This window comes from Nelumbo nucifera, chromosome 2, assembly GCF_055504915.1.
Source record: "Nelumbo nucifera cultivar China Antique chromosome 2, China Antique-T2T, whole genome shotgun sequence".
Classification (NCBI taxonomy): Eukaryota; Viridiplantae; Streptophyta; class Magnoliopsida; order Proteales; family Nelumbonaceae; genus Nelumbo; species Nelumbo nucifera.
This window is the reverse complement of record NC_142650.1, coordinates 16,560,130-16,693,308: the sequence shown is the minus strand read 5'-3', so window position 1 is coordinate 16,693,308 and position 133,179 is coordinate 16,560,130. Positions and strand designations below refer to the sequence as shown.

At 37.7% G+C, this 133,179-nt stretch overlaps 6 protein-coding genes and 2 long non-coding RNA genes across 14 annotated transcripts; 4 read left to right on the top strand and 4 right to left on the bottom strand.

Moving 5' to 3' along the window:
* Window positions 1–13,407: 13,407 nt before the first annotated feature.
* LOC104597020 (uncharacterized protein At2g39920-like) lies at window positions 13,408–27,476 on the top strand. Its single transcript, XM_010258394.3, has 5 exons — window positions 13,408–13,650; window positions 14,116–14,379; window positions 14,952–15,402; window positions 23,595–23,795; window positions 27,070–27,476. Exons 2-5 carry the CDS (start codon window positions 14,331–14,333, stop codon window positions 27,284–27,286), a joined length of 918 nt encoding a protein of 305 aa, XP_010256696.1. The 5' UTR covers window positions 13,408–13,650; window positions 14,116–14,330; the 3' UTR covers window positions 27,287–27,476.
* Window positions 27,477–32,414: 4,938 nt separating this feature from the next.
* LOC104597021 (uncharacterized) lies at window positions 32,415–33,849 on the bottom strand. Its single transcript, XM_010258395.3, has 4 exons — window positions 33,541–33,849; window positions 33,151–33,243; window positions 32,879–33,016; window positions 32,415–32,796 (listed from the first exon to the last, which is right to left on the bottom strand). The coding sequence occupies exons 1-4, from the start codon at window positions 33,760–33,762 to the stop codon at window positions 32,755–32,757; spliced, it is 495 nt and encodes a 164-aa protein (XP_010256697.1). The 5' UTR covers window positions 33,763–33,849; the 3' UTR covers window positions 32,415–32,754.
* A 3,189-nt stretch (window positions 33,850–37,038) lies between these two features.
* Window positions 37,039–38,085, bottom strand: LOC148801955 (uncharacterized). Its single transcript, XR_016083016.1, has 2 exons — window positions 37,733–38,085; window positions 37,039–37,619 (listed from the first exon to the last, which is right to left on the bottom strand). It is a non-coding gene; the product is annotated as an uncharacterized LOC148801955 (long non-coding RNA).
* Window positions 38,086–64,698: 26,613 nt separating this feature from the next.
* On the top strand, window positions 64,699–74,443 carry LOC104597022 (protein GRAVITROPIC IN THE LIGHT 1-like). 4 transcript variants are annotated; one of them, XM_010258399.3, is made up of 4 exons: window positions 64,699–64,904; window positions 72,448–72,579; window positions 72,716–73,386; window positions 73,562–74,443. In XM_010258399.3, exons 1-4 carry the CDS (start codon window positions 64,852–64,854, stop codon window positions 74,326–74,328), a joined length of 1,623 nt encoding a protein of 540 aa, XP_010256701.2. In that variant the 5' UTR covers window positions 64,699–64,851; the 3' UTR covers window positions 74,329–74,443. The 4 variants fall into 4 exon arrangements, with proteins under 4 accessions (XP_010256701.2, XP_010256702.2, XP_010256700.2 ...); XM_010258400.3 differs by lacking the exon at window positions 64,699–64,904 and adding an exon at window positions 68,408–68,547; XM_010258398.3 differs by lacking the exon at window positions 64,699–64,904 and adding an exon at window positions 68,762–68,905.
* Window positions 68,043–68,819, bottom strand: LOC148801954 (uncharacterized). The gene is made up of 2 exons (XR_016082841.1): window positions 68,700–68,819; window positions 68,043–68,528 (listed from the first exon to the last, which is right to left on the bottom strand). It is a non-coding gene; the product is annotated as an uncharacterized LOC148801954 (long non-coding RNA).
* A 6,897-nt stretch (window positions 74,444–81,340) lies between the features above and the next one.
* On the top strand, window positions 81,341–85,590 carry LOC104597023 (ataxin-3 homolog). The gene is made up of 2 exons (XM_010258401.3): window positions 81,341–81,953; window positions 84,540–85,590. Exons 1-2 carry the CDS (start codon window positions 81,702–81,704, stop codon window positions 85,095–85,097), a joined length of 810 nt encoding a protein of 269 aa, XP_010256703.1. The 5' UTR covers window positions 81,341–81,701; the 3' UTR covers window positions 85,098–85,590.
* Window positions 85,591–88,692: 3,102 nt separating this feature from the next.
* On the top strand, window positions 88,693–92,479 carry LOC104597024 (pentatricopeptide repeat-containing protein At1g20230-like). Of its 2 annotated transcripts, XM_010258403.3 has the most exons (2): window positions 89,147–89,284; window positions 89,428–92,479. In XM_010258403.3, exon 2 carries the CDS (start codon window positions 89,462–89,464, stop codon window positions 91,997–91,999), a length of 2,538 nt encoding a protein of 845 aa, XP_010256705.1. In that variant the 5' UTR covers window positions 89,147–89,284; window positions 89,428–89,461; the 3' UTR covers window positions 92,000–92,479. The 2 variants fall into 2 exon arrangements, with proteins under 2 accessions (XP_088753422.1, XP_010256705.1); XM_088897296.1 differs by having other exon boundaries at window positions 88,693–92,479.
* A 4,057-nt stretch (window positions 92,480–96,536) lies between these two features.
* LOC104597025 (mitochondrial uncoupling protein 1-like) lies at window positions 96,537–111,426 on the bottom strand. 3 transcript variants are annotated; one of them, XM_010258404.3, is made up of 9 exons: window positions 111,047–111,426; window positions 109,377–109,595; window positions 109,188–109,266; window positions 108,872–109,005; window positions 108,688–108,786; window positions 108,375–108,479; window positions 107,029–107,103; window positions 97,851–97,937; window positions 96,537–97,247 (listed from the first exon to the last, which is right to left on the bottom strand). In XM_010258404.3, exons 1-9 carry the CDS (start codon window positions 111,356–111,358, stop codon window positions 97,218–97,220), a joined length of 1,140 nt encoding a protein of 379 aa, XP_010256706.1. In that variant the 5' UTR covers window positions 111,359–111,426; the 3' UTR covers window positions 96,537–97,217. The 3 variants fall into 3 exon arrangements, 2 of the variants coding, with proteins under 2 accessions (XP_010256706.1, XP_088755199.1); XR_016082953.1 differs by lacking the exon at window positions 96,537–97,247 and adding an exon at window positions 105,787–105,934; XM_088899073.1 differs by lacking the exon at window positions 96,537–97,247 and having other exon boundaries at window positions 97,851–98,011.
* Between the last annotated feature and the right edge of the window lie 21,753 nt (window positions 111,427–133,179).

The following is a 133,179-nucleotide window of genomic DNA, read 5'->3' as shown; positions in this document are numbered from 1 at the left end:
ACCTTGCATTGACTAAAAGAACCAACCAAGATGTAAAATCACTCCATATAAGCAAATAATTAACCAAAATGTAAAATCACTGCATTAGAAATGAGAGTAAATTTCTTGCAAAAATTTAAGCAAAACTTTCAACATTTGATCATCATATGAAAATTAAGCAAAATATGCACATGAAAATTTAAAACAAATTAAGCCAAATTAATTAAACAAAGAACTAAGCATTTGATCATCAAATGAAGTTTGAGGGTTCAGAAAGGCATATAATCAACAAGAAACTGATACAAAAATACAAGTAGCAATTTTCTACTTTATCAACTTATCGTCTACTGCTCCTAATTATAAACTATAAAGTATTCACTAAAAGTCTATGCCTAGCAGGTCCAAAGCAAAATGATGAACCAAATGAAGAACAAACAGGGGCGATGAACCAAATGAAGAACAAACAGGGGCGATGAACCAAATGAATCAAAAAATCAATTAAATCACAAAAAAAATCAGAAAAAAATTATACCTTCAGGGTTTCACTACCAAGTGCCAGTAATGGTGAATTCGCTGCCGGTGGGCTTGGGCAGTCGGGCTTGGTCACAGGCAAGTTGCCGCTGCAAGCCTGCAAGTGTTGAGTGCCGAGTGGATTCGCTGTCGCTACAAGCCTGCAAGTCGGGCTTGGGCTCGCCAGTGCAAATGCCGAGTGCCGTTGCAAGCTCGTCGTCCGCCATTGCAAGCTTGTTGTACGCCGCTGCAAGTGCTAGATCTTCTCGCCGTTGGCCGCCGCTACGAGTGCTGGGTGAGGGTTACTTTTTGCCGTTGCAAGCTTGCCGGTCGCCATCGATGTGTATCGCCGTCAGATGCCGGAGGTGATGGCCGCCGCAAGTGATCGCTCAGTAGGGTGTGAGGGTTGAGAGGAGTGAGAAAGGAACTCGGGAAAATGGGAAATAACCCTAAAGCTAAAGGGAAAATCGAATAAGGATTCGAACTGGTTGGGATATAATGGGTATTTTATTTTTTGTTTTTGTTTTTATTTAAAACATTAAAAATAAAAATCTTAACCCACGAACCGTTGCCCGGGTCGAACGATTTAGCGGTCCGACCGCCCGGGTCAGCGGTTTTTTGGCTTTTCAATGTTTTTTTTTTTCAATTTTCCGGTTTCTAGTTAAATTGGACCCGGATGGCTGACTGGTTACCGGTTTTCCGGTCCAGTCTGGTTTTGAAAACCATGCAAAAAATCGTGTGAATTAACATACAAGTGCGGAGCCTAACAACCGTTAATTTTCATTTCGTTAGCCCGCGCCCACCTCCTCACGGAGTATTCCCCCTCTGCAATTTTTATTTCTAATTTTCTATTATTTCTGCTAAGCCCCTGCTAAACTCTAGTGCCCTCCATCGGTTGTAGTACTTTCTCAGGTGGACAATGATTTCACGACAATTATACAAAGTCTCCCTACGATCACCAACGAAACGAGACTGACAATTCTGCTAATTTTTCTTTTCCTGCCTAAACTCTCATACCTGTTCCTTTTCACGAAGAACCCAAATTAATCTGATAGAACCGTGACCATTATCAGTTCAGTTGCATTCGGATAGTAATCTTTTTGTTCAACTAGTGGGATATGATAAATCAAGAATGACTTATTCAGAAAAAAAGGGAAAAACTATACAACAAATTCTAAAAAGTTGCTGGTCTTTGTATAAAAATAAAGAGGTCTCTGTATGCTCCAGTTCGAACTAGAAAACACCATATTCATTCGACAACATGAGATTTTTCAACAAAGATTTACTTGTGTTTGAATCGCCGGAATTGAGCTGCCCTGTCTATTCTCGTTGATGAGATTAATCCCCGCTAGAGATGAAAAGGTTTGGATCCTAACCAGAAGAGAAAAAGAAGGTTTGGGTCTTTCATGAAGAAAAAAAGAAAGAGGGATGAAAGGGATAAGAGTTTGGACAGGAAAAGAGAAAGCAATAGAGTTGTCGGAGTCTCGTTTCGCTAGTGATAGCAGGGAAACTTTATATTGTCATCGGTAAAATCGCCAGCCGCCGAGGATGGGTGGATGGTGCTTGGAATTATGGTTACTCAGACTGGGGGTGGGGGCGTGGTCTAACGGAATGGAGACTAACGACTGTTAGGCTCCCCACTCATGTATACAAATTCACATTATTTTGGGACGCGTGGCGTCCTCACATCTTGTGAGTACTTTGCGAGGCGCCAGGGAGTGAGGAGCAGATCCCGACTCTCTTCACGAGCGCTGATTCAGATGGTGCCTTCGTCATCGGTGCTAGATATGTGGTGATGTGCCCTCGTCGTTGACACGTGTCATGTTATTACTACTACCCCACCCTAAAGTGGGGCTCGCCTCCTAATTTTCCCAACTAGGAATAAGAACTTGCTTTGCGTACACCAAAAAAATGATCAGACTTGTTTATTATTTTGTTTTTAATGTATGTTTTGTTAGTAATAAATAATACTATTAGCCCTCTCCCCCCTATAAACCACATCCTACCCGTGAATTTGACATCAATTCACGGTCAGGATGCATTTCCCTGTACTTTGGGGCCATAAAATTCTGATCTAGGCTGATTGGTCATTCTCCCTAAATAAAAATGTGCTTTTAGAATATCCTCTGCAAACGCTGACGTGGTGTATTGTGATTCTCCGGGTATTAGGAGTAGAACTGCAGAGAATTTGAGCTCAATGTAGACTTGGTTGAGTGAGTCTGCTCTCTGCAGCTCTTGTGAAAACAATCGACATAAGTGATTGTTGAACGCCCGAAAGATAATCGGCATTCGGCAGTAGGGATTGGGTGATGATCCAAGCATTTCACCAACTCCAAAATGATAAATTGCATGTCAAACCCTTTTTATTCAGGTATGCAGTTTCTAGACCGGATATAGTCCCAACAAGGGTCCCAACAGGCAACAGCCATTGCAGTAGATTATAAACATCTACCATGAAAGACAGGGATGATGTGCCCAATGCACGGCTGCAAAAACTGTTGGGAGAGTTCGGTTTAGCTTTCTAGTTCCCTGCAGAATAAGCCTCGCAATCGCCCCACTGCACATCCCCTCCGTGCATTGGGACTATCTCCCATCACAATGAACGGAAGGAATGTATGTGGGGCACGCCCTGTGGCCTGTGGGAGTGTTGGGAGCCCCTCTGAACTCTAGTTGGGACCGGATTGTTAGATCCTGTGTTGGGACCTTTTTTGAACTCTGCAATTTCAGCTTTGGTTGCTTGTTTTCTGATAGGTGAAGCACTTGAGAGTTGAGAGTTAATGGTAGAACACGCAGAGAAAGCCTAGCCTGTTTAAAATGTTTTTGGATATATGACACGTTACTAAAGCTTAGTTTGGAGGTGTGAGATAAAAGAGTAATTTTGTTCAATACTATTTTTTTGAGTAAAAAGACAAATAGGGACATTGGTAATCCAATCCAAAGCCAAAATGATTGTTGAATGCCCGAGAGTATAAATGATGAATTGGATTGATTAATGAACCAAATTTTCACCTAACTCCAAAATTATGAGACCCCTACTGTCTAGGTATTTCGGCCTTGATTTATGTCCAACTAGTGAATGACCCTGTCGTAATAAGTACAGGGAAGTTAATTATATATCTAGTAATTGTCAAAAATTCACCAAAACTTTTCAAAATGTCTAAATAGATAGATACATAATCACTGTCAATTATTATTAGTACTCTCTTAAACACATCATTTCAAAATGTCTAACTATAAGTCGTTAATTATTATTAGTACTCCTATCTTTCAAAATGTTGATTCATCATTACCGTCATCATCAATGACAACAACTTGATAAATACATAATTTGATAAAAATATGTAAATAACATTAATTTATTTTTTATCTTTTGAAAAACTGAACAAGAGAAAAATAAAATGGTTAGCATTGCAAATGAAAACTTATTTGGATTTTTTCAAAAAACATTATTGAACATAAAAAGCCAATTATTCAAAAATAAGGTCGTTAATCAAAGAGTATTTAAAATTATTCAGTAAATAATAATTTTAAGTAATTAAAATTTGCTATTAACATTGTTTTAATAATAATCAGTATTATTAATAATTATGATTCAGTAATAATTATAAGTATATTATTATTTTTATTAACTAATAATATATTCTTATTATGTGTGTATTGATTTTGAAACCAGTAATATTCAAGTATTATTATTATTTTATTTTTATTTTGATTGAGTAATTAATTTGTTATAAATATGAGTTTTAGTAAAATAATTAATATGAATTAATATTAATATAAAATGATTATGTCCCAATTAATAATTAATATTATCAAAATACTTATTAATTAACATTCTGAAATAATAATTATCATCATTAGTATTAGTAATAATTAATTATAATTATTGGTAATAATAATAATATAATTATATTAACTAATATAATATTATTAATTATAATTACTTATAATAATATAATTAATTATTTCATATAAATGTATGAATTTTAATTTCTGATAATAATTATAATATAAATAATTAACATTAAATATTTATTTTCAAAATAATTAATATGAGTTAATATAAATATGAAATGATTATTGCCGAATTATTAATTACCATTATGAAAATATTTATTAATTATCATTAATTAATCATCATTTCGAATTAATAACGAGCAATGTTATGAGTAATAAATTATCAATAATTAAGTATTAGCGGTAATTATTATAAGAAAGAATTTTCAATAATTAATTATTATCAGTGAGTAATTATTATTATTAATTAATAGCTGGAATTAATTTATTAGAAGTAGTTAATAGTAATTAATTAGTAATTAACAATAATTATTATTAGTAATCAATAGCTATAATTAATTAATTAGTTTAGTAGTTAACATTAATTAATAACACAATTTCCTTTTTTATAGGAAATGATTGAAAGTGAGAGCTTCCCACTTCTAACAACTCTACATGGTGGTAGGCTCCACTCTCCATGTTAGTGGGCTCTTTTCTTGAACTACCACTAATCAGAATTTGACATGTGTCCATTTTGTTTAAATCTTTTAAATGATAGGTGTCTGAATGTAAATGAGCCACATGTCTAACTGTAGGGGGCTTTGGCCTGAAATCATTACTTTAATATATATAGTTTTATTTCCTCCCTTTTGGGCTAAAACTTGGGCCAGGTTAGCTCAAACCCAACTTAAATTTATATTGGGCTAGGTCTGCAACTTGGGCCAAACTAATTACAATCCACTTAACTTCAGCTGAAATCAGATTGTTAAATATTATATAAACATCTATTTAATATATCATTCATATGTATGTATCTATTTATATGCATATGTATATATGTATGTGTATATTAATAATTTTAATTTTAAAAATAACAAGATATTTAATATTAAAATATTATTGAAAACTAATGTTTTATAACATTAGGATAGGAAGCATGAGAAATTGTCCATTCTTGTTAGGGTAAAACTTAACAATGTCCATGCAACACACGGGCCCTCCTGGTATATACATACATGCATCTATATTATATATAAAAGTGTGAATGGAATGTGAAACTTTTTTTTGAACTAAAATTACCCTTTACTTATTTGTTTGAGAGATGGTATAAAAAGCCAATTTATTATAGTTTTAATGACAGATTCAGTGGCTACTAAAATGCCCATAACTATGCATTTAGTCAATCTCTAATGGTAAGGGTTGAAAATATAACTTCAATTATTACTTCTCACCTTATTTAACCTCATTTCATCAAGTCTTGTAATTTGAATTATTAACTTCAACTTTTCTCTTATTAAATTAGATATGTGCCAATATTTTTTACAATATAAACTCATATATTTTAAAACTGACTCAAAAGCAAAATCATTTTTAATCGAAGTGGTGGCAAAGCATTCAACCATCTGGATCAAATTGATCAACTTACAAAGTCATTGTTAGGTAAAAAAATTTTTAAAATATAAATAAATATAGAAAATTTTATAAGATGCAGAAAATTACATATTTATGATTTTATTAATCAAATTTAAAAAATAATTGTAATAAACAATAATTATTTTTATTGGTAATGAAAATAAAATATGTAATTTAGAACTGACCACAGATGAAATTATTTTACTATTTTGGCAAATATCAATAGTTCAAATTTTGGGTCAAACATGTTAACCTTTAATGTCATAAATAAATAATAAAAGTTAATAAAATATAGAAATACAAAAATGAAAAAAAGACATAAATTTTGCAGAAAAAGACATTTAAGCACATTATAATATCATATATCTATCATATTAAACAAAAAGTAAATGTGACATATTAGAATTATTTTTACACATAAAAATACAAAAAAGTTATAGAAAAAAGTGAATACATTTATAATTCTATGTTTACACCACTATTAAAAATATGAATAACATTGTGAAACTTTCTTTTGATTAACATAATAATTTTTGAATTTAGTATATATTTAATTATGATGTTTAAATTGTAAATTGAATTACTACTTTTCACCCCATTCAATTATCACTATTTAATTATTACATTTTTTTTTATAAATGTGCAAAAAAATATACACAAAAAAAGATTAATTATTACAAATAGAAGAATCTAGCAAATCAAGTAGGCCTATTAATGATACTTGAAACTTCACAACTCGATCAAATTATCACATATTTGGATAAAATGTGTATGTAATTGGATTTGGATTTGCAATATGCATCCAATTAATAATAATAAACAAAAAATAAAAAAATACATAAATATAAAAAAAAAACTTGAATACATTATTACTATCATTAATATATATATATGTGTGTGTGTGTGCATGCATATTAGCAATTTTAAGTTTAAAGGTATTTTCTTATGATCACAATTATGTGCTTTTCACATATAATACCTTGACCTTGATTTTATAAAATAACAACAATTGTCAAATTAAAAAGAATTAGATAAATTTGGTCAATCCAAAGCCAACATCAAAACTTTGGATTGGGTTTGGCTTGCATTAGCGGTTCAGTAGCTCAAGTCGAGTAACCTGACTTAACTGACTTGAACCCTTGCATCCAATACGGTCCTACCAGTCCCATCTTCATGTGACCACTGATATGAGTGAATAAAAAAGGTCACATGAAAACATATCTGTATCAAAACTAAAAAAAAAGAAAACGGAAAAAAAGTGAGAGGAGAAATATGGCTTAGGATGACATTTTTTGCATACGTCCACATACATTACCCGGGTTGACCCATCCCGGAATTTTATGGGCCCAACAGAAGTTTTCTCACCAAGTCTGTCTGGCTGGTCCATAAAATCATTTATATATGCAATCATACATGCATGCACGTATATATAAAATTTATATTCTTTGGAATTTTAAATATAAATTCATATTCAAAATTTAAGTACGTTGTATTTTATTAAGCAATAAGAAGTATTTTTATTAATTTACATAGGCAGAATCCAGATGCCCAACCTAGTTATTCCAACTCCAGCTCCACCCTAAAAACAAAGTTAGGCCCGAGGTGCAGGCTAGAGGTGCCAATGGACTGGTTTTGGATTAGACCCGTCCAAACCAAAATCAATTTGGGTGGATTGGACAGACCAATAAGACATGTTGAATTTGACCAGTCCAGATTTAATGGTTCAAGGTATTTATTGGATTGGATTGGACCTGGTCCATCCATACTGAGTCTATATTGGATTGAGCCAATATCTGGTCCATTGAGAGAAGATAAGAATATAGGTGTCAATCGACCATGTTTGGGTTAGAATTAATCTAAGGGCATGTTCGTTTGCTCTAAAGTCTGACATAGGAAAGTGTAATAATTACATTAAGAAATATATTGGTATTTATGAATTTTTCTTTCCTTTGAACTATGAATATAGAAATTGTTGTTTTGAATTTTGAATTCTGAAATTTATCAAATATCCATTTTGACCCCATATATGAGAGTTTTTGTTTGTCTTTTTTTGGGGGTATCATTGGAAACAAAAAGTTGTATGATTGCACTTTAAGAGATAAGAGGAAACGAACAACCAATTTTCTCTTAAAGTTAAAATGTTCCTATTAAGTAGGGCTGTTCATGGGTCGGGTTGGGTCGGTTTACTGTGGTTTTTCCAACCGACCCGACCTAGTTGGGTTACCTGACATAGAGACCGAAACCGACTCAATGTTAAGCAAAACCGACCTGGTCGATTTGAGTCGGGTTGGGTCGGTTTCGGTTCTAAGTTCATCCTTGTGATAAAATCTTGCTAATTTTAAAAACAATCATAAATTGAACATCATTTCAGCCATCTCCTATAATAAAATTTAAACGAAAAGTTAATCACAAAAGTTGTTCATTAATCGCTATTCACTAATCCAAAGTTTCTTGCAACCATTCAAAAACTAGGTGGCCTAATGGGCTTTGGAACTTCATGTTTGAACTATGAACTAAGTCGATTCGGTTTGGGTCAATTTCGGTTTTATTGTGTGAAATCCGAAACCGACCCGAATCATCGGTTTAGGAATTTGCACAATCCAAAACCGACCCGTGCTAATGAAAACCCGACCGACTCAAGTTAGATCGGTCCAGATTGGTTGATTTGATCAGATTAGGCCTTCTTATCTTATGAACAGCCAATTGACACCCTAGGATGCAGACAATGCCATACCTATGCATATCCCAAAATGTTCCTACAACTTCGTACAGAATCTAGCTTGGTTGGGGTTGTTCAAGAGTGTTGCATTGCAAACCACCACAGCCAGCAAATAACAAGGGGGAAGAGGAACTGAATAAACATGACATTAATAAAAGTTCAGTATCTTAAGGGGTGCTTGATATCACGGGGTTGCTGAATCCTTTTGCCACCATATACGTTTAATATAGGCATTTTCATTTTACCAATTACCATAATCCTACTTGATTGGACTAGTTCAAATACAATAATTTATACTGTTCTTTATCTCATATTATGTGAAAATCAATTTTGGAGGAAAACATCATTGGAATATTTCTTGATTAGGGACACATTGTCCTATATGCGCTTATGTGTATATTACACAACAATGACATTGTACTTTGTGTTTAATATTATTTTTTTCACAAGTTCTAGTGATTAAATAAAGTAAACACAATACACCAAAATACCAAACACCTCTTTAGACTAGTCTCTTAAATCTTAGGTCAATTAAATTGGAAAATTGTAGATGTGAATGACATTTTATGTGCCCCCCCAAACAAGGCTGGAGTTTGGATTTTAGTTGAGTCCCAACAAATAAGGGGAAACAAGTTGAGTAGGAAACCTTCTTTCTCTTTCTAGTTGCTTTACTTATTTTTCTTCCTTGTCCTTTTTGTAGGAAACCTCACACGAGGTTGGGATTGAATTTATAGTAGTTAGGGAACCTGCCTTGGTAATAACTGGCCTTGATAGAACCTGCATTGGTAGAATTGGCTTAATTAACCTTGGTAGAACCAACATTAATGGAACTGAAACTGCATAGACTTGGATCAAACCTGATTAAACTTATTAAAACCAGCCTTGGTGGAACCAAAATTACCTAACCTTAGAACTGAGCCTGTCTTAAAATAAATTACAAAATACTTTGAGGATGTGAAGAATTGGATCCAAATAGTAATGGTTACAAAGGTCACAACCTTACTTAATCATTGAATTTAGCCAATGAGTTTGAATGATGGATTATGTATTAATTGCATTATATTGTTTGGGCTAATTGTGGATAGTATTCTAAGTTGCATTGAGATTGCATTCAACTAAAATGTGAAATGTGTGTAGAAATGGATTATGGATTAGTAAAATTATGTGGTATTATTTATGTTTTTATAAAATGTCTTATTTTTCCTTGAGATTGAATGACTATGGATTTGAAATGTGAAATGTTTATGATAAATTGTTATCCAAAACCAAAGCTTAAATTGTTATTATTACTATTGTTGTTGTTGTTATTTAATAACAGGTTTTGTGGGTGGACCTTAGAACCAACCTTGGAACCACCAAGGCCATAACCAATTTTGATAGGGTAGGTTTTGGTTCCAAAAATATTGAATCAACCCTAAGTGTTAGGTTATAGTTTTTGCCTTAGAATTGAATTGAACCGAACCATGCTCACACTAATTAGAATCATTGGTGGGGGGGGGGGGGGGGGAGAGAGAGAGATCCATTACAAGTTGAATGGACTAAATTGAGCCAACAAAATGAAAAAGACATGGGTTGAAGTGGTTAGAAATGGTTTGATGGTCCATGGTTTAACAATTGACATGACATTCAATGAAACAAGAGAATTCATGTAACCAGCAAAAATCATGTTTTATGAACCATTTGACCCCATTCCTTTCACGATAAGTTATTTACATGGGTATATGCATTTACTCGGGTAAGTCTTACTTAAGAAAATGCTACTTGGGTAAGTATATTTATCACATTCTCTTGCCAAATGGGTAAGTGAGCGAATTTCCCAAAGGACATCATTTTTTGTTATGGCTAAGACATTAATCCTACATAGTTTGGCCTATTCCCCCCTCCTCTATGGGTAAGTAACTTATCCACCTCCCATGTGATTTGTTGGTTTCGACTCATGATGAGCTTCCTTTTATTGATGTTTCTGCTTTGAATTAATTTTCAAAACCTTGATATAATTATTTGTTGAAAAATGAAGAAAAGAAGTTTGCCTTACAACATAAGAAAGGATAAGACTAAAATAATTATGATTTTATCTACTAAAAAACAAAGAAATAATTCATTGAGTTCAGTTAAAGTCACTTCAACATGTATCCATGGCCCGTAAATGAAAGAATCATAATATATACACTTAAACCAATCAAAGTTTTTTTTTTCTAATTATTTTAACAAAACACCTATATTATATAATTGCTTTAGATTTTTATATTACAAGTTATACAAGTTAAATATAAATATCATATATCATATATGATTAATATTTTAATTATATATGTACATAATATGCTGCTCTTACACTATTACTTAATAATTGCTTAGGTTGATATTTTAAATAATTGTTTTTTTAGATTAATCACAAGCAGCCACCATACATTTAGGGGTGATAAAACTTAGCCACGCGAACTTTGTTTTGCGACAAAGACCTCCCAAAACTTCTAGACTCTGAAACATTGTCCTTGATTTGCTAATATAGGGTTTGTGGTGAAAATTAAATTACAAAATTGCCCAAATGGGATTCTATGGGTTTCACAGAAAAAAAAAAACTATCTTTAAAGCACAGATCGTTCTCATTCTCATGACGGATTTTGTCGAAAGAAAATTGAGAGAGAAACTTGTAGGCATTAAGATTTTAGAAAACAAAGTAAAAAAATTTAAAATGGTCTCATGAAATAGTATAAAAGGTAATTTAAGGTTTTAGAAACATTTAACAGAACATTGCATGAAAAATCTGTTGTGATTGTTGTTGCATGCAATCCGATTACATAATAGAGTTTGAAATAAAATACAAAAGATTTGACTATGATATCAGAAAGAGTTTGAAATAAAATTTTCGAGATTCCAACATGGTGTAAACTATTATGTTAGTGAATAATAGTTATTAAGGCTCAGTTTGGAAGGAGTATAGATACAAATACGTAGAATGCAAAACCTTACATTTTGTTTTATTTTGTATATATTTGATTATTTATATATTTGTACTCCTTCCAAACTGAGCCTAAACTATGGCTTTTTCAACTGTTGACTGGGGTCAAGGTGGGTTTTAAGAAAACCCAAAATTCTAAAGTAACACAGGATGAGACGGGGATGGTATTTATCCACCTGCCTCAAGTTTGGTCCCTAAACTACCTCAATTAAAACATTATATAAATAAATTGTATATATAAATATATATTATATTACATTATTTTTTAAATGGATATGTTAGAAGCTACTTCCCATAAACCAAATCAATTACATACCCTTCTAAGGCATAAAGATATTAAAATTTGTAGAAGAATTTATAAATAAAACAACTTGATCAAGTTTTATGAGGAGTTTACAATATATAAAAAAGTAGAAGAAAGCTAATCCAAAATGGTTGGGGAGGGCAGGGCAAATTTGGGATCCTAATTCCTTATGGGGATGAGGTAATTGGGATCTGTTTCTTCTAGAACGCTCTTCACACCAATCTCACAGTATGTTTCATCCACACAATGTGAACATCTCCTACACGAGTTTGGATTTTTTACCTACGACAACTCTACCTGCATAACATTACAGTCTCACATGGAAAACATCTCATTCTCTTACTTGTTAATATGCACAGGGAGATATTCCCAATGCATGGAAGTAGTGTTTTGTGGGTAGGCGTGGATAGAGTTCTTGTGGGCAAGAGATCCAAAGTCCTCCCAAGTCCAGCTTTTCTACCCATGACAAATCTATCCACACCTACTCACGTAATAACTCAGCCACACATGAGGAATATCTCATCCAGAGTCTTCCCATACTTTCATGTTATTATTAATGGGAGATGTTACAATGTTGCTGTGAGGAGCAAATTCGGACTTGGATGGGATGAGACTTGGATTTATAGCCCCATGGGTACAGGGTAAGGTACAAAAATTGTCATGCTCCGTTGCTATTCCTACAACTCATAAGCTTATAATGCATTCTTTTTTTAATTTTTTTTTTGAGGGGGGGGGGGAATTCCCAATCAGTACCCTGTACTTTGGCTCGAGTAACAAATTGGTCCCTGAACTTTAAAGTGCGACAATCGAGTACCCGAACTTTGAAATTGTGACAATTCAGTACCTGCTGTTAACCAATCTGTTAATCAGCCGTTAAGTGACATTTGAAAAGTCAAAAATGCCCTTTGAATGTCTTATAATTCTCTTTAATAACCATCCAAACGTTGACACAAAGCTGAACAATCCCAAACCCTAACATCTTTTATTCATAAAAAGTTAGTGACTGTTTAGAAGAATCTAGAATTTGGGACTGTTCATTTTATTGTCAATGTTTAAATGGTTGATAAAGAGAATTAGATGGCCTTTGAAGGACATTTTTAACTTTTCAAATATCACTTAACGACTGATTAATGACGAATACTAGATTGTCACATTTTAAAAATTTGGGTAATGAATTATCATATTTTAAAGTCCAATGACCAAATTATCACTCAAGCTAAATTACAAAATACTATCGAGAATTTTCTCTTTTTTTTATTGATTAAATTCCAAATTTCCACTAGGACCAACAAGAGACCTTACCAACCACCTTGTTGGCACCTTGCATGATGAAATCGTATTTGGATTGGCATGATGGTGTCGGCACTCCTTAGTGGCGGGGCAAAGTGCTGAAATCCAGAAGTTCTGAGTCTTTCTGTGCAAAACAAATTTAGGGGGTTAAGTGTTACGGACCCCAAAATGCAGGGTGACTTTGGTGAAATTTATCCTCTTTAATTACGGTGATATTTTTGAATCCTTTTAATTATGATGAATTGATGATTGATGACCACGGGTTACTGGCTAGCCCTGCATAATAATCTTCCGTCGACCATGTCCGTTTCTCCTGGAGGCTGATTATGGTTGATGTTTTATCTCGTGAGAGCAGATGGCTAGGCCAGCTGTGATGGTTAATGTTGTAGATGTCTACATATCTGTCTGGTGTCTACTGATTCTATTTATTCTCCAAACCTGGTTCAGGAATCACAACCTCTTCAATCTCATTCTCAGGTAATATTATTTCTTCGAAGTTTTGATGGATCGGTAAATTCATTATGAACAGAAAACCAAAATTGCATTTTCGGTTTCTTTATTGCCATCATCCTTTTTTTTCCCATTCCCTAGTTCGAAAGGATGCTATACTGCTAAAAGAATATGATATTTGAGTTGCTTACAACACTTTATTTATTTATTTTTATTTGTGTTCATCGAACTTCCATATACAAGTCTTACCAAAAAAAAAAAAAAAAACTTCCATATACAAGATGATTTCCTTGCTTTGGCTACTTGCTTTTTATTTTACTTTAACAAATTTTCTTTGTATTTCGTTTGTTATAGAAAGTCTGACTTCATTTAACTCGAGTGTCGATAGCCATTTTCCACAAATGGAAAATTTGTCATGATAAATATTCCTTGAATTCATTTCAATGAAAATTGGGGTTTTTTCATGACTTTTACTTTTTATGAATGTGGCAGGCATATAATCTGAGCTATGATCTGGAGTCCCTTCGAGACAGTGTTTGGTGAAACTCTGGCTCTCCTAGTTGCCAAGATAGCCGATGTTAGGGATGCATGAAGTATGACCTCATTGTCTCTTTGTCTGTGCCTTCCATTGTGGGTCGGGTTTATATCCATCCCAATAAGCTATTTCTTTAAATAGACTGTTTGAGCCGTCTTCTCTGGCAAATCAAATGGAGCGTGGGAGCTCTACTCAAAGTCTTTCGAGTAGAGGCGGTTCTGGTATGTGAATCCTAGTAATTAATTGATTTTCATTTTCGGTGCGTGGGACTTGTTTGATTGATGGAGTTTTTAAAGTACCTCATTTGATAGATCATGAAAAGTTGCTACCAGTGGCATATTGATTGGCATGGTGCTTGTAGATGGGAATGAGATCCACTATTCTATCTTTCAATGGGTCCTGGCTAAGAGATCTTATATACAAAATTTGATGTGACTGGATGTATTTTTGGAGGTCAGAAATAATATGGGGAGTGGTACAGCAAAAGAACTAACTTGGATGTTTAAGATCACCAATGTTATTATTATTATTTTTTTTTGAAAGACAACACATGGCATTGATTTTGGAATTTAACCTTTGAGAGGACCAATTGAATGGCTTGCCCAATGTCTTTACATGTCTGTACATCGCCATATGTATTGGTAAGCATGTGCAGCATGGCTGATACCAAGAATCCTTGGTGATATATTGGTCTTATGGTTCATATAAAAAAACTTCCTCTTTGTTGATATCTTTAGCTGAAATTAGATGACCCAGCATTTCTTACTTTATCCTTTCTTCTTTCTGGATGCAGACATGGGAAGCAGCCGTTATCTGATAGAGTCAGGGTTCTATCTCACATCATTAGCTGCAACAATCTTCGTTGCAGCACTTATAACAGTTGGGGTTTTGTTTATCACTTTGCTGGTAGCATTAACTCTCATGTTACAATCCTGTCAAAGTAGGAATTCTGGGGTTGTTCAGCTCCGGGAAACAAGAGTTGAGTATGATTATTGCAAGAGTTTTACTCTACATGCGGAGCTTAACAACTTGGAAGTGGCCGAGTTTCCAACAATATGCAAGGCACATGCCATTTCATACATCAAAGAAGGTCAATATCTACGAGATTTGAATTTCACCATAATGATAGCTGAGAACTACTTTAGTAATTTGACACCACAGGATGATGGGTTGGATGTTATTTTGATTGATATAGATGATATATTTCCATCTAATCCTCATCGTGCCCATCCCTTGCTGTTCAGGTAATTTTTCTAAGACCACTGTCTTATGATGCCGATAGCATTGTTGGACTCTTTTGTCTACCTTCTTGTGAAAATTACTGTTATGCATCATAAATGTAAATGAATCCCATAAAAAAATCATAAATATAAATGGAATCTAACTTCAAAATTGGTCGTTTGGTGGTTATTTCACTGCTATCATACAAAAGAAATAGTTGTTTATTTATTTATTTTTAAATTCATAAAGGCATACCACATGACTTCTAAATCATCATTATCAGGATCCAACACCATGAGAGTTTGGCAAAAGTTTTAGTGCTGGCTGTCAACCTGATACAACCCTCCTCCTTTATCTGGGCTTGGGACCATATGAGTTCTAAATGCTCATATTCTCTCATTGGATGCATATGTCTTACTACTGTTGTGAGAACGTATGACCTGATACAACCCTCTTCCTTTGTCAAGCTCAGCTTTTTTTGTTCAGTTTTGTCCGTCTTAGGCTTTCTTCTTCCTATGATAATCATCAAGTGAATTGAGAAGATTATTAAGGACTTGCTTTAGGAGCTTGGGGCTTCAAAAAAGGATTATTTGGCGAATTGGGTAATGGTTTGTAGGAGAAAGGAATACTAAGCATTGTCTTTAGGCAGAACTAGGGGTTAGAAATACTATTGGCATTTGGTTGTCAAGAGTGTATATGGATTTGACCAGACAGGTTGGGACTCCATTCAACTATTGTGATGACCCTAAGGTGCCCTTGGAAACTATAATGATCCACATTTTTTTTTTATTTATAGATTCATCAGGTATGGTTCTATTTCTAACAGGTGAATTAGGATTATTGGAGGTTGTGGAGGCGTTTATTTTAATAAATTATTACATATCTGTGGTGGTTGTGTAGCTTTGGAAGTATATTGGGTTTATGTGTAAATTTTGGGATTGTTATGTTTGGACTTATTTAAGACATCAGTGTATTGGTTTAGAGATGATACAGTGAGAGGAGAGGGTTGGATGTATTTATATTCTTCAGATTTCTCATACCAGAATGACCCTCCTCATGTTGATGGGCCTTGTGGCCAAACCATGTAAATCTAGTTTCTCTCTATTTTTTATTTTCTTTGTTTTTATGGTATTTTCCCCACTTCATTTTTTCTTTGAAAACTGATAATGTGTTGCATTGTATTGTATTAATGAGAAACTTCAGCACCCATGGTATTTTCCCCACATGATCTCTACAGGTTAGTTATCATTAGCCCTGCTAGTGCTAGAATGTCTTGAATTAGGGGCACAGCCCATTGCTTTTGCATTTTGTTTTTAACCAAATCTTTGTGTCTAGTAAAAGCAGCGTGTGTGGCTAAAAAGGTGCAAAGCCAGGGTTCTAACCCTTATATGACTGAGTACCCAAAATGCTCAGGGTCTTCTTTCTCTAGTGTGGCAATGATTAAGAAGAGAAGTTTCTTGTTCTTGGTTTTGTATGCATAGCCAAAGCAGGGCGAGAGAGTGTGAGATTTGGGACTGAGGTTGTGAGAGCAATTAGAGAGTGACTCTATGATCTCCTAGTATTTTTCATAGTGATTTTTCCCGGATTATCTTCACTTGTGGATGTAGGTCAATGACTGAACTACATTAAATTCCTGTGTGCTCTTGAGTTGCTTTATTTTTTCTGTTTTTTCCCTATTTCTCTATCTGCCAATCAGTTTAGATCTTTGTTTTGTCACTACAAAATACAAATTAGTATCAGAGCATCTGGGTGTTTGATTGATTGTATTTGTGATGGTGGCAAGAGCCGCATCAGCGGTGAAATATGAAGTAGAGAAATTTGATGGAAGAAATGATTTTACTTTGTGGTGTATCAAGATGTGCACCCTGTTGGTGCAACAAGGGTTACTCAAGTCACTGAAAGGGAAGGAAGCTTTACTGGTGATAATGTCAGAAGACGATAAGGAGGATCTCTTGGACAGGGCACATAGTGCTTTCTATTCAATTGTGCTTATCTGATGAGGTTGTTGAGAGAGGTTTCAGAAGAGACTACGACAGTCAGGTTGTGGCTCAATTTGGAATCTCTGTACATGATCAAATCCCTGATGAACTGGCTGAAACAACGATTGTACACTCTCTGGATGAAAGAAGGTATGTCCATCAAAGATCACCTTGATGGATTCAACAGAATAATTTAAGATTTGAAAAATATTGATGTGAAAATTGAAGATGAGGACAACTCTTATTCTGTTATGTTTGTTACCTCCTTCATATGATCATTTTATTGATCCTATTAGATAATTAAAACCTATTCAGGGACCTCTCCCAAAAGCTTAAGCTTTTAGATTGAACTGTTCCATGAGATGGTATATTGGTATTAGAGCCTGTTTGTCCAAGTGGTCCAGTGTCCGATCCTCGTCACCCCCATTATAACTAATTAAATTTCAACACAAGGTATGAGTGGGCTTGTGTTTGTCCATGCTTCAAGCTTGATGGGCTTTCGAGGAAGGGGCATGTTAGAGAAAAAAATCCATTTAGGGAAGTCCCTGAATAGGTTTTTTATTCTCTAACAGATGCCATGTTATATGGGAGAGATAGTATCTCTTTGGAGGATGTTAAAGCAGCCTCAAACTATAGGGAGTTGAAAAGCGGGTGCCAGAAAATCATGTTGAGAATCAGGCAGATGGCTTGATTGTTAGAGGTAGAACAAAAGAAAAAAGGGTCACGAGGTTGGGCACATTAGAAAAAAAATGTTCAAAACACAAAAATAAGGGGAAAAAGAAAATTGAAGAGACCTTTGGTGCTGCAAATGTTGCTAGTGAAGGGGAGAGTTCTGATGATGCTGACAATGTTTTGGCAATGCCTGTTAGTAGCTCAGGTGATGATGGATTCTTGATTTGGCTTGTACCTTTCAAATATATCCCAGTAAAAATTGGTTTTCCACATACAATGGTTGAACCACGTTAAATTTTGTGCTCTTGACTCTTGAGTTGCTTTATTTTTCTATTTTCTATTTGCCAATCAGTTTAGATCTTGGGTTTGTTAGTACAGCAAGTGTAGGATTCGGACATAAATTAATCATTAATGGTCTTCATCAAGGTTTGGACTGAATTGATTTGGAGTGAGTTACTGCAATTGGAGCAAGTTCCAGGATTCTCAGCTGAGTATGTGATTAGGAAAGAAAGACAGTTAATGCAATGAATTTGTTTAAGCTGAAAATAGCATTTAATGAGGAAGAGCATTACAGGACAGAAGGATTTTCCACTAATTTTTCTGAGAATTTTGAGGGTGTTATATCAAGTTTTCAGGTCTGGAAATCTCAGAAATTAATCTTGCATGAATTGTGATCCCATAGTTCATTGATCTTAAGAATCTCAGCAGGGGGATTTAGATTCACTGCATTTTCTTATGCCCAAATTTCTGGTTGGTCTACTTGATCACTTGTCAGGCCTCAGGGCATTTTCTGGATTGCCATTTGAGGGTCTTTAGACATAACTCAAATACTTTTCTTATGAAGAGGTAGTTTTTACAGGACTACTAAGATTATTTTTACATTTCTGGATCATTTTTAAAAGCTGTTATGATTGGTTATGGCTTTTCATTTTTTTTTTCTGAAATTAATCAGGTTATTTTTTGTTTTTCATAGTTGACTCCTTGGGTTTGGACTTTCATCAGCTGGGATCTCTAGAAGGGTCTATAGGCTTGGTAAAGAACAAATCTGGAAATCAGATTCATATATTTTCAGTAACTTTTGGATGATTCCTTCAGTTTTCTCAATACATTTGGACCTGCCATGGGCAGCCCTAGTAAAGCTGTCATGCTAGCAGCTCAGGCATTAGATAAGGTTCCTATTTTGAATTTTCATTGTTTTGTTTGTGAGCAAAGTAAGAAGACTTATGAAGTGGGTATTCTGATTTGGTGGATTATTACAGTATTTGGTTGATTGCTTTGGTATCTGGTTCAATAACTCTGTTGGCTTCTCTATTTGGTAGCTTCTTCTTCTTTACTTCTCCAGTTTGGTGTTCATGCACTGGTTTCATGATTGTTGACTCTCCCTTGGTCACTACTGGTTTTTTGATATGCTCTCTACTTGTTTGATCTGGTTTATAGGATTTTTTTTTCTCCAGTTGGTTGCCCGATGGCAACTCTGGTTTGATAATCTGGTCCCGTTATCTGTTTTTTTCATCTCTCTGGTGCTTGGGCTCTGATGCAGTGATGCTTACGTTAGTTTCAGTTATTTCACTTGTTTGACATGGTAATGTGTTGTGCTTCTCCTGGTTTGTGATTGTGGTTTGGTGATTATAGGTAGCTTTCTGTTTTGAGCATCTATTGGTGTTTTATATAGAGATTTTTGGAAGCATTTGATTGGTGCTTCACCCAGTGGTTTGGTTGGTAATTCTATGCCTGAGTTGGCTTTCTGTTGGCCAATTCCAACTTTTTGGCCTCTTCTGTTTTTGTTTCCTCCAGCATGCTATATTTTGTTAAGTTCCTTCTTGATATTCAACCTTAAAAACTCAAGTTGGTTCACTATTTTGAGTTTGAGGGAGGGTGTAGAAGATATGGTTGTATCTGGTATTCTGGTTTCTCTTTTAATGATGATACTAGCGAGGGGGGCCCTGCTTCGCAGGGGCTAATGACAGGACAAATTGCTCCTTAACCACTTGGTATAGAAATCTCAGAATTAGAATTGTGTGCAAATGGCAAAATGGAAGTTTAAATAAAATAATATTTTTTTTCAATTTTTTTTTTGTATGTACTTGTAAATAAAAGAAAACTTGTTGCAAAATTGCATTTCTTTTCAAAATTAATCCAAAAAGAAAATAATTTTTGTTTCCTATAAAGATCAAAATAAAATTTAAAAATCAAAAAAATATTTCACTTATGCAAAGCCAAAACAGTAAAGTTTTCCCTCCAAAAAGGCTATTAAATCTCAGAGCCATAATTACTTAATTTTATTAGTAAAGAAGGCCATTGAATTACAGAACTATAAATACTTAATTTATTAGTTAATTTTATTAATTTCTATAAAAGGTAAAAGCTCAAATATAAATTGTACAAAATGTTGCTAGTGACAAAATTGATAAGAGGTTTTGTGGTATTAACCCAAAAATCTTAAATATACCAACTTGTTTTAGTGATCTAGATTCTAGAGGCAGGGTATCCTGAGTTCCGTGTACTCATGAGGTAAATTTTTGCCACAAATAATGCCATGAGTTTCTCTTGAATGTGGCTATGTTTTGTCCACATAATATATATATTGGCATTTAGGTCAGTTGTGTTAATAATGTTGTTAAAACTAAGCTTACTAAGTTTTTTGATAATTTAAAATTAAGGTTTATGTCTTGCAAGAAGAGAGGAGTTGAGGAGAAAGTGAGAGGTAAAAGATCTCACATCTAACTAAACCTTTAACAAAATCAAGGTTTCATTAAGATTATGGTTTTAATTAAGGTCTTAATATTAAGTTTTAATTTAGGTCTGTTGTGAGAAGAAAGGGGTTGAGAAGAATTGAAAATGCAATCATTATGACGTAGGAGGAATATCATGATCTATCCACTGGATAAATCAAATCCTTTACTTTGTGTATCCAGTTGTTTATCCAATGAATAAATCAAACCTTTACTTATGTACCAGTGTACCACCAGGCAGCAGGAATACTGTGATCTGTCCAGCGGATAAATCAAATCCTTTACTTTGTGTATCCATCTGTTTGTCCCACCAAGCAGCAGTTTATCCGGTGAATAAATCCTTTATTTTATATACCCAATGGATAAACGAGATTTTACATGGGAACCTTTGCATGTGTGATTTCTACACGTGCAGATTCCATTTTAGCGGATGGAGAACCTTGACCATACACCATTTTGTATTAATATGAGAACCTTGACCATACATACATAGTTTATAGTACGGTAGTAGCATCTAAATGTGCAAATGTCATGGCAGGAGCAGGGTCAGTCAAATCGTCCGCAGGTACATAAACTGCTTGAATAGAAGTTATGGACCCCTCTTTGGTCGAAGTAATTCTTTCTTGCAAAGAACCCATTTCTGTACTAAGGGTAGGTTGATAACCCACGGCAGAAGGCATTCTGCCATAAAATTTCATTTTGTTTGGAAGGTTAAACAAAACAAATACAAATCAAATATAGAATAAATAACTATTCTATTATTTCTATAATTATAGAATAGTTAGAACTAGAATACTAGAATAATATAATTAAGTGAATATTATATTAATTTAATATAATATTCTATATATTAGATATCTATTAGAAATAGATTCTATCTAATCTATATTAGAATGATTACTTAGTAGTAGTTATAACAATTCTATTCTAATTATTAGAAATAATATTCTAGAATATTAAATTTAGTTTCTATTTTTTAATTTATAAATATAAAAATATATTTATATATAACTATTAATATTATATTATAATTATATTAGTAATATTAACTAATTATAGTTATTTTATAGTTATAACGGGTCGGCCCTAAGGAAAAGATAAAATAATTTAAGCCATCACCATGTGGTATTAGTTTAGGGATTGGAGTGAGGAGAGGTTGACTGTGCTTATATTCTCCAGATTTTTGTAGTGGATTGGTCCCTCTTGTGGATGTAGGCCTCGTGGCCAAACCACACAAATTTGGTCTCTTTCTCTTTTTCTTTTTCTTTATTTTTTGGTATTTTCCCACTTGATCTCTGCTGGTTAGTAGGAGAGACTTCCCCCGTTTAGGTGCCCCAGACTTTACAAACCCATTAATGACTTTTCAAGTCAGATTTATATTGGGACTTTGGTTTTAGAAGGGTCAATTTGTGATCATTAGAGTGATAAGGTGATTGACCTCATAAATGCTTTAAACTATGTTCCTTCTTCCTGGTGAGTATGATCTTAGGGTGTAGTTATTCAATTTGTTGGATAGTTCTCCCTCTTTTCTCCCTTAAGCTTTTGCTGATAAAGCCACTGATGACTCTTTAAGTCAGATTTATATTGGGATTTTGGTTTTAGAAGAGTCACTTTGTGATCATTAGAGTGATAAGTTGACTGACCTCATAAATGCTTTAAATTTTGTTCCTTCTTCCTGGTAAGTATGATCTTAGGGTGTAGTTATTCAATTTGTTGGATTGTTCCCCCTCTTTTATCCCTTAACCTTTTGCTGATAAAGCATTGTGGATGTGGTCTTACTTTACAAATCATTAAAGCCCTTATGCTCAGAAACAACCCTCAAGATTACAATGTAGGTGAGATGCTTTAATGAAGTTGGAAATCTTGGTATCTTTCCCCTTAGGTGTGCATTCTTTTCCAGGGAAGTGGCTAGAATGCTTATCATCTATTGCTAGCTTGTTCTTTATCAAATGCCATATGAAACCACCTTTTTCCCTTTATTTGGATCCCAATGGGTGCCCAACTGACCTATTGGATCTTTTGTACTCCAATTTCCTATCACCATCTACTCGGAGAGGGAAGATTCTACAGAATGCACATACTTTTCTTTGGAGTGTGTGGGCAGAAAGAATTTCAAGAATCTTCAATGATAAGAAGTAGGATGTAAACATAATGGTAGACCTTGAAATCATTATAGTTGCTCAATGGGCTTAACAAGAGGAAGGAATTCAAGGGTTTAACTGAAGTATATCATTAGAAGGCAGTGTCTGGTAGCCCTCATAGTCAGCCTTTTCCTAGTATGGGAGCCTCTGGGGCCAGATAGCTGAAACTGAAGTTTGATGAGTTGCAACTACGGACCCCCAGGTGCTTTTAGAGGAGAAACTAGACAAATGGTATTGATATTTTGAGGCCGGTGTCCTTTTGTTGCTACATTGACTGAAATTGGGTTCTCTTGGGGAATGGATTGCTTGCTTGTTGAAGGTGACTGAAGTAGTAATTGGATGGATGGCTTTAGATTCTGTTGTTCCTTGGATCCTCCTACATTATATTAGAGAGACAAGAACATTGGCTGCTAGGATGAAAAGCTCATTCATCTGCGTCCTTAGATTGGCTAACCATCTAGTGGGTTTCTTACCAAGAGGGTTGGAAGGATTCAGTTTTATCAGGGGGTTGCTGGTTCGGGGAAAGTGTGATTTTGTTTGATTGTATTTGTTTAATGTGTAATAGTGGTGTATATCTTAATTCTCTGTTTGTCCCCTCTTTTGTGCACCTTCTGGAGGCAGATATGTGCATAAGTCTCTTTGATCATAGATGCTGATATAAAGGTTGTTTTTTCTATCTTCTTTGATACAGATCTGGCCAACATGATGGGAGTGCTTTGACTGAAGAAGCAAAGTATATTGCAAACATGCTTTCTCTGAGATTGCAAATGAAGCTCCGATCTAGCGGGTGGTCTTTGATTTTTATCACTAGAAAGCCAGAGAAACAGCGTAATGATACCACAAGAGAACTCATTTCTGCAGGATATGTAGGGTGGTCATCTTTGATCATGAGGTAAGATGCTCAATAGCTCATGTCCTTTTATGTAAATTGACAACTAGATGAATCAGGGACTAACTATCAAATTCATTAAATGCTAGTCTGCATCAATCCCCCTACCCACTCATATACACCACACACAAAAGGAAACATCAAGTAAGTGGGTTAACTTGTTTGAACAAGTGAGGAAGCTTTTAAGTAATATTATGCAGCTATGTCTCCAAGTTGCACTGGTAGTCTATTGAATTCTCAACTTTCTGGCCATGGTGATCATATTCATGGCTATCATAGCCTCCATGAAGAAGTTCATGATGGGGTACCTACATATTGCTTTTACGAGCCTTGGGGTGTTGCCAATGGGTCCTTTAAGAAGTCCCAAAACCTAGCCAGAGTTCACCCCAACCTCTCTACAATGTGTATCTATATAGATTTCTCAGGTAGTTAATGTAGCCTTTGTGTGTGTTTGCCTGTACTATAAGCACAATAGTTAAAGTTATCGACTGATTCTGTGATATTGAATCCATTATTGCATCTTTAAAACCAAAAGTGAAGAAAGGAAGGAAATTTTGAGTTTAAAACTTTACCTTTGAACAGGGTACAAAGAGCTTTTGGACTCCTTAATGTGCATGCATTTTAGTTTCTTTGGTTGTGAGATTTCTTCCTTGGACCATCTAGTGGTTAAGATTCCAACCTTAAGAAATGACCTCTCTTTTGAGTTTTGACTACCATTGGTTGTCTCAGTGTTTTAAAAACACAAGGCGCAGGGGTCAATTTGCGCTTGAGGCGCAAGGAGCAAGGCGAGGCGCACGCCTTTTTGAAGCAAGGCACAAAAATACAAAAAAATGCTAAAAAATAAAAAAAATGTCAGAAAATTCAAAAAAATAAAAAAGTTCAAAAAATATTAATAAAAAATATAAACTTAAAATTTAAAATAAATGTTTTAAAAAACCTAATATCTAAAATTAAAATACATAAACATAAGATGCAAAGCATATTCAAATGAGAATTTAAAAATAAAATCAAACATATAAAACATTTTCAAGCATGTAAAACCTGTAATCTCTTTTTTCACTCAATTGCAATACTTCAAGTAGCTAATGTAATGTAAAACATATTACGTTCCTGATTCTACGAGCCGCTTTTGTGCCATGCCCCTTGAGTCAAGCCCAAACAAGTCCACGTTAGGTCTTAAATTTTTAGTTTTTGCACAAAAAATAATGATTTTATAGTTTTAATTGCTTTTTAAGAAGACATTTTATTAGGATGAATGAATGAACAACATTACCAAATTGGGGGTTCTCGGAGCCCCTGACCCAGCCGCTATGTTCAAAAAAAGAAAAAAAGAGTCAAATTTTCAAAAGGCGCACGCCTGGGCTGGGGCGCAAGGCGCATCAGGCGCCCCAGGCGTGCACATTTTGAAAGGGCTGCACCTAGGAGGTGCCTCGCCTGTGTGCCTAGGCGCACCTTTTAAATCACTGGGTTGTCTGTCTTTGTTTCATATGTTTATATGTACATATTCTGGCAGGTAGAGTTCTCTGGTTACTTGGCATCTTTAGTCCTTATCTTGAGCTTTTCAACTTCTGATCAATAATCACTTTTAGATTTACCTTGTTGTCAGAAACTTCAACATTTTCTTTTCTTTTCTTTTCTTTTTAATGAGAAGAAACCTCAACAACTTAATCCTTTGATAGATGCTGGAGGCATGACTGAACCAGACTTACCTCATTCACTTTTTCTTTGCCTTTTGTTGATTTCTAACTTGTGCTGACCTGGGTGAATCTTTAGTTGGGTATACTTGGTGGATTTAATAGGGCCTTTTGCATCTGTGGTCCCTCATGTTTTATGCTTTTAGCAATATTATATATTCTCCATATGTTTTTTAAATATTGTTAACTATCGTCTTTACAAATTATGAGAAAGTAATTTATGTACAACACAGTAGTATCTTGTTAGGCTGGACATCATCCACTTAACCCCTTCTATGTTACATTATAACTTCCAAATATCTTTCATTTTTACTACCCCCAATAAATTTGTTCCCTGTTTACCCCTTGTTTAGTGAGTTAGCTGTGCCATTTGCTGATCTATGAAACCACATGAAAATGACCCTACCCTTATAATTTGGTTTTCTTCTCTCATAGTATGTTGATGCTGCCACATCCCTCGAGTTTTTTCTTGTAGCCAGTTTATTACCATTTTTGAGTCTCCCTCCACTATATTTTCCATATCCAGCCTTCTTCAACCACCATATTTCTCTATATATTTTCTGAATTAGCATTGATCCCCCTATGTTTTATAGATTGACTGTAATGCCGCCTCCTGTTAAGAGCAACTTGAAACCATTAATAATCACAAAGTAACAAAACTGCCCTTAATCCACCTGAAATTCATTATGGAACAAAATCTATGTACTTTTGTTTTTATTTTAATTCAGAAATCTTTAAGTTTATGTTTTTTTTTCCTCTCTTTTTTCCATTTTGAAACCCTAAAATCCTCTGATATGGAAATAAATGAAAACAAAAGAATTGAGAAAATGAACAACATAATGGATTCTAAATTAAAAAATATAATTAATCTTATTCCCTTTTTAATTTCAGTGGTTTAAGGATGATTTTGTCATTGTCATATCATTATTTGAACTTAACAGTTTTAGGTTGCTTTTAGCAACAAGGGCACAAATGAAGTCAATTTGTAAAATGTAGAGGGATCAATGAAGATTGGAAAGGATGGGGGAAGTATACAAAATTGCAAGGACATGGGAATTATAGATGCAGAAAAGCCCATCTATATATTCCCCATAATGGTCTGATTTGTAAACTAGGATATGTCGACCCCATAACTGTTCTTACTTTGATAGTGAAAATAAATTCATTAAAGGAAAAAATATACAAAAAAGATTAAGGAAAACCAAAAGAAAACAAAGAGGCAGTCGTAAACCGCAAGGCCCATTCTCTAAACCCCTGCTATACCATCAACAAATACCTAAGATGTCCCAAAGACCACACTCCCCCTCCCAAGACACTGCAAAGAAATCCCCAGATGACTAAAACCTTCATAAAACAGATCAATGGCTCTACCCTAAAATAGAATTCTTCCCTCTTCCACCTTTTCATCTGCTCTTATTTCATAACCAAACCCATTACCTCATGGTTTGTCATTCTGATCGGTACCCCATTTTTTTTCCCAAATGCATGGTCTCTTTTTTTTTTTAGATGTTCATGTGGTATTGTTATAAGTGTTTTAAGAGACTGTCATCCACAAGTTTGGTTGAAGATCATTCGTCTTGCAGTTTGGATGACGAAATGCAACTGGATAGCTGGGAATTCTTTTCTAAAAGGAGAACAGAATTACGGAGTCGAGGCTTCCGTATCACAAGCATTATTAGCAGCAGGATGGATGCTTTAACAGGTCCATGCTTAGGGAAACGTAATTTCAAGCTTGCAAATCCGAATTCTATTCTCTACATGCTAGATCCTCAGAATGGAACATTGGAACAAATACAGTAAAATGCGTCTCTAGGTGATTTGTCATTTATGCCGATAAGGAATGGTCTATTGTAAAGCCTACTGTAAATATGTAACTAACAGATTTTTTTTTTTTTTTTTATTTCATGAATATGTTATATGTTCATAATCTAAACCTAATTAGTCAATTACCCAAGGGAGAATAATAGTATACACGATTTATTTGCATCTATTTCCAAGAATGAAGTTTTTGGCTGCTAAAGTTTGACTTTATAGAGATTCCAGTCTGTGCGTGTCCTATCTCTAGAAAACTCAGATTTTGTCCCAAAGAAAGCTCTTGGCTTTATTTTATTGAATGAACTTCTGCCATTGTACTTTCGAAGCCCATAGCTTTTCTTTAGTTTGGCTTTTGCATATGCTCTCCGAAGTCCGAACATATTCTTCTCTTAAATCTGGTAATGGATTTTAAGCTTTTAAAAGTAGAAGGCACGAAAGCATCGTTGGGCTTCTTCAATTAACTTTTGGCTGGACTTATGTACCTTTCACTCCTAAATTGTATAGCAGTTTATACTCCATATATTCATACATGTCACCATAAAAAAGTCAACAACTAATGCGAAATTGCTATTCGTTTCACTAAAAGCAAGCATGATCCTGGATCATGAATTAGGTCATTCATGTAAAGGGAATAACATGTAAGAGTAGAATGTTCAGAGCACACAAGCAAAAGCCAAACCGAACTTCTCTTGCGAAAGGAGAAATTCAGCAGCAAATGATACAACTGTTTCAACTTTTGGCCTTGGGTATTTAAGTCATTGGCAAGAACTAAGAAGATGGTTCCCCAATGTCACACAACACAATGATTACTTTTAATGTTGGAAGTGCAAGAAAAAAGAACAAAGTTTTAGGGAGAATCTATGATGCCGGAAATATATGATTCCGCAAAGTCTTTGACCAATTACAACCCCTCTGAATAAATCCAGCTGATTGGTTACTTGCTTTATGTTTATGATACCGATTGATTGGTTGTAAGTTTTTCCGTTATCATGTCTTTCCGGCATGATTCAATATTTAATTTTACTGTGTACTTTCCAGGCTGATCCCCTACTGTTGGATCTCGTTTAACATATCACTCAAAGTTAGGGCTGCAAGTTGGGCTGGGTTGAGGCCAACCTTAACCCAATCCTAAGTTCTAAACCCCCAACCTGACCTACCCAATCCTAATCCTAACCCTAACTAAATTCCTTCAACCCTAACCCAATCCAACCCGAAGTCAACTTTGGGTTGGGCTCAGGTTGGGCCTAACCCAACCTTCTTCCCATCCCTTAATATCTCATAGAACTTCTTAATCTCAGATCTTAACTCAACTTTCACTACATATATTAATCCTATGTTTTATTAGTTGATGTTTTTATTGGTTCTTTAAGTACAAAATAAAAAAAAAAGTGTTTGAAATGATTATAGTTTATTATGAGTTATAGCTTATAATGGATCTTTTATGGGCAGTAAGCTATGGGTGGCAAACAACAAAGAGGAGATAAAGAATAAAATATTCAAAAAACATAAAAAATATTATTAAGGTTTTGGTATTTACAATTAGGACTTAGTGAAGTGGTTATCTTAAAAGAAATAAATGATATAAATGATAGTATGTAGTAGGGGCTATACAACTATCATGCATATAAACAAATCAATGTATGATATCGGGTCAACCCGATCCAATCTGAAGTAAATTCGAATTCATAAATTTCAACCCTAACCCTAATTCGAGCATCAACCTAACCCAACCCAACCTAACTTTTTTAGATTGGGTTAGGGCCAACCCGGCCCAAGTTGCAGCCTTACTCAAAGTACCCACCTCAGCGCTGAAGCAAATTAGATGACAGATTGCAATCAAAAGATAAATGGCAATAACCAATAACCAAGCAAACAAAAATGTTAGAATGTGAATGGGCGAGTCCTCTCAATTGATGCGACTTTATTCACAATACAAGTAGTCGGACCAGTGCTGGTGAGAGTGAGAAGTTAGTCGGTCATTCCCGATTAGAAATCTTGCAAGGCTCAACTCCATGAGGATATCAAGAATCTAATTAGGGTGATAAATTTTTGATGCAGCTCAAAGGTAATGACTTTTCTATAATTTTATATTCAAGCAAACTCTACATTAGGGGTGCAAATGGGTCGGATTATCATTCAATTCAAATTTAAATTTGATTTTATTTTGTAGATTTCAGATATTTCTTATTGGATTTTCAAATAGAACCAGATCGGATTAGATCTAAAAATAGAATCCATTTCAAAATTGGATTGAATTCGAATCACCCGTATCCAATCAGACTCGGATATCTGGCATTCTTAACAGGTTTGAATTTGAATTGATCTTTGTGGGATTTGTTAGATCAATGGATCAGATTAGATATAGGATTTACATTATCGGATCGAATTTGGGTATTACCCCTATCTGAATTCGATTCGATCCATTTGCATCCCTATCCATACAAGGGTGCTTCACCTTCTCTTACCAGTGGTGGAATGAATGCTAATCTTTCTTTCCAGCGGTGAAAAGGAACTTCTTTAGGCCCTCATTGGACAACTAAGGCCTGAGTGAGGAAGATAAATGATAAATCCTTCTTTAGAATCTATGAACCACAGAATAAGATAGGGGGTGTAACCTATGCAAGTTAGGCTGGGTATATGGCTAAAACAGACTCCAACCCTAAGATCTGGACATCAGATCAAAGTGTAGCCCAATCTAAGGTCAAAGCCTGAGTTTGCCAACCTAAGCCTCGTCATGGCCAAATCCAACACAAATTGAGATGGGCTTGGGCTTATACAGACTTGGATGGGTTTAAACGTTTTCATGCTTATCTAGGCTTTGTATCCAATTTAAAAATAAGACACTTGGATTCAAATATGCATGTTTTTACATATGATACTGGTTTTGGTTCAAGCACAGGTTTTTAGGCCTCAGCCCATCCTAGAAGCTGAAAGTCTAAGCACAACCAATGCAAAAAAGCTTGGGTTGGGTAAGGCTCAAGTTAAATCAGCCAAAATTGCAAATCTAGGATAGTCTTGATCTCAGGGGTTGGACTACTCTTTGCTTGATTTTGGTAGTGTGGTCTCTCTAACGTGTAGTGTGTTTGAATCTACTGGATTGTGGTGTGGAGGTATTGTTAGTCAAATTGTAAATAAAATATTTCAATATTTATTATATTACATATAGATGATGTTTGGTTCCTGATGAGGGATAATTTGGCCCGTCAAATGATATGATGACACATGGAGTCATAGAACAAAGAGGTGACACCTCAGTGACCTCGGTGACCTCAGCAATCCCAGTCATCTTGCACACATCGGGTCACCCAGTTAGAGACCAAGGCTTGAATAGCTCAACTATATGCACCGATCTATCGAGATGCCACGTAACCTCTATCCAAAAGCAAGTCAACTGTCTTCAATCTCCTCGGGATCACGACACCACGTAAATGGAATTCATCTTCTCCTCGCCCGATTCGGACTGATTTGGATAAGCCTTATCAACTTGTGTAGAGTTCGCCTTTGGGTGCGAAACCAACTACCGACCGGACGGCCTGAGGATCTCGGACATGCATCGTGAGGCCCACGACAACTCGCCTATATAAAGGCCTTGCCTCCAGCCTCACAAGGTACGTGTGATTCAACTCTCTCAATACTCTAGCAATATTGCTTTCAACTCTCTCAAAAACCTCCAATTCGTTAATTTAAGCATCGGAGTGCCCACACCGGGTAAAGCACCCCAGACACTCTGACCTCATTTTCTTGTAGCTCGACTAGGTGACCTTGCTAGTTTGACGTTCGAGCTGTCCTCCAATAGGGAGCACTAGATCGCGCATAATCCGTTCCGTTGTCATTTATTTGAAAAACAGAACTAGTTCACTGCCACCCATGTGCTTATTCTGAAATGTTGTTTGGTGAATGTTTGTCTTGTTTTGTGTAAAATCCAATCAATAGGGGGAAGCTTCATTTTTAATGTTTCCCCCAACACCAAGGGGTTTATTTATTGTTTAGCTTATGTGGTGCCTAATGGCGCCTAAACATAAAACAACATCAAAAAGCATTTATTAACCCCTTTTCTAATTTTTCAAGATACATCACATACAAAATGTTTATTAAATAAACGACCATAGTACCACACAACCTCATAGTGATCATCCAATTAGTTGTGGTGTGGATTCATTCACGAGATACTGATATGTAAGAGAAATTGCAATATTTTTGTCTTCGGGTCATAGGTGACAGGTTTGATCGTGTCATGTGTGTAGGTATGTATAAACGTGTATTTTATCATTAAAAATGTATAATTATTTTTGAGATGTAATATATGCATATATAAATATTATTTTATATTTTATTTTTATTTTTAACAAATGTTAAAATTGCAATTGAGGCCCTAAAAGAATTTTTTGGTAAAATAGCAGGGCAAGGCACCTTTGGCCCCTTGGGACACAAATCTTGGAAAGTTACCTAAAATAAAAAATAACCCTAATCAAGCATCAGGGTGTAAAGTTATGGTTTCTGGAAATTTGCACGTAATATGTGCGTCCCACAACCTGTGATTGGGTCGAATGAATCAATGCTTGAACCACCTAGGTTGGATGATTTTTTTACCAAATTAATGTTTTTTTACCGAACGAGTTTCAACAGAATCAGATCCAAAATCAAGACTAGTTGATTCAAATGATTCAACTGTCCGAATCAACAATAGATTGAAAACACTACTTTTAAATCATCTTTCAAAACATACTACACTTCTAGAAGAATGCTTAATGGGCATAGGCCGTGTGACTTGTTTCAAAACCAAGCAATCCACAAAATATCCACAATACAGAACACCCTGAACTCAATTGTTTTATAATTGGATTGAATATTGATCAATCCCAACCCAAAAGTCAATATTACCTATTTAAATCAATATTGTAAGACTCAGACCGGAACAAAAACCGAAGTGCTAAAACTCAAATGGGTCATGGTGTCATTGGGTAGTTACTCCGTTCAACTTGTGAAAAGCGTCATTTAACTAGGACAGAGAATGCCTACCATTTCTGGTTTTCGTGATCTGACCATCTGGTCCAATCCGATCCAAGTCTTACATAGTTACATTTATGCTTATATATTAGTTTAATGTTCTATGTTGATTAAAGAGTAGATTTCATTAAAATCAATTGCTCAAGGTACAATCAGTTAAGAGTGCTGAGAAAAGAAAATCTGGAACAACAGAGAACAGACCAAGTGAACTGTGAACACACTTGAAATAGAAAAAAGAGCTCTTTTGGTAAGCAAGTGAGCCAGCCAGACGAGGACATATAGCCATGAACTTAACACATTACTCAGACAACACGGGGAAGTATTCATGCAGATTTAGCATGCCCATTTTATCGTATCATTACATTTTGTGCATACAATTATTCGAGCAATGCAGTCGTCATTCTCATCATCTAATTTAGAAGAAATCAATAGTTTCTTCCTTTTATTCAATTGTCGCTCCTATTGGGCTTGTCGGAACCCGGAATTATCTGCAACGTAAAACAGCAGAGGATTCGTCAGTCGCGTATTCTCAAACACTTAGATTATATTAAGGTGCGTTTTCCGTTTTACCATATCAGCTGCTGCCGGAATCCAGTCGTTAGTTGCCGGATTTCCCTTCCACGAAGCATGGTAGCCGGAATCCGAATCCGGTGCCAGTCTAAAGCAATTACCGTTCGCGTTATCCATCTTGATGAAACCCGTTCCCGTCTATAGGGAAAAAAAGATCAATCAAAATATTTGCCCAAAGAAAAAAGAACAAGAAAAGAAAAACCACCATCGACACACAAAAGCACCGTCAAATCTGCGAAGTGATTAACAGGAGAAAGGATTGTTTTGCATACTGTGTGGTGTTGCTTGTCTACGCAGTTCAGATCTTTGTAGTACTCGGTCTCCATGTATTCCTCTGTGGCTTCTCTCCCATTGTAAACCAGTTTCTTCAATATTCAACAAATCAAGCGAAACAAACATCAATTAAACAAAAGAAGCAACCAGCCAACCAACAGGATTTAGATTAATTGAAGTTGAAGGCAAGAAACAGTAAGTGACATTGACGTTGCTAAATGCTAAGGTTCAAGAACCGGTCCTTTCCGGTTGGTCTAGCTCCATCCGGATCGGATGACAACTCAAATATTTTGCTTCTGCCAGATCTGAAACCGCTGCTACCTGATCTAATTTCTAAAAAATTGATATGAATAGATAAACAATTAGCATGAGAGAGAGAGAGAGAGAACCTCAGGATCGTTCTCCAGCTGTTGAAACTTGGCAAGTTCGGGAATATTCTGATCGAAATTAGGGAAATCGTCGGCATAGTTAGAAGAGTACTCGCTGCGCTGAGGCTTAGTGTGGCGTTTGGGAGCGATTCCGTGGAAATACTCCCTCGTTTCTTCCTCTCTCCTGGCCGCCTCCTCCCTTGATAGAGGAACGTCGCTCCGGTTCGGCTTACTGCACGCCATTTCCTTCCAATTATCGATTTATCTTCTCGAATCTCGATAAGGATAATCCACGCAGGGACGGTCAGGGCCAATATTTATAAAGGGAACGTGGGAGCTGTCTTAACTCCTGCGAGATATTTTTCTTGCTTTCCCTTTTTCTTTCTACACAGCCAGGCTTATCCAAAACGTCCTTTGATTCCTGAATGTGTATGTGTAGGGCCCTTATTAAATGCCACTTACTATTAGTAGGTCTGACAACCGATACGAAAGTCCGAATCCCAACCGACACATGATTTCTAAAAATCACCATGAATTTTTGTTAAGTTATGTTTGGTTTGAAAGAAATGGTAGGGAAAAGCAGAAAAATCTATATAAATTTTATAAGATTTTTCTATATTTTTTTTCTTTTCCCTATCTTTTCCTTCAAATCAAATATAGCCTTAAATACATAATGTTAATAGATTATCATTTTATCCTTTTTATATTTAACCCTTATTAGTAATATCATCGGGGAGGAAGAAAAAAACGATGACTGACTATTCGGCTGTTCTCTTGATGGTGAGACACTGCAGCGATGTGAAGGAGCCTTGGGAAAATTTTGGCAGCGATGTGAAGGAGCCTTACTAATATTTAACCCTTATTAGTAATATCATGGTTGTTGAGACAGTTTTGGCTATTAAGGCTCAACAGCATAGGTTGTTGAGACAGTTTTTGAGTTGGATACGTTTTAAGTAGTTCATCTATTCATGCCTATGCTTTTGATTTTTAATAAAAATAAATTAAAATATAATTACTAATTTACCTATTTTCACGATAACGTATCATTCCTGGAAATTCTCTCAACAGCCATGCTCTTGGGCCCCAACAGCTAAAATTTTTCCGCCCGCCAGCACCACACCAGGGTTGACGTTGAAAAAAAAAAAACTGGCCCATTTTGAGATGACGACGCTGAAAATGGGAGGAATTTGGTGAATTTACTAGGTGGAGGCAGACAACTCCAGAGTCCTGATCAAACGTGACACTTATCCGTGCCTTATTTACTACGCTCTGGCCCGATGGATCGGTTTGAATTGATGGATTTGAAGTCTAATGACATATTATTTATTTATTTATTTAACCAAAATCACATGATTTCAGTAAAAATTTTTAATTCCGATATTTTCACCCCAATTCAGGAAGTTACTTTTCAATGTTTCCAAAAACCGTTGCTCGTTTACATGATCGGATTTAATCCTCACAAGACTGTATTCGTACTGTCTTCATATACAATTGTAACCGTGTATTGAAAATATCTCTGTATTAATATTTTTATTTATGAAAAGATATTCTTAACGCAAACTGCAATAAGGACGGTGTGAACACGATTCTTTGTAAGGACTGAATCGAAGTTCCTCTTTTACTAATGTTATATGCTTGGATTACAATCAAGGAGTTGGTGACTGTTTCCTTGGGACTATGTGTGAGTTTGAATTTTGACAGATGACTGCTTTCTTGTTGAGACCAAGATGTAAATAAAACCTGTGGGGCTGGATATTTTTGGGAACGCACTCGGGAAAACATTTCTTTTGACCGTGTCGCATGTGACTCCCACTGAAATGTAAGCACATCAGTTTTCGAAATAAAAATCAGTTGATGTGATAATTATCCAAAATTTACCGTGACTTTTTAATATTTCTTTTAAATCTATCATAACTTTTTAAAACGTCTAAAATTCACCACGTCACTAATTGGATATTAAACGGGTTAATAATTGTTAATATATTACCATTTTATCCTTCAAATAAATAACAAAATATACAAGACCCATATGAGAAAGCATCTGCCTTGTCTTTGGGCAAGTACAATGACCTTCCATCCACCGAGAAATCGACGATCGATCATATATCTGACCGGTGGAGATTACCATTGGATCTCTCATCAATCCAATGGGATTGAGCAGTAGAAATCCTTCGGAATTGTAAGGAAGGTCTCCCCAATTTCCTGATAAATAAGACCCTTGCATGCCTTCTTTTGATTCCCAGAACCCATTTCTTCTTCCTCAAATCCGAAAAGCAAGAATCTGCAATATCTAGTGGGTGTGAGAAAGCCATTGAGTACTGATACAGTTGGCTCAACATCCCCTTCGTTATTGTAAATGTGCTCCTCTAGAAACTCAATCTCATTAGCAATGACAGAGAGCATCTGAACCAGCGCGACATTGCTGAGCTGGACCGGAGCCAAGAAAGCCTCTGAGGACAGTGTTCTTCTTCTTCACAAATAGGAGAAAATAGCAATTGATGCCATAGAAGTTAAGGATTCAAAACCCTCGCTTCCTCTTCCTCTCCTCCTTGATGTGTACGATCTCTTTTGAAATTTGAATCCTCATGCAATAAGGCTATGTTTTATCTGATTTCATAACTTGGGATTGCCATATTCTTTTATCTGGTTCACTCTTCATTTTTGCCCATTTTCTTTCATTCTGCTCTGGCATGGCATCAGACGGAAATTGAATGGGAGCGATTGATAACTGAACAACTAATCCTCTAAACAAATTAATTGATAATTGCTGGCAATGAGAGCGATTGAGTAGATTGAATGCATAGATGATAGATTAAAACCCATGCGAATGGTACAACGAATATTTCTCTAATTCCTTTGTCTTACTTAGGAGGAGGGTCCAGATGATAGATTAGAACTCATCTCGTTTGTTGGCTCTTAAGACTATATCATTCATTGAACTACTCTCTGCCTCTCTCTCTCACCAAACTGAGAACCAAAGTTATTGAATAGCAGACGAATATGTTAACGCCCATTATTTTTGTTTTCTTAATGCTGGAGCTGGACTACAAATGACTCCATGATTTTCCCTTACCCACCACCCACCTTTCCATATTCTCTTATTTCTACTTCTCCATTGCGTTAATGGCAACCATTATGCCTATACATGTCATTTGCCCTACTACTTGCCCCTCATCTCTCCCTACTTCGCACCCAAAACTGTTCCATTATTCTCTTATTCGCTGTTATGAGGACACCCTCTAACGGTCCAGAGCAGCCCAAGTTGCTTCCCTTAATGGGTCACTTGGTTACCCCGACAAGACTGATCTGCTAACCCCAACACCTTCATCCTCGACGTATCATTCTAGTCCGGCATGGGCAGAGCCAAGGCAACGCCAATGAGAGTGCTTTTGGTCGGATTTCCGACCCCAAGATCGTACTTACCCAAAAGGGCATGCAGAAAGTTCCGAGCGACAGAGGAAGAGTGAAAATCGGTAGAGAGAGACCCTAAATGAACATATTTTTTCTCTAATTCGCCAGTTAGGGGCAATTTGGTCATGCAAATTGTATTTATGCTAACGTGGACAATTTATGTTAGTGATGGTGCTTTAACAAAAGGTGAGTCTTGAAAAATAAAAATCGCCAAAAATTGCCATCACCTCCTCGCACGTTTCCTCGCTTGCCTGGAGCTCACAGCTTCTGTTTCCACAGATTCCCCCACCCGCTTCGATGGTGCAGGCACCCGACACTCCTTTTCGCTAGACTGCTCTACTATGCTGTTTGTTTTCCGATGAAACCTTGTCGGAGAACCTGGTCGTTGCTCCCCTTTCTATCTACGCTTGTCGTAGTAGAAGTTTTGGCAGAGATTGAACTGCGTTTACAGTAGGATCCGGCGGCTCAATTTTGGATGGTATTGGATTCGCATCTCCTTTCTGACGACGTCTCGAAGTACAGTTGCGGTAGAGGACTCAGACGAGTTCTTGGAGAAGAATACAATCGCATTGCTAAAGAGGAGAAGAAATCACGGAAGAACTTTTAGCTGCAACCAGAGTATTGTCCTTCTTCCAACCTCTATCTCACTGTTTCAAGATCAAGATGTTGCCGGACCAAGCTTCTATATCCTGCAAATTGGAAAAAAAAAAATAAAAAACATCAGCAGCTGCAATATGATTTTTCGGCCAATTAAGCGGCTTTCCGGCACAATTTGTAAATTATTTGTCTTTTTTGCATGAACCTCATTTTGACATTATCATAACACAGGCAGATTCATTCGCATGAATACAGAGGTAGAGGAGGAAGACGATCCACTGCCCTTCATATTTTTCCAAAAAAATATTTTATTTTAGTTATTATATAAAAATATTATTTTATATTGATATTAAAGACAAAAAATTGCCTTTATCTGCTAGAAATCCTTTTTTTATAAAAGGCAAAATGAAAAAAAATAATAAATTTTAAAAATTTATAATTTATTAATATAAATTTTAGTATATACAATAATTTATATATAAAATAATAAAACGACTAAAATAATGTAGGTTGTGGGCCACGCCAGTCTATGGACTTTTACTCTTACCTCCAGTTCGACATGCAGTGCGGGCCGTGACACGTGGCTGTGCTGGGCCGGCCCATTTTATCAGCCGTTGTACTGTTGAAAGCGTCTGGTCTGGGTTCGAATTCTCCAGATATCAATAGATTCAATACCAAACTTGTAGCAAAATGCGACGGCGTGGAGGGTCCCCCACCGTAGTTGGTGTATAATTTGTATATGGAAATTAGCTCACCTACCAGATGATCTGGACTTGGGATCCGAACCAGCTGACCGCTGGGTAATGCTAATCCAAAGGATACCAGGTTCAGCTAATTGGGATCCAATTCGATGCTGATTGGTGAAACAATTAACGAAGAAGCAATTCCAACAATGCTTTATCATACGGTGAACCATCACGCCTCTCGACAATGATGTATGAGGGTGGTAATGAAGCAAAGTTGGAACCATCCCAATAGAATGTTGAGCGAGACATGCATTATCATATACGTGGGGTGACCTTGCTCAAATATTGATTCAGTATGATAGTGCAACGGACGTGATCACAATTCGGAGGGAAGGTCCCATCGAGTTCAGCTCGGTAATTGGGTGGATGAACCACTCGCCGGAAGTCGCCTCACTCGCACCTCCTCTCCGGGGTTAAGGCACTTTGGGGTTCCCAGAGTTCGGGGCTCTCTGACCTCTCCTGAGGCCTGAGCTCCTCCCAATGGACTTCGGGCCACTCCCAGATAGGAACACGACGATCCATCTCTAGACACCCCGAGGCATGGACACCTCGGGTTAGCCAGCTCGGCATAACTTGCTACGGGCAACATGTCACTCAAGAGACAACCCGACTCAGGGTAATTCGCGGAAGGGTAGCTCGGCGTACCACAGGAAGGCTTCCTGCTCGACCGTCGTGCCCGACAAACCTGTGGACAGCAGACATGTCCCTCGTTAGAAAGCATCGCGCCTGTCACCTTCAGAAAGGTGTCTCATACCTGACAGGCACGTACCCTACAACGACAGCCCTGCGCGTGCCACCTCAGCCTTGCTAGTAATGGCTGTGGCAGACTGACAGTGGCGGTTATACCTGCCCTGTCAGAAGCAGAGGGCCTGAAGCAACGAAATTCAGTTATAAGGGGCTTATTCTCAAAGAACAAGGTATCTTCTAATTACTTGCGCAATCTTCACTCTTAGCCATCGTTTTCCCTTCGCTTCTTGCACAAAGTACTGACTTAATCATCGGAGTGTTCCCGCCGGGCAAACCCCCGGGAGAACTTCTTCTTCCCTTTCGTCCCAGGTACCTCTCAGGAGCCACGCGAGTGCCAGCTAGGAGTGACCGGATCGCGCTACATCATTTGGCGCCGTCTGTGGGAATCGCTTCAAAAGGCCTTTCTCTCTAAACTTTCACAGTTCTCTTCTTCCTTGAAAAAATCCAGCACTCATGGCTTCCTCTAGCAACGTTGGACGAAGCGCGGAAATGGATAACTCCAGGGAACAACCCCAACTTCTTACGGTCTGCATCGGACAGTTCACCGTCACCCTCTCGGCGGACGGAATCCCCAGCTTGAATGTGCCTCTTACAGTGGCACCTGTCATCGCCCCACTCCCTGCTACAGTCAGAATGACGTTCACCGAACCTTCGGTCGTGCCCCCGACGGCCAGCCCGAACCAACTGGAGGACTTGATGCAGTGCATGCGGGCCATGCAGGCCCAAATGCAACAGTTCCAACAACTTCAGCTCTATCAACAACACGTATTGCACCAGGTCTCCCAGTATCAGTATCAGCAGCAGTTCCCCTCAACCTTAGCTTCAGCAGCCGCGGTTCCCGCCTCGACACCCAGCCTCGTAGCAAGCTAAGTCTCTCCGCCAGGACGAGCGCCCCTCTGGCCAAGGAGAGGCCCCTCAAAACTTCCCAAAAAACCAGGCCTCCCCCCGCGGCAGACGAGAGAGACCGGCTACCCCGGTCTCATCGCGGGCGGACAGGTCGGGAGGACACCGGCTCGTCAGGTCTACATCACCTTGGCAGTCGAATCTTGAAACCCCGCTCTTTGAGAACAGTTCGAGATCCTGGCAACATACTCCAAACATGACCCCTCTGTCCGCAGCCATCACCAGCAGACCGGGCTACTTCAGACACAAACCATTTCGGACAACGCAGAGGCGAGCAACACGAACGCCGAGCCCACCAAGAAGCAAAGACGCCGCCGCCGAGCTCACCGATCTGTTACCTGCGATTTGCCCGGGCTCGGGGGCAAAGAAGAGGTAAGCTTGGCCGAAGTCAAAGCTCCCCTCCTCTCAGTTCCATCCCCCCTGTCTTCCAAACTCCTGGCAGCCCCAATGCCCAAAGACTTCAAGCTCCCCCCTCTTGACAAGTATGACGGGTCGTTTGACCCAAATGACCACGTAGATGCCTTTCAGTCATATATGCACCTGGTGAGAGCTAGTGAGTCTTGCATGTGCGTGGCCTTCTCCACTACTTTTAGGGGAGAAGCTCGCACGTGGTACCAGAACTTGGCACCTAGGTCGATAAGAGGTTGGACGCAGTTCGCACAAGCCTTCACGTCCCACTTCGTCACCAGCAAACGGTGCCCGCGAACTGAAGAAAGCCTCCTCAGCATAGTGCAAAGAGAGGGAGAGTCCATCCGGGGCTATATCAAGTGGTTCAACGATGCTTGTATGCAGATACCGCGCCTGGACCCCGCCGTACACTTTGCAGCAGCCAAGAAAGGCGTGACACACAAAGAGTTCAAATGGCACATGGTCGTCAACCAGCTAGCAACCATAACCGAGTTTTTGAAGCTCGCGGATAGGTTCATAGCCACCAAAGAGGAGATAAACCAGAAGGGCGAGGGTGCGCCCGAAAAAAGAAAGAGGGAATGAGAGCCCTCCAGTCAAGGGGACAACCGAAAGAAAAAGGATACAGTTCGGGGGGCAAAGCCGGGTCAATTGTTCCGAGCTCCTGTAGTGGACCGAGCTGATTACACCCCATTGAACGCGAAGCGGGCCGAAATCCTGATGGCGATCAAGGACGCCCCGTACGTGAAGAGGCCACCCCGTCTGAGGGGGAATCCCAATGAAAGAAATAAGAGTTTGTATTGCAGTTTTCCCAAAGATCACGGTCACAGTACCGAGAGTTGTAAAAACCTCCGTGACGAGATAAAGGAGCTCATCCGTCGCGGATATTTGAGAAACTTTGTACAAAATAATAATAACAATAGTAATAAAACAGGTCGGCAAGGGGAGCACGGTAAGAATCCTTCCAAGTCCAGCAGCAGGCTGGCCGAACAACCGCAGAGGCAGCCTCCAAAGGAGAGGACAGTTCGGGGGACCATCCACATGATAGTGGGAGGATCGATCATTGCGGGTTGCACTTCAGCAGCAATTCGGACGTCAGTTCGTGAGGCCACCCGAGAGGAGCAGAACCCCCCAAAGCGGTCGAGGACAGAAGAGCCAATTTTCTTCACAGAAGATGATGTGCGAGGGGTCCACTATCCCCACGATGACGCGCTCGTAATAAAGCTAAGAATCAACAACTTCGAGGTCAGACACGTACTCGTCGACTCAGGCAGCTCGGCTGACATCCTCTTCAAAACTGCGTTCGACTAGCTTCAGTTGCAGAGAGGTGACCTGAAGCCTACAAACACTCCTTTGGTGGGTTTCAGCGGAGAAGAAGTCCGGTCCCTTGGGAAAATAACAGTACCTGTGGAGGTCGGCACATGGCCTTGTGTGGTCAGATTCAAACACAACTTCCTGGTGGTCGCAACCCCCTCCCCCTACAATGCCATAATAGGTCGACCGATCACCCATGTCCTGCGAGCGGTGGTCTCCACCTACCATCTAGCTATGAAGTTCCCTACAGACTTCGGTGTGGGGGTAATGCGGGGTGACCAGCTCGAGTCCCGCAAATGCTATGTCGGTCGCCCTGAAGGGAAAGACCAAGGTAGCCGACGACCTCGAACTGGAGCGACCTATGGAGCAAGGTGAAGAACGAGCCGTGCCCACAGAAGAAACCATCGCAATCCCGACCTTAGCGGCAGACCCAACTCGGACACTTCAAATCGGCGCTTCTGTCCAGAAATCTCTACGATCCGAACTGGTAAGTTTCTTACTTCAAAATTTGGATATTTTTGCATGGTTCGCGGCAGAGATGCCCGGTATAGACCCCAACCTTATAACTCACAAGCTGAATACTGACCCTGTAGTTAGGCCCGTTAGACAGAAGAAACACAACCAAGCCCTGGAGCGGTGGAAAGCGGTCGACGAGGAGGTCGAGAAGCTCCTCGCAGCTGACTTCATAAGAGAAGTCCACTACCCGAGCTGGGTAGCCAACCCTATCCTAGTAAAGAAGGCCAACGGCAAGTGGCGCATGTGCGTCAACTACACCGAGCTGAACCGGGTTTGCCCAAAAGACTACTTCCCGCTCCCTAGAATTGACCGTTTGGTGGACGCGACCTCAGGGCATGAGTTGCAAAGTTTCTTGGACGCCTATTCGGGCTATAACCAAATCAAGATGGACCTGGCGGACGAAGAAAAGACTACCTTCATCACGGAATTCGACCTGTACTGTTACAAGGTTATGCCCTTCGGTTTGAAAAACGCAGGGGCAACCTTTCAAAGGCTTGTAAATAAATTGTTTGCACCGATAATCGGCAGAAAAGTAGAATGCTATGTAGATGACATGGTCGTCAAAACTCAATTCTCACATGAATTAAAACAAGACTTGCATTCTATTTTTGAAATTTTGCGTAAGTTTAATATGAGGTTGAACCCAAACAAGTGTGTGTTCGGTGTGACCTCGGGTAAGTTCCTAGGATACATCGTTAACCGGCGCGGCATTGAAGCCAACCTGGATAAGGTTAAGGCCATCTTAGACATGAGACCACCCCGTTGGTTGAAGGAGGTTCAGAGGTTGAATGGTCGCATAGCCGCCCTGAGCCGCTTCATGTCCAAATCGGCAGCCCGCTGTCTGCCGTTCTTTAAGGCAATCAAGAGCAAAGGGTTCGAGTGGACCCAAGACTGTCAGCTCGCGTTTGACGAGCTCAAGAAATACCTTGCTAGTGTGCCGATCTTAACCCGGCTCGAGGAGGGCGATGTTTTAGGATTGTACCTCTCGGCAAGCGACGAAGTGGTTAGTTCAGTACTAATAAAAGAGGTAGGTCGGGTTCAACGACTCATCTATTATGTCAGTAAGGTATTGCAGGGAGCAGAGACGAGATACCCAGAGATAGAAAAGCTAGCATACGCACTGGTAATTGCAGCTCGGAAGCTCCGCCCGTACGTCCAGGCTCACACTGTTATCGTTCTCACCGATAAACCTCTGAGGCAAGTCTTACTTAAGCCTGAGGTCTCTGGTCGGCTGACGAAGTGGGCCGTTGAGCTTAGCGAGTATGATGTCCAATACAAGCCGCGAACTGCCATTAAGGCCCAAGCCTTAGCAGATTTCATCGCCGAGTGCACATTCAGCTCCGAAGCCCCCTGGCCGATTGAGCACGAGGCTCCCAACTCGGGTGAGCCCGAAGCTCCCAGGCCGGTCGAGTCGGAGCCCCGTGAGGTAGCAACCAGTGTGACATCTCTCCTAGTTCGGCCAAGCCTGAGCTGGGATGAGGTGCCCTGAATCCTTCACGTAGATGGCTCCTCGAACCAACAGGGCAGCGGAGCCGGAATAGTTCTGCACGACCCAAGTGGCACGAAACTGGAATACGCGCTACGCTTCGAGTTCGCGGCATCTAACAATGAAGCGGAGTACGAGGCCTTGATAGCTGGACTAGCTCTAGCCAGAGAAGTAAAAGCCAAGCACATCGTTATCTGCAACGACTCCCAGCTTGTGGTCAACTAGGTCACCGACGAGTACGAATCTCGGGAGCCAACCATGATCGCCTACTTAGCCAAAGTCTGAGAGGCCCTGCTCAACTTCCAGTCACACTTTATCAGGCAAATCCCAAGGTCGGAGAACGCTGAGGCTGACACCCTGTCCAGATTAGCCAGCGCCAGCGACATCACCATGAGAACCGTGTACATAGAGGACTTGCCTCGGCCTATAATTCTCGGGGCGGCGGGGGGGGCAGAGGAGGTCGCTCCCGTCATTCAAGCAGAGCCGAGCTGGATTGACCCGCTCGCGAGCTTCTTGCTACACTGGAACCTCTTTGCAGATCGCAATGCAGCCAGAAGGGTACAGCGCCAGGCAGCCAAATACGTCGTGATAGACGAACGGCTATACCGGAGATCTTACACGCTCCCCTACCTGCGTTGCTTGCGACCCACCGAAGCCGAGCTCGTACTCCACGACACTCATGAGGGGTTGTGCGGCGGACCTTTGGGGGGCAGAGCCCCCGCCCAGAAGGCACTTCGACAGGGGTATTATTGGCCAACAATGAAAGCAGATGCAATTGAACTTGTTAGAAAATGCGACAAATGCCAGAGGCATGCCAATATTCACCACCAACCTGCTGCCAACCTTAAGTATCTCACCAGCCCGTGGCCCTTTGCACAATGGGACATCGATCTACTCGGGCCATTCCCGCCAGCAACGGGTGGGAGGAAGTTCTTAGTAGTAGTAGTAGACTACTTCACCAAGTGGGTAGAAGCTGAACCCCTTGTAACGATCACAACCCAGAACATCCAAAACTTCTTTTGGAAGAACACCGTGTGCCGTTTCGGATTACCTCGGGTATTGATTTCTGACAACGGCAAGCAGTTCGAGGACATTAAATTCCAAGACTGGTGCCAAGACATGGGAATCCGACATAATTTTACTTCAGTCGCACACCCTCAAGCAAACGGTCAGGCAGAAGTCACGAACAGAGCCATCCTCCGTGGACTGAAGGCTCGGTTGGACCGAGCTAAAGGGTTGTGGGCAGATGAGCTACCCAACGTTCTCTGGGCATACCGGACCACGGAGTAGACCGCCATGGGAGAATCACCCTTCAATCTCACCTACGGCACCGAAGTAGTGATCCCCCCAGAGATCGAAGTACCTACGCTACGATTAGAAGCATACAGTGATCAGACAAACAAAGATGAGCTACGTACCAACCTCGATCTACTCGACGAAGTAAGGGACCTCGCGTACATCAGGACTGCAGCCTACCAGCAGAGAGTAGCTCGGTACTATAACGCCAGGGTCAGGTGGTGGAACCTCTACGTTGAGGACTTGGTCCTTCGTAAAGTTATGGTACCTGAGCCCGACGCTGGCAAGCTCGGGTCCAACTGGGAAGGTCCCTACCGAGTGAAGCGAGTGCTCGGGGAAGGAACTTACGAGCTTGAGATCCTCAAAGGGAAACAAGTACCTCGGGCATGGAATATTGTCAACCTAAGACAATACTATCTGTAAGAATTGAGTAGGCCACGAGCCACTCTCAAAGCCTAAGGGCCAGAATACCGAGCTAATATGACCTCGGCACAACAGGACCCAGTCGCCTCTATGGCGTGAGCAGACTTTGAGAGTGGGCCACGAGCCACTCCTCTAGTCTAAGGGCTGAAATGCCGAGCTAATGAAGAAACCCCGGCAGCATACAAAGCCAAGTTGCCCCATCAGCACGAACTAAGTACTTGTAGCGCCTGAGGTGCAGGCGGCACAGGCATGAACCTTACAACAAATAGCCCGCCTTGGCATGTGAAGAATTAAACCCATAAGGACAACTGACAGCAAACTACCTCGGGTGCAGACAGGTCGGGCGTGAGCCCTACTATGTCCCTCACCCCGGCATACACAAGGCTACCCCTACTGAACAGTTCGGGGCCGCGATGACCGTTAAGGAACTCCCACCTCGGAAGTTTAATTCGATAAATTAACAGCTTGGGGCGAATGACCACTCCGACAAGATAAAATACACAAACTCTTGGCAAAAAGAAAGAAAAAATCTCTTCATTACAGGAAGTTTGGCACATAAATTTCATTAAGAATGTCTTGATTACAAGGGAGGTTAAGTTTACAAATACAAGGAGCAAACTACTTCGGAAGCTCGTTGCCTTTGTTAGGGACCTCCTCGGGGGCAGTAACTGGGCCAGCATCCTCTGCTTCATCTTCGGCGCCCTCGTCTTCAGAATCTGGATCATCTTTTGACTGACGCACGGTGTCGTCAGTGATTCGTGAAGTGGTGATGGTGCTTGTATCCAGGTCGGGGTAGAGGTGCTTGATCAGCCACCGACTAAGCTTGATGCCCTTACGGTAGGCCTCCGTCATCACGTTGTCAAGCTTTGAAGAGTTGACGTAGTCAATGACGGCCTGAGTCTTGGCCTCCTCGAGAGCACCCTCGAAGATTGCAGTTTTCTCTCTTATGTCTTCCTGGAGGTACCCCACTTCATGTTCCAGCTTCCCCTTCGCCTCCTTGAGGCCTTGCACTTCAAGCTTCAAGGCATCCCGCTCAGCCTTGAGGCTGTCCACCTCGAGCCCTAAGGCCTCCTGACCAACCTTGAGGCCGTTCACCTCGGCCCTCAGCTTGTCTTTGTCTCGGGCCAACTCCCCCTTCTCTGCCATTAACACCTCGATGAAGCTCTTCTGAGCCGAGGCATCACTCTCCAGGCGGTGGACTTGACAACGAGCTGCCCTCAACTCAGTATGTGCTGCGCGAGATGACTTCTCAGCCTCCAGAGCCCGCCTCAGGTGCCGATCTGATTGAAGGGTCAAGGCGCGAATGGCGGTGTTCACCTGCAAAAGGGAAACCGGTCAAGAAGGAAATAAAAAAAAAGACTCACGACCATAGTATGAGTGGCAGCTCAAGCGCCGAGCTGACCTGGAGTGAGTTCGACCCACTCGCTGACCTCCCCCGGGTATGCAGCCAGCTTGCTCTTATTCAGGCTACACTGGGGGTTCAGGACGGTTTGGTTCCCCTGACCCTCCGAGCTGGAAGCCATCATCTCCACATCACGGGTGGAACTCTCAGAGGCCTCGGCGGCAGCCTCAGCAGGATTAGCCCCGGCAGCAGTAGCATTGGCCTTGGAAACTCTTTCACCAGTAGGTCCGGCGGGCTTGGCAGCAGGCTCAGTGGGCCTAACGGCAGGTTCCGCTAACACCTCGGGCCCCTTAGGCACGGCCCCTTCTTCCAAGTCAACGACAGGTGCGACTACCACCTTGGGCCCCGAGGCCGAAGTCTGCGGAGGTTGGGGCTCGACTGAAGCTCGTGGGGACTCAACGCGCGCCTTCTTGGCTACGCGTTTCTTTCTCTTCATCTGGCGGAAGAGCTTCTGGTTGTCTATTCTCTCCGCCTCTATGGGACCTGCAGCAAAACACGACATCAGCAACCCGAAGTGAACATATGAACAGAAAGACGAAGTCAAGCTCGCCTGGACGAGCTTCTCCTCAGAAGTGAAGTCTTTATAATTCAACCCGAGCTGAGCCAGTGACTGGAGCACCTTCTTGGTCTTCCCATCTAGGATGACACCGGGGTCTTGAACGGCTATCCTCCAATCAGTGGGGAAGGGCCACCCCGTACTGCTCCGAACTACGAAGTAGTCCCGCTTCCAAGCTGGGACTTTGCTCGGGAGCTTGTGCATGAGTTTGAAACCCGGGCGGGGGGACAGATAGTAGGATCGCCTGTGCCCGGGGAGAGCGCCCGAAGCGCTCTTCTTTATGGCCAAATTGTGCTGAGAACATCTAAATCTATGGAGAGGGAACGGTCAAAACAAAGAGAGATGGACCCCACCACATTCCGTATGGAGTTCGGGTGGAGTTGGTCCAGGGTGATGTTAAAGTGTACCAACACCTCAACGATCAAAGGGTGAAGAGGAAGTCAGAGCCCGACTATCAGTTGCTCCCTGAAGATCACGATCTCATCAGGACCGTGCTCCCACGGGAAGTTGTCAGCGGGAAGGCTATATGAATATTCCTTAGGGAGGCGGAACCTCTATATGAGGTCCTGAAGCCTCTCTGAAGTCATTATAGATGGGCCAAATTGATCTGGCACCCAACCTCGGTGGGAGGTGGACGCTAGATGACTCGAAGCCACTCGTACTTCGGTTGGCTGAGCAGCCACCCTGAGCCGAGGTACCCACCTCGGGCTCGTCGATAAGGCTGTCTACACTAGACGACATAGTGAACTAAAGCGAAGAAACAAATTGAAAAGGGGAAGGAAGCTTGGGAGGACTCACCAAAAGAGACGCAACCGGACTGGGAGAACAGGATGGACTGGAAGACCCGAGCTAAGAGACCTGCGACGCGAGCTCAAACACTATCGACGAGAGCTTTGTGGCGAAGAAAATGGCCAAGGGTCCCCCTATTTATAGCCACAGCTGTGGGTTCCTCGAGGCGAAAACGGTTGAGCGCGTTTTTGACGTCTGCGAAGTCCGAATCGCGTGAGATCCGCGCGTAATCCAGACGCAACTCAAGTCTTTTTTTGGTCAAACCGGGCACTAAACCGGTCCAGCTGGATGGAGCGCGTGACAAAGCGGCATGAAGACCAACGCCAAATCCACATAGCGTGTCATGACCTCCCCGCGCTGGGTCATCGCCGCCAGCGCAGGGAGTGGGGGGCAATTGATGGAGGGTGATTTGACTTGACCTCGCAGTACGGGTACACGTGGGTGACCTTGCTCAAACAGTGACTTAGCATGACAGCGCAACGGACGTGACCACAACTCGAAGGGAAGGTCCCCCCGAGTTCAGCTCGGCAACTGGGCGGATGAACCACTCGCCGGAAGCCGCCTCACTCGCACCTCCTCTCTGGGGTTCCCAGAGTTTGGGGCGCCTTGACCTCTCCTGAGGCCCGAGCTCCTCCCAATGGACCTCGGGCCACACCCAGATAGGAACATGACGATCCATCTCTAGACACCCCGTTGCATGGACACCTCAGGTCAGCTAGCTCGGCATAACTTGCTACGGGCAGCACGTCACTAAAGAGACAGCCTGACTCAGGGTAATTCGCGGAAGGGTAGCTCGGCGTACCGTAGGAAGGTTTCCTGCTCGACCGTCGTGCCCGACAAACCTGTGGACAACAGACATGTCCCTCGTCAGAAAGCACCGCACCTGTCACCTTCAGAAAGGTGTCTTGTACCTGACAGGCACGTACCCTGCAACGACGGCCCCGCGCGTGCCACCTCAGCCTTGCCAGTAACGGCTGTGGCAAACTGACAGTGGCTGTTATACCTGCCCTATCAGAAGCAAAGGGCCTGAAGCAACGTAATTCAGTTATAAGGGGCTTATTCTCAAAGAACAAGGTATCTTCTAATTACTTGCGCAATTTTCACTCTTAGCCATCGTTTTCCCTTCGCTTCTTGCACAAAGTACTGACTTAATCATCGGAGTGTTCCCGCTGGGCAAACCCCCGGGAGAACTTCTTCTTCCCTCTCGTCCCAGGTACCTCTCTAGAGCCACACGAATGCCAGCTAAGAGTGACCGGATCGCGCTACATCAGAAATGTAATACGTTATGTGCAGTTGCATCGGTTCCCATAAGCATCAATCCTAGGGCTCAGTTTGGAAAGAATATAAATGCAAATATGTACAGCGTAAATACATAGAAAATATAATGTTTTACACTCTACATATTTACATTTATACTCATTCCAAACTCAACCTAAGATTGAGTTTTGAAGTAGTACAAATGTAAATATGTTGTGTAAAACCTTATATTTTGTATTGTTTTGTATGCACTGTATATATTTGCATTTGTATTCTTTTCAAATTAAATGGGTTGGAGTGTTAAATAAGATATATTAAATTGGATCAATCTGAATTTAATGGTCTAAAGTATTTTATTAGACCTGGTCCATTTTTAATGAATTTATATTGGATTGGGTCAGATTGAACCAATATCCAGTCCATTTGTAAAAGATTAAAGTATAAGTGTCAATAGACCATGTCTGAATTGGATCCAATTTAAATTAAGACCATTTTGAACAGATTGAACATTCAAAATGGTCTAAAGTATTCATCGGATTGGATTGAACCTAATCCATCTGTAATGAATTCATATTGGACCAATATCCGATCCCTTGACAGCCATATCCAATCGGAGAATGTGAATTCATTTTCCACTTTGGCACAGTAGCACATATTCCGGTTCTAGAATGCTGTGAAGTGTGAACTGTGAAATACGCCCTTTGAAAGTTGAAATTATCAAACGAATTTATTACGTTAATAAATAGTAGGTGGGGGCAAGAGGTGAATTTTGGCCATTTACAACGATCAGTGACATATTTTCGTTGTAATCACCTTGGTTTGTAGCAGATCGGCATTCAACCATCTAGTCTACCTATAATTCATATTCTAACTGGCTGAGGACCCAGTTGTCAAGATGGCCACTTGGCACCAAGGTTTTTAAGATTCGACTGGACATGAAATCGTTATGGGGACTGGTTCTTGGGTCGAATGGTTCGACTGTTTAATCTGAATGGATGGCCTATTCTGACAAAAAAAAAGGCCAAAAACCGTTGTTCAGGTACAGTTCAATGGTTTGACTGCCTGGGTCAATGATTTACTGATCCAATCAATGGTTTTTAGCCAAAAAATGGTTTTGGGGTGAAACAAAATCGGTCAAGTGATTGATTCCCATCTTTTCTGGTCTGACCGTCTGGTTTGGTCAGGTTTTGAAAACACTACTTGGCACCCCTCCAAATAAGATACTTGAGATCAAACTAATGGAACCAACCGAGAGTTGGCTCGTTGGTGTATTAACTGGTTTATACCAGCACTAACACGGAACCGAATCCCACAACCAACATTTTAGAGAAAAAAAAGGGTCAAGGGGGAAGTTATTAATGGTGAATGGCACCGAATACCAAAAAAAAAAAAAGAGATCAAACTAATGGATTTACAGGTTCCTTGTAGTCTAGCCCACGCCCGTGCGATGTGCAGGATGTACAGGTTCCTTGAATAGTCCATAAAATTCTAATTTATATTGTTATTATATAATTTTGTTATGAATTTTATAAAAATATAAAATTATTAAGGTTGGAGGGTGATTTGGCCCGACCTCGCAGTACGGGTACACGTGGGGGTGACCTTGCTCAAACAGTGACTCAGCATGATAGCGCAACGGACGTGACCACAACTTGGAGGGAAGGTCCCACCGAGTTCATCTCGGCAACTGGGCGGATGAACCACTTGCCGAAAGCCGCCTCACTCGCACCTCCTCTTCGGGGTTAAGGCATTTCGGGGTTACCAGAGTTCGGGGCGCCCTGACCTCTCCTGAGGCCCGAGCTCCTCCCACTGGACCTCGGGCCACTCCCAGATAGGAACACGACGATCCATCTCTAGACACCCCGAGGCATGGACACCTCGGGTCAGCCAGCTCGGCATAACTTGCTACGGGCAGCACGTCACTCAAGAGATAGCCCGGCTCAGGGTAATTCGCGGAAGGGTAGCTCGGCGTACCGCAGGAAGGCTTCCTGCTCGACCGTTGTGCTCGACAAACCTGTGGACAATAGACATGTCCCTCGTCAGAAAGCACCGCGCCTGTCACCTTCAGAAAGGTGTCTCATACCTGACAGGCACGTATCCTGCAACGACGGCCCCGCGCGTGGCACCTCAGCCTTGCCAAACGGCTGTGGCAGACTGACAGTGGCGGTTATACCTGCCCTGTCAGAAGCAGAGGGCCTGAAGCAACGAAATTCAGTTATAAGGTTCTTATTCTCAAAGAACAAGGTATCTTCTAATTACTTGCGCAATTTTCACTCTTAGCCTTCGTTTTCCCTTCGCTTCTTGCACAAAGTACTGACTTAATCATCGGAGTGTTCTCGCCGGGCAAACCCCCGGGAGAACTTCTTCTTCCCTCTCGTCCCAGGTACCTCTCAGGAGCCACACGAGTGCCAGATAGGAGTGACCGGATCGCGCTACATCGATTAATAATATGAATATTATTAAGCCTATTATATTTATTTTTTATATTTTTAATAAATATTTTAAATTTATTAACATAATTTCATTATAATATTTAAATAATTGTTAAATGTTTTAATTGAAACTTTCATTAGATAGATATAGATGAAAAGTGGGAGAGAGGATAAATAGGAATTAGAGATAATTTAGGTGATAAATAAGAAATAGGGAGAGATGGAGATAATTTAGAAGATAAATAAGAATTAGGGAGAGATAGATAGAGATAATTTAGGAGATAAACAAAAACTAGGGAGAGATACAGATAATTTAGGAGAAAGTGGTGAATAATTTTCTAATAAAAAGGAGAGGAAAAAAAAGGAGATAAGCCATGTTAGGTGGCAACTCCCTCTAGAATTGCTTGGTTTAGATAATGGAGAAAGGAGAGTAATGCTGACATGGCAACCTCTACGTTAGTATATATAGATTAATACACAAGAACGTTCACATCATGTACAATTGAAACATAAAACAATACTTTCATTTGACCTAGATTTTAGAAGACCATTTTGGTGCCCAAGATCTTTGGGTTGGATACCTCATTTGGATGGTTGGTATTGATCGATTGATCTTAGGATGCCATTTTGTTGGCCTAGACCTATAGGTTAATTTTTTTGGTATTACATAATAACACACATGGGGATTGAGGGGTAGATAGAGTAGGGTGCCCTTGAGGTCAATTGACCTTAATGTGGAGAGCCTATTTTGCAGGCATCCTACGCTTCAATCCACATTTGCTACGACAATGTCGTAATCCTGGGCTGAAACAACTGAATCAAAGTCTTTGATTTATTGTCATGGCCCCATTTTGAATTAGGTGAAGTGACCTCTTGGTGGGGCCATTATAGTACATCTAAGGCCATGCTTTTCTATTTTAGCCTTGCGATTTCATTAGGGGGAGATGAATCGAGCTTTTCATGAGCTATTCGAGCTTGGTTCATGAAAACCTCGATTAGGCTTCGGTCTAAACTGAGATTTGAGCCTAATGTATAGACTTGTTTGCTAATTGAGCTGAGTTTAAGCCTAATAAAACTTAGCTCGTGAGGCTCGTGAGCCTAATCGAGGTTGCTTATATATACATATACTATACATACATATATTAATAAATAATTTTTATTTTATATAATAATATTTTTATTTCTTTATATATAATAATAAATATTATATATAACATTTTTATTTTTTATATGTATGATCATAACTAATTTGTAACTCTTAAATATCTTATGTAAAATAAAAGATAATTTTTTATACATATAATTTTTATTTTTATAAGAAGCTTGGCTCACATTCGAGCTCATGCTGAGCTTAACTCATATATGAGCTTTTGAACCAAGCTCAAATACCACCCTAGCTACAACAGTGTCATAGCAAAAGTGATTCTAAGTCTCGATCCATGAGTTAATTTGGTGCATCCTTTACATGACTTGCATTTTCTTTTTTTTTTTTTGTTTTTAGTTTTTGAAATTAGAGCAATTTGGTGCACTATTTACCATAAAACTTCTATTGCCTAGATTACCAGAAACCATTGAAGAGTGAATTAATGAAGCATAACCAGATTTTTATGCTTCTATCAAGAGCTTGATATGCTTCATTTTTTTTTTCAGATTAGATACAAGAAATGAAGAAACTTTCAATCCTTCCTAGGATGAGGGAAAGGTTCCTTTCTGGTGGTGGATAATGAAGCCATGAAAAAATCTTAAACTTACAAGATAACATGGGGTGATGTGTGTGTTTTAGGGGGCGTTCTTTTTTCAGATTTTGAGAGGGAGAAAGTTGGTCAATGGGATTTTGGTTCATATTGACCAATAATCCATGTTCTTTTTTGAGATTTATGTAGGGACCAGGGAAAGTTTATTTTCCTAAGTATCACTTACCCGGGTAAGTGATACCCATCTCCTAAGTGGGTAAATAACTTTTCCACCTAGGTGGAAAGTTACCAACACTTTAACGAGACAAAAATGCTCCTTTTAATAATGGGTTTTTATGGTTAAAATGGTCATTGCTTTATTTAAATGAGAAATAAAAGAACATGGGTAAATGCACTTGTCCAAGTAAGTGTTTTTTACGAAAAACTTACCGAGGTAATTGCATTTACCTAGGTAAGTAACTTACCGAAAAGCGAACGGGGCCTTACTGTTTTCTACCGACCGATGCTCTTTTGGTATAGGTAGGAAAATAACATGGCTCCTACCATCTAATCATTCAATTTAAGGCTGCAACTTGGGCCGGGTTGGCCCAAACCCAACCTTAACCCAACCCGAAAATGTTTGGTTAGGTTGGGTCGGGTTGATGTTCGGGTTGAAAATCATGAACCCGATTTTACTTCGGGTTGGGTTAGGATTGACCCCTTAGCCAACCCGACCCAACCTGAACCCGACTCTATAGTACATGTAATGTATAAATATATGTTATATGTAATATATAAAATACATTGATTTGTTTAGATGCATGATATTTGTATAGCCCCCACCACATAGTATCATGTATTTCTTTTAAGATAATTGATGAGGGCAGATTTGGCCTTCCAGTGAAATTGCGACACGTGGCACCTCGTGACAACTAGGCAAGCACCCAGGCAACAACTTACCAAGTTGGTGTCCCCCCTGGGCACCGGTCTGGCTGGCCTGGCGCGGCCCGCACGGCCTGCGCACGACCTGGCCGGATCAGCCTGCCATAGGCGCCGACCTGGCAACCTGGCCCGGACACAGGCGCCGACCTGGCAATCTAGCCCAGACATAGGCGCCGACCTGACAACCTGGCCCGGACATAGGCGCCGACTTGACAACCTGACCCGGACAGGCGCCGGCCTGGCAACCTGGCCCGGACACTGACCCGTCGACTGACACAGGCGCCGACCTGACAACATGGCCCGGACACAGGCGCCGACCTGGCAACCTGGCCCGGACACCGACCTGCCTACAGACACAGGCGCCGGCCTGGCAACCTGGCCCGGACACCGACCCGCCGACTGACATAGGCGCCGACCTGACTACCTGGCCCAGGCGCCGACCTGGCCGCCTGGCACAAGCGCCAGCCTGACATCCTCGAGGAGTTCATCACCGTACCCCAGTTCTGACGGATATGACGTCTTACCATTTGAAGGCTTTTCACCCACCTAACCCGCGAGGGCACCACTATATAAGGACTCCGACCCCCAAAGCCAGAGGGGAGAAAAAAGGATGGTAACCCCCGCTCTCTAGCTCCCTCATTTCTCTCCAAGCCCTCTGTAATCAGAATGCTAACTTAGGCATCGGAGAGTCCCCGCCGGGAAAATACCCCCAGGTCCTCTGATTCAGTTCTCGCAGGTCCCTCAGCTCCCGCCGTCTACAAAGGAGAGAAAATCACCTCACGCGGGTTGCGCTGCACCAAGGAGCTCCACCATCCTCTGAGTTGTAGACCGCCTGGGAGCAAGTCAAGTGACGAGTTCACCATCAGGCAGTTCGCCACCAGGGAGTTCACCACCAGGTAGTTCGCCACCAGGGAGCACTACCAGGCAGTTCGCCATCAGGCAGTTCGCCACCAGACAGTTCGCCCCCAGGCAGTTCGCCATCAGGCAGTTCGCCACCAGGCAGTTCGCCCCCAGGCAGTTTGCCACCAGGCAGTTCGCCACCAGGTAGTTCGCCACCAGGGAGCACTACCAGGCAGTTCACCATCAGGCAGTTCGCCACCAGGCAGTTCGCCCCCAGGCAGTTCGCCACCAGGCAGTTTTCCACCAGGCAGCTCACCACCAGGCAGTTTGCCATCAGGCAGTTCGCCACCAGGGAGCACCACTAGGCAGTTCGCCACCAGGCAGTTCGCCCCCAGGCAGTTCACCCCCAGGGAGTTCGCCACCAGGCAGTTCACCACCAGGCAGTTCGCCACCAGGGAGCACCACCAGGCAGTTCGCCACCAAGCAGTTCGTCACCAAGTAGTTCTCCCCCAGGGAGTTCGCCACCAAGTAGCTCATCACCACCGGGTCAAACAACGAGGTACTTAGCCAAAAATTTTATACATCACAAAAAATGGTACGTGACCAAAAACGGTTACATCAATTGGCGCCGTCTGTGGGAACACGCTACGAAAAGCTAAGTTCTCATCCTACAAAAGCTAAGTTCTCATCTTACCAAAGCTAACTCCTAACTTTTTTGAAGCTATCACTTTATAGTTTACATTTTTTATGAACTCAAAAACTATGCAGGGAGCTAACAGACTAAGTAGCTCTACCAACCTTACGTTCAATTCAGATAATGCCTCATCAGTCCTCTCCGCAATGTCCCCCCTACAAAGATGAGCTCTTCGTGGCTTCCGCGGGAGTTGACGGCCAACAGACTACATAGGCGCCCTTACCGGTCGAGCCTTCCAAGGCTCTCGTGTGAGCTGGCGACCTAAAGTTAGTAGTGCTGCCCCCGAAGGTCAAGCTCTTAGTAGCTTCTTGTAGGAGTGGGTGACCGGCATTACGAAGCTGATGCAGCTCAATCATAGCTCGACACCTCACAGGCAAAGCCTACGGGCCACATTACTGCTTAAGACCTGGTCGCCTCTCCGACACGGGCAAAAGTCAAAAAAGAGTAGACTACGAGTCACTCCCAAAAGCCTACGGGCCACATTACTGCTTAAGACCCGGTCGCCTCTCCGGCACGGGCAAAAGTCAAAAAAGAGTAGACTACGAGTCACTCCCAAAAGCCTACGGGCCACATTACCGCTTAAGACCCGGTCGCCTCTCCGGCACGGGCAAAGTCAAAAAAGAGTGGACTACGAGTCACTCCCAAAAGCCTACGGGCCACATTACTGCTTAAGAGCCGGTCGCCTCTCCGACACGGGCAAAAGTCAAAAAAGAGTAGACTACGAGTCACTCCCAAAAGCCTATGGGCCACATTACTGCTTAAGACCCAGTCGCCTCTCCGGCACGGGCAAAAGTCAAAAAAGAGTAGACTACGAGTCACTCCCAAAAGCCTACGTGCCACATTACCGCTTAAGACCCGGTCGCCTCTCCGACACGGGGAAAAGTCAAAAAAGAGTAGACTACGAATCACTCCCAAAAGCCTACGGGCCACATTACTGCTTAAGACCCGGTCGCCTCTCCGGCACGGGCAAAAGTCAAAAAAGAGTAGACTACGAGTCACTCCCAAAAAGCCTACGGGCCATATTACTGCTTAAGACCCAGTCGCCTCTCCAGGACAGGAAAGTCAAAAAAGAGTAGACTACGAGTCACTCCCAAAGCCTACGGGCCACATTATTGCTTAAGGCCCGGTCGCCTCTCCGGCACGAGCAAAAGTCAAAGAAGAGTAGACTATGAGTCACTCCCAAAGCCTGCGGGCCACACTATTGCTAAATATTGAGTCGCTTTCTCAGCAGGAACAAAATCAGCAAAAGTGAACTATAAGTTGCCCCAGAGCCTAAGGGCTACACTACTGAACTGGCGGAGACCCCCTCGTCTTACTGGCAGCTCGCCACATACAGGCAGCTCCCAAAGCCTAAGGAATTGGATCAAAACTTACTAGCTCGTCGACTTACGGGCCAAAAGAAATCTACTCCCTTCGCTGAGTTACTCTCAGCTCGGGAGTGGGGGGCAATTGATGAGGGCATATTTGGTCCTCCAGTGAAATTGCGACACGTGGCACCTCGTGACAACTAGGCAAGCACCCAGGCAACAACTTACCAAGTTGGTGTCCCCCCCGGGCACCGGTCTGACTGGCCTGGCGCGACCTGCACGCGGCCCACGGGCGGCCTGCACGCGGCCTGGCCGGATCAGCCTGCCACAGGCGCTGACCTGGCAACCTGGCCCGGATACAGGCGCCGACCTGGCAATCTGGCCCGGACACAGGCGCCGACCTGACGACCTGGCCCGGACACAGGCGCCAACCTGACAACCTGACCCTGACAGGCGCCGGCCTGGCAACCTGGCTCGGACACCGACCCGCCGACTGACACAAGCGCCGACCTGACAACCTGGCCCGGAAACAGGCGCCCACCTGGCAACCTGGCCCGGACACCGACCCACCGACAGACACAGGTGCCGGCCTGGCAACCTGGCCCGGACACCGACCCGCCGACTGACATAGGCGCCGACCTGACAACCTGGCCCAGGCGCCGACCTGGCCGCCTGGCACAAGTGCCAGCCTGACAACCTCGAGGAGTTCATCACCGTACCCCGGTTCTGACGGGATATGACATCTTACCATTTGAAGGCTTTTCACCCACCTAACCCGCGAGGGCACCACTATATAAGGACTCCGACCCCCAAAGCCAGAGGGGAGAAAAAAGGATGGTAACCCCCGCTCTCTAGCTCTCTCATTTCTCTCCAAGCCCTCTGTAATCAGTTCTCGCAGGTCCCTCAGCTCCCGCCGTCTACAAAGGAGAGAAAATCACCTCACGCGGAGGGTAGTCGGGTTGCGCTGCACCAGGGAGCTCCACCATCCTCTGAGTTGCAGACCACCTGGGAGCAAGTCAAGTGATGAGTTCACCATCAGGTAGTTCACCACCAGGGAGTTCACCACCAGGCAGTTCGCCACCAGGGAGCACTACTAGGCAGTTCGCCATCAGGCAGTTCGCCACTAGGCAGTTCGACCCCAGGCAATTCGCCACCAGGCAGCGCCACCAGGTAGTTCGCCACCAGGCAGTTCGCCACCGGGCAGCTCGCCACCAGGCAGTTCGCCACCAGGGAGCACTACCAAGCAGTTCGCCATCAGGCAGTTCGCCACCAGGCAGTTCGCCACCAGGCAGTTCGCCCCCAGGCAGTTCGCCATAAGGCAGCTCGCCACCAGGCAGTTCACCACCAGGCTGCTCGCCACTAGGCAGTTCGCCATCAGGCAGTTCGCCACCAGGGAGCCCCACTAGGCAGTTCGCCACCAGGCAGTTTGCCACCAGGCAGTTCGCCCCCAGGCAGTTCGCCCCCAAGGAGTTCGCCCCCAGGTAGTTCGCCACCAAGCAGTTCGTCACCCAGTAGTTCTCCCCCAGGGAGTTCGCCGCCAAGTAGCTCATCACCACCGGGTCAAACAACGAGGTACTTAGCCAAAAAATTTATACATCACAAAAAATGGTACGTGACCAAAAATGGTTACATCAATAATCATTTCACTTAATCCTAATTAGAAAGACTAAAACCTTAATAATATTATTTTATATTTTTTTAAAAATTTATTCTTCATCTCCTCTATATTGTTTGTCGTCCAAGAAAGATCTATTGTAAGCCATAACTCATAATAAATTATAAAAACGTCAACAAATAAATGCTAATGAAACATATGATTAATATATGTAATGAAAGTTGAGTTAAGATTTAAAATTGAGAAATTGTACGTGATTTTAAGGGATGAGAAGAAGGTTGGGTTGGGGTTTAGAACTTAGGGTTGAGCTAGGGTTGATCTCAACCCGACCTAACCTGGCCCAGCTTGCAGCCCTAATTCAATTATACCTTGGTAGCCATATTGGTTTTAAATGTCAGTGAAATTGCTCAAAATTTTTGTTTTGGGCATAATTCTCAGCATGATATGTAAAAAACTTTCAGATTTATTTTAGCTTAAGTTTTGAAATTTCATCTAAATTTGGAATTTTGACCATTCATCTTTAAAGATTTGTAATATTAAGGGTGCAGTTTGGGTGTGGGTTCAGGTTAGGATTTTGCAAAAAATTGAATAGGCATAGCCTAAAGGACGGAATCCAAAACAATATAAAATGCTAACTTGGGTCAACCCGAATTGCACTCCTATGTAATATTATAAAGGATAAATATATGATATGGGAGGACCAATCAAAACACCGTACGATTGATAATATCACTTACGACTTTTATGATTCCAGTTGATTGATATAGATTTTTCTGGTATCACGTCTTTTTGGTATTATAGTCGAACCCTATTAATCTATTATAAAAATATAAAACTATCGATATAAAATAAAATAAAATATAAATATAATAATTATAATTTTTATAAAAATGTATAAAATTTCAATAATTTCCATGGCCGATCGACCCTGCGATCGAAATAGCTGAAATGTTCAAAATTTAGGATCTACCACTTCATGAAAGAATAGGTTCTTGTATTATTAAAGGTGAACCATATAAAAACCTAACCTGTATTGTGTTTTGTGTGATAGAAAACCTGAGACCAGTCACATCTTTTTTCCCCTTTTGGTCCCTTGGGATGACATACGTGAGTTTGGTGAAAGATCCAAATAGAAAACTAAAACAGAGCAGTCGTCTCATCAGCTCAAGGCCTCATGGCACCACAATGTAGCACTACACTTTACCTACCAACTGCCACCACAATCCAATCAGTGTCACGGGCAATGTTTCAAGCGCGAAACTCTAAAGGGAGCTCGGATCTCCTGCCCACAAAAATCCAACACGTCTACCCACATAACATTATAGCTGTACAATGGGAACATCTTCATTATTTACACATTACCATTTATGGGAGATGTTCTCAATATATAACTGTAGTGTTATGTGGGCAGGAGATCTGGAATCCTCTAAAGGGGTGTTTAACATGAATAACTTTTGTTGTGAATTTAAGAAAATCACAAGAAGTTTGATGAAATGTTATTTATCGAAACAAAAACAAAACATCTTTGAGAAAATACATGTTCAAGCAAGATTTTACAAACCAGACCTGACATGAAATCGTTTTGGCTACTGGTTCTTAGGTCAAACGGTCCGATTGTCTGGTTCAAATAGACAATCCATTTTGATTTAAATAAAAAATAAAAATGGCCAAAAACCGTTGTCTGGATCAATGGGTTGACAGTCATTGACCAAATCAATAGTTTTTGGCCTAGAAACAACTTTAGGGTGAAACAGAACCCGATCCAGTCCGGTTTTCAAAACCATGTGTTCAAGAATGTGGCACTTTTTAGAAAGAAATATTTGATGCTAGAAAGACACATGATATGTATCGGAAGGTCTTTGACCAATCAAAACCCCTTGTAAATTTTGATGAAAATCCACCTAATTGGTTCCTACTTTTGTGATACCAGTTGATTGGTTATAGTTTTTTTCTTTAATATCATGTCTTTTTAAAAACAAGAAAAACAAAAACATTCATGTTGAAAAACACCCCTAAGTCGAAGGTTTCCATTCTCTGCACATTGAACCAAAAAAATAATAGACTAGAAACAGCAGTCACACTGAATCAGACATGCATGACAAGAGCCTCAATCTGGATCCAGACATAAGTTTTTGGGTGCCATTGGTCATTGTTGATCATAACATGATTTATTCTCTATTAGAAGAATTGAACAAATATTTGAGCCAAAACTTTAGGTGAAAAGGTCGAAGGCCTCATCCACCACACACAGATAATGAACGATAAATGAGCACCAGTATTTCTGTTCTTTCTCTAATTCTAGTTTTCAATCCACCTGTTCTTGCCCTCTCTAAGCCAAATTCCATCAAATCGTGGAGACCACCATGGGACACATAAACACATTAAAGAAGTTTCCCACATGCCACTGAAGGCATACCTTGCACAATTATTAGAGAAGAAAATATATAGAAGATTTTTGGTTGATCAAAAAAGTGTATGATCAGAACAGAAGTAAAATTGCTTGACTTGAAACCAACCTACTTTGAGATGAAGTAGGTTGAAAGCTGTGTCATGTTAGAGAATAAAAACCTATAGAGGGACCTCATTTAACTGTTTAAGCTTTTAGGTTGAATAGTTTATTGAGATGGTATTTGAATCTATTTAACTTTGTCTCTAGTGTTCAATCCTCATTATCCTATTTTAATAAATTAAATTTCAGCATAAGGTATGGGTGGAGTTTTGCTTGTCAACTGACCCCTTAAAAATGTAGAAAATATTAATAAGTGAAAGAAAAAAAATTAAGAAAAATTTTGTATATGCCCATATATATGCCGTGCAAAAGTACTCAAATGAAGAAAAATGGGCAGACCTTATTGGCCTATTTAGAGTCTTGAACTTCTGATTATAACTACAAATCCACCCTTAAGCTCAGTTTGGAAAGAGTATAAATACAAATATACAGTACAAATATATACAAAATAATATAAAATACAAGATTTTGCGCTGTACATATTTACATTTGTACTCTTTTCAAACTGAGCCTTAGAAGTGGTAGCAACGGGATTTGATCCCAAGTCTCTCTTACAACTAACCAAAGAACTCACTAACCAGTTTATTAGCAAATTATGTATTTTAAATACCAGTGAGTGACCCCTAACTACATGAAAATACACAAGTATTTTGACATATTCAGATTTCACTCCTATTTTGCCCCTCTGTTCTGTTTAATGTTACATCCATTATTAAATTATTAGCGCTTAAATAATTTTTTACTACTCTTACCCAATTATCCTTTTTAATTTATCCCTTGACCTTCTAACAGATAATTCTTCTTATGCGTGCATCTAGAAAAATGGCTAATTCACTGAAATTCTTTATATTATTTTATTTGAGCTATGAAACTTAAATTAAATTTTATTTATTGAAGGATATGAACTATTTCTAACTTGAATTAGAAAACAGTGCAATTTGAGAGCTAGAGTGGGAACCATCCAGCTCTACATATATTTTATTTTTTGAATTAAAAATGAACAATTTTTGTTGGCTTCCTTGAATTTTGCCTATCCTCCCCCTGTACTTTTAACTATTTACATTTGTACTCATCAAATTGACATATTTTCAATATTCTCCTAGACAAGCTTATCCCATTCAAAGCTTATTTTAATGACACTTTTGCTCTTAAATGCATTGGTGAAACAAGTTAACAGTGAATGTAAATTTCATTTTCTCTCCTAAACTTTATACAAAGTAACAAATTATCTCCTATAACCTAATTGTTAACATATATATTCAATAAATTGAAGTGTTCTCTTCCAAAGTCCCTCATATAAAAGATATATCAATTAAAAAAGCTTACTTTGATGACTTCTTCCCCCAATGAAATGGTAAAAATAAACTAATGAACTCTCTCTCTCACACACACACACCCTGAATTTAGACAACCTTAATTTGCTTTAAGAAAATGATGTATATGTTCTAAGTTGCTAAAAATTAGTTACCAATATGCAAATATTTTAATTTATCAAGTAGACTTAATATTCATATAATTTGTTTTCTAGTCATTGAATTCATGGTAATATTGAAATCTTTCATTTAGGATTTGATATACATTTCATCAGTTAAAACTTCTTCACTTGAAGTATAAAAAGTAAAAGTAATCTATTTAATCACCTTACTTTATTTATTTTTGTATTGAATCATTATTTATCAAAGTTTGAACTTCTCTCTTGGTATTCATCAAATATTATGAAAATTTAGAATGATGTTCCTAATACACAGGATTGATGTGGTGTGGGGCGCGACCTGTGGGGATTCGATGTGTTCATGTTTCATTGGGGGTTCTTGTCGAGATGGAGTGTGGATGCCACATATTTGAACACAAAACCAGAGTTTGGACTTGGTCCTCCCATAACCGTCCTCACCGCCTTTTGTAACTATGCATTCGGGACATTTTATTCCTTCTATGCTTTTATTTATGGAGAGATATTTCAAATGCACTGCTGCAATAAGGGACTGTTAGGATGGTGTGAGAATGGTTTTGTGAGGATAAAATCTGATTTCACAAAACCAAAAGACATTTCTTAGAATGCATCTGCTATGAATTCCTATGAAACACCACACACCACCGCTGAAAATTAAAAAAAAAAAAAAAAAAGCAGATAACATGATTTTGAGTTTATTTTCATCCTTAGCGTGTTAATGTTTCATTGGGGTTGCAACTAAGGTTGTGTTTGGTATCATTGTCATTTCAGGCTGCAACGTTTTGAGTAGTGTGGGTGGTGCAAGTTTCAATGGTTAAAGGAAAAACCTATTTGGTTAGGTAAAATCTATGATGCAAAAAAGATATGATATAGAAAGAGTTCTGACCATTCAAAACCTACTCATGAATTTTGATAAATAGCACCTTATTGGCTATCACGTTTATGATTCCAGTTTATTGGTGAGTCAGAAATCATAGTCCAACCCATTTGTATATCATAGTCCAACCCATTTGGTTAATATTTAATGTTTATAGTCTCAACAGCATGATGAAATCCACGATTTCATCAGATTTTATTTTTCTCCAATGTACAGGGGTGTTATGTCTATAAATGTGTTGTCAAGAGTTTCAAGCTGCTTCAAGAAGAAGAAGACAGTGGAGCTTATACAGTGAAGTCTTCTGAGATTATATTAGCTTTGCTTAGAGTGTTGTATGATTTGTGATGCACCGTATCAATTCATCACCATGCCACATTGGATGACAGGTAAGTGCCATATGAGCTAAAACATTGTGAGATGCAATGGCTGTTGGGGGAAACATCAATTTGACATAATTTCCTCCAACGCCCCTGTTGTTATTTTCAGACAAAACGTTTTATAACTGTTTGGAGTTAAAACAGTCTCAATCAAATAAAAAATTCCCATTGCAATTCAAAACGCCTAAGCGGCACTAACGTGATAGGGTTTCAGCTGGGAACGGCAATGGTACCAAACATACCCTAAGGCATCAGGGTTTCCAAACTTGACATGTGGCAAGTTATTATCCTAATCTTTCATATGCATAAGATCAAATCTGCTGCAACCGTGGTCGCATGTGCGACCCCAATGATTTATGAATACACCACCATCTTAAATAAATTGAAGGCATCACATCAATTACTTTTGCATTTAAAAGTAAAAACACCGGTGTGTTCGAATTTCATTTGGAGTCGCATGCGGTGGCAGCAGATTTTTCTTCTGGGTTTTGGGCTCCAAATACAGTGAGAATACATGGTAATTTGCTCTTTTTGCCACCTCCAATAAAATACAGACACAACAGCAATTCTTTTAAACTCAAAATATCGGATAATCAGCTTTTTGATCGCCGGTTGTGAACTCAAATACAACCCGGAGGATCTTTAAATTCTCCCAGGTTCAGTCGTCGACTCGTCGGGCATTTGGTTTGAGTTTCGTGGATGCAAAAGATAGCCAAATCATAGCTGTGTGGATTCTGCCTTTGCGGAACACCGTTGAAATCGGTGAAGATGTTTCCTCGAATGTGCATTAATATGGAGAAGCTGCAGCCCAACAGATCCCCGTGAGTCTTCTCAGAACTGAACTTTGTTTAATCTATCTGTTTTCTTCTTCCCTTTCTGTAGTCACGCTGTCATAGGTGATAGGGCCGCTCAGCTTCAGAGGATCAGCTAGCTGAGCCCTACTTTTCAAGATAGACCAACTCTTGAACCATGAGATGGAGCCAAATTGGGCAAAAGCTATGCTGAGCTCTCCTCTAGCTTGACATCCCTAGCTGTAGATGAGATGGTAGCATGGTAAGACTTATTTTCTTTTATTTGTTTTTCACTTCTAGAGATTGCATTGCATGGCAAATTGATTCACAAAGAATGTAGGATCTCCCTCTCTCTCTCTCACACACACACAATTATTCAATTAATAACATCGTATGCTTCCATAAGAGAAGGGGGAACATGGAAAGCCTCAGTTTGTTTGGATTACAATTTCATTTGTTTTAGTGCAAAAGTTTGTGATTGTAAATGAAGTGGGTTAAAATTTTGATTCATTCCAGGTTTTTCTCTGTTTCTGTTTTGTTTATTTGCAATGTGGATGGAGTAAAATAAAACCTAAGCAAAGCAAAACTGAATAAGAATTTGCAGTGGCATCTGTACTTTTTTCTTATGATGGATACTATGGATTTGTACTAGTGCATATGAAACTGGACCTCAAACAAAAAGAGCGAAGCATATTTTATAAGAGAGGTGGGATTTATCCTCCATTGTCGAAGTATCCTTGCGGGTACGTCATCCGTAGTCAAGCAACATGGGCTTGTAATCTCTAGTACGAAACACTGTTCATCCCAATTAGCCGTCATGCCACCTTGTGGATAAATTAGAGCCCACTGCCCACAGGTTTGCGTGCAACCTTACATCTTCTGCCCACAAACTCTTCCCACATCCCTACCTACAGGTGCATCGTTGCATTGGGATATCTCCCTTGTTATTCATGAAGAGATGTTACTAATACATGGTGGTAGTGTCTTGTGGGTAAGATGTGGAAAGGGTTTGTGGATAGGAAATCTGAAGTGACAGATTGATCCTTAGAAGAGATCTCGAGTGATGGGTTTGGCCCTTAGGAATAGAATGGATTGAAAGTATGTACAAGTTTGAAATTTCACCAACAAATATTATGTATGTATTTGGACAAATTCAAATTGGGTTGGACTGGGCTTGGACTCCCTGAGGCCTCAACTGAAGTCCAACCCAAGTTTAGGTCAAACCTAAGCCCAGCCTGAAGCTTGAAAGCTCAGGCTCCAACCATGCAAAAGCTCGGGTACGGTCAGGTCAAGCTTGAATTGGATTGGAGAGCTTACAGTTTCAGTTGGGGTGGAGCTAAGATTTCTAGGGGCAGAAACCCCCTTCTTCTTATGGATGAGGCAAGTTCCCATCTCCACTACTGGGTCATGTGCTTAACTCAATATTTGTCGGTTTTATAAATAAAAAAAAGATATACCATTTGAACAGCCCATATTTGCTACGACACTAACGTAGCCCTACACTAAAACAACTAAATCAAAGCACTTGATTTGTTGCTGAAGTGACTTCTTGATGGGACTACTGCAGTACATCTAATGCCATTATTTTCTATTTTAGCCATGTGCTGCTAGGACAGTGTATTTGAATATCAAAGGAGAGTAAGAGCCTCCCTAATTGGGTTGTGATTGCACTTCTATCGACTCGTCAGTTCCTATTGATAAGCATGATGACCTAAAAGCTGAGATGGTCACTTATTGTCCCTCCAAAAGTGGAGACCCACGATAAAACTTGTAATTGGGGGGGTCTCCATGGTAAGGTCAATGGACCTCTCTTTCAATGCTTTCCCAATTTTATCTCATTTGCTTAAAAGATTGTATTCTTATCAAATTGATATGAATTTTTTGTTTTCAGAAAATTTCCTCCTACCATAAAAAAAAAAACTGATCATCAATATTGTGAATCTTTTGAAAAAATGTTTTCAAAAGCTTCATGATTCCAAGCAAGAACTTTTTGTCTTTAATCTTTTTAATTAGAATTACAAATCTAAAGTGTGTATTTTCTATATTTAAAAAATATTTTACTTATTTATAACTTAAATGGTGCTCTGTGATATGTTGGAAAAGTCCTTCCTCTGTCTGGTTCTTTTCTGATTTACAGGGATAGTTGTGACTCTAGTAGGCTTACTGTTTTCCTCAACCTGATCAATCGCCTGTCACAGCACCACAATGCCTTAAAAATGTATATATTCACATGAAATTCTCCTCCCAGGCCTCAAATTTTATTCTCCATCTCCAACCATTTAGCTCAAAAGGGACAATTCTATTGTGGAATTCCTTCAATTCTGGGGTAATGATCTCTTTTGACCTGCTTCTTTCATGACTAGAAGAAGAGATATGGTGATTAACAACTTGGAAGCCTCTTGTATAATAGGCTTTTTTCTTGCCTTTTTTCTTAGTGGGTGGATAAGGGAAAGAGGAATTTTAAGTAACTACAATTATCACCTATATATGTTCTAAGGAATTCTATTGACCAAAAAACAGATTACACAGTTTCATAGCTAAATCAATCAGTTGCAACCTAATTTTCTTAATTTGTATTCCCTAATATCTATAGAAGAATCCTTGGACCCTTGGGAGGGGCATTGGCAACGCTGCTTGCTCAGTTTAAATTTAGGCCCATGGACCATAGTAAGTAGGCCAAGCCATGGGCTTACATAGCTTAAGATCAGAAAAGCTAGGCAAAAATATGGCCCATCAGCCACACTCTAGTCATGTGGGTGACGTGGCTTTATTATCCACCGCGAAAATTAAAGAGCATCCCTGAAAGTGAACTGTAACCATGGTTTTGAAAATCAGATCAGACCGGACGGTTGAATTGGTTGACTCGGGCTTGAGCCAAAAAAACGTTGATTTGGTGAGAACCCGAACCGCCTCTATCTCCACTCCATCTTTCTTTTTCTGGGCGATCAATAATGTATATGCCTTCCGATCTTTTCAGCTACTACCTTCAGACTTTTCTCCTTGGATCCTTCCCAATCCCCACTTCTAAAAAGAACTCTACACGCTAAAGCCTCAGAGAAAGACTCTGGGTTTAGCTAGAAGATCTCTATCCAGTTCCATCCGGAATGGTTTTCCTTTGTTGCCAACTAACAAAAGGAACAGAACAAAATATACAGCTATGGTGTGGTCTTTTCGAGAATGGACGACGTCCTTGTATTTTGTTAGGCTTCGTTTGGTAGAGGTGTAAATACAATATTTCATCGCTAGAAATAAAAAACGCTCAAATGTATCAGGATAAAAAATAAACCAGCTGAATACATATTTTACACTCTCGTGCGTTTGGCAAAACGGTGTAAAATCATTGGCGTACAAGTATTGAAGAAGCCATTTCAGGAGCAATTGGAGACAAGGGAAGGGAGGAGATTGAGCAGATTTTTCTGGAATTTACTGTCGGAGGTAGATAGGCGATGGGCAATGGGACGATTAGATGCCTTGATCGTCTGTGAGAGAGAGAGAGAGAAAGGAGGGTCATACGAAGATTGAAACCATGGCAGAAACAGAAGGGTTCCAACAAAGATTGAAATCACGATGTTGAGGGTTATACATTTCCGGCGAAGATTGAAACCATGCGGAGCTGGTGATGAAGCTTCTGCTGAACTGGTTCTGTTTTTGCCTCTGTTCCCATACGAAGCAGGTGATGTATTTATTACCAAATGTAAAATAAAATAAAATTACATATTTACCAAATGCTTGTAAAATCGAACCGGGGTATAAAGTTTACCCCGGTTCAATTTTACACCTCTACCAAACGCAGTCTCAGCCTTAGTAGAATAATAGTTTCCTTACCTTAGCTTTCGATAGACGCTCTTAAGATGTTCATAGCTTAGCACCTGCTAATTGCTATATATATCTTAAGCCACTTTCCTGGGAGAGATAGATCGATCGTCTATGGAGAGACTCTTACTGGACCTGTGGAGATAGAATTCAGTATTCATGGAAATCCCAACTTTTTTGTGTATTCAAATGGACAAGCTACATCTGGGTAGGTCGAGGTTAGTTCCACCAAACAAAACGCTTTGTTTTTCTTCTTTTTTTTTTCGTTCTCTCCTACTTCCCAATTCCGATGCATGCAGATTAACTATCTGTATTAATACACCAAATTCCTCTCTGTCATTTGGGTGAAACTTTTTAGGACTATTTCGGTGTTTATAGCAATTCCGCGTCCTTTTTACTTGTGGGTATGTAAAATAATCTAATGTTGTAAAATATTATTTTAGAGGCTCAGTTTGGAAGGAGTATAAATGCAAAATCTTATATTTGGTATTATTTGTATGAATTTATATTGTATATATTTACATTTGTAATCTTTTTAAACTGAGCGAGGAAAAAAAATCTTAAACTTAGGCTCTGTTTAAATATATATAAAATACAAGGTTTTGCACTCAATATATATTTATACTCCTTCTAAATGAAGCCTTATTTATAAAAGATTACTAATACAAATATATAGAATGCAAAACCTTGTATTTTATATTATATTATATTTTTATATATATTTATACTATATATATTTGTATTTATAATCTTTTTAAATTCAGCTTTAAGTTTCACTTGTTTGCACTAATACAAACCCATGAGATGGGAGTATAAAAGACGATCGAGTGCGAGTTCTAGTACACTTTTGTTTCTGGATTTACTTTTGCCTTGTGCTTTATTTTACCTCCTGCATTATAAATAAACAAAACAAAAGTAAAGTCTAAAATAAACATAAATCCAAATTTATACTCTTGACTCATTGCACTCTCATATTAGACAGCTTAGTTTAATATTGGATTTGGGCATACCAATGGACAGCAATATAAGCTTCATTCCATTCTGTATAGTATATGAGTACGATTTGAATAAACAAAAACCATATCAAAACAATTTTTAGGGCAGAGACAGGGAGAAAAGAGAGATGGCAATATCATATGTTAAGGGTACTTTTGTCACATTGAAAATAGACGAGAAGGCATCAAATGGGGTAGACTCATTTTGCCATTTGAAATTCACTTTCTCTAAGACCATAATAAATGTAACATAAGGAAAATATATAATTCACAAAACCTTTTTACAAGGGATGAGGATTCCATTGAAATATTAAGGCCCTGTTAGTTTTTCGGTAAGTTATTTAACTGGGTAAATGCATTTATCCAAGTGTTTTCTAGGAACGAGTTACCCAAGTAAGTGTATTTATCTATGTTTTTTTGTTTTCCATGTAAATAAGGCAATGGCCATTTTAGCCATAAAAATCTATTATTATAAGGGCATTTTTGTCCCATTCAAGTGTTGGCAACTTTCCCCTAAGGTGAGAAAGTTATTTACCCACATAGGAGAAAATAAACTTTCCCTGGTCCCCACATAAATCTAAAAAAAGAACATAGGATTCTTGGTCAATGGAAAATAAAATCCTATTGACCAACTTTCCCCCCTCTCAAAATCCAGAAAAATAACGCCCTCTTCACAACTATATCTTCCCATGAATAAAAAACATATACGGAGATGTTCTCAATAGGACTGCAAAGATGGTTCATAAAATCTGAATTCCTCCATATGTAATAATTATAAATATTAATAAGGGTAATTTGTAAAATAATTCAATATTATATAATTTTCAGGTTAGGCGACATGGGTCCGGGTTGTGCCTTTAGCATCTCTATCTCAAAACTACTAAGGATCTGTTTGGTTTATAGTCGGAATTGGAATCAAAATCCTTCGGAATCAGAATTAGAATGGCCTATTCCCATGATCTGTTAACTGTTTGATTCAGATAAGAATGGAAATGAGAATTGAAATCAGTAAGAATGAGATTTCAATCCCAAAAAAAAGTACAGAAAATGAGAATGAGATTCCAATTCCGTCCAACCAAACAATTAGAATCAGAATAACCCATTCCGATTCCAGACCCCTATTCTTGCGAACCAAATGGGGGCTTAATATTATTATAGTAGGTTGTAGCCTTATCCTCTTACAGGTGTCAACTTTTGTTATCATGCAAAATTATTCATGGTTCATACTTCATACCAATTCTTTGGACAGAAAAAATCGATAAAGGCATGTCACATGTACGATGTGTCCAAAATATCATATCAACATGCAAATTTATTTTAGACCATCTGATGTATAGTTTATTTTCCCCCTTTGTTTCTTTCTTGTTTTTTTTGGTTCTAACACTATTTGTTGAATATTGACTCTTCTTTTTCCCTTCACCTCAAATACATCCAACCTAAACCTAATCCAGTACTGTATATTTAGCACGGACATGCTACAGCTACTCTATTTGTCAATATATATGTCTGAATATCTGGTGGGTCCTTTGGGGCCTCTGTTGTCAACGCAAAACGCCAATGGATGGGCCCATGGGCTAAAGTATTTTAACTTTTCACGCAAGGACAGGAACTGGACCTACGTCCATGCTTACATCTGCCTTGTCTATATATCCTTACTATCTTGTCAGTTTCAAACTGTCCAACTTGTCCTAACTACGGAGATGAGTTTGGGCCAGACGTCGAAATGCGGTGCCAATAGAAAAAATAAAATTACTATTTTATAATGTGATCCGGATTCAAATGTTTGAAGTGTGATAAGATTTTGCCAAGTAACTATTTCTGACGGAGCGGTGCAATTCAGGAAAAGGGGTTAACCCAAGCCCAACCCTAAGGCCTGGACCTTAGGCGTAGGCCCATCCAGCATTTGTCACATTTTAAGGTCTTTTTATTTGATCTTTACTTCGGAATAGAATAAAAAAAAATTGCATACAAAAATATCATTATAAAGTTCTTAAGCCTTATTTGGGAGTGCTTATCGAGTAAAAATGTGCTTATTTTAAGTACTTGTCCTAATAGGTGCTTAGGAGTAGTGAAGAAGTGCTTTTGAAAAAAAAAAAGCAAAGTTTTGAACTTATACAAAATAGGCTTATTTCCTGAAGAAGTGTTAATTTGGACTTTTTTCTCAAACACATAAGTATAAATATAAGTGTATTTGGTGTAATTCCGGCTTAAAATAAGCGCTTTTCCAATAAGGTCCAATTCAAAATAGGAGATGAGCATACCTAAAAAATAAAATTTTCCTAATCTTTATATAAATTTGCAAAAAAAAATATAAATTTCTTATCCAATAAAAATCAAAATTCCATTAACCAATTTTCCCTCGTCTTAAAATCTAAAAAAAATGCTCCCCACGGAGGCTGACGGGCTTGCGTTATCGTAAACAGCGAGCCAAGCCCATCTCAATTTGAAATGGTGTCCAAATACTTTTGCTCAATCCATCCCACCCACCCAGCCTAGAGCCTAAAAGTTCATGTCCGACCCATGCAAAACTATTCCGAGTTGGGTATGTATGTGTGTTGTATTCAGTCAATGCGGCTGTGTGCCCGCTCAAATCGCATCCCTACGTTGTAACTGGTACGTGCTCGGGCCTAGGGATCAACCAAAAAGTTAATTTTCTGCCGCGATTTGTCAATACCATGACTCGGACAGTTGAGGACAGTCTGACCTTTTATACAATAAATATAAAGGTGACAATACAAATTAACGGTGGTTTTCTGTTTTTTCAGGCAAAAGAAGGCCGATCGGAGGAACACCGAAAAGGAAATCAAATATCAGCAACTTCTACATGCAATTCCCTTTTACAGGAAGTCGACGGACAATCCACCCAGATTCTCGTTACGATCTGAGCACAAGCTAAGGTCAGTTAATCATTCTACAAATTTCTTAAGTTACAGAATTGTATATACTATCGGCTCTTACTGTTTTTAACTGAAAATGAATAAAATTATTTTTGTATTTTATGCGTCTTCTTTTCGTTTAATTTTCTTTTCACAGAAACGAAGAGATCAAAGTCAAAAAGAAACTCGAAATGGCAACTAGGGTCTCCAATTTCTCCGATTTGATTCAACGAGTAACGGCTTCTTGCTTGTTGTATCCACTCTCACGAGGGCGTGATGCGAGAGAAGACTTAGAAGATCGAACCGAGTATGAAGATGCCGAGGTTCAACAGTTCGGCGAAGAATACGGGGATGAAGAAGAGGAATACAAGGTTTGGGAAGAGAAGAATAAGCTGGTAAGCGTGGAGAAGGTGAGGGAAATGGAGGTGTTAATGGGGGAGGTATTCGAAGTGGTGTCGGCGGTGAAAAGGGCATATGTTGGCTTGCAGGAGGCGCATTGTCCTTGGGATTCGGAGAAGATGAGTGCTGCCGACATTGCGGTGGTGACGGAGTTGAGGCGACTGGTCTCTCTGAAAGACAAGTTCCGGAGGAGGTTTATAGGAGCCGGAAAAGGAGAATCACTGGGGCTGGTCTCGCTGAGGGACGCGGTGGCGCCGTACGAAGCGGCGATAGATGAGCTTAAGAAAGAGGTGAAAGCGAAAGAGGTGGAGGTAGAGAACTTGAAGGAGAAGCTGCACAACGTCACTACTACTTCTACTTATAGTGGTAAAAAAGGGAGGTTTCACTCGTTCCACTCCAAGAGGAAAGTCAGTTGCTGCCAAGGTCAAGGTACACTCTTCCCTCATTTTATTCTTAAAATTACGCAAATATCATTCCTTAAGAGAAAAGAACCCCTTTTCTGGTCGTTTCTTTTAAGTTGCCCTCGAGGGCAACATGGTCATTCTGAAAATTGAGTCTCGACTCTCGACGACTGACACACATCTGCCGGTAACCCATTATCCAGTGGCGGAAACGCCTGCACCGGAACTGTTCGAAGAAACGATGAACCAGGTCAAAGAAACCTGCAAGTCTTTCACAGCTCTGCTTCTCTCGTTCATGCGATCTGCTCACTGGGACATCGCCGCTGCCGTGCGATCCATTGAAGCCGCCACCAACCCCAACGCCATCGAAGACCGTACAAGCGCTATTGTTGGAGCTCATCACGCTAAGTACGTACTGGAGTCTTATGTGTGCAGGAAAATCTTCCATGGATTCGACAACGAGACATTCTACATGGATGGCAGCCTCTCCTCGCTTCTCAACCCCGAGCAATTCCGACGAGACTGCTTCTCCCAGTTTCGAGATATGAAAGCCATGGACCCGGCCGAGCTCCTAGGGATCTTGCCTACTTGCCAGTTCGGCAAGTTCTGCTCTAAGAAGTACCTCTCTATTGTTCACTCCAAGATGGAGGAATCTCTCTTCGGAGACTTGGAGCAAAGACGCCTAATTATGGCGGGAAACCACCCGAGGACCGAGTTCTATGGAGAGTTTTTGAGCCTGGCGAAGGCGGTTTGGCTGCTGCACTTGCTGGCTTTCGCACTCAAGCCGGCGCCGTGTCATTTTCAGGCAACCGGAGGAACAGAGTTTCACCCTCAGTACATGGAGAGTGTCATCAAATTTTCTGGCGGTGTGCCAGTGGGTTCAGTAGTGGGATTTCCGGTTAGTCCTGGGTTCGAGCTTGGCAATGGTTCGGTTATCAAGGCCAGGGTTTACCTCGTCCAGAGGGCTTAGGGAATTGGGACTTACGGAGTTCGGACCTTGGGGCTTGGGGTGATGGAGTTGCAGTGTGTAATAGCAACGGGACACGTGTTGATTAATATAAATGAACCAAGTTATCAACCCTCTACCCGATTCAATATCATTTATCCGATTAAAATTCGATTTCAATAAAAAATATTGTTTTATGTATATATTTAATATACTTAATTATATATACATAAAAATCATATATAATTATATAAAATTTTTAATATTTTATATTTATATATTGTATACATAATTACAAAAAAAGTAAACAAATAACCAAAATTTGGTGTGAGTTGACGTTGAGAGACTCTACGAGAGAGATGTGATTCCATCCATTGATCTGCAGCTGCAGCCATGGGCATATATTTTAGTCCGGATGAAGTAAGCATCCAAATTCCAACCTACTAGTTTTTATACACAATCGTTTTTGGTACCATATAATGGAGCATATTGTTTTATTTTTCCCGCTTCAGTAATGGAGCATATTGTTATCGATGGTCATGCTTTTTTTTTTTTTTTTGGTAAAAGCGAGCAAGATTATATTCAAAAGAAAGCAAATAACAGAGTACAAAAACATTATCCAATTAAGTTCTATTTAAGTCTGCTTTGGCCATATCTAGGACTCATTCAGGGGGGTCCTGCACAAAAACCGCAGACTCCTGTAGATCCTTTTTAGCTAGCATATGAGCGACAGAATTACAACTTCTATTAACATGATTAAAGGATATAGAAAAGCCCTCAGTCAATAAGTTAATGTTTATGCATAGAAAGTTTGCATCCATAGCCATTTCAAAACCTGCACCAGAATTTGGCAGTCAGATTCCACTGATATTTCCTCTTTTTTATACATACTCAAAATTTCAAGGCTGTTAAGGATCGCCATTGCTTCCGCTTGAATGGGAGATGAGGCCGTTGACCTTTCAAAAATAACAGTAATAACCTTTCCTTCATCATTTCTAAGCACTGTACCAACCAGAATTTCCTCGACACAAAAAGCTCCCATCCACGTTCAATTTCAACAGCCCTGCAATTGACGCTTTCCAAAAAGAGTTATCTTGATCACTATCAATGGTTATGTTCACTCTTTCGTTTTGATAAGATTATATTAGATTGGGTAAATTTCTTAAATTATCCTTATAGTTTAGTTAATTGACTAAATATACCTTTATTATTTGATTATTGTCTAACATTACTCCTACTACTACAATTAAATACTAATCAAAGGGTTAAACCCTTTTATTAAATCCAAACAGTTCTCTCATTCTCTCTTCACTGTTGCCACCGTTGCGTCCCTTCTTCTCCTCCGGAGAAGCTATCTCTTTTGGGGCTAAAACTAAATTGTTTGATTCTGCGCTATGATGTCATGCTCCAAATGATCAAGGTATTCCCACTCCCATTCACCTTACAGCAGGGGCAACTAGTCTCCCTCGAAGTATCTGTTCAAGGGCAAGGTCAAGGAGTCGTTCTAGGAGTCATATGATTCAAGGAGAACTGCTTGATAGGAATCAACTTGCATTATGGTGCGATGGATCAAAGCATCACTGTTACCAATCTTATCCAATGAAACAAGTTTGTTCGACCGTCTTCCTTGTGCAATGCTGATTATACCGGAATAGGGAGTGAGTACAGCTGGAGGATTCTAGTTGTACAAGTTTGTCTGAACTCATTTCCTCTCTCTCTCCCTCTCTCTGATTAGAACTCTGATTCTCTTGCTACCGATACCAACCTCTCTCTCTCCAATCCGATTGGCTTCTTCTTGTGTGTTGAATTCTTCATTTAAATTTCTCTTGAACTTGAAAGGGTTTACATTTGTTGTCCAACGAAATTAGGTCAAAAAGGTTCTTTTATTCCTTTTTATTTGAAATCTTTAAATCTTTGTCTGAATTTCCAGATTTGATAAGGTTTTTCCCTTTTTGTCTCAAGCGGCTGCAAAATTGGTTAGTTCATCTTCTATTCAACTAATGCTCCTGATTTTTTTTTTTTGTTTGGTTTGAATCTCATGATTTTTGCTTAAAAGAGTTCTATGTCAATTCTCTCTTTCTATTTTATAACATTCGATTTAGATCCCGAGCTTCAACCTCGTTGTTGAAAACTGAGAGATTCATAAAATCCAAGTTTTGTTCTCTTTTGGTGGGGGAGTTTTGAGGAATGCCTGGGAAAAAAATGGAGACGAAGGAGACATCTGGCGTCTCAGAGACTTCTGCTTGTACTACTAGAATTATCACAGGTCACCGCTGGTTGGGTCCCGATCATTTCAAGTCACTGTTGGTTTAATAGTGACAGAGACCGGAAGAGAGAGCTTGTAGCGGCGGTTGAAGAAATTGCCACTTGCCTTCTCCTCCACTGCACAAGCCACCTACCTTGAGGAGAAAAATGAACCAATCTTAGATCTGGGTTCAGATCAGAAACAATACAAGGAGGTGACCTACAGGTTGAAGAAATCGCGGGCAGTAGCAACGACGATCACCGTTATCTCTTTGAATTCATTTTCAGTTTGCCCTCTCTAAATCTCATAGCCGATGAAAGGGGACTATTCATCCTCCCTTTCCTCTCTATGTGAACGATCTCCACATTTCAGATTTTGGTTCAGATCTGAATGGACGACCTCCATTCTTCTGCCAGCGGGCTTCAGCGGTTGGATTTTGAGCGAAATATTGAGATTGGCGTGAACGCAAGTCAAATCCCGTTCGGCATGAACTCCGCTTCCGTTGATCTCTCCGGTGGCGCTGCTTACGCATCAATGGCTTCCATTGTTGGATCGAAGAGAGCTTGGAGTCAGGCCATGATTTGCAAGGTTCGAAACTGATGTCAATCTAGTATTGATGGAGATGATAGAGGGAAGACAAAGAGAGGTGGGAGGAGGAAGGGGATGAGGGTAACATTGGATTTTAAAAAATTTTAAACGGTCACGTGTGTTCGGGTTTTGGTGAAATATTAACATACGCTAACGATAAAGGTAGAGTTAGACAATTGTTAAAAACAGTAAGGATACACTTAGTTAATTAACAAAACCATACGGATAGTTTAAAAAATTTACCCTATTAGATTTTAGCGGGACCCTGCGATGCATGAACCTTGTCAAAAAATTTTTGAAGTAAATGAAACCATATGAAATTTGGGCATATCACATCTTTAGTTCATTGATATACTTTATTTAAATAATTTGATAATTTTAATGATTTTAAATGCAAAATGGATGGTGTGGTAGGTCTCTTATCAACTTTAAATAAAAAATAAGTTGTAATGAGAGCAATCAATTTCATTAGATTCACCTAAATAACCAAAATTATGAAAATTGATTACCTAAATCTCTAAAACAAATAAAATTACAATAGTTAAATTACGAAAAAGTACCAACATTCCCAAATTTTATTTACCACAAATTAAAAATTTTAAGAAAATTAATATACAAAATTACCAAAATTAATCAATTAATACTTAATAAACCTACAAAAATTATTCATTCATAAATTAGAAAAAGCTAATTGTTATTTTACCAAAACAACCAAAATTAATTTAGTGAAATATATTGTTTGGAATATACCAAACTTAAACAAATACAAAACTAATTTACCTAAATTACCAACATTGATTTCCCAAATAACCAAAATTACAATAATTAAATTCCTATAAATCACCAACATTACCAAAATTTACTTACCAAAAAATAAAATTTTTAGGAAAATGAATATACAAAATTACCAATTTTAATATATCAGAATGAATAATAAATTTATTTTTTGACATAACAAAAGTAATCACCAAAGTTACCAAATTTAAAGTACAAAAACTACCAAAATTACTTCACTTTCATAAATTAATAATTACAAAATTACCAAAATTAATAAGTTAATAATATCCCAAAATCCTCAAAATTGTTCATTCATAAATTAGAAAATAAAATCTAGTTAATTTACCAAAATAAATAAAAATTAATTTAGTTAAATGGTTTTTTGGGGAATATATCAAAATTTAACAAAACTTACAAAATCAAGTTATCAAATTAAATCAACCAAAATTAATTTATCAAAATCCATTATGAAATTTACCAAAAATAATTTACATAAAGTAATTACCTCTAAATGAATTTAACAAAGTTGATAAATTATTAAAAGTTTTGCTTGGTAATTACGAAAATTTATTAGTAATTTTTGGTAAATTATTAATTTACCAAAATTAAGAAAAATGAATTTACTGAAATTAATTTTCGGTAATTTATCGAATTATTGCATGCATGATCAGTCTCAATGAGCCGTGTACATGATTATTTTTTAAAACCACTCTATTTAATTATTCATTGATATGTGTTTTTATAGGCACAATTATCAAACAATATTTTTAAAAATTCTACACATGGCTACTCTCATACGAGTCAGGTCAAACCTTCTATTTTCTCAAAGAATTATTTTTTAGTTTCTAGTCATGAGTGTAATAACGTAATTTTATTTGACAGGGATTAGCAGGGATTGTAGAATATCCACAAGTAACGACCTCTAGCAATTTGGAAGTTGGAAATGACGATCCAAAGGTTTGTTTTCATAAGTTGATTGATAAAAGTTTTTTTTTTTTTTATAAGTTGATTTTATTAACTTTTGGCTTTCAGGTTGAGTTTCTCTTGGGGATTACACACAGTGCGGAAACTAGCAATGCGGACCCACCAAAGAAGTCAAACACATAAACAATGATTCACATTAAAGTATTTTCTTTTTACAATGCATTATAGCATTTATTTTGGTTTTAATCGGTAGAATCTAAGAAAAAATGGTAAAACTGTATTTTTTTATTCAGTTTGCAAGAGTATTTGTCTTGTTAGCAACAAGTTTGATTACCAATTTCAAATTTTCTTTTCTTTTTCTTTTGTTTTACCAGTGCTATTGTTTTTTGAAGGCTAACATGGTTGACTAGCATATAACTTAATCTACTTGAGTGAACTGTTATATGATTCATGATGACCCAGTTTATCATCCATTAAATGATCGTTACAAAGCAATGTTTTTTCAATGCACAGTTTAAGAGCATTGGATGTTTTAACAATGGTTTTCAAAATCGGACCGGAAAACTGGGAACCAATCATCTAATTGGTTTCGTTTTTCTCCAAAACGGTTGATTTTGGTCATTAAACTGCTGAATCGGCTGATTAACCGTTCAAACTGTTCAAACCGTTTGAATGGTTTTGACCATTTTTCAAATTTTTTATTTTTTTATTTTTTTGTCAAAACGGGCCAATTGATCAGGTCGAATGGTCGGACCGTTCGAATTGGTAATCGGACCCCTGACCGGTTTGATCACTAGTTCGATTTTAAAAACCATGGTTTTAACAGTGATAGAGAGACATGCATGGAACAAACAAAGATTTCTTTGACAATTAAGAGCATGGATGCTTTGCAACATAGTTACTATTGACCAAGGTTTTTGAACCGTTGTTGACTCCGATGGTCGGACCGTTCAGCTCGGGAACCGTCCAAGCAATCGGTTCTGCTTTACCTCAAACCTAGTTTTTTGTCAAAACCGTAGAAAAAGTCAATAACCCATTGACCCAAGTGATTGAACCGTCGACCCTTTCAATGCTTTTTGATCGTTTTTTTATTTTTTATTTTGTTTGTCAAATGGACCATTCGTTTGAGTTAGACTGTCGAATTATCGACCTATAAACTAATGCCCAGAAAAGTTCCATTTTCGGGTCGTTTTTTAAAACGTTGCTATTGATAAATCTCTAAACATGTCCCATCAAATGGTTAAGAATATGGACAAAATTTTCTCTAAACTGTTTATCACAGTAACAGAGATTTAGTGCAGTTACCTATAGAAGTGGTTCGGTGGGGTTGAAGCAGAGATGTATACGAAATGAGATGTCATAATTTTAGTGGGAAGTTACCTGTGATTCGTCACTGTGTACTATTCAAACAAGACTCCTGCAGATTTCTTGTTAATGCTGCCCAAAATTCACTCTTTACGGTTTCTTAGCAAATCTCTTCTCTCAATGCCGCCCAAAGAAGAAACACTTCTCACTTTACTAAAAATTGGTTGTTAATAGCGTGTGGATTTGAAAAGGCTGAAGTTTCCTTTTTTCGTTTAGCCTCTTTCCTGGTTCGACTAGGCAGTCAATTTTTCTATTTTATCTCCACCCTTTTTTTTTATTTTTAACATATCAAAAAAAGGAAATTGAAGACTAACACCCCTAACCTTGCCGTTAGAACACATTTGCACATGTGAATTGAGAATGCATGTGGAGTAGGACTTGGCTGAATCTCATTGAAAATGTACCACGTCCCACACCATACCAAGTGCAGAAAATCCGGGTTCTAGACCAAATAGAACCCAACTTTTAATCAGGGTAATTTTGATCTTTTTAGATTTTATGATTTAAACAATTTAAAATAATATGGGCATTTCAGTAAGTTTACAATAATCTATAATGTAAGTTAACGGAAGTGGACGTAAGTATTTATTTCTGAAAGTTCAGGGTACTTAAGTGTTGCATTAAAAAATTCATAATACTCAAGTATTATGATCCAAAATACATGGTATCTGTAATTTATTTATATTATCTTGTTTATATATATATATATAACAAATCAGATATCATTCTAGACATAATATGCCCTACTCTCAAATGCGAAAGAGAGTAGAGGATTAGGGAGGATTTTACATTTTTATATGAGAAGAAGATGTTGATTACGAGAATCTTTTAAGAGGGCATGAGTTAGGACTTAGGAGGTTTGGGGAGGGTAGAGGGGTCTAGAATTTACAAAATCCGCCAACACAATTTACCTCTTTCAAAGCTTAGTTGACGCGTGGCAGATTGGTTGTTAGCGCGTTTGTCCATCTCGTCCCAGTCCTCATCCGGTCATCCCTTATTATTAAATTAAGGGTTAAGTAGACCCTTCAGTTGTCACCCTCGCGTGCTGGAAACACAAGGGTAGTTTTGACTTTTGAAATAAAAAACCCTGGACCCAACGGCAATACACATAATATAATTCCTAATGGATGGAGGTCAATTATGTAAATCAGTTGTAAATTATAGGGCGTGTAGTTTTATAAAAACTTAAGTTTTAGTGAATATGTAAAAATATAAGGATATAAGTAAACGAGAAGAATAGAAACAATTCGAAAATGAGCAAAGGAGAAAAGGGAAGTAACAAACTGCCATCGCTGGATAAACGTCATAGAGGAATAAAAGACGAGTGCGGACTGCAGCAGATCCTACCGGTCCTTTTCTCCTCCTCTTCGTCTCCTCCCCGCAAAGAAATCCCAGCCCGACAGATAGTGTGGTGAGATAATTAAGAGACATTTCTAGGGTTTTCGCTTTCTAGGGTTTTCGATTTTTTTTTTTTCCTCAGAGTGTGAGACAGGGAGAGATGGAAGGTCCGAGCAATGGTGGAATGTTGTACCACGAGGTGCAAGAATCGAAGCTCTGTGCAGTGCATTGCGTGAATACGGTGTTACAGGGACCATTCTTCTCCGAGTTCGATCTGGCCGCTCTTGCCTCCGATCTTGATCGCAAGGAGCGCCAGATGATGCTTGAAGGTGGTGCCGTTTCTGACGATTTTCTCCGCTTCGATTCTGAGGAGTCGCATAATGTCTCCATGGATGGTGATTTCAGCATCCAGGTTAGGTTATTATAACCAAAATGTTCCTTTCTTGTTATTTTCAATATCTTAAACGTAGATTTTTTTATCGTTTTTCTGTTCTTTTTTGGCTTCAGTTCTTGTTCACGAATTCCTCTATCAGATTGTTTTTGCTTCGTAACCAATTTGGGGCTTGAAACTTTTGTTCTCCCTCCAAATTCTCCAAACTTTGGATTTTAATCGGTTTCAGAATGGGGAAGAATCTGTTAGAAAAATAAAGTGTAGACAAAATGCAAACCAGTTGATTGCTTTGGTTTCGGCAGATTATGGAAATATAAAATGAACAAAATTGATATTTATATGGAAGAAGCTTCTGACACTAGTTTCGGATATGGAGTGGCGGGTGGTAAGACATGCTTTTCTTCCAAAAACGTGGAAGGGGAAGCACTTTTTTTTCTTTCCATTTTCGAAGTCAAGGCATGCCCTTCAGTTGTTGAGACTCAAAACACATCCATCATCACATAAACTCTACAGAAAAAAAAAAAACGTTCTTCTAGTTTCTAGTTACAGGTATTTAATTTCAGTCCCATGCTAGTGAAAAGTTAAGGTCGATAATTGATTAGTCACCTATCCATAAAAAAAAGGGATTTTTGGACTGCAATCCCCCTCAGAAATCTGAATTGCATTTTCAGAGCGAGTTCAACAGTTGATTGGTAGCATTTATTTATTCAAAGATGAGTGTTGTGTTTTATCCCAAAATTTATTTTCTATTGATACTGAGTTAAAGATTGAGATGGCCCAACAACCAATAATAGGTTTTGCGGAGAATAAAATTTATTCAACCTTGGCTGATAAAATAGGCAACTTCTTGGTTGTTAAACGTATAACTTAAGTTGAAATAGGAGAAAGATAATATTAAAATGTTATCAAGCGACCATTTCCTATCAAAAAAGAAAAAGAAAATGTTACCAAGTGCACCGATAAAAAAGCATTACAAGAGTATCAATATTTATTTATTTGGTCGAGTCTTTGTATTGAGGTGTGTTGATGAAGCTTAGCTCTGATTGCAACACTTATTTTGGACATGGGGCATGGGGTATATTTCTTCTGGATCTATGATTTGAGACATGGTTCTAGGGATGATCAGAAATTTAGGCATGGAGCTCAAAAGCTTGTAATTAAAATACCCCACGCGTTTAGTAAGGAAAATAGGGGTATTAAGTACGTTTTTAGTTCTGCTCCTTCTAAATAATAGGTTTCATGCGTGACCATATGACACCTCCATCCAGTCAAATGTCATATGGTCTTTTGAGGATTTTCACTATACATTTGTTTGTTTTCTTACTTATTCTTGTTTATCTCCTGGACAGTGCTTGGTTTTGTGCTCTGCAGAAGCTAAAGCCTGAAACTCTAAACCCAATGTATATGCCTTATGACATTACATGTGGGTCTTGTACCATAATACTGTGGAGCCCAAGCCTGACCTGGAAGTAGAGTAAAATGCTAACTCGGGCCTGCCTGAGTTGCACCCTGAACTCCTGCTGCTCGTCCTCGTTTTTCCTCATTTTCTGGTTAATTGGCTCCTTTATTGAGCTTCATTTGCATGTTTAAGAACTATTTTCAGCTTGAACCTCCTTTCAAACAAAACCTTCAATAGGATTGTTACTTGTATCCTTTTAATTGCTAACGTCGTAAACTCAGGAAGCTTGTTTTTTTGTTACATTTGGTGATTTAAATGCTTTTGGTAGAATGTGCATGCTATACAATACTCACATTTCATACCCTCTTGTAACTTTTTGTTGAGGATGTTTTGCCATCTTTATAGTAATACAAAATATTTTTACCAGTTATAAAAAAGGTACTTTTATTGGGTGGAGGGAGGATTAGGTTACATCAAACATGTACTCTTGCATCCTGAGATTCCATATGACCAAAAAAGTGATGCTTTGAAGCTTGAATCTATTATGGGGAGGTGATAGATGTTTGTGCGTTATAAAAAAGTGATGTTTTGAAGTTTGAATCTATTAGGGGGGGGGGGGGGGGGGGTGATAGATGTTTTTGCGCTATAATTCTTTGACTGGAATAGGTGTGATGGTTATTCAAATTATACAATGTGTGAAGAATTGAGAGGAGACTGAACTTGGAGTTCCTTTTAGTATGTATACAGTTTGTCATGCCTTCAACTACAGAGATGTGATGGGGATTTAGCCCATAAATGTCATGTTCTTAATGATATTTTTGACACAGAGTAACTGTTGCTTCCGGAAACAAATAGAGACACCAGGAATATAAAAAATACAAAATATCTAAAATGAGGAACTTAAAATATCTATAGCAACTGTTTTAAAAGAGTATTTGAATATTGCTTCTTTCTCTTGATGTCCACCCTTGGTTGCCTAATATCACCAAATGCCAAGGACTTTGTGAAGCATACTATGTTCTTGGGCAGGCAGCAAGCTAATACTCATGGATTATAGTACAGAAAGCAATAGGATTCCCAATTAAATTTGAGAATACTGTTTGCATAACTTTTCCCTTCTTTATCTTCTCCCTTTATTGATGATAATTGCACATTGTTACCTTCAAACTTCATGCTTAGCTTGGAAAAATGGTGTTATTTGCTTGCAGGTTCTACAGAAGGCTTTGGAGGTCTGGGATCTGCAAGTAATCCCCCTTGACTGCCCAGTTGCAGAGCCTGCTCAAGTTGACCCTGAGCTGGAGAATGCATTTATCTGTCACTTGCAGGATCATTGGTTTTGCATCAGGAAAGTAGATGGAGAATGGTATAACTTTGACAGTCTCTATGCAGCTCCTGAACACCTCTCCAAGTTCTATCTTTCAGCCTACCTTGATTCTTTGAAGGGCTTTGGCTGGAGCATTTTCCTGGTGAGGGGAAACTTCCCAAAGGAGTTCCCTATCTCATCATCAGAAGCTTCTAATGGTTTTGGACAATGGCTCTCACCTGAAGATGCTCAAAGGATAACAAGATCTTGCAACATGGCTCATTCTGCTCCTAACAGAACTAACATGTCCCAACCAAGCTCTGACCCTTCTCTGACATTCAGGGAAGATGAGGGACTTTCTGACATGGAAGATGAAGATTTGAAGGCTGCTATTGCTGCCAGCTTGCTGGATTCTATTCCAGCTAGTGCTGAAAGCAACACTCCTAAAGACAAGGATCAATAAAGCCGTTGAATACATGCAGAAGAAACAATTGCATCTGAGACTCCATTCCCCAACAGCACAGAAACTTGTCTGTTTTCAACTGAAAAAAAAAATGTTTATTTGGATGGAGAGTATAATCCAAATCTTACCACTGTGCAGCATGCGTTTATCTTGTATTCGTTAATGTTCAAAGTTACAAAGGCTTCTGTAATAAAAATGTTCTAAAGGTCGTCATAACAGTTGTTATATAACATTTGGGAGTTGTGAATTGTTGGAGATCCAACTAGGTGTGATGATCTGGAGTTATGGACTTTGTTTTAGCCTCTTAAAAAAGAGTGGGAGGAAGGAGAGAAAGTTAGGTCAGGTTTAGGACCAATCTTAAGCATGAACCTGAGGTTCAAAGTATGGAGACTCTTGATGTGAAAAAATTGTGTAAATTACTAAATTGTGTATCGAAAGCTCTTTTTTTAATCATCAGTGTAAGGGGACGGGCTGTGCATGCGTTCTAAGAAAATGTCTAACTAGATACAGCCACCACAGGAGAGAGATGGAGCTCGATTCTCTGCAGTATGTCATGTGCTCAGCAGCTGAGGAATGAGTTGAACACCTGTTTAACCGTTGGAAGGTGTCAAGCTTACTACAGGTGAAGTTTATGGGCATTTTCAGTTTTTTACACAGTTGAAATCCGAGAGGCGTCATTAAGAGAGGAAGTAATCAGGGTGCATTGGAACATCTCCCGTGAATAATAATAAATAAATACGGGAGATGTTCCTTTTTTTCTTCATGAGAATATGGAGCTATGATGACCGAGTGGCCACTTCATTTGATTTTCCCTTTTTATCTTCACAAATTTTCCTTCACGTGTCACTTCCTATGTTTATGTTTTTAAGATATGTATTCATTATTTCTCTGTTTTCCAATTGTTCCTTCCTATGTAATCTACTTCATTATTTTATTTGTTTTCCAATTGTACGTTTCAACCAGATGTTTTCTTCTCTAATATTATGATTATTTTTTTTCCAAGCTATGTGTTTGGTATTTAGTTTCTTTCGTACCTTTGTATGCAATGTTTTCCCCTCTAGTGTGTCTGCCTTCTCAAAATTCTTTCATATGTTTCTGTTGCTTTTTTTTTTCCCGCTTTGCTTTTCAAATCTGAATTGCACACTCAATTTTCATGAGATCCAAGATATTGTAGCATCTTTCATGGGACAACCTTGCTGAAATGGTAAACATTCAAATTTAATTTAACTCCTACAATTTGTGTCCATTAAAGAAGTGTGTGGGTTTTATTTAACTCCTGCAATTTCCTAAGCTCCAATGTTTATCATTTAATTTAACTACTGAAATGATAAACATTCAAATAAAATTGTGATCAATTAATTATTGATTATTGTGTGGGTTTTATTTAAAAAATCAATGTTTTTATTTTGACGTAAACAATTTATTTTTGGTTTAATAACACAGTTTATTTTTTCTTTGACAATTTATTTATTTTTCATGACTTCAGCCACATAAATGTAGTACACTTATCTCAATGACCCCTAATGCCATATAGTTCTAATAATTAATAATAATTATAGACAAAGCAGACAAGAAGGTGTATTTGTCGCTAAGGAATGTTTGTCAAGATTTTATCCAGTCCATTACCTAGAATAACTGATCATGGGGGCAATCCAACTTGATATCTGTCGTCCCACAGTCCCACTGTTCTACTTGATGTATTTCAAAAGATATTGTTGTCACTTTAACTGTTACTTAATATATTTTGAAAGGTATTACTAAAAGATATTGAGGTTCAAGTGTTCAACCCTTAAATAAGCTCTGGCAGCTTTACTGTCATACGTTGATGTCAACTTACAACTTAAGCTTACGTATGTCTAAAGCAATCTTCACCTTTTTTTTTTTTGAATTATTTGTTGTGCCTTTGGGTTTGTACATTAATCTGTTTATGCTTCTCTTCTCTCGATCTTTATCTTGGTTTTGCAGAACAAATGGAGGATACCGATAGTGAACTTGTCTTCCTGATATCTTTTAAACAAGTTCTAAACGACCTTTCTGATTACCTTAAACTACCTCGGCCACATTTGAAAGTAGAGAGGGCTCCTTATGGATGCATTGGGCACATGGTTTTCAAAACCGGATAGAACTGGAAAATTGGGAATTGATCATTTGACTGGTTTTATTTTTCTCTAAAATCGTTGATTTTGATCAGCAAACTGTTGAATCGGCTGATTAATCGTTCGAACGGTTTTAACCATTTTTTTAATTTTTATTTTTTTGTTAAAACGGGCTGGCCATTCAGATCTAACAATCGGACCGTTCGAACCGTAACCGGACCCCTGACCGTCCGGTTCAGTTTTAATCTTTGTTAAAGATGGTGGTGAATGGGTATTCAATTCTCTGGGTATCAATATCAGACAAAGAAAGTTGCAGAAGAATATGCGTGTAAGACAGCTATAAACAAGTTAAAAGAAATATATGCAATTAAAATTGAGGATATTAACTATGTAGATTATAAATATTATGCTGGCAACAAGGCTTCCCCGTCTATGGCGCAAAGTTCAGTCTGGGCTAAAATTTTGATGTTTCTTCTTAATGTTTTGTTTTGGGTGTTCCACTTGCACATATGGCTCCTTTAAATGTGTCATTGATGATTTCCAAAACTATCATGTATTTAGCTACTCATATGAAGTTATGATAGAAAGTTTCCAGTTTGCTATATTCTGCGGAATTTCCAAAGTTATATTTAACTTTGAAGGTGGTTGTGCTACTTTGCCATATTCTATACTCTTTTCTCAATTGCAAAAATATCCTGAATCATTATTCGGAGTTCTCAGTAATTTTCTCTTCAAGATCGACAAACAAGGCGGCTCATGCCTTGACTCGTTTTGGTTTGTCGTGTAACTCGCCTTATATACCTGGTCTTCTGTTCCAATGTTTTTAAAGAAAATTGTAAATGATGAATTTACTGAGTTTTCTTTAAATGATGAATTTAAAGAAAATTCTATACCTTAATTTTTATCAAAATCAAAAAAAAAAAGTAGAATGTTTTTATATCTCCCTTCATATTATATCGAACCATTATTTCTTTTGCCCAATTCCCACCAAAACTACGTAATGATAATACCAAATGCATTAGGTTGCATAGAACCAAACTAGTGATTTTGATAACACATTATTTGGGAATGTGAATCAATTAGTTATGCAAATTATTAAACAAGACCGAATTTAATAATTAAAAAAAAAAGCATAAATTCCCTAGATAGTCAGTCATGCATGCAACTCCAGCAATATTCCAACTTAATAGTTAATTCTTTAAAGTTGTCATTACACACACACAAAATAAATAATATTCAAAAATCTATGAATGAATTTGTAGGTTCTCAAAAAAAGAAGGTAGTTCCTCAACAAGCCAAGTTGAACACTCATCACCAACCCACTAATTATCTTCTTCAGTTGTTGGACTAATATATCTTATTGAACTCTTTTAACAATAGACACTAAGACTACATCTACATGCAACACATTTAATTTATGTTATCACTTGTTTTGCTTTATTATTATTTTTGCAAGGTCACACGCCCATTAGTATGTTATAACACCTGCTTTTTTTAGGAATTGTTTATAAAATAAAATTCCTTGTCTTTTGGGCTTGGGGCAAGGCGGGCAATGTCCTCTCCTCTCTGTATCTTTTTAATAAAATTTTTAAGTTGACTGCTCTTCCATCTGAATTCTGGAATAAAGTTTGAGGCTTAAAAAAATGGTTTCAAATAGAACTTATAAATTTATATCCCCACTGTAGAATGCCTTTCAGGCTTTTACTTGTTTATGTCATTATTAGGGAGATACTTCCTTACCTTATACAAAAAAAATAAATAAATAAAGATGATTAACCGGAGGGGCGTTTTCGTTATTACAACAAGTGAAGAGTGGAATAATCCCTGCACTGACCGTTGTTATGGTTATAGTCTCGGGCTTCTGCTTCTTAGTTACCCTTTCACATGCTCACGAGTCATGAGTCATGACCCCCCATCCCTCTGAAGCCAATGCAGCGGCTTTTGGGGTCTCTACGCCGGACCTTTTCTTCATGGCAGCAGCAACCTTTTGCAGAGAAACTCCGCATACTGTCCATGGATGGCCGCCTTGACGAGGCAATTCGATTCCTTCGCCACCCCCCTGGCGCCGCCCGCCTCCCGTTGACTTCTCAAGTATACATCCCGCTTATCCGAGCATGCATTAAACTCAAAGCATGTGCCCAAGGCAGAGAGATTCATAAACACATTATGGAGAGTGGGTTCGAGTCTGATGTAGTTCTACAGAATAATCTAATGATGATGTATGCTAAATGCAGGAATCTCGAGTGCACCCGCCAAATATTCGAGGGAATGACTGAAAGAAATCTGTTCTCTTGGACTGCAATTATAGGGGCTTACTGCAATTCTGGCGAAGCAGACAAAGCATTTGATCTTTACAAGAAGATGATTACAGAAGGATTTCGAGCAGATCAGTTCCTTTATCCTCTGATTTTGAAGTCCTGTGCAGGAATGAAGTCTTTAAGGGGAGGCCAACAGGTCCACGCAGATATTTTTAAGAGTGGTTTTCAGTGGGATGTTGTCATAACGAATTCTCTTATAAACATGTACTCGAAATCTGAAACTGTGGAAGATGCCAAGAGGGCTTTTGATGAAATGGTTACGAGAGATATTTTTACCTGGACTTCAATGCTTGTGGGCTACATTCAGATGGGCGATGGTCTACAAGCATTGAAACTTTTCAAAGAAATGATGCATTCAGCGGTTAGGCCGAATCCTGCTACTTTAGCAGGGATTTTGCCCCTCTTTTCTGATTTGGGAAGTTTCGAACTTGCAAAACAGATACATGGACTCATAGTCACAAGTGGGTTTGAGTATGATAAATTTGTTGGGACTGCTCTTATCGATGTTTATGCAAACTGTGGGGGTTTGGGGTATGGCAGGCTCATCTTTAATAGAGTAAAAGACAAGGATATAGTGTGTTGGAACACTATGGTCAAGGGCTATGCTCAGATCAATCTATTTGAGGAGGCAGTTGAGTTGTTAAGATGCATGCACATAGATGGAAAATCTCCCAATATAACAACTTGGGATTGTATCATTCCACAGTATCTTGAAAGTGGATTATCAATTCAAAATATTCTCAACACACTTAACCAATTGGAACTTTCAGGTATTAGACCAAGTGAAATATCTCTAACATCATTATATCAGATATGTGAACGTGTAGAAGGTATCGAACAGGTAAGGGAGTTTCATTGGTACTTGAGTAGATGTGGTTACATGTCAGACAGTGCTGTGGCTTCATACCTTATAAGCATGTACTCGAAATTTGCGTGTGTTGAAGATGGTGAAAATGTTTTTGAAGGCATCAGTTCAAAGGAACTAGACTGTTGGAATTCGATGATTGCTTGCTATTCGTACAATGGATATGCCAGTAAGGCTTTTGAACTTTTCAATTCAATGCAGAAGGCTGGGATAGAACCCAGTACTCTCAGCTGGAACACAGTAATTGCTGGATTCATTGATGCTGGTGATTTCTGGGCTGCTTTGGATACATTTGCCACTATGAGGTGGACATATCAAAAGCCTGACCATACAATTTTCAGTGCTATTCTTCCAGTGGTTGGTCATCTTACTTGTCCTATGACAGGGAAGCAGTTACACAGTGTATTTCTCAGAAATGTCGGTGAGATGAACACATTGGTGTGCACAGCCTTCATTAACATGTATGGAAACTGTGGGTACATAGACTATTCCATAAGGATTTTTGAATCAATTGATGCTAAGGATTTGGCATCATGGAATTCAATCATCTCAGGTTTGGCAAAGAGTGGATTTCTTGATGAGGCTTCAAGAATCTTCAATGAAATGAAAATGACAGGAGTAGCAGGGAACATTATCACTTGGACTACGCTGGTTTCAGCTTATGCACGGCATGGGGAAGTTGATGAATGTCTGAAGCATTTCCGTGAACTTCAATTGGAAGGACTAAAGCCCAACTCCATCACCATCTCAAGCATTCTTCCTGCATGTTCACAGTCAGCTATTTTATCTCATGGAAAATCTATTCACTGCTATATCATAAGAAGTGGAATTGGCTATGAGGATCTATTTGTTGCCAATGCCCTCATAGACATGTTTGTTAAATGTGGATCCATGGAGTATGCAGAGCGAGTGTTTAGGGGGCTTCCTCGAAGAGACATTGTATCATGGAATACAATGATTCAGGGTTTTACAGTTCATGGAAAAGCCAATGCTGCTCTGTCCTTATTTTATCAAATGTTGGAAGAAGGTGTAGACCCTGACAGCATCACTTTCTTAGGGGTTCTATCAGCATGTAGTCAAGCTGGGTTGGCTGAGGAAGGATGGAGACAGTTTAATAACATGGATTCAAGATATGGGATTATTCCTACTGGGAAACACTACACCTGCATGGTTGATCTCCTGGGGCGTGTAGGCAATTTTGAAGATGTTAGAAATTTCATTGTTCAGATGCCATTGCAACCCACTGCAAGCCTTTGGGGTGCTCTCCTCTTAGCCTGTAAGACCCACCAGTATGTAGAGATGGCCGAGTATGCAGCCAACCACCTCATAGAACTACAGCCTCAGAACCCAGTGAACTATGTAACATTAATAGATATTTATGCTACTGCTGGGAGATGGAATGATGTCAATAGGGTGAGAAAGATGATGGTAGATAATGGTGTGAAGGAGTTGCCTGGTTGTAGTTGGATTGAGGTTGGCAACTCTATCCGTGCTTTCACAGAAGAGAACCAATTGAGCCAAGATGTGGATGAGGATTTAAATAGTGTATTGGTAGATTTATTAGTTGTGATAACAGATGAAGAATATACCACAGAGATAAGACAATCCCTTTTACTGGATTAGAGACAGAAGAGAACAGGAAAAACCAATCTACATTGAAAAAATGTCAACAGTATTGTGGAGACAAATGCAATGCCGTGACAATGTCATAACCCATCAGCTCAAGTCATAGTTTTCGCATTCCAAAAACGGACATATGGACTTTACCAGACTATTAAATCATTTTTTCAAATGTGGAATGTGAAGGACATGAGAAGGTAGAAGGAACTAACAAAGACGAAAGTTTTCATGATATTCCCACAACATAAGCTTAGAGGTGAGCCAGCTTTCAGCTTTGTGAAATAAAGAATTAAAATAAGTTACCATTATTTATGGACAAACAATCATCATTAAGATGTTTATCTAGTAAATTTGAGAGGTCCAATGCACCATTTTTACCCACCAGAGAGGCAGTTCATCAATTTAAGGTGTCACTGAATTGACAATCATTGTCAAAAGCTATATTCTTAATTCAGCATTTCTATAAAATGTTATATGAATAAATTTTGGTCTTAATATATTAATGGATAAGGTTTTACACATTGGGTTGAATGTGTTTTATGTAAGGGAAATGTCAGTTTTATAAAATTCACCATGGTCCAGATTGTTTATTCTAGAACTGTATACACCTTAATTTTATAGTTCTTTATAATGTTGCTGTCATCCTCTAGCTTAGTTGGCATAAATGCAATATGTTTAAAAAATCTATCTATCTAAGAAATCTCTCTCTCTCTCTCTCTCTATATATATATATATAGACGGTCCACATCACCTTGCTTCTCTTTGCTCCATTGCCCCAACTCTGCATTCTCCTTGACTCTCTCTCTCTCTTGTCCCCCTTCCCACCACTCCCAATTTGCCATCTCAACACCCTCTCTCTTCATTCCTCTCCCTTGAGTCCCTTCCCATTGGGTTCTCTCTCTCCCCCCACAACTCACGTCTCTCACTTTCTATAACAACCTAACTTCTTTCCTTAATTAGCTCAATATATGTTTTATCCTCTCCTTCACTTCTATCTCTAATTCCCCTTCTATTCTCTCCACTTTTCCATAAAAATAGTCATAATTTATTAAGATTTGGTTTTCCAAATCAAACAATATTTATATCTATACACGTGGTTTCAAGCAAAGAGAGGGGAATAAGGGGAACTCGATGTTTCCTATATATTCATGGCATCTTCCATTATTGTTAAATAATCCATTAGTAATGAAAATTATTAAAAATTTCTGGAAAATGTTCTACCAAAAACTATGAAATAATTACTTCATAAATAATCCATTATTTAACAAATATTAAATAATTTAATAATCTACCAAAAATTAATAAACAATCCAGTATTTAATATTTTTTTGTTATTAATAAACAATCCATTATTTTTCAACATTTAGTGTAATTTACATTAATAATTGTAATTTAATAAATTTTCATTAAATTCTTACAATAATAATTTATTGATAAAAGATATTACTAATTTGCATTATTTAATAATTTTTATAAAATCAATAATTACAGTTAACAATTATCAAATAATTTAGGGAACTCTTTAACTAATTATCCATAATTATTTTTTAAATAAGTAATTAAAAAAATAAGAAATTAATCTATGAAAAAAATATTCTCCAAAACTATTTAAATAATAATCCATTATTATTCTTCAACTAGATAATGATTAAAAAAAATTAGGAAATTAATCTATCAGAATTTTTTCATAATTATTTAAATAACAATCCATTATTATTATTATTATTGTTATTATTATTATTATTATTATTATTATTATTTCAATAAATAATTATTAAATAATTTAGGAAAATTGTTAAGTCTATCAACACCAATCTAGACCACTTGGTTGACTTCGATCATACCTGGTTTTTCATTAATTAACATCAAATGGTTTACTTTTAATTAAAAATAATATAATTTACCATAATTATATTAATTTACTATAATTACATTTACTTTGATTAATAGTACATAATTTTGGCTTAAAAATTTTTTTTGGAAATTATCATAAAATATTATAATTTATTGTTACTTAATTTACTGCAAGTTAATTAGTTATAGAAAATTATTAGGATTGTAGGGATGTCAATTTTCCCTATAAAACTGGGGCCCTAGCTTGCCCTGCCCCGAACGGGGCAAGTTTTCTCAAATCTTAAATGGGAACGGGGCAAAGACAGGGTGGGGACAGGGAAAATATTTTTGCCCCAAATTAGGGATGGGGTTATATTGATTTTTAAAATATTTCCAAACTTTTCTTATAATCCTAGGATCCCATAATTTCATTTACAAAATACCCCCAAATTGTCACAATTCAATTTGTAAAATACCCCCAAATTCCCATAATCCTATTTGTAAAATATCTATAAATTAATTTTTTTTAGGTGGTTGCCTCAGGGTGGGAAAATTTTGAGGATTTTCCATCCTGACGGGGAATGGGTGTCTTGCCCCGAACCCGCCCCGCCATTGGGGTCAGGGCGGGGATGGAGTTAAGTGTCTTAACTTACGGGGCGAGTCACAAAGAGGGGTGCCCCATCCCGTGCATCACATTAATGCATTCGGTGCACTATATTCCAGGTTTAAAATATAGATAAAATACATCGGATACATGGAGTTTTGTATCGGTTTTTCAAATACCCCATACATGGCACAAGTGGAAAAACTCAACACCAATTTTCTCCCCGCTTATCAAAAAAAAAAAAAAGACGTATCAGCTTGATACGGTCTGATACAGACTAATTTGATGTATGTATCAGCCCATATATACATTAAAAATTTTGAATTCCCTCTCAATTTAAGTTTTGGATTTCATATTTAATAAGTCTTTAATAAATCTTCTATTAAATCATCAACCTGTTAAGCTTTGCAAACTTTGAATTTATCTCCCATTTGAATTAGCTAACCTTATTAATTCTCAAATTTTGACAGCAAGAATCTTACCACTACAGACAAAACTACATTAAAATATCAAGAATCTCGCACTACCACGAGATATTAGTGCTTTGCTTCCAATTATATATATATAAGACAAAGCAATAAAAAATCTTCAGTCGTTATAAAACAGTCCCTTAACCTTAAGTCTGTTAGTTCCAAAAAAAAAAAAGTCTATTAGTTCACGCTTCACATAAACTATTCAAGTGTGTGCTTACCTTATTTATGGTCGTTTTAACCTTAAATTTTGTGTTATTAATACATTTATAAGATTGATATTAATTTCCCTTATGTATCCATGTTTATTTCAATATTTCATCATATTTATGCATATCTAAAGTGTATTATGATCCACATCTTAATACTGTCTAGATCAAGGTTTTTAAAATGGATTGGACAAGGAACCGTTCAGGGGTCCGGTTCCCTGGTCGAACAGTCCAACTGTGAACAATCCAATTATTTGGACGGAATGAATGGCCCGCTTTGATAAAAAAAATAAAATATAAAAACAGAAAATAGCCAAAAACCATTGTCTGGATTGATGGTTCAATAGTTCAATCGCTTGGGTCAGCGGTTTGCTGACCAAATCAACAGCTTTTGACCAAATAGTGATTTTGGGGTGAAATGGAACCAATCAGGTGACCGTTTCCCGTTTTTCCTGTCCAACCGTCCAATCCAGTCCGGTTTTGAAAACATTGGTCTAGATTGTCTCTCCATGCTATGTAATACCAATAGTTTGAACCTTGGCTAAACTATAACCGATGTTCCTTTTTCTCTTTTTTAATGCAAAAAGCATTTTATTCTTGTTTACCTGTTGATATTTCTTGTTTTTTTTCTGTATTTATGAGATTGGAAAACTAAATTGAAACTCCCACCACCCAATACCCACTACAAAACAAGGAACAGTTTGATTCAATTAGACTATTTTCATGGTTCTTTGGTAAATCATTTTGCCATAACCGCATAAATACGCTTTAGAGAGTGCTTTCCACATCAAAATTATATCATTTTTGTTTATCTCACAGTTGTGTCCATTTTGAAAAATAAAATCATACATATTGGCAAATATCCCCCTTAGAGTTTTGTTGTACTGCATGCTGGATCTTGGTTGGTTCCTTGACCTCTTGGTAAGTTAAGGGTGTGTTTGAGGAAGACACAGAAACGTGGTTCGATTAATTAGGGTGATGTTTGGTATTGAGGTTGTTTCGAAACACTGCCATTCCAGTTCCACTCAGGCGTTGAGTTTAAATGTGAATTTTTCGTTTGGTTGAAACTGTTTTGAATTAAAAGTCATAAAGCATTTCTTCTATAAATTGGTGTTGGGGGAACATCAAAATGATGTTTCCACCCTAAGCTGCTCATTTGAAGTTGAATGACCTGACTCTTAATTGGCAGTGGCAGTGTAGAGATTTATTCTGATTATATACTAGCAAAAATGGGCATATACCATCGAAAACCCATAAAACCTACAACCAAAACAATGGGTTTTTTTTGTTCTGTGTTTCTAGAACCATCAGATATACATCTAGATGTTATCATGTTAATCTGTGCAACGAGGCAATCATCAGAAAACATTTATATTTTAAACTTGACCTTGGTTGAGAGATCAGTATAGTAGGATGGTGTCACATTGAATACAAACATTTCATTTAAACGTCTCAAGAATCAATGTCAATACCAAACACGGTACTGCTCAAAACACTTGTCCAATGCCTAGTCAGCATAAGACCCAACAAACAAGTTTCATGGCAAAACACATTGGCAATTTGACATCAAATGCCATTGCCTCTGTAAATGTTTGAGCCTGAAATGGAAATGGTACCAAACACAACCATTATGATGTGTAACGGAACAAATTGTCATCACCACGGGATTAGGTTGGATTTACACAGCATAGGGCAAGTGACAACCAAATCCTTATTACAGTTTGAGCAGGTTGGCTTCATACAGTTTATCTGCATAATGGCCATTATCCTTTGCTTGCAGCTGCATATCACATGCTCTATGCCTCAACATTTTTCAGTGTATGGCCTATTGCTTGCCAATGTAACCAGGGTTGTTACATGTATAACCTGATAATCGATCAAATTCAGTGGCAAAAAGCCTGTCTAAAAGTCCCAAGAAAAAAGTACAGGGAAAATGAGATGATTCCTCAAACAAATCAAGTTTGTGTAAAAATTACTACAATTGTTCCATAAGGACATTTTACCAATTAAGAACCGATAACAATAAAAAAGGAGCCTTATTTCACTCCAGCAAGTTCCAATTGTTCTAAGAGCAACACCTACCCACTGATACTTTAAAGCTTCTTCTATACTTCCCTCATGAATCTTTTTTTAGTCTGTCAAGATCAAGGAGGAAAAATGAGCAAGACATGAAAGACAAGCGTGAAGGAATTTTGAAGATCACTCAAAATCAGTTAAAAAAATGAAACATTGCAAGTGCCTCCATATGCCTAAATAGACTCAACAGTGAAACCAAATCTTCTCTTTATTTGTTTCTTTATTTACAGAGGCACAGAGCCCACTGCTTGGTGTGACAGTAAAATCTCGGGCTGACAAGTGTGAAAACACTTGTTCAAGTCTGAGAGAAACTACTTTGTGCCGAAAAAAAAAAAAGCCAAATGCTAGGTCTGTACCCAGTCAACTCCCAGGACCCCAGCTAGTTGGGGCCATCATTGAGTAATGGCCTTTCATTTTATATATTTTATTCCTTTTTCAAATTTGGCATTACCCAACGAAATCAATGGAACTATAATCCCTTGGGGTCTATCAAAGATGAGATGGTTCTCCAGATCCCATGCTTTTACAGAGTCATTATCCCTACCTCTCTCAGAAATGGATTAAATTCGGTACTTCCTAGTATTAAACATTGGATAAAATTAGAATTTCCATAATATAAAAACAAGTATCAAAATTCATAAAAATAAATCTATAAAGCATACCTGCTCTAGAGTTAGAAACATGATCACATTCCAAGATCCCAGTCGACCAAAATTTGGAATGAACCCCTTATAAAAAGCAAGAGGCCCCTGAAAAGATTAACCATCATCACCACAATGTAGTCCTTACAAAAATCAACTGGCCCCTAAAAAACATCAACCAACTGCAGAACTATGTATTAAAAGAATAGTTCCTTATTCCAAGTTTTCCTACAATGCCAACAGCAAATACAGAGACAACTCCTTTGGTTAATGGAATAAAACATGCTTGCTATTCACACAAGTTAGCTAGTACTGGTCAAATCTTTAGAGATGATGAGACAGCCTAAAGAATTGGATAAAAAACAAAAGAACCAGAACAATATTCACTTCTAGATTGACTATAAGAATGAAAAACGAAGCATATAGAGCAAAAACATCAACCCTTGTGAAGCTAGTAAAAATATCCACTAAAGCAACTCATTTGTTCACGAAGGATACATGACCCCCCCCCAAGGTTAATGTGTCTTGTTGGGATGCTACCTGTTGAAGATTAATTAGTTTTATGATGTTTTTCTGAGTAGATGTTTTATGTTAGTTGTTAGATAGGAGGTGGGGACCACAATAGTTATGTGAGTCCAAATTTTATTATGTTTTTTGAGTGTTATATATGCTGTTTTATGTTTTTCCGCCCTATAAGGGCATAGTTGTCTTTGTACTGTTCTATTATTTTAGTATAAATAATAAGTGAAGGGGGCGGCCAGATTATTGCTCTCTTTTCTTTTCAAATTCTCTTCTTCTCCTCTCCTCCTTCTCTCTTCAAGAAACTACTTTCTTTCATTTTTTTTTTTAATTCAGCAGATTCCTACTTGGTATCAGAGCATCGGCTAGGGTTTCTTGAAGCATTCTCATGCAGCCCTAGATCAGCCGACTGCATGAAGTAGTAAAGGGCTGATCGATCTGCTATAGATTGCCCAGTTCTTGGAGTTTTTGGTGGGATCTAGACATCAGGAAGGTGATCTACTGTTCGGCATCAAAATCAGGAAGAACTGGATTACGGGGAAGAGTCCTAGAAAAGTTGGACTATTTGTTTTTTATCTAATATTGGGTGCCCAGGTATTGTTAGTTTTCTTTTGATTTTCTGAAGATGACGGTTTGGTTTCTGAAATTTTCTAAGCCTCCCGAAGTGATCGATTCACTTTTCTCTTTGTTGGGAGGCGTGGGGAGGAGAGAGCTTTCCCTCCAGCTAGGGTTTTCTTCTTCCGGAAGGGTTGGTTTCTATGTGTGTGGTATTAAATTATTTTTTGAAGGTCTCCAATCTATTTTTTCTTACTGTTGAACTGTTTGAAGTAAAATGAAGAGTTGGAATACCGAGATGAAATCTACCGATACTGTGGGACTGGGTGTTGGAGGTAGTAGTGATACTTTTGGGTTTGGGATCATTACTACAGTAAAACTTGATGGTACAAATTATTTGGAGTGGGCGCAATCAGCTAAGATGGCTATTAGTGCCCGTAAAAAATTAGGGTATCTCACTGGGGAGGAGAAGAAACCTGATACAGACTCTTCCCAATGGGTGCAAGAGAATTACATGGTAATGTCCTGTCTGTGTAATTCTATGTTACTTCATATTGCAAAAAATTTCCTATGGCCTAATACTGCTAAGGAGATTTGGGATGGAGTGACTGAAACCTACTCTCAGAAGCAAAATGAAGCTAGAGCCTATCAGTTAAGAAATCAGGTGATAAGTATGAAACAGGGAGAAAAACCTCTTGCTAGGAGATTTGGGATGGAGTGACTGAAACCTACTCTCATAAGCAAAATGAAGCCAGAGCCTATCAGTTAAGAAATCAGGTGATAAGTATGAAACAGGGAGAAAAACCTCTTGCTATGTATTTCTCCATGCTGAAAAACTTGGTGTGTGATTGTTGCAAGAAGCCTAAGCATACCAGGGACACTTGTTGGAAGCTTCATCCAAATCTTATAACTGCTCGGATAAGAAACAAGAAGGGAAATGCAAATGTAGCCACTACAGGAGACTCTTCAGCCCCTCTCCCAAACTGATTGGGAATCCATTGCAGTAGCAACAGTGAGAACAGAATTGGAGAGGTTTGGACAGCTTATGAGTAAGAAAGATTCACCCAGCTCTAGCCTTCCAGATGGACAGCAGAATGCAGGAGCCAACTACACCACTTCCTTTGCACATACAGGTAGTTCATATGCAACTACAAATCTTGCATCCACTTCAGGTAAGGAGGGACCTCCCTGGATTATAGACTCAGGAGCATCTGAGCATATGACTAATGCCCCTACCATTTTTAGTTCCTATCAGTTGTGCTCCGGTAGAAACAATCTCTACAGCAGATGGTTCACATATGCCCATTGCTGGAAAGGGGATAGTTAGAGTGACCAATGATATAACTATGTCTTCTGTTTTACATGTCCCTAGACTTCATACCAACCTACTGTCTGTTAGTTCTTTGACAAAAAATTTGAATTGTTCTGTGACCTTTCTTCTTGGTAATTGTGTTTTGCAGGATCTGGAGTCAAAGAAGATGATTGGGAGTGGTCATGAGGTGAATGAAGTCTACCTTCTGGATGAGATTCCGAGACATCAGGGCCATCATGTTAGCAGCAGCAGTAGTAGTGGGCCCGAGTCAGTGAACCAAATTATGCTTTGGCACAATCGCTTGGGACATCTTTCTTTTAGTTCTTTGAAATGTCTTCCCAAAGCTGTTTGAGTCTGTTCAATTATCTACTTTGGAGTGTGAGAGTTGTCAGTTAGGAAAGCATTGTACACAGTCTTTTAAACCAAGTAATAAAAGAAGTACTTCTGCTTTTAATATTGTTCACACTGATGTATGGGGACCATATCAAATCTCTTCCATGGGAGGATTCCGTTACTTTCTCTTGTTTGTGGATGATTATACACAATATTCTTTGATATATTTGATGAGATCACGTGATGAGGTTCCTAACTTAGTACGACAATTCCACCAAATGGTTCTCACACAATTTGGGAGTGAGAACTAAGGCTTTTAGATCAGATAATGCCAAAAAGTACTTTGAGAAGGACCTAACCATGTATCTCTTAGAATATGGTGTAGTTCATCAGAGCAGTTGTGCATATACACCGCAACAGAATGGAGTTGCTGAGAGGAAAAACAGACACATTGTGGAGGTGGCAAGGAGTCTTATGGTGTGTGCTTCAGTTCCTGTGCAGTTCTTACAGCCGTACATGTGATTAACTGTGTTCCTTCACGGACTTTGGGGTTTAAGGTGCCATTTAGCCTTCTTTTTCCAAATGGAGAGATATTTTGTATACCTCTGAGGGTTTTTGGTTGTGTTTCTTTTGTTCACATTCTTGGCACTCATCGCAAGAAATCGGATCCTAAGGCCAAGAAATGTGTTTTTCTTGGGTATGCTCAGAACCAAAAGGGGTATTGATGTTATGATCCATTGTCGAGGAGCAGATTTGTCGCTATGGATGTTACCTTTTTTGAATCCACATTCTTCTTCTCGAGTGGTTCTCCTCAGGGGGAGAGTTTTGGGGAGAACTCACAATCTGTTCCTCTTCCTGTTTCTGTAGTGCCTCCATCAGTTCAACCAGCATCTATATCAGTTCAGCCAGCACCTACACCACCAGTTCAGCCAGCACCTGCACCTCCAGTTTCATTACATGAGCCACTACGAGCAACCTCACAGCAATATTAGTGCCGGCAGATGATGGTTGACTCCACACATCCTCGACCCACACCACTCTCTATCAGTCCTTCTGAAACTCCAGATTCAGCAGATACAGTTCCAGGTATTCCTCTTGAGCCTGAGCCTGTTAAGTTTTATGATGATAACGTTTCTGTCCCTAACACCATTGTTGCAGTTGATTCCACTGACCTTAATCTTCCCATTGCACTTCGTAAGGGGGAGAGAAAGTGTACAGCCCACTGCATTTCACACCATCTTTCCTACAGTGCCTTATCACCCTCCTACCATGCTTTTCTTTCTTCCCTGGATTCTGTGTCTATACCCAGGAATGTTACTGAGGCTCTCTCCAAACCTAAGTGGAAAACAGCCATGCAAGATGAGATGGATGCTTTGATCAAAAACCAAACTTGGGAAATAGTTGATCTCCCCCCAGACAATGAGACAGTCAAATGTCGATAGGTATTCACAGTGAAGTATAAGGTCGATGGCAAGATAGAGAGGTACAAGGCAAGGTTGGTAGCAAAAGGGTATACTCAGACCTATGGTGTTGATTATCTGGAAACCTTTGCACCAATAGCTAAGATGAGTTCAGTTCATATCCTTTTATCTCTAGCAGCCACCTATTCATGGTCCTTGTTCCAGCTTGATGTCAAAAATGCTTTCCTCAATGGTGACTTACAAGAGGAGGTATATATGGACATTCTAGCAGGCTTTTATGAAAATGTTGGTAAAGGAAAGGTGTGCAGACTTAGAAAATCTCTGTATGGACTGAAACAGTCACCTAGGGCTTAGTTTGACAGGTTCAGAGGGGCACTCGTCCGTTTTGGATACACAGACACAGTCTGATCACACCCTCTTTGTAAAGAGGAGAGATGCTTTGGTGTCAATTCTGATTGTGTATGTGGATGATATAGTGGTGACAAGAAATGATCTGGAGGAGATTGATGATCTCAAAAAATCATTGCAGCAAGAATTTGAGATCAAAGATCTTGGTGAGTTCAAATACTTCTTAGGGATTGAAGTTGCAAGATCCAAGCATGGGATCTTCATTTCACAAAGAAAGTATGTACTTGACCTTCTGCAAGAGACTAGGAAGTTGGGGACCAAACCAGCAGACACTCCTATTGATCCAAATCACATAATTAATGGTGTGGATGGTGAATTGGTAAAAGATGTGGGGAGATATCAAAGAATGGTGGGCCGACACCTGTATTTGTGTATGACACGACCAGATATTTCCTATGTTGTCAGTGTTGTGAGTCAGTACATGCATGCACCTCGGGTTCAGCACTAGGAAGCTATTGAGAGAATACTTGCATATTTGAAAAAGCACCCTAGCAGAGGCATTCTTTTCTCAAATCATGAGAATCTAAAGCTAGAATCCTATACAGATGCAGACTGGGCAAGATGCTTAAATGACAGGAGGTCTACATCAGGAGTGTGTACCTTTGTAGGTGGAAACTTGATCTCTTGGAAGAGTAAGAAGCAAGGTCAAGTGCAGAGGCTGAGTATAGATCCATGGCTCATGGTGTCTCAGAACTTCTTTGGGTTGGATCTCTTTTGAGTGAGATTGGAGTGAAAGCAAAGGAACCTATGATGTTATACTGTGACAATCAGGCTGCAATCAATATTACCCACATTCCAATTCAACATGATAGGACAAAACACATTTAAGTTGATAGACACTTTATAAGAGAAAGGGTAACAACCGGAGAAGTTTGTTTGCCTTATATCTCTTCAGAGTTGCAACTGGTTGATGTTCTCACTAAAGGGGTGGCAAGGAACAAGCTTGAACATGATCTACGCAAGTTGGGAATGTGTGACATTTACTCCCAACTTGAGGGGGAGTGTTGAAGATTAATTAGTTGTATGATGTTTTTCTAAGTAGATGTTTTATGTTAGTTGTTAGATAGGAGGTGGGGACCACAATAGTTATGTGAGTCCAAATTTTATTATGTTTTTTGAGTGTTATATATGTTGTTTTATGTTTTGCCGCCCTATAAGAGCATAATTGTCTTTGTACTGTTCTATTATTTTAGTATAAATAATAAGTGAAGGGGGCGGCCAGATTATTGCTCTCTTTTCTTTTCAAATTCTCTTCTTCTCTTCTTCTCCTCCTCTCCTCCTTCTCTCTTCAAGAAACTACTTTCTTTCATATATATTTTTTTTAATTCAGCAGATTCCTACTCTACCCTTCAAAACATCAACCCTTGTGATAGACTTAAAGGAAATGGAAACCTAGGAGTAGCTCCAATAGGTGATCAAATGAGATAAAGTATAATAAGATGTTTTAGTCATGTGCATAGAAAACCACCAACAGAACCCATCAGAAGCAATTTGTTGCAAGTTGAAAGGGCTAGAAGGGCTTGGGGTAGACCAAAAAGGACATGGGTTGAAGTAGTTAGAAATTATTTAAGTGCCCATAATTTAACAATGGATGTGGCATTAAATAGAACAGACTGGCGAAACAGGATTAATATAGCTGACCCCATATACTTGGGATAAGGTTTGGATGATGATGATGATGCATTCTTTGTCTCAAAAGTAGAGAAAGCAAAAATCACCTTTTATTGGTTTGTCATTATATGTCTCAAGTGAGAAATCGCATTTCCCCTCTCTTTTTGGGAAGTCATGGACAGCTCCACAAAACATTATGGATGCAAAATGCAACATTTTGTCAAATAAAAATGAAATTGTTGTGACAAAGCACATGGGCTGGTATTTTATGGAGAACTTGTGGAGAAAAGAAATGCTAGAGTATTTGAAAAGAAATGACACTGTGTGGAGTTCTTAATTGATCTGGCCAAAGTGAGAACAGCCCATTGGGTGTTGGTATGTAAGGATTGAGAAATTTAAAGGTGTCACAGTGCATGACCAATTGAGAGGATAGTATATTCTGGCTGGTACATCCAACAGGGCTAAATTTTGATGGTCACAGTCTTGGCAATCTATGTGAATATGAAGTGGGTAGAGGATGAAGGAGGTAGAATCCTGCTTAGATTTTCAGAACCGGTATTTGGAAATTCTATGAGAGCTGAAATGGTGGCTGTAATCCAAGGCCTAAAATTGATAGCTCGGCAGAACTGGAAAAGCATGGTTGTTGAAAGAGATTGCCAAATAGTTATCACATGATTAATATCAGTTGGGAAGCCTCTTTGGATGTTTGCTTTTCTTTTGAGAGAAGCTAAGGCCTTAGGAAGAAACCTGAACTGCTCATTCAGGTGGATTCTAGGTCTGCGAATGTGGTGGCTGACAATCTAGCAAAAGCTGGGTTAACAAGGCAAGACTGTTTATGGGGGTATGCTACTATGCTGAGACCTGGGAATAAATTGTAAACTGTGTATCATAGACACATTGTTTTGAGCACTGTTAGCTGAAAGCTGTCTTTGTATTGTCCGTGCTGTCTACCTTTGGACAGTATAGTTTCTGAGCTTTTCTTGAATGAAGTACATTATCAAAAAAAATTTATTAGATATAATATGAACTCGGTCACTTGTTCTAAGTCAACAAGCCTTAACCTTAAGCAAAACCCAACTATGGAAAGAAAATAATAGTGCAACCTTCATTTCTTCTAGGAGCCTTAACCTTTAGAAAAGAAACTAAAGGCTCGGTTTGTTTGCAATGCAAATTTGACATGGATGCAAGTTTTGCACCTGGTTTGTTTGTAACCATGATTTGCTCTCCTACTTGATGCAAAAGTTGCACTTTTTTCTAAATCTATACTCCTTGGCAGTATGAACTTTGCATCCTGAAAACTGATGCAAAATTTATACCAGCTTCCTCCTACCTTCTCTCTCTTTCTCACATAAAGTAAGGGCACATGAATTTACTTCCCATTTTCTTTCATATAAAGTGGGGACCGTATCATTCTAGTTCCATTACAAAAAAGCAAGGTCAAACCTGAAACAAAAGTAAACCAGAATTTACACTTGGCTCATTTGCATTTCTATGCATTTAGACCAATTCAAATTTCATTTGCACTGCAAACAAACTGAACCAAAAGAAATGGGAAAGAAATAAATAAGCAATGAGTAAATACATGCTCTCTAGAAGTAAAAAAGATGATGGAAGAGATGAAATTATAAAACTCAAACAGGGATATCCATTTGATTGCCCATAGTTCACAGAGTCTACATGCACTAAAATTTTTGAGAATTAAACGTTTAACATCAAACAGAGTCAGAGACTTTGAAGCATTCACAATGAAGGACAGAATCAAGACTCAATGTTATGCAGGTGAAGCACTTTATCATACCTTGCAATAACAGGTGCATGCAATTTCCTATTATTTAAACAGATGGCACAAATCCAAGAAATCATGCTTCTGATCTTGGCAGCTGAGCTGTATAACTACTAGATGCATGGTTTCAAATGTCACGACATTTCGCTAATGCGCCCGACATCTGTCAATGTCGAGATTCACCGACATGAAAATGGATGGTAATATAAAAATTACATTATTTCGGTCGACATTTCCTATATTTCAGAAATGTCAACCAAATCGGTCCAAATAACAAAAAAAAAGACAGTTTTTCCTATTATGTTGACAGGATGTCGACTAATGTACATCAATAATATAATATATTAGTATATTATATTAATATAAATTATTCCATTAATAATTTCTATTTAATATTTCAAATAAAATGTCTATAAAAAAGAATTAACAAAATATAAAAACAAAAGAATAAGTTAATTACTTTATAATATAAAACATAAAATATTTTCAAGTAATAAAATATTAACTAGTTAGTATTTTAAAATATTTATTAAAATCAGAAATGTTTATTAAATTTTATAATAAATCATATTCTACATTTAATATAAAAAATCAGAATAAATTTATTAAATTTTATACTAAATCATAATTTATTATAAATTTAGTATTAAAAATCATAATAAATTCATTAAGTTTTATAAGAAATCAGAATTTATCATAATCTTAATACTACAAAAAGGAGAATCAGTTTATTAAATTTATAATAAAACATAATATATTATAACATTAATATTTAAAAAATCAGAATAAATGTATTTCCATTTACTAGTGTGAAATAAATATATTAGAATTTATAATAAATCATAATTAAAAATAAGAAAAGAAAATATCTGATAACCTTGTAAAAACATCAAAATGCATAATAAATCAGTAAATTGTCATTTACTAATTTGTTATTGATATTAGTTTCTTAGCTTTATATAATGGTTGGGAATAAGATAATAGTCTAGAAATATGTATTAATGCTTCTTTTATCATTTTACAAAATATCATTGCATATTTCCACATATTTCATAATATTTCCACAATGTCTCTAATTTTTACAATATTTCCCCTTGACATTTCCAACATATGTCCTATATTCTGGTAATCGACATTTCCATCGACATCGACATTTTAAACCTTGACTAGGTGTAGTTTTCAAGTACAACTATGGCAATATAAGGTAACTAATTCAACTAGATGAAAAAGGGAATATGAAAGGAAAATTGAACCTACATCATTTTTCAATGTCTTGATGAAACAATCAAGTGTGCTTTTGTAGGTTGAATCTCCCATCATTCTTGACTTCACCTACAACATAACAATACAATATAAATATTGTCCTTTCTAGATGTAAAATAATATACATATATGACTTAATGTTTTATTAACAAAATGAATAAATTGGCAAGGATGTTTAACCAGTTGAAAAACAAACAAGCAACCAAATCATTTACTGCATTGTCAAAGTAAAATGGAGACATCTTATGTTAAACCAACTTCATCGCAATTAAGAATATGCAAGTGAATAACCCTCTCCATAAGAAGAGTCATTCCTTAGACCATGGAAGCCAGAAGCATTTTACAAATTTTCACTGGCATTGTCTCCACATAACCCAGAATGAATTAGAATTCAGATTATACTTAGTAGAAGATATCTTGATAGCTAAAGAACAAACTATTTTAGTCATTGGCATATATATCTCTGGTCATTGTAACCAAGGTCCAATTTTCATATGTAGCTCACCTATATGCAAAACTATGTTTTAATAACTTGATTGAAACTTTAGTAGTACTAACAGGAAAATTGTTCCATGTTAATCTTCAGAATTTAGAGAATTTGCAGTTGAAGGTCCTTCATTTTTCTTGCAGTTTATAAAAGTCAAACTTGTCCATTTGATTTGATTTTAGTGTCGTTAGAAACATCTATCCAAAAAACCAAGACCCTGTGAATCCAATGTTTCTTGAAAGAGTTAGGACATTTTTTAAGGAAGATTTAGGACCATTTTATTGATGTAGTTGACGATGAGAATTTAGTATTTCTAATTTCCAAGTCTATCATGCAGTTGCTTCAGGTTTATCTAATTATGGTAGGACAAGTAGTGAGTATTTGGCATATCTTATGAGTTAAGAGTTCACATTCCACATTTAAGGGGCCATTGCTTGGTGTAATGGTAAAATTCAGGCTGACACGTATGAGAACACAGGTTCAGTACCAAAGGTTAGGTCCATATCCAATCCACCCCTCTGAAGGCCCCAGATGACTGGAACCAACAATGGGTAATGAATGACCTTTATGGGTAATATATGGGATCTGTAAAAGAAGAGGAGGGTCAGATAACCAAGCATTTCCTACTCATAAGTTTACTAAACTGGAACCAGAAGGAATTAAAGGAAAAAGGAATTTGCATTTTAAGGGGAAAAGTACTACATTATCTACATGATCTCAACCAGAGAATAAAAATATTTTCATTGCTGGCAAACCACAAATGCATCTAATAAAATATTTATAGAAAAAATCATATCACAAGATAATAAACCAATCAGTTTCAAGTTATAGAAAACTGACAAAGAAAGCTTACCACATCAACTGGAGAACCAATGCACACTGCAAAAAATCCGGCCCCCAAACCGGCTAGAAGATGAGTAAAAACATTATCTGTGAATCCTGGAATGTTCAAAATTGTCTGCATTGGGGTAAAAAAATCAGAAATGAACTCAAAACATCATAGGAAAGAAAAGGACTACCAATCAAATTCATTAGGGCTGCAAGTCAGGTTGCCCGATTTGAAGAATTTAAACTACATCAGGAGGGCTCAGCCCAATGAAAACTTAACAAATTCCCAACCTAACCTGACACAAGTTGCACCCTTAAAATTCATGTTCTGATTTCACCTGTTTCACTTGGTCGTAGCTGGCCAGTTCAGCAGCATTTATGATAGCATTTCGTGCTATATTAGGCCCAAGCCCAGTCCAAAGAGCCCCTAGTCCTTCCTAAACATCAGAAAATAGTTAGTAAAGTTGAAGAAACAAATCGAATGAACAAACACCAAAGCATTTTTCTTTTTATAAACATAACTTGTCTGATTATTGTCGAATAAGCATTCAATGCCCCAAAATAACGCCTTGGCACCCCGGGTGACAACTTTCCTTCCGCTTGGAGTCGAACTTTAACAAGATCAGTTGGATTAGCCACTGTAATAGCTAGAGCACCTATATGATTTACATGTACTGTGTTCAGCATATTGAAAGACAAATTGAATAGTAAATTAAAGCAATATGAGAAGTTAATGCAGATTATAAGATAAATACAAGGGGAGCATAAATGAACAAAAAGAAGTTGATATGATGCATTTCTTAAAGAGAGAAGGGTTAAAGTCACTAGACGTACTCACCAGTCGTAAGTGCAGCAAGGATTTTCTTGGATAAAGGTACATCCCCAACAAAATCATTACCAACATAGAAGGTCTTGACCTGTGCAACATGTAATTATACATAAAATATCAAATACTCACCATGCAAATCACACATATGCACAAAAACACAATTTAAAGTCGGTGGGACAGAATAAATTCAAAACTTGCCGGTTCATATAATCCAATTCTTAAACCTCCATACAGGCACTGGCGATGTAATCCTGGTATAATGCCTTTCCAGAGTGCTGCTGCACCTTCTTCCCTAGCAATGGTAGCAACGGTACCCAACATGCCCCTGTATTTAGGTGAAACCACTCCAGCTCCAGAAGCTGCCTTTTTTTGGATCTGCAGCCTAACTTTAGCAGTGTCCAAAGGAATAGTACAAAGCTGCATGGAATCCATACACCATATAACACAGAATTTGATTTTTTTTTATAATTGTCAAATTGTAATATATAGAAGTTTCATTCCATTCAGGAACTCATTATAAATGTCTGAAGTAAGCCAGTGTGAATTTAGCTCATTGCTTCTTATAAAGAAATTGCACCATTTAGATATACAACTGAATTAAAGCCCTATCTTCCAAGTCTTTGATTCAAACTAAAATGAGGTGCAAGTTGAGCTAAAGGGGCTAAATTGAGATTCTTTCCAAAGGAGTTTTTCAGTCATTTAGTGTCTATGTCTTTCAGTAATATTAATGAATGGGTTGACTGCTCAATAGTTCTTGGCTCTAACACCTTTTTTTTTTTTTGGGAGGGGGGCTCAGTAATTCTCTAACACCATTGACTTGTTGATAAGGGATTTGTACATCTTGTTTCACACTTCACTTGATATTTACTTATTTCACATTTTTCTAAAGTCTACTAGAACTAAATTTTGGGGGATTTGTTTCTTCTTCATATCTGGCATCTAGTGTTATATCATTGCTTCCATCCTGCTATTGGAAAATTTTATATCACCGTAGATGTCACTTTCTTTAAATCCACCCCTTTCTCTTCCCTAGGCGCTTCTCTTCAGAGGGAGAATTAAGAGTATTGGAGAAAAGCAGTTCTTTACATTGCCAATTCCTATGACGGATGATGCCATCTCTCATTTCCTAGTATTACAGACATGTCATGCAAAGAATTGCAAGTGCGTTGGAGAAGACCTATAGTGGCTCCTATTGCTGATCTACCACAACCATCAGAATCTGTGAAAAGAAAAATGTGGTGTGCTTCTCGTTTCATTTCAAATTTTCTTTTTTACAATTGCATATGTCCTTCATATAGTGTTTTGTTTTCATCTATTTCTGTCTCTAAAAATATGGCAGAAGCCATGTCTAATCCTGAGTGGAAGGGTACCATGAAGCATAAAATGGATGGTTTACTATGCCTAGATGTATGGAGTGGAGTACAAAGAGACTTTTGCATTGGCAGCAAAAACGAATTTAATCTGAGTGTCAATATCTCTCGCTGCTCGTTTCTCTTGACCATTATACCAGTCCAGTGTCAATAATGCCTTTTTGAATTGGAATGTTGAGGAAGAAGTTTACATGATCCCACCACCAAGATACTTTAAGTGAGCTCATGGACATAAAAATTGAACCATTAAAATACATATAAAGAATCGTTGACCTTAAAAAATGCATAAAGAATTGATCAAATAAGAAGTCACATAAAATTAAGAATCAAAACTTCTAACAACCGCCCAAAAATGCATTTTGGTTGCTGGAAAATGTAAAAGCATAAAAATTTCGTAAAAATACATATAAAAAAATGTAAACTAACGTGATCAGACCAAACACAAATGGTGAATTGGTCTTGTAAACTGAAGCAACTCAAGTCAGAGATCATATGTACCTCGGCAAAACAAGCGGCGAAAGCGCTGCTAGCGAAGGTCCCAGCAAGCGAAATCTCGGTCCTTGGCCTGGAACCGGCCACCATCGTTGAATACAAACGACGGCGGGAACGAAGTACGGGATGCTGGAGAACGATTTCAGTGAGGATGAGCCAGGAAGGGATCGAGGTCTTACATAGGAGATAGAATAGAGCAGAAAAGGCGGAAATAAGGAAAAGAAAACGGAAAACGGCCTTCGTTAATGGGAATCTACGAAAAAGGAAAAATCGAAGGTTGAGCAAATGACTCTTCACTCTGCTCTTCCTCGTCATCATCAGTTACTCGCATTGCCACTGGCACTGGCACCAAATATTTCCTACTTTCCATCTCATTTGCACTCATTGCACTGAACTTATTTAATATTCACGCGAATAAAGACAAACAGAAAAAATTATTTAAAATTTAAGAAAATTAGATAAATTACGATGTACAACTGTTCCTGCTCAGCGGGAGTCTTCTGCTGATCTACAACCGTTTCTAAACCGATAGTCAACACAATGGACGGTCTGTAGAGTGTTTAGGAAACAGTTGCTTTCATGAATGCAAGCAGTGTTGTAAAACTCAGACCAAACCGGACGGTTGACCCGATTGTAGAAGTCCAGGTTTTTATGTCCGGTTCCGGTCCAATCATACAACACTGGATTCAAGCAACCAGCTGATATGTGCTTCTGGAAAAGCCTAATACAGATTTTCCAATCCTTTGGGTGGCCGTTGTGATGTTAAATGGGTCCACTTAGGGCTGCAAACGGATAGATCAGAATTTGATTCATTAAATTCGAATTTGGATAAAATCCGTTAGATTTGTATAGTATAATCACACGCCGGATTGCAATTGGATATTAAATACCATTAATGAATTAAACTAATAATGATTAAAATATATGCATTGAAATAAAGGAATCAGGGAATGTAGGTGTGCAAGTAAAGAAAAAAAATGAAAATATATCTTAACTTCTACTGCTATACAAGGTTTGTTAAGGTATCTTTCTCTTTTCCTACATTTTTTTAAATAAAAAGCAGCCTTAGATATAAAAATTGTAATTTTTTAAGTGTTGATTTTTTTTATTTTTTCATATATCTTAACTTAGGCTCTGCTTGGTGTGTCTTTTTTGTGCAACCTATCAGTTTTATAGAAATCTGGTAGCCCATGTTTTAGTCTTTTCCTATTTGGTTGGGAAAAGATCTAGCCATCGAAAGTTGCGATCCCAAAAAGACGTGAGAAGCTCCAAATGGAGTTTTTCACCTTTTTTTTTTCAACTCGTCTTCGCACTGAAAGACATGCCTTAACCAAATGATCACCAAGCTGCTAAGATCTTGATGCAAAAGCTCACATTATCTTTTGATTGTCAGACCCCTTAATAATTGTATCTAAAGATTAAAAAACTATTTTTAACAACATATATAGTGAATTTATTTAAATGTAGAATATTAAATTATTAATAATAACTTACATATAATTACTCTCTCTACATGTGTGTGTGTGTGTGAACATGTGAATGTATTTTTTCTAGAGGTGTAAATTGGGTTGTGCCGCCCGCGACCCGACACGACGAATTACGGGCCGTGCCAAGCACGATACGATTGAATAGGCCATGTTGGGCCTAGGGTTTAAGGTCCATGGCCCATTCAAGCACAACAAAATTTATGTTAAAATTTTCATTGCTTTTTCAAAATAAAAAAAATGGCTTGGCCCAATTTGTGGTTCGCCTTGTCCCAAGGCTCAACTCGTGGAATGACATGGGCCTGCATGGGCTTGGGCCATGGGCCATGCCAGGCCAACCCCCCAAAGTATCCTAGGGGAGGGAAGCACGACCCAACTCAGCTCGCAAGCCGTCATGGCACGACCTACATATAAGCCCGATTTACACCTCTAATTTTTCCATTTCAAAGTTGAAATCAAAAAACATGTTCTCAAATTTATGGTGTAAAAAATGTGCTTTTATCTAGTTATTTAATATCATGATCCATAAAAATCATATAATTTCTTCACAACAAAATTTGCTTTGTTTTAAAAACCATGATTTTGATTATTCCCAAAACATGTATTATTTTTTTCCTTTGAAAGCAAACAGAGTTAAAGAACATATTTTTGTTTTGTTTTTCTTTTATTTTCCTGATCTTGTGGTTTTGAATAGGGAAAATTCCCAATTAGTACCCTATACATTGAGCCTAATGCCACTTTGGTCCCCAAACTTTAAAACACGATAATTCGGTACTCAAACTTTCAAAATGTATCAATTTAGTACCTATCGTTAATTAGTCATTAAATGGTATTTGAAAATATACAAATGCCCTTCGAGTGTCATCTAATTTTCTTTATCAACAATCCAAACGTTAACAAAAAAAAAATGAACTAACCCCAATTTTTTTGAATAGAAGAGGCAAGGATTTGGAACAGATCATTTTTTGTCAACGTTTGGACGGTTGATAAAGAAAATTAAATGACACTTGAAGGGCATTTCTGTCTTTTCAAATGTCACTTAATGGCTAGTTAACAACAGGTACTAAATTGATACATTTTGAAAGTTCAAGTGCTAAATTGTTGCATTTTAAATTTAGGGACCAAAGTGGCACTAGGCCCAAAGTATAAGGTACTAATTGGGAAGTTTCCCTTTTGAAAACAAATAAAAACAAAAACATTCATGTTCTAAAACACCCCCTTAAACTAGATCCAAATGGGTTGTTACCCATATACAAACCTGCCAAATAGATGGATATTTCAAGGGTTGTCTTCAATGTTAATTGTTCTTGTTGCCAAAAGATCAAACAAAATAAAACCAATTGGTTTGAAAACAAATTGGTTTAGAACAAAAACACAGAAAACATGTTTTTGGTTATATATGTGCTTTTTTGTTTCCAAAACTGAAACAAAATAATGTGTTATTGAATTCTTGGTTTGAAAACATGTTAAAAAAACTAATGATTTCTATACTGCAATGTCTGAATTTTGTTTTAGAAAACATGACTTGATAGTTTATAAAACATTTTGTTTTTATCAACTTATTTTTAATTTTCAAAACAAAAAGCATAATTCAAAAACATGTTTTTATTTTTTAATGTGGCAAAACTAGAAATGAAAGAATTATAAATGAATTTAATCTTAAGAACCTAAGGATAGCTCCAATATGTGATAAAATGAGAAAAAGTAGACTAAGGCCCCATTTGGTTCGTGGGAATAGGGGTCTGGAATCGGAATTGGAATGGACTATTTTGATTCCAAATGTTTGGTTGGATGGAATTGGAATCCCATTCCCATTATTGCCGGAATGGTATTCCCCCATTTGAGGGAATGGCCATTCTCTGCCCCTCCCTTGGGAATGAAATCCCATTATTGCTGATTTTAATTCCCATTCTCATTCCTGTATGAACTAAATAGATTATAGGAATTGACCATTCCAATTCTGATTCTAGAGGATTTTGATTCCAATTCCAACTATGAACCAAATGGACCCTAAAAAGACATGGGTAAAAGTAGTAAGGCAAGATTTAAGCATTAATAATTGGGTAAATTAACTTCCCTTATGGTTTATCTAATTGACTAAGTATATCCTTACTGTTTGAAAATTGACTAATGCTACCCTTGTTGTTTCTGACAATTGACTAATACTTCCCTTACCGTTAATGCTACCCCTGTTGTTTCCTTCTATGAATCGAAGGAAAGCAGGTGTTTGTAGAAAATAATTTTGTTTCCAGGGCCGCACCGCTCGTGCACTACAATTTCCATTTCCAGATTTCGAGGCCTACATTGCGGGTTTTGTTTATAAGGGAGATCTGTGTGTACGCTTAGCCCCCTTGCAACAGCGGCAAACCGAGAAAGAGTTCATGATCGTGGGTTGCTAAACAGGGGTTTAGCAGAAAATGGAAATCGTAGTGCGGGTGTTTCAGAGATAGGATTGAAGGAAAGCGGCAAACTGAGAAGGAGGTCTTCTATTGGATTGAAGGAAAGTAGTGTTTCAGAGATAGGTAGCCAGATTTTGTAGAAAATATTTCTGTTTCCGGTGCTGCACAGCTCGTGCACTACAATTTTCATTTCCTAATTTCCAGATCTCGAGGCCTACATTGCGGGTTTTGTTTATAAGGGAGATCCGTGTGTACGCTTAGCCCCCTTTCTGCAGCAAGAAACTGAGAAAGAGTTCATGATCGTGGGTGGCTGAACAGGGGTTTAGCAGAAAATGGAAATTGTAGTGCAGGTGTTTCAGAGATAGATTGAAGGAAAGCGTCAAATTGAGAAGGAGGCCTTCTATGAATTGAAGGAAAGCGTCAAATTGAGAAGGAGGCCTTCTATGAATTGAAGGAAAGCGGGTGTTTCAGAGTGGCCAGATTTCGCAGAAAATAGTTATGTTTCCAAGGCTGCACCACTCGTGCACTACAATTTTCATTTCCAGATCTTGAGGCCTACGAGTTTTGTTTACAAGGGAGATGTTTCTAAGTTCTCCAGGAACTTATAGATTGCAGAAAATAGTTCTGTCTCCAAGTGTTCTCTACGGCTAATTTCTATAGCTCCATGGGAATCAAGGACGAGGGGAGGGGTAATATTGGGTTTTAAAAGAATTTTAAATACTATGTGGATACGGGTTTTGGCGGAATAATAATGGATGCTAACGGTAAGAAAAGTATTAATCAATTGGCAGAAACATTAGGGATAGTCTTACTCAATTTTCAAACAATAAGGGTACACTTAGACAATTAGCTAAATCATAAGAATAATTTAAGAAATTTACCCAAATATAATTTTAAATAGAACAGATTGACAAAATTAAATTTATATAAACAACCCATATAATTGGGATAAGACATGAATGATAATAATGTGTGGCAATTTAGAAAGCAAATTAATGAAACACTCCCTTAGTTTTAATTAAAGGTTTTCTTTTCTTCCATATTTTGGTAAAGAATATATATATATAGATATATTGAATGGATTACACGGACAAGTGAATGAACTGCAATCTCGTCTCCATGGCTAAACAGTCGCCCCAAATTTTTATCATTGACTTCCTGTCTCTTACTTTTTGATCCTAAATTTATCAAATCTGTTTGCCAATATCAAGATTACAATACCTCACACTTGGAATCAACTTTATGCTTATGAATTCAACCTAAACCCATAACTGCTAAACCATTGCAAATATTCACATTCTTTTTCTGTTCGCATTTGATGCCTACTCTCCAATCTTTTCTTTTTTTAATTTTACGCCACTCGTACACTTGATTGTACCAACCATTCAAGTTTGCACTTTTTTCTTTTTCCTTTTTTTTTTCATTGGTTCATTTGGGCGATGTTTCACATGGATGCCATTGCTCTAAAAAAGGTGATACATCAACACCACATTGAAAAAATCGGTGTTTCAAGAAATAATGACATACTTGAAACTGTTTTTCCATAAAAAACGTTGCTCCAAACCACACATTGGAAATCAATAAGGCGTGGTCTGGGAAAATACTGAATTTGATATTTTCTCAATTTGGAACTCGTTGTTGTCAATGGCAACAGATGTGGCAGTAATGTGGCATCCAACGTGTATTATATTTAAATTGATATGGTGCATCACAATGCACCATTTTTTATGTCATTTTTATGGCATTCTATTCTAGGTTTTTTATTAGTTTTTTTTTTGTGTGTGTATATATTCTGTTTTTTCCCATGCAATTTCATTCAATTTTCTGATTTTCATATTTTGTTCTATTTTTTTCCATTTGTCTGGAATTTTTCTATATTAATGTATGATTTTTTCTGTTTTTTTCATGTAATTTTCAGATTTTTTGCCACTTTCCTCATGCTTTCCTTAAGGCTGTGTTTGGTTTGAAGGAAAAAGTAGGGAAACCTTTACAAAACTTGTATAGGTTTCCCTACCTTTACCCTCAAACCAAACATAGCCTAATTTCTTTTTTTTTTATAGCCTATTCAACAATTGGGACCATATGATGAAATAGGTATTTTTTTCTACCGTTGGATATAAGATAATGTATACATGGTAGAAGCACTGGATAATGGGTACCAATGCTGAAAACATATATGGAGCACTAACAGAAGATGTTGCTGCCCCAGGAAACGTCCTACTTGGCAGCAACATTTTCAAACAAAAAAAAAATATTGTTTTCTCAGAAAACGGTACTTCTAATTCACATTGTTTTCTAAGAAAATGGTACTATATATGTAGCATCGATGCCAAATACATACTTGAGGTATAAACCTTGCCCTTATTTACCACCACTTGTCAGCATTTTTTATCTCGTTGTCACTGTTGTATTCAGTAAATTTGTGCCAATGTTCCCTCTTGGCCCCCCTCCCCCTCCCCTTCCCTCTCCCGTAAGAATATGGATTTCTTCCTCGCAAAATTGGTCTTTACGCTCACCTCAGAACCTATTCAAGGGAACATCTTCCCATGAATTAAAACATATAGTAACAACTTTACAGAGATGTCCCAATGCACAGTTGCAAATGTTGTGAGGTATGAGGAGGAAATCCAAATTCTTTCCCTAAGGTAGGGTTACTAATGGAATAAATCCAAACTCCTTCCATAATGTAGGGCCTGGGTATGCATTATGTGTCCCAATTATATTTGGGTTTGGATTGGTTTTGGGTGTTTCTGGTCACATTGACCGGTATTGATTATATCTTTACAGTATAATACTGATATTTGTTTTGGCTTCACACTCAAGCAATAATATTTAATTAAATCAAAAAAAATTATAGCATTATATTATATCATGTAAACATTTTAAATAGGTAATTGTCCAAATCTATACTACTTTAAAAAGCATAAATGGCCTCAAGAATATTTTTGTAATTTTCTAAGGACAAAATTTATCCATCTATATTTAAATTTATTGATAAAAAAATGAGGACAAATAGGTAATTGGTTATTGATATTAAATGAGTTTAAAAGAGGTAATTTAAAGATATTCAATTCATTCAATTCTCTCTCATTAAATCCAACATTTAAGTTATTAACTTGCATTCATATTCATTGAATCATATATTTAATTTATTTTTGTTTATTCTCACCATTAAGTTCTATTAATTAAATCCATACTTAATAAATTAATAATTTCAATAACATAAAAGATTATGCTTTTAAAATCTACCTAGCAAAAATAGTGTTTTCATCTAGGTGGTGGTAAGAAATGAAATCATTTTGGGTCAAATGGGTTAATCCATGTTCCCACGACTAAATAATAAAATTAAAAATAGATAAAATGAAAAAAATAGAAATTCAAAAAAATTGAGGACATTTTTAACATACATATTAAACAATAATAAGTATGATAAATAAGAAATGCTTTTATTAATGATGAAAATATAATGTAAAATTTAAAACCAATTGGAAATAAAAATATTTTCCTATTCTCTCTCATTAAGTCCTATATTTAAGATATATTTTTCTCATCATTAAATTCTTGTAATTAAATCCACATTATTAATTTTAATAGTGTAAAAATAAATATTTTGAAAAGTACTTGAAAATAAAACCATTTTCTTCACTCCCGGTGATAGGCAAGCAATTTAACCATTTGTGGTCAAATGGATTAATAAATAATGTCATAATTAAATAATAAAAATTTAAAATAAATAACTATGAAATGTAAAAAGTATTTTTATTAATGATAAAAATGGAATGCCAATTTCAAAATCTACCTAGAAATTAAATGATATCATAGTCAAATAATAAAATTTTTAATAATAGAAAATACATAGAATCACAAAAATAAACAAAAAAAAAGATAGAGAAAATTTTAGGCACAACATATCTAATGTTATATATTTATAAAAAATAAAATATTGGATACATCTCTAATATTGTGCATTCATTATATTAAACAAAAATAAGTTTTATACATAAGAAATAATTTTATCAATGATGGAAATGTAATACAAAATTTAATGTCAACCTATAAATCAAATAATTTTTATTTTTAGATGGTGGGTTAGTGGTTTGAGTCAAATGATACCATAGACAAACAAAAATTAAGTGTGAAAAGTAAACAATATTTTATATAATGTAAATGAAATATATAATTTAAAGGGAAAATTATAGTCACAGTTGGTCGTACATTTAAATTAGGTTGCAAGTTGGTCTAGTAACCAACAAAACTCTGACAACCAGCTCTACATTTCAAATTATAAAAAACCCTGCCATGTCATCGGAGGCTTATGTGGTTGTTGCCAACATGGGACTTTTAGTCCATGTTGGACATAAACAAAAAACCTATACCGAAAATAGGTTTTCAGTTTCTCTCCCACTCCCTTTGTCTCTCAATCTCCCTCCCTTCTCTCTCACTCTCATAGTCATCTCTCGATCTCCCACTCCCTCTGTCTCTCCCACTCTTAACTTCGGTCTGTAGCCAAATCAAAACCTCTCTCTCTCTCTCTCTCTTTGTTGTTCTCCCTCAATCTTTCTCATTCTTCTCCCTCTCGGTCAATATTTTATTCTCCCTCAATCTCTATTGTTCTCTAGTTGGTGTAAATTTCATAGCCAAGAGTTTCTTGTAAATTTTTATCAATTTGGTGTAATACCATACCAAGTTGGTCTCATGTTCTTTTGTACGATCTCATTAATACCATATAAGTGTGTAAGAAAATAAAACAAAAGAGAGAGGGAGCGGGAGAGAAACTAAAGAAGAACGATAGAAATTAAGGGAGAATGAGAGAGATTGAAGGAGAATTATAGGTAGAGAGAGAATGAGAAAAATTGATATAAAGAACATAAATACAGAAACCAAAAACCATTTTTATTTATTTTCAAATCACAGTCATTGAGCAGATCAAGATGAATGTGAGTGAGATGGTGAGAGGGAGAGACTAAAAACCCTTTTTTTATTTTCCAATCACCTAACATTAAAGGGCAATTTCAGTATAAGCTTTTTGTTGCATCCAACATGGATTAAGAGTCTAATTTGAAATGTAAAGCCGGTTGCCAGAGTTATGTTGATTTATGGACCAACTTGTAGCCTAATTTAAAATGTACAATCGACTCTGATTATAATTTTCTCTAATTTAAACTCTAATTCAAAAGCAATGCTATTTTCTTATCTAAATGGTGAGTCAATGATCCAACTTTTCCAAGAAACCCATGATGCCATAATTGAATAACAAATATTTAAGTTTATTTTTAATCATATTGTTACTTTTGTTAATTTTCAATTTCTATTTTAACTATGATGTATCTAAAATTCAAGTAATTAATATGAAGAAAATTTTCTCACGTGCAATGCATGTGCTTAATTACTAGTATTTTAATATTTATATTCAACCATAGAGGTAAGGCATCTATAGAATCATAGCACAACAATCTTTTAAAATCTAAATGTGTTTTGCATGCTACAAAGATACCCGAGTATAATACATGCATCTCTCATGGTATCAATGATCAAAGTATCGGTATCAGATATTGTATTGGATAAGTTGGATACGGATACGCTTTGGAAATGCATGGGTATGAACAAAAGATATAGAAACGCTTGGATACGCTAGTGAAATGCATACAAATCACATAAATACATTAATAATACTAAACCAAAAGCTGAATTATCTATGAATAAGATATAAAGACATGAGAAATGCATACTTTAATAGGTTATCATTCTTTCAATTTTATAATTATAAATTTCAATTTTTATTAATTTTTGGGAACATTTATTAATTTAGTATTTTATTTAAATAAAAACTATTTTTAAATAGTAAATATGTTTTCACTTTTAACATATAATGTTTTTATTTTACACATAATTGTAAAATAAAACAAATAAATCATTTAAGGTAGATAAAATAAATTATATTTAATTTTCAGTTTTTTATTAAATCTTTTAGGAAAATTAAATCTTAAATTATTCTTTTTAGTTTTTTATAATTATAATTTTATATTTTCCATTAATTTTGTTGGGAAAATTTATTTATTTAGTATTTTTATATAATAACTATATTTTCATTTTAAACATATAATTATGTGTAAAATAAAATATATAAATCATCTAAGGTATATGAAATATATTATTTTTATAATTTTTTGTTTTTATTAATTTTTTTGAAAAAATAAATCTTAAATTATTTATTTCAGTTTTCATAATACTATTTTTTAATTTGTATTAAAGATGAAAAATAATCAAAAAGTACTCAATGTACAATTTTGTCGAATTAGACACATATACGCTTCCGTGTCAGTGTGTATCGAACCATATCCACCGATACAATGCGATATGTCCTGATATAGAGGCATATCGTATTGATATACACAACTCATGGGATACGTATCTAGTCGTAGTGTATCCTGTATCCATGGTCATGGATACAGATATGATATGCCTCATATTGGGAGTAATGTATCGGTACCTTAATCCTTGGGTATACTCATAAGGTCATCATGTGCAAATGTGTTTATTCAACAAATGATCAGTGGGTTTATTGCCAAATAACATATTAATCTCAAGCATGGTTTTAAAAAATGACCTGGAAATGGAACCATTCTAGCCACTGGTTTTCTAGTTGACAGTTTGTCGTTCGGTTTAAACGGATGGACTGTTCTAACAAAAATTTAAAAAATAAAAAATAAAAATGGTCAAAAACCATTGAACGGGTCAACGATTTGACCACCCGGGTTAATAGGTCATTGACTAATTCAACAATTTTTTTCCAAGGACTATGTTTGGGGTAAAACGGAACCGGCTGCTTGGACGGTTCCCAGGACAAATGGTCTGACCGTCTAGGTCAACCACGGCTCAAAAACCATATTCTCAAGTCTTGATCAGCTTCCTCTTCTTTGCTTGAGATGGGATTAAAATCTGTGATATTGTTGATTCTCTGTGGTAAGGCCAATGGTCCTCATGTATACTCTGCTCTGTCTACTATACCTGAAAACATGTTTATGCCATTTTGAGGGTTTTGGTAAGGTGAGTAGTTATTTGACTCACTTCAAATCACATGAACCCGATTCTATCTGAGTTCATCCATGCACGTTGCGTCTAGGCAACGTTCGTGCATTCAGAGGACGCACCATGTGTCTCCAAATCGTGTGAGGGGCTGAAGCGTGCGAGAAGCCTTCAGCCCCATTAGTCACCACTACCGTTAGTCTGGGTTAAGCAAAATGCGAGTTTTGATCCTCTCCTCTCCTGTGACGAACCTCATGCTCTCTCTCCCCATCCGCCTGGCAACAACTGCACAATCATCCCCGCCGGTGACAAACAATCATCACCGGCGGCGGGACCAACCTCAGGTATTGTATTTTTTGCATCTCTTATTCTTCCAATGAAAACTAACCCTAATGGTTTTGGATGGCATCCATCCACCTGATGGCGACTGCACAACCATCACCGTCAGCAACAAACAACCATAAATATACGCTGGTTTAGAAGGCTTCAGATCGTCTTATACGCTGCAGAAAAGATTTTGTGATTTTGGAACTTGAGTTCTTTTTTGCTAATCGTGCTACTTCCCAATGCTTGGTTCTTGACGGAGTTTCAATTCATCTAGGCTCACCAGAAGTATTATTTGGATAATACTAAAGTTTGAGGATTTCAATAAAATTGTCGATTGTCGTATTTTCTTTTTATTGCTCCAAAGGTTCAAAATGGTTTGATTATGTAATGATCTGCGAGCATTAATAATCTACCTAGGATAACCGAAACATCTTAATTCCTTCGAGAAAAAGAATCAAGAGATGAGTTATAGTCAGTTGACGGCTCCAAGTTTGTGTTGTCACTTGTGTTAGTTCTTCGGATTTTGAGATTAGGACCTTTTGCTTCTTCGGAATCTCATAGAAATGGAAAACTAATTCTGCACTTTACTCTATCTCGCTTTATGGTTTCATGGAAAATTTGTATAGTATCAATCCAACGCTTTCGTGCTCATATGAGATTGTCGAAGTCGAAAATGTCGCTCTGCCGTTGAAGTTTCGCCATCGGCTAGATAATCTACTTCAATTCGAACTAGGCGAGGCGGAGATTTGTGGATCGGAGATGTCCGATCTGACTAAAGCTCATATAGCTAATCATCCTTGTTATCCTAACTTAGTGTTTGCTTACATAGAATGTCGAAAAGTAACCGGTCCTCTCATGAACTCGTTTGATCTCCATTTGAATTTCTCGACGAGATTTTAAGTACTTGTTCTATTTTGACAGGTCGGAGTGCCACCAAAATTGGCTTCGCTTCTTGAAGAAATTGGTCGCGAAAGTTATCCGAGTGGTGGCTATAGTACTGAGATCGGAATGGATCCCGAACTCGATGAGTTCATGGTAACTGTGGCAGAAGAAAAACTCGCGTTTGAGTTTCGGTCGCCACCAAAATTGGTTTCGCTTCTTGTGCAATCGCCGCCGGGTGGATGGGGAGAGAGAGCATGAGGTTCATCTGCGAGAGGAGAGGAGAGGAGCAAAATTCACATTTGAGTTCAGCTTCAATCTAGGCGGTGATGATTGTGCAATCGCCGCTGAGTGAATGGGAAGAGAGAGCATGAGGTTCGTTACAAGAGAGGAGAGAAGAGAAGCAAAACTCGAATTTTGCTTAACCCAAACTAACGGTAGTGGTAACTAATGGGGCTAAAGGATTCTCACACGCTTCAGCCCCTCACACGATTCAGAGATACGTGGTACTTCCTCCTAATGCACAAACGTTGCCTGGACACAACGTGCCTGAACTGAAGCCGAACTCATTCTGTTGTGTTTTCAAATGAAATATCGGTTTTAATGGCTAATTTGGATGCCGCTTGAAATATAACCATTTCATTTTTTTTAATCTTTTGTGAGTATTTTTTTTTCTTTTCTGAAGGGGCCACATCCATAATTATAATGAAACGGTATATGTTTTAAAGATAAATTTAACCCTATTTATTAAATCCCATCATTACATGGTTTCTTTTATCTTTTCATAGTGGATCTCAGGATATGATTGATTTGTGAATAAATGTAACATACTAAATCAATTCCCCGCATTTCTTTTCATAAATTTTCAACTTTTTTCGGCAGGCAAAAGAAAATTATCATTATAAAACAGCATGGGTTGTTTCAAGGCAAACATGTGCTCCACAAAATAAAAATAATAAAAAAAGAAAAAGAGAAAAGAAAAGGCTTTCATTAATTAATTTTATAAAACTTGAAATTGATTTGATTCCACTATTCTTATTGAGTTCTTACCGAGGGGCGAGAAATGGTATCTTATTGATGATGACATATTGACATTGTCCTCTAAAATGTAAATATAGCTCCTTTAAGGGAAAAATGTAAAAGGATTAGTAGAAGTAAGATCATTCATATATGGAGTCCAAACTCCAAACTCGAAAGTCAGAGTAAAGTTACAAAATGATATCGGAAGAGCTTTTACCAGTCGACCCTCAACGGAATTTTGAAAAATACTACCTGATTATATATCACTTTTATGATACTAGTTTTTTAAGCTAATTGATTGGTCACAATTTTTTCTGATTTCATGATGTCTTTCCAGTTTCATAGTTAATGATTTTATGTTGCCAATCCATGTACGTCGAGACTTAAAGGCCATTTCTAAACATTCAGTTGAAAAAAATACTGTATTTACATTTACGTTATGTTTGATTTGATAGAAAATAAGAAATAAGCAGAAAGTAATGAAAGTTCCTAAATAAATTTTGTGAAATTTTTTACGAACTTTCCCTCAATTTTCTGCCCCTCTCTTTATTTACTATCAAAATCAAACACAACCTTAATCTAATGCGGTAGTTATTTTTGTTTTGAAAATAAAATCATACACATCGGTGAACACCCCCTCAATCTCTTTGCTGGATTATCAGAGCCAATTAATCATTGGTGAAAATTTTTGTTGTTTATAGTTTATCTTCATTTTTGGGTTTGTGTTTATCATGTAAATATATGAATAGATTGAAATTGAGCCTTGAGATACAGAGAATGGATTTACTGAACTTGATAGCTGTGTTATGGCTGGTGTGGGGCATTATGATTGATCCAAACCCGAAACACAACTAGCTATCAAGCTCGGCCAATCCGCTCACTGAGATATAAACATATAAAATTGGCATCCCTCTTTGTAGAGGCGCTGATTCAAACCCGCAAAAGGGCAGGCTCTCTATGTTCATGTGGATGCATCCCTGTTAATATTAAGGTTGCGTTTGATAAATTTGAAATCTGATAAGTTAAAAAGATATTAAAAGGGTCTGAAATTTGAAAAGTGACAATTGTTTTTTAACTTTTTAGAGGCTCTGAATAAAGAATGTTGTTTGTGTTTGATCAAACATTCAGCATCTAAAATTCACTAATTTTACTATTTCACCCATAAATTAGACTATTTGGTTGTAGTGGCAAGGAAGAAGAAGAAGAAAAAGAAAGGGGAGAGAGAGAGAGAGAGAGAGAGAGAGAGAGAGAGAGAGAAGGCTGAAACTCGTTGCCACTAGTTCGTCGTAGGAGTTGCAGCGGCGAGAGAAGAAAAAGAATAAAGGAGAGAGGCGAGATTTCAAGGGTATTTTGGACTTTCGGCCAGGTCTGGAATGCATATGAATGCGTTCAGCGCCTAGCCCATATCTTATTCTTTTATATCTGAAAATGATTTTCAGACCCAAATTTATATACACTTCCAAACATCTCTGACGTCTAAAGAGCAACATTTTCAGACTTCAGATGTCTAAAAAGTATTATCAAACGCCACCCAATTCATTAACTCTTCAAACTGGGTCTTACATATAGCATCTCACCCCTATCGGCCTAATGTCACATTGCATGTACCCAAAAAGAATGAGGAGGAAGAGATAAGAGATGCATACAAAAAAAAAAGAAGAAAGCAAAGAGATATTTAATAGTGGATATAACTTTAAATAATATTTAATAGTGGATATAACTTTAAATATAATGGATTGATGAAACTGGATTTATGTAGCCAATAACCCCAAATAGTTGAGATAAGGCATGGATGAGGAAGAGGACGGAGGAAGGGATAGAGATATTTCTTTTTTTTTTTGGCATAAAAATATATAACAAGAAAGCACACTCTTGATGCATATGCAAAATTTTGGGAGGGTTTAAAGGTCAAGGAGATCCGTTGTTATTTGAGTGAGAAAAGGTTCTTAATGAAAAATTCTACCCATGGTGGTTAGAGATAACATGTAGAAAATAGGTTGTGGCAATGTTTTAAAAATTGACCCGGAACTGGAACCATTCTGGCCACCGGTTTTCAATTAATGGTTCAACCGTTTAGATCAAATGGATGGTCCATTTTGATGAAAAATTAAAAAATAAATAAAATAAAAATGACCAAAAAATGTTAAACGGGTTGATGGTTCAACCACCCAAATCAATGGGTCATTGACCAATTCAACATATTTTTTGCCCAGGGATTGGGTTTGGGGTAAAACGAAACCAGTTGCCTGGATGGTTCTCGGGTCAAACAGCCCGATGGTTCGAGTCAATGGTGGTTTGAAAACATTGTGTTATGGTGCATACCAAGCTTATATCTAATGCAACCACCAATGAAATATGGACACATCAGCAATAGAAATTAAAAAGCAATTCATATCAAGGTTTTTAAAACTGGACTAAACATGAAATTGTTTTGGGGACTGGTTTTCTGATTCGAATGGTCTGATCGTCTGGTTCGAATGGATGGCCCGTTCTGATTTAAAAAAATTAATAATTAAAAAAAGAAATAAAATAAAATGGCCAAAATTATTGTCTGGGTCAACAGATCGACAGTTCAACCACTCGGGTCAGCGAACAATTGACCAAAATAACGATTTTTGTCCCATGAACATTTATAGGGTCAAGGATCAAAGTATCGGTGTCGGGTATCGTATCGGACAACTTGGATACGGATACGAATACGCTTAGGAAACACATGGATACAGACGAAAAATATATAAACATTTGGATATGCTAGGGAAATGCATAGAAATTCCATAAATATATTAAAAATATTAAGTTTAATATCAAAATAATTATAAATAATATATAAATACATAGAAGCTTTATATTTTAATGGTATATATGAAGAAATATATTACAACTAATATAGCGAGATGCATAGATATTATGCAATTTTATTGATAGTGCATCAATAAAGAATCCAAGACATATTATATAGATTCTTAGAAATTAATACATGCACAAAGCCATTATTATTTTATTTTCTATTAAAGTCCAAGGCACAAAACATATGCAACTATTATATTTGAATTATTATATAAATATTTCTATTTTACTATTTTTATTTTTTAACATTAACAAAAAATCAATTCTCAAATGAATATGTTATTATAAAAAATTAATATGTTATTTTCATTTTTTAAAAAATAAATATGTTATTATAAAATGTAAAGTAAAGTATTAATTAATAATTTATAAACAATATATAATCTTAACTTAAAATATATCAAATCTATTAAAATTTTGAAGATATATATCATATGAAAATTCATAAATTTTAATTACTAAAATAATTATTCCATTATTAATATTTTTATTTTATAAAATTTCTAAAATTCAAAATTATTATATTTTTTAATATATGTGGATTAGTGGAATTGACCATTTCAATTTATGTTATATTCTAAAATATTTTGTAAATAATATTTTTATTTTTTAAATAGTAAACATTATTATTTAATGCAAATTAAAATATTATTTAATAATTTATAAAAATTGAATATACATATAATGTGCAAATTTATAAATTTTAAGTATTAAAATAATTATTCTATTAATAATAATTTCATTTGTATAAATTTATTGAAATTAAAAATCAATTTTTGGTATATATATAGATTTGATAAATTATTTATTCCATTGTTCATAAAATAATAATTTTAAAAATTATTCTTTTTAATTTATAGTTGGAGTTTTTGAATATTAGTATATATTGTTTATTTGGGTTGTATGTAGACTACTAGACTTTAATATTTGATAAAGGTTAATATATTTCTTTTATTATTAAAAAGTGGTAAGTAGCTTGCTGGTTGAAGAGGCATATGCTCTTGGTAGTTGGATGAAGGTATGGACGCGCGGTTCGTTGTTGTATGTCAGATCGTATCCTGTGTCGGTGAGGTCCGATACCGATACAATACGCCCTGTATCATGTCGCATTGATATTTTAATCCTTGTTTAGGGTGAAATGGAACTGATTGCTAACTGGAAACCGACTATCCGGTCTAGTCTGATTTTCAAAACCATGATTCATATCTAATCCTATAAACGGATCGAATTCGAATCAAATCAATTATTAAATAATATTTTAATTTAATCCAACCCAATCCAATCCAATATAAAGTTGTTAACGAACGGACCAAATCCAATCCAATCTAATAAATATTTTTGACCGGATTGGTGCAATCTAATATGCCTTGTTGATCCGTCCAATCCGTCCAAATAAATTTTGAACTGGACGGGTCCAATCCAAAACCGGTCCATCAGCGTGTGTCATAAAATTGATGTTTCTTCATTGGCTGTCCATCTGAAGAAAAAACATCAAATGACTTTGGCTCCTAGCCGGCGTCCTACGTGGTAGTAGAGCTATATTCTGATGAATTTTATACTAGCAAATGCTATCCAATGCCCGTTAACTGTAGCTCGACAACAAAGGTTCTTTCATTCGTTCTATTCTTCCAAAACCATTAGATCTGCATTGAGATGTCACTGTATGTGTAATAATGAGCCAATTATTAGAAAACATTTGTTTTGACTATTGGATGAGAGGTTGGTACAGTTTATAATGGAACCACATAAATTGATATTATTAAGAAAGTTCCCACAAGAACTAGTTTTTAACTTAGGACCGGGTTACCCCAAATCTATCCATGAGAGTAATATTTTTTTAAAACTGGACTAGACAGGGGACTGTTGTGGGGTTCGATTATCGGGTTGAACAGTCCAACCGTCCAGTCTGAACGGACGACTCACTCTAACAAAAAAAAAATAATAAAAAATAAAAAAAAAAACAAAAAATGGCCAAAAACCATTTATAGGTCGAACGGTTTGACTACTCAGGTTAGTGGTTTGCTAACCAAATCAACAGTATTTGGCCAAACAACGGTTTTGAGGTAAAACAAAACTAGTAAGATGACCGGTTCCTGATTTTTCCAGTCTGGTCCGGTTTTGAAAACATTGATTAAAATCAAAACTTCTTCACAAAATGTATTTTTTTTTTTATTTTGTTCGGTTTATAGATTAATCTTCTTCACGATAGACTATTAATCTTCTTAGGGGATGTTTGGAACCATGACCATTTTTCAAAAAAAAAAAAAATGGTGCCACGTTAGATCCACATAGGCGTTTCAACAAACACCCATATATTTCATTGTTTGGTTCAGGCGTTTATTGAAAAATCGGGCTTGCCTCGTAAATCGGGACCCCACCAATGCATGAAACATCAAATTTGGTGTTTTATGCATTGGTGAACCATTTCCCCCAACGATTGACTAATTGGCGATTACGTGTATCCTATGTGGTGTTTACCTGTCAGCACATACATGAAAAACGGTGATGAAAATCACCTTACCAAACAACATAGTATTGCTCACTGCCTACGCGGTAGAAAAACTTCCAAACAAAATTAAAGCATTTTTTTTTCTGTGAAAAACAGGTCTTGGAAGCATGGTGTTTTTTCTTGAAAATCGGTCCCAATAAACACCCACACTTCCAAACACCATCTTAATCTCAGAAAACTCTTTTTTTGCAAAAATTCCCCCACATATGCTCTGATAACTAATACCTGTAAAACACAAAAAGGTTATGATTTTCGGTTCTATTGTGAACGTTTGATTTAAGTTCAACTCAAACCGATAAGAGTTTGGATGAATTTATTTAGATTTAGTCCAACCCAATTTCTAACTAATTCGGCCAGGCCTTCGTAAATATTGTACAATGTTTTTTTTTTTTTTGGTTAAAACATAACTCCAATTCAGATCATATCTATACTATGTTTTAAAATGTAGTTGTCCGTGTCAGCAGCCCTCTTCTTCCTCATGTCTTATTTTTTCTAATTTCTAATGTCTGCCATCTTGCATATTTATCTCTAACTCTCACCACCTTTTAAATACATGCACTTAATTTTTTTATCAAGTTTATTAAAATATTAATGTTTAAGTAAAAAAAAAAAGCTAAAACACTAACAAGAGAAAAGTAGACAATAAAATAAGATAAACGACAAAAGTATGGTAATAAAACCAATAATTAATTATAAAATCGTATTATAATTATAAATAACTATTTAATCTTATATATTATTCTTAAATATAATTTTAGTCTATTTAAATTATATTTTAAATTATAAAAACTAATATAAAATCAATTAATAAAATAATAAAATTAGTAAAAGTGTTAATTTGTTTTAAAGCCCATTTAAATTCCTTTTCAAAATAATTAAAATTAGTAACAAGAATACTTGAATTAGGATTGGACTAGATCAAAAAGATAAAAAAAAAACTTGGATAAACTCAGCTCAATTAAAAATGTCAAAGTGCTAATTTTAGTTTAATTTCTTTTAACAAAACATTTTGTAACACAAGGGTCCCAACTACTAAAGAAATTAAAAGCAACTCCTACCAAACGTTTTAAGCACTTGTTGTCTCAAAACTCGTTTCCCACAACCCATAGAACGGAGCCTAAAATTCAAAAGATAACCGACATTTCATCATTTAAGGGGTGTTCCTCTTATGATTTTGTTTTTTTCTTTTGGAGGGAGAGAGCGTCGATTGTCGTTTGGTGTGAAGGATGGCTTCAAACATAAGGCTGCCAGGTGAAAAAAAAAGGTTTGACAGGTCTTTAGATCTCGGTATTTGCTGGACGACCGCCGACCGGAGCCAACCGGTGAAACTCCGAATTTTCACAGAGCAGTATGGTTGTGTTGTTGAGCTGCTGTTAATAATTCACCTGACTGCTTTTGTGCATCCACGGAATAAAAGGTGGGTTTATTGTGGTTGTGGCCTTCATGCGGGAGCAATAAATCCACTGTCCACCACCCAAACAAGCAACCGTAGCGTACTGGTACAGGCATTTTCCTTTTCTCTTTTCGAAGACAACACAGAATTGTCAAAAAAGCGTAAACTAACCCTAATTATCAATTATCACCACTTCAGCTGTCTCGGATGATCTGATCTGAGTATGTTTCTAATCAATACAGGTTTAAGGAAATACACAACAACAAAGAAATCAACCAATCAATCATCATCATTCAATCGAGTGCTTGCGAACAGATTTGAAAAAGGTAGAGTCTCGGTGCCATCATGTTTTCAACCGTTTGATTGGAATATGAAAGATGCACTTGTGTAGATTCGAATTCAATGGTCGAAATCCTTGTAGCATGTGTTTTGACATTTTAAGCCACGGTTTACTCATGGAGGGGGCCTGGATCAGAGTTCACAACTCAAAAGGAAAGAATGCGGAGCAGACGAGTTGGAACATCAGAATCAGTGGTGAAAGTGAAAATATACGCATCCCCACAACCCCCAAAGTAGTTCAGTGCAGCTCAGGATTTTTATTAGGGTTTTGGGTTTTATTTAACAATAGTTTCACCAATGATTCACTATCCTCTTGAATTTTGATTTGATTTTTATGAGTGGAGTGATCAATAAAAATTCTAAATAAATTTTATATAGGTATCTCGTACGTTGGGATAGTCTTAGGTTAGGTCTTGAATTTTTAAATGTCCCACTCTAAGAATATTACAATGATAAAATTATGAAAATAGTTAGGGGTGAGAAAAAAAAACTGAAAATCCAAATTGATCGAAATCGAACAGAAAAACCGGTTAATCAAACCGATGGATTCAGTGTTTTAAAAAAATGAAGGTATCGGTTCGGTTTCGGTTAATCAATATAGAATATCAGTGTTTAATTGAATCATGGTTTTTTAAAATCGGCTCGGCGACTGAACCAGTTAGGGGTCCGGTTACTGGCCCGTTATAACAAAAGAAAAAAAAATGGTCAAAACCGTTTGAACGATTAACTGGCGGTTCAGTGGCTTGCTAACCAAAATCAACAGTTTTGGGGAAAAACATAACTGGTTAGGTGATCGGTTCCCGGTTTTTCTGGTCCATCTAGTTTGGTTTTGAAAACCATGGACCGAACCGATTGGTATACATATATTTTTATATTATATATTTTTTATATATTATAAATTAATAAATATGCATTATATATAAATATATTTATAATATATTATATATTATATATTATTTTAAATATAATATTATATCTTTATAATATATATTGTAGAAAAACAAAAAAACCGACAGTTAACCGAACCAGTCAACGGTTTAACCGATTGGCTTCTGTTCGATTTCGATTATTGATTTTCTAAAAATTGGTAGTATTGGTTCAGTTACAAAAAAAGGTCCATGGTTCGGTTAACCGAACTGTAAGCACCCCTAAAAATAGCTATGTTGTAATTCTCTCTTTTTTTTTTTTACTATTCTTCTTCTATTTTCATACACCAAAAGCAGAGTTGATAAATACTCAATTTAAGTGTGATTATTTGTAAATTATAAAAATGTCACCGCTGGTTTGCATTTGAAATCCAAATGTATAAGAAGATGGATAGTGAAAAAAAAAGTTGAATTAGAATATAAGGGTCTCTTCATTTTTTTTGGATTTTGAGAACTAAAGAAAATTAGTCGATTGATTTTGGTTCACATTAACCAAGATATTTATGTTATTTTTTCATATTTATGTGGGATTCATAAAAGCTCTATTTTCCAGTGATGCCCATCTCCTTGGTAAGTAAATAGCTTTTCCACTTGTAGGACATTGCCAATACTTGTATGGGACAAAATTATTTATTTTAAGTATATATATAAATGCACTTACCCTGATAAATATTTCACCGAAAAACAGAACCTAAGGCTGAATTTGAAAAGAATACAAATGCAAATATGTAGAGTGCAAAACCTTATATTTTATATTATTTTATATATATTTATGTTGTGCATATTTGCATTTGTACTGCTTGCAAACTGAACTTAATTTTTTTTTACTTTCCATTAAATTATTTTAAAGGAATTTAACTTAAATGTATATTTTTGACAGTTCAACTATTAAAGTGACACATGTGAAAGTTCATGTACTAAGCTGAAACTGGCCCCAAAACATGTAGGGATGCCTGTATGCATTTTACCTCCCATCTGACAAAAAACATA

What these genes read in the sequence shown, in the direction of transcription:
- LOC104597024 (XM_088897296.1), top strand. Translation starts at nt 89,123, where the DNA reads ATGCAGCGGCTTTTGGGGTCTCTACGCCGGACCTTTTCTTCATGGCAG.
- LOC104597021 (XM_010258395.3), bottom strand. Translation starts at nt 33,762, where the DNA reads ATGGCGTGCAGTAAGCCGAACCGGAGCGACGTTCCTCTATCAAGGGAG. An exon ending in AGCTGGAGAACGATCCTGAG is followed by an intron (nt 33,244 to 33,540) that starts GTTCTCTCTCTC and finishes TGAATATTGAAG; the next exon opens with AAACTGGTTTACAATGGGAG. An exon ending in TTCCGGCAGCAGCTGATATG is followed by an intron (nt 32,797 to 32,878) that starts GTAAAACGGAAA and finishes TTTACGTTGCAG; the next exon opens with ATAATTCCGGGTTCCGACAA.
- LOC104597025 (XM_010258404.3), bottom strand. Translation starts at nt 111,358, where the DNA reads ATGATGACGAGGAAGAGCAGAGTGAAGAGTCATTTGCTCAACCTTCGA. An exon ending in TCGCCGCTTGTTTTGCCGAG is followed by an intron (nt 109,596 to 111,046) that starts GTACATATGATC and finishes GATTCCATGCAG; the next exon opens with CTTTGTACTATTCCTTTGGA. An exon ending in ATTCGACAATAATCAGACAA is followed by an intron (nt 108,787 to 108,871) that starts GTTATGTTTATA and finishes TCTGATGTTTAG; the next exon opens with GAAGGACTAGGGGCTCTTTG.
- LOC104597023 (XM_010258401.3), top strand. Translation starts at nt 81,702, where the DNA reads ATGGAAGGTCCGAGCAATGGTGGAATGTTGTACCACGAGGTGCAAGAA. An exon ending in ATGGTGATTTCAGCATCCAG is followed by an intron (nt 81,954 to 84,539) that starts GTTAGGTTATTA and finishes ATTTGCTTGCAG; the next exon opens with GTTCTACAGAAGGCTTTGGA.
- LOC104597020 (XM_010258394.3), top strand. Translation starts at nt 14,331, where the DNA reads ATGGAGCGTGGGAGCTCTACTCAAAGTCTTTCGAGTAGAGGCGGTTCT. An exon ending in TTCGAGTAGAGGCGGTTCTG is followed by an intron (nt 14,380 to 14,951) that starts GTATGTGAATCC and finishes TTCTGGATGCAG; the next exon opens with ACATGGGAAGCAGCCGTTAT. An exon ending in TGGTCATCTTTGATCATGAG is followed by an intron (nt 23,796 to 27,069) that starts GTAAGATGCTCA and finishes TTCGTCTTGCAG; the next exon opens with TTTGGATGACGAAATGCAAC.
- LOC104597022 (XM_010258397.3), top strand. Translation starts at nt 72,231, where the DNA reads ATGTGTGTTGTATTCAGTCAATGCGGCTGTGTGCCCGCTCAAATCGCA. An exon ending in GCATCCCTACGTTGTAACTG is followed by an intron (nt 72,296 to 72,447) that starts GTACGTGCTCGG and finishes CTGTTTTTTCAG; the next exon opens with GCAAAAGAAGGCCGATCGGA. An exon ending in CAGTTGCTGCCAAGGTCAAG is followed by an intron (nt 73,387 to 73,561) that starts GTACACTCTTCC and finishes CCCATTATCCAG; the next exon opens with TGGCGGAAACGCCTGCACCG.